Source organism: Microcaecilia unicolor, chromosome 4 (assembly GCF_901765095.1).
Source record: "Microcaecilia unicolor chromosome 4, aMicUni1.1, whole genome shotgun sequence".
NCBI lineage: Eukaryota > Metazoa > Chordata > Amphibia > Gymnophiona > Siphonopidae > Microcaecilia > Microcaecilia unicolor.
The window spans coordinates 66,593,413-66,737,591 of NC_044034.1; positions in this window are offsets into that span (position 1 = coordinate 66,593,413).

The following is a 144,179-nucleotide window of genomic DNA, read 5'->3' on the forward strand; positions in this document are numbered from 1 at the left end:
TGAAGTATTGTCCAGTCACGCTAGTTCCTGTATCCTCCTTGAGAATCCTGTCCAGTCCTAGTTGGTGGGTTTTTGCCTGCTGCTGCCGCTCCCCGTCAGCAGTCCAAGGGATGACGATTCCAGACATCCTTGAGAACCTGACACTGGACAAGAAAGGGAAAAAGAGGAGGAGGCATTGCACTAATATACAGATCTCACTTCACCACCGAAAGCACAGCCAAGTCACTAACACCTCAACTCGAAATTGCATCAATCAGGATACAACACAAAATCCTAACTGACCATCTGAATTGTGTCATATTCTACAGACCACCAGGTAACTGGAATGAAGTCCAGACAAATTCATAGACTTCATATCAGCCACTTGTACATATAACTCAAACATACTAGTCATAGGAGATATTAACCTTCACTTAGAAGACTCAAACTCAAATGGTGTACAAGAATGCAAGGAATTTTTTCAACTCTGGGACTTCAAACGACCACAATCGAACGCTACCCACATAAAATGTCACACACTAGACTTGCTCACAAATAAATTTACAACATACCGAAGCTTCAAAATAACAGAACATAAATGGTCAGAAACTCCTTGGTTAGACCACTTCAAACTAAATCTGACCCTACAATGGCTGAAGAAAGGATATCACCAAGCAGATGAAAAAATATCATACACTACAAGAGGTCACGTAGACGCTGAAATATTTTGGAAATTGATATACGACAACAATTGGTCAGCTCCAACTGATTCTACAAACTACCTCGCAGAATGGGAAAAAAGATGCATTTCCGTTCTAAACAAAATAGCCCCCAAACGAACAAAAACTTTGCACAAACTCGATAAAACGCCATAGTTCAACGACAATCTGAAGAAACTAAAAACAACGTCCAGACAACTCAAACAAGCATGGAGGAAAAACAAAAACGCTCAAACTCTAAACACGTGGAGAGAATCACGAAGAAAATACAAACAGGAAATTAAAAAGGCCAAATGGAACTACTATAAAGCACAATTAGGAACAGACTTCAACGACATAAAGAGGCTATACAAATTACTGAACAAAATATTAGACACCAAACCAGTTACCGCATCGAACACAGACATTCCACCAGCAGACAAACTTGGGTGGTGATATGATAGAGGTATATAAAATAATGAGAGGAGTGGAAAAGATAGATATGGAGCGTCTGTTTATGCTTTCAAAAAATACTAGGACAAGGGGGCATGCGATGAAGCTGGAGTGTAGTAAGTTTAAAACAAATAAGAGAACATTTTTCTTTACTCAGCTCATAATTCGACTCTGGAATTTGTTGCCGGAGAATGTGGTTAAGGCGGTTAGCTTAGCAGAGTTTAAGAAAGGTTTGGACGGCTTCCTGAAAGAAAAGGCCCTAGAATGTTATTAAAGAAACATAGGGAAAATCTACTATTCCTGAGACAAGCAGTACAAAATGCTTTGCTCTGTGGATCTTGTCGGGTGATTGTGACCTGGATTGGCCACTGTCGGAGACAGGGTGCTGGGATAGATGGACCTTTAGTCTGTCCCAGTGTGGCGATGCTTATGTCTTAAATACTTCAAAGAAAAAATTGTCAACCTACGCAACAGCATGCCTCAGAAGAACACCAACCTGGATACCATCCTCGATGAGCTAGATCCACACTCATGAGAATACCTGACAGACCGAATCTGGTCAAGCTTCAACCAGATCACGGACGACATAGTTGCACAAATGACCAACAAGCTGTCTACTGTCAACTGGATGTTTGTTCCAACTATTTAATGAAATCTCCCCCCTCCCCAACCGATTCATTGCAGATCTCACATCCCACCTAAATTACATGTTCCAACAAGGTTTATTCCCCAAAGACAAAGGGAACATCTTACTCACACCGTTACCAAAAGACACCAAGAAGAAAACAAATGAAATCACCAACTACCGATCTGTAGCATCCATCCCATTAACAACCAAATTGATGAAAGGCATCATAACCAAACAGTTCACGGAATATATCGACAAATTCTCAATACTACATTAATCGCAATCGGGCTTCAGGTCCCTCCATAGAACAGAAACTGTACTAATTACTCTTATGGCCAAATTCAAGCAAGAAATTGCATTAGGTAAAAACATCCTCCTACTCCAATTCGATATGTCGAGTGCATTCAATATGGTAGACCACAATATACTGCTAAGAATACTAGATAAGACAGGAATAGGAAGGAATATACTCAAATGGATCGAGGAATTCCTAACTGCAAGGTCATATCAAGTAAAGTCAAACTCAAGCATTTCACCACCCTGGAAAACCGATTGTGGAGTACCACAGGGATCGCCCCTCTCTCCCATTCTGTTAAACTTAATGATGACCCCATTAGCCAAGTCACTTGCCAACCAAGGCCTTAACTCATTTCTGTATGCAGACAATGTCACAATATACATACCTTTCAAATTGACCTTATCAGAAATTACCAACATAATAGAGAACAGCATAAGCATAATGGATTCCTGGGCATCGGCTTTCAAATTAAAACTCAACAAAGAAAAGACACACTGTCTCATTCTTTCATCCCAACATGGCACAATCCACCCCAGACCCACAGCCATACACACCCAGGACTACATACTCCTAATCTCAGATAATCTGAAAATCCTCAGCATTACCATAGACAGCAACTTAACTCTAGAGAACCAAGCAACTGCCACCACAAAGAAAATGTTCCACACAATGTGGAAACTTAAACGGGTAAAACAATTCTTCCTGAGGGAAACATTTCGTAATATGATTCAAACAATGGTACTAATCCACTTCGACTGTTGCAATGGAATTTACACGGGATGCAAGGAACAGATCTTAAGGAAATTCCAAACCGCTCAGAACACAACAGCCAGGCTCATTTGTGGAAAAACAAGATTTGAAAGCGCAAGACCCCTTCGCGAAAAACTGCACTGGCTACCTATCAAAGAACACATTGCCTTCAAGATTTGTACTTTCGTTCACTAAATAATCCATGGCTTAGCTCCGGGCTACATGACTGATTTAATCGACTTACCAGTCAGAAACACAATTGAATCAGCAAGAACGTACCTAAACCTTCACTTCCCAAGTTGCAAGGGTTTGAAGTATAAATCAACATACGCGTCCAGCTTTCCCTACATATGCACACAGCTCTGGAACACATTACCAAAAGATCTGAAAACCATGATTAACCATCTAAACTTCCAAAAAAATCTAAAGACTCACCTTTTCAAAAAGGCATATCCCATAGAACAGACATAAACATCGAATATGAAATACAATAATCAAACTAGGAAACAGACAATACCCTATCCCTTGCCATGGTTCCCACCGATGCATTCTACATGGCTGAATCACCCCAATTCTAATTTAATTGTACTTGTACAAACCAACCTGTACTGTTCACATCGGAGTCTGTAACCTCCTCTCCGGAACTATGTAAGCCACATTGAGCCTACAAATAGGTGGGAAAATGTGGGATACAAATGTAACAAATAAATAAATAAATAAAATATTTATCTCTTTTGGATTGGAGCTTATCATTGTTTGTGATGGAAGTATATGCTGGGATGTACTTTGTCTGAAAGTGTTATTTTTTCACTGATGGCTTTTGTTTCCTTCAGACATGCAAAGAAAGGAGGCCATCACCGTGGTAAGGTGAACTTTAAAAGTTGCTCTTACATATCCAAGGTGTAACCCCACCACTCATAAATTTCACTTCTGGGCAGACCTGTTAGACCTGCCCACTGCCCCAATGAATAAAGCCTGGTTACAGAGGTATTAAATTAGTCCAATAAAAAGATAATCACTATAACTTGTTTGTTTACCTTTTTTTTCTAAATATCTAAGCAGACATGATAAATATACTCCTTCTTCCCTAAGTGAAACATACTGCACATATACACCTGTTACAATAAAGCTGTGGTCCAAAAGAGAACAGGAATGTAACCTCTACGAGAGTCCAAAGAAACCAGAGAAGTAGAGGGTAATACACTGACTTCCATACGGGGAGTGTCATCAAAAAAGTTCTTTATTAAGGCACCAGAAAAGACCCAGCACGGGGCCGTGCTTTGATGGAAATGCCCACCTGCCTCAGGGGTCAAATAGAACAGTACTGTAAAAACCAAAAAAAAAAAAAAAAAAGATATATAATACAAATAAAAATCACAAATCATGTATATAATAGATTAAAAGTATAATACAGTAAATGTTTAATACAATAAAATAAAAATCACAAACTACTACAAACATGATTGATAACTCATGAGACTTAAACTGTACATTCTAAATGTGATAACATATAATATATATTAAAACATATAGAGGTCTGTTTAAGAAGCAGCGATAAAAGCTGTCTATGTGCTAGTGTCAACACGGCCCATTCAAAGTAAATGGGCTGTGTCAGCACTAGTGCATAGACAGCCGCTAGCGCTGCTTAGTAAACCGGAGCGATAATAAATATAAGAACGCCATACAATATTATATAAAACAGACTGCACATCAAATAAAAATGAGTAAATTGAGTAACAGAATCCAGTTAAACAGGTAAACAAATATTTGATAAACAAATGTAGGACAAACAGATATAATGGGAACTAGAGACACAGTAAAGTTGTCAAGGATGTGCTGGATAAACAAGCTCACCTTGAAGCCAGAAGATGTTACAAACAGTGCCTTGATAAAACTGCTCTAAGTATGAGCAGAGTTAAGAATAAGCTTCTCTCGTTTCCTTACAATAAAGCTGTGTACACGTGGAGGGGCATAATTAAAAGAGACGTCCAAGTTTTGTTGAGGACGTCCTCACAAAATGTCCAGATGGAGGGGTGGGGAAACCCGTATTATCGAAACAAGATGGATGTCCATATTTTGTTTCGATAATACGGTCATGGACGTCCAAATCTTGAAATTTAGGTCCTCCCTAGAGATGGTCGTTTCTAATTTTCGGCAATAATGGAAACTAAGGACGTCCATCTCAGAAACGACCAAATCCAAGCCATTTGGTCATGGGAGGAGCCAGCATTTGTAGTGCAGTGGTCCCCCTGACATGCTAGGACACCAACTGGGCACCCCAGGGGGCACTGTAGTGGATTTCATAAATTGCTCCCAGGTACATAGCTCCCTTACCTTGTGTGCTGAACCCCCTGAAAGCCACTACCTCAACTGTACACCACTACCATAGCTCTTACGGGTAAAGGGGGGACACCTAGATGTGGGTACAGTGGGTTTCTGGTGGGTTTTGGAGGGCTCGCTGTTTCCTCCACAAACGTAACAGGTAGAGGGGGGATGGGGATGGGTCCGCCTGCCTGAAGTGCACTGCACCCACTACAACTGCTCCAGAGACCTGCATACTGCTGTGATGGACCTGAGTATGACATCTGAGGCTGGCAATCAATATTTTGAAAGATATTTTTGAGGGTGGGAGGGGGGTAGTAACGAGAGTTCATCCCCGATTCTGTCCGCTGGTCATCTGGTCATTTTGGGCACATTTTTGTGCCTTGGTCATAAGAAAAACATGACCAGTTAAAGTCGTCCAAGTGCTTGTCATGGATGCCATTTTTTTCCATTATGAGTTGAGGACATCCATATGTTAGGCACACCCAAGTCCCGCCTTCGGTACGCCTCCTATACGCCCCTTTGAACTTTGGCCATCCCTGCAAGGGAAAGCAGTTGGGGCTGTCCAAAATCGGCTTTCGATTATACCGATTTGGATGACCCTGGGAGAAGGATGCCCATCTTCCGATTTGTGTCAAAAGATGGGCATCTTCTTTCGAAAATGAGCACAATAATGGACTAAATTCAGTAAATGGTGCAAAAATTTGGGTGCCGAAAAAATATACACTGAGTGCTTTTCTATAAACTGTGCTCTGAGTTGGTTGCTGTTTATAGAATAGCAAATTGCGCTAGGATCCACCCCCAATGTTTGGTGCAAGGATTTACACCAACTGAAACCTTGTGTAAATTCTTGCACATAAATTCTATCATACTGTACATATCTTTAGTGACCTGCCCTTGCTTTTCCCATGGTCGTGCCCTCTTTTCAGTTGCTCACTAAGAGGTCTTTTACTAAGCCATGGTAGTGTTTTAGTGTGCGCTGATTAGCACGCGCTAAATGCTAGAGACACCCATGGGAATATATGGGCGTCTCTAGCGTTTAGTGCACACTTATTTTGAGCATGTGCCAAAAACGCTACAATGGTTTAGTAAAAAGCCCTATAAACAATTTACATATGCATCTTTATAGAATAGCGCTTAGCAAGATGTGCACGTAAATCCAAATTGTTACCAACTAATGTCAATAATTGATTGCTAGCACCCAGTTATTGGCACTAATTGGCTCAGAATTCAAATAGATTGCATGCGCAAATTGGGCACATGCCCAAATTTGAATGCATAATTTTGATGTTAGCTCCTATTTTATAAAATTACCCCCTAATTGACTTAACGTGAGTTAATTTGTTAATTTGTTAGTGTGTGTTAAATCGCTTTAGGGTCCTTTTACTAAGGCATGCCAAAAAATGGCCTGTGCTAGTGTAGGCGCGTGTTTTGGACACAAGCAGGTCCGTTTTTCAGCGTGCCTGCAAAAAAGGCCTTTTTGGGGGGCTGTCAATGGCTGTGCAGCAAAATAAAAATCGGCACGTCCATTTTCCATTTTGGTCCTGAGACCTTACCGCCACCCATTCACTTAGTGGTAAGGTCTCATGAGTTGACTGGGTGGTAATCGTCAGCATGTAATACCATGCTGATTACCACCTGGTTAGCTTCGCACATAGGAAAATAGAAAATAAAAAATATTTTCCGACGCTTGTAGTGGATACATGAAAAAAAATGGAATTACCGCCTGGGGCTAAATATTGACCTCTAGGCTCTAAGTGATCCGGATCACCTGTTATAGATTTCATTTCTTTAAATACCTGTACCCAGTGATATTATCACAGGTCTTCTTACTTATCTGAAAAGGATCCATTTTTGTGTTCCTACATCAGTGATGACATTTCAAACCATCACATATGCTCTGTTGATACTTTCATTGCAGCATTTCTCAAACCAATTCTGGAGTTCCACTTAACTTAAGGATGACCATAGAAGATGACTATAGGAATATGCATGAGATAGATTTGCATATAATGGAATCAGATCATGTAAATCTATCTCAAGTATATTCATTGTGGATTGTGTCCGAATTCCTGTTGGAGAAAGAAGGAATACACTTTCCCTCTAGTTAAAACAGAATTCTTATTAGAGATTTTGCTGAAAAGGCTATTATTGGAATAATTGAAAGACCTATTGAGAGATTCGGTTAAAGATCTGCTGAAAGGAAGATAGAAGGTGAGAGACAGAGACAGATAAAATGAGAGAGAGAGAGAGAGAGAGAGAGAGAAAGAGAGATCCCTTGAATATGAAAGAATGGAAGTGCATATGTTAATATAACAGCTGCACAAATAACATTAAATTATACTGTGTGAATAGAAATAATCAGACTAGTGAATCAACTGGATGCTGCTACTGTAAGTAGGATTTATGTGAGATCAAAATTGCCAACTCAGCCAAGGGTAGAGTTTTTATGAAAAAAATGTAGAAGCCTAGAGTGTTTCTTGATGGGTGGAAGAAAGCAATCTGTTCAAAGTAAACTAAAGGAGCAACATCAAAAGAGTTTGCATAGGCCAATGTGTATTTACTCATGTAAAAGTTTAAAAGTGTGGTTTGAATATTGCCCTTCCTTAGCATGGATATGATGAATGCACTTTTACTCACGGTAAAAAGCGAGCAGAGTTAGGCTGAGGGAGGGAAAGTACTGTGGGTAGCTTCAAAACTGGAAACCTTTCATTTGGAATGGCAATCTCTGTTGACTACTACATCTTTATTTATTTAACAAAACCTTCCACTAGTGTGGGCTAAATCTCCCACTCCTGGGAGATGTAAAAATTATAATGATACATTTGCAAATTAAAATGGCAAAATCACACACTATTACAAAGCAACATACAACCATAAATACACTTGGAATCTATGCAAAACTCAATTATAAAATACTAAAGAAGCATGGAGTGAAAGCAATTTTATAATTGATTCCCTATTGTTTAATATTGAAGGTGTGTTAGTGTGAATAGTCTCAATCTTAATTCAGGAGAGTGAGGCAAGAGGATTAAATAATTTCTGAAATTTACTGATTGTAGGTACATGGAACACATTTTTGCTTTGTTTCATTATTTAATTTTGTTATCCCTTTTTTTTAATCATTTCATTCATTTTCTTTCCATTAAGATCAATAGGGAAAGCAATTTTTCTAATTTGATTCTAACACTGGCATTTTACATCCACATTTTATGAAATTTGCAGGCAAGTATCAGAAGCAGAGGCAACGGTATCCCAAGGCACCAAGAAGATAAAGTGGCATGAAGAGTAGCAAGAACATCCCACAGCAAAGTGAGAGCGGCAAAGAGCAAAGCATTACTAGAGAGCTAGATGTTGTTTGTTGCTCAGGACATGGAGCCCCACATGCCTTTCAGCAATGTCCCAGAAGTATAGCTAAGGAGATCCATACCATGGGCTGGTATCCAATCCAGCAGTGCTAATGTAAGAAAACAGAAAGAGGTTTTCATCTCCCTATGAGACAATCATATGTCTTTGTGGACTAGAAACTGCAGGGCAGCCTTGAGCAAAGGCTGATAGGGCAACATGCAGGCAGAAAAGACACATGACAAGAACGTTACCAACAGCTACACCAATTTATATTTAAAACCTTTTGAATAATCCAAGATGGTGATAGGCTACTCCCACCTTCACTCCTGCTCTGTGAGGCCTATACCTGTTTTTAATTCCTAATAGGGAAGAGGAAAGAAAAGCCAAGAAAGTATCTACCTGGCCATGCTGGTCCCACGGGCACTTGAGCAGCATCCTAAACTGAGGAATAAGGGAGGGCTTCAGCTCTATCACCACCAAAGCCAAGTGGCTCAGTGTCCCTGTCAGGTATGGAGTCATAATTTTCCCCTAACCACACATCCTGCCTCCATTGCGGTGGCATGAAAACTCATAGACAGCTTGGAAGTGGTATCATGAGTGGATTATGCTGTAGCATCAACCTTTCAAGAGGAAGCTACTGGTGTTGGAGCTATTTTGCTCCAAATATTTCAGTAACAATTTGGGAGTGAATTAGCAAAGCAGGTGAAGGGGACTATGGGAAGTGAGCACATTCCATAATCTAGGTGCCCACATTTACTTGCAGGTTACACACAAAAATGTTTAGAGTAATGGTACATAGGTGCATAATTGCAAAAATTCTGCCTAAGCACTTTTCTGCAAATACCTGCTTAATAACATAGTACTAGATTCTGCACATGACATCCAAATTTGGGCACCAAAACAATTAGCGTTCTGTTTATAGAATAGTATGTAGGACTGGTATCTGGGCAAACTTTGGATGCAAGGATTTACACCAACTGAATCCTGGTGTAAATCTTTGCATATAAATGAGGCATGGATCCCCCAAGTTCTGTAACACAGGGCCGCCAAGAGACCCAGCTGGGCCCAGGGCAGGACCAGACCACTGTAACCCCGCCTACTCGGGCCGCCGCTGCACAGCCTCCCCTCCCCTCCACTTTCGCCACCCCCACACTTGGGCTGCTGCCACGTCGCCCCATCAACTTGTGCCAGCCCCCCTTAGCTTCCTGTGACTGCTGCTGTCCTCTCCTGCTCCTGCTGTGTGCCGCCCAGGACCCAGGTGATTATATCGCATTAATGCAATCAGCAGCATGCATCAGAAGCAGGAGAGAGAGCAACCTCCTTGAGAGAGACAGACCCATCCCAGAAGCAGGCAAGCAGGAAGAAGCTTGCCTTCACCGGGCCTGCCCCCCTCCCCCCTTGGAGGCCAGGCCCGTGGAATTTTGCCCTCCCTGCCCCCCCTGCTATAATACTGTGTGCATCTTTAGTGAACACCCCTAACCCACCCATGCTCCTCCCATGGCCACATCCCTTTTTCAGTTGCACACTAAAAGATTTACACACACACATATTTATAGAATAGCACTGAGCAAGTTACGTGCATAAATTCAAATTGTTGCCAATTCATGACAATAATTGATTTCTAGTACCCAATTATTGGTGTTAATTGGCTCGTTAATTATATTGCATGCACAAATTGGGCATGCACCCAAATTTCCGCATGCAAATTTGTGTGCTATACATAGAGTCTGGTGGATAGTGTATATTTACAAGGGGCAGAGCATTGGTGGGTCATAGGCAAGGTTCGCTCTTATACATATATCTTGCAGAATGCTGTAAGTTATGTGGGTACCTGATGCATTTAGATGCTTATACTTATGCTAGCTCTATGGCTGGTGTAACTGCAGGCTCCTAAACCTTAGCTGTTTCAATATTGGGTTATGCTATTATTCCATAATGAAACCCGGGTACCTAGGTTCCTCTATAGAATAAGTTACTAACAGGCACCCTCGAGGCACCTAAATGGAGACTCCCAGTTAAAGAATTGTTTCCTTAGAAGCAGTTCCATGCATAGGCTCAAACTGGGTCCAGTTATGCATTTTTCCTCTGATTCCTCTGGATATTGTTTCTCCTTACCCCCTTTGTCTTTGCACCCCCAAACTGTAGATACTCTTTGGAATGATATTGCTGATCTGGGGAAGGCCTTGTCTCCCCCTATTCAGTCTCTCTCAGCTAGAGTTAAAGAGAATGCTTTAAAAATTGGTAGCAGTCCTCAGGGTATTTCTCAGATGAAGACTTTAATGTCTGAAATAGAAACTAAGATACAGCCCCTCCAGGCTACTAATTCTGCTTTAATTAAAGATAATACTCTAATTAGGAATAAAATGGAATCTCCTGATAATGCAGCTATAGCTGCAACCTAAGACTTATTAACTTTCCTAAAATGCTATCAATATCAGCAAAGGAAATGTTCAAGTAGTATATACTTGAAGCTCTTTTTCTTTTTAAGATTTTTGAATTGTACAACTCCAAAGAAGGAACAAGAAAATGGAAGCCAATAGCAATACAAAAATGAACAAACAAAAAAGTGCACATCACATATGGAAAATATCCACATCAAGAGAAACGAAGTGGTCGTCATAAAGAAATTAAACAAGCAATCATAGCCAGGAACTAAAATGGAATCCTATAGATTGTGCTAAAGTAAGTTGATCACCTATTATGACCCTGAAGAAACTTTGCAACTGTAAAGAATCCCAAAATATCTAATCCTTATGCTGATAAAATATCTTACATTTACATGGAAATTTTAGAAAAAAATGTGGCACCTAAAGTCAACACAATTTTCTGTCTAAACTGAGCACATCTTGCAACACCAGGAAACACTAGGGGCCCGATACTCAACCATCGGTGGGCAGCGCTTTTGCTGTCTGCTGCCAGAATTAGACCTGGATATTCAATGCTGGGCCACATCTGGCTGACAACATTGAATATCAGGGGGGTTGCCCAGATAAGTAGATATTCAGTGCTGACCAGGTAATCTGTTTCATTTATTTGGATTTTGTTAACACCTTTTTCAGTAGTAGCCCAAGGTGAGTTACATTCATGTACACTGGGTATTTCCCTGCCCCTAGAGGGCTCACATTCTAAGTTTGTACCTGAATCAATAGAGGGTTAAGTGACTTGCCCAAGATCACAAGGCGCAGCAGTGGGATTTGAAAAGAGCACCTCTGGATATCAACACCACTGCTTTAACCACTAGGCCACTCCTCCACTCTATTAACAGTTAAAGATAGGACTGCTATTTATGCAGTCAGACTTAAGTGCTAAACTCATCCAGTTAGGTACTAAATATGCACACCTAACTGGATAAGTTGCACGATATAGCCAGTTTAGCAGTAGGTGCTAATCACGAATATTCAGCAGCAGGTAACAGGTTATCTCCTACTGAATGTCCATGGTTAGGTTCCAAAACCTTATTTAGTTGGTCAGCAACTGTTTCTGAATGGTTAAATAGTGATGACTATCAGAGGGGGGGGGAGGGTAAGACTCTGACTACACAACAGGAAATCTCTTTCCTTTTGAAATATTGCTTCAGAACTATGTTTATCCTTCTCATTCTCAAAGGTCACCAGAAAAGTAGATCCAGAAATAATAATGTCCTATAAACAGTGCTTTTTTTTGTGCCGGTACGCGCCAGTACGGCGTACCGGTACCTTTTTTGTGCAGTCTGGCTCACCTGCCCGCTCCCTTCCATTCGTGCAGCCGGCTGTGCTCCCTGCATTGCAAAACTTTTGTTTACTGAAGTCGCGGTGAACCGGCAGTGAAAGCAGCAGGCAGGCAGCCTCGCCTCCTCGTTGCTCGCTTCGCTGCCCTCCCCTCTCAGTGCATCCCGCCCTTGCGGATAGGAAATTACATCAGAGGAGGGCGGGACGTGCTGAGAGGGAAGGGAAGCGAAGCAAGCAACGAGGAGGCGAGCCTGCCTGCCTGCTGCTTTCACTGCTGGTTCGCCATGACTTCGGTAAACAAAAGTTTTGCAATGCAGGGAGCACAACCGGGTGCACGAACGGAAGGGAGTAGGCAGGTGAGGGTGGGCAGGTGGGGCTGGGGTTTGAATGATCTCAGGGGCAGGTGGAGGCTGGGACGAGTCAGTGGACATGGAAGGGAGGGGAGGATAGGGGGCAAAAGAGAATTGCTGGACATGGAGGGGAGGACACGGGAGAGAGGAGAATCATTCTGGACATGGATTGGATGGGATGGGAGGGGAGGGCAGGGGAGAGAGGAGAATTGCTGGACATGGATGGGAGGGGAAGGCAGTGAAGAGAGAATTGCTGGACATGGATAGGAGGTGAGGGCAGGGGAGAGGAGAATCGCTGGACATGGAGGGAAGGGCAGAGGAGAGAGGAGACATGCTGGACATGGATAGAGGAGGGAAGGGGAGAGAGGAGAATCGCTGGACATGGATGGGATGGGAGGGCAGGGGAGAGAGGAGAATCGCTGGACATGGATGAGAGGGGAGGGCAGGGGAGAGAGGAGATATACTGGACATGGATGGGAGGGAAGGTCAGCGAAGAGAGATTCGATGGACGTGGATGGAAGGGGAGGGCAGGGGAGAGAGAAGAATTGTTGGACATGGATGAGATGGTGAGGGAAGGGGAAAGAGGAGAATCGCTGAACATGAATGGCAGGGGAGGACAGAGGATAGAGGAGACATGCTGGACATGGATGTATGGGAGGGAAGACACTTTAGCCCCTAAAGGGCTTAATGGGAAGATCGAATAGTTTCATTTTTTTTTTTAGAGGTTTTTGAATAGTCTTTTTAAATAAAAGGTTTTGTGGATGAGTCACTTTCTGGGAGGTGTTCTGATTGGCTGAGAATGACAGCGTGTGACGTCAGGGGTACAATGTATGGCTGCCATGCTGTCTACATGCAACCGTCGGCAGAAAGAATGGACTGTAAGCAAAAGTTTTCTGCTCATACAGAAGTTTGATATGAACAGTGTTTTAATATTCCGTTTTTCTTTATGTGACAGTATTGAAGACCTGTGGTTCTGATGCAGCAGAAGCGAAACGGGGCCTGTTGACCACGGTCTCAGCTGAAGAAGGCTAGCTTACCTGCCTAAGTTAAGTAATTTTCTAGTGCATTAAGGTTATGCTTCTCTATTTGCTAAGAAGATAAGAGAAACGAAGAAGGAGGTTTTTAGCCTCTGATGAAGAAGCCTTAGCCCTCTGCCTGTTGTTACAAGTTAGAGGTGCTTCTTGAGGCGTTTTCCTCCTTTAAGAATAATTTTTTGATGCTTACCTATGACTGTGTTTCCATATTTATATGTCAAGTACTGATAACCCAGCACTTAAATGTCTTTTCCAAAACTCCTAAAGGTGGGTAGATACTATCAACACAGAGCCTCAGAAGCAACTCATTTCACACAGGAATATATCCTGTGGCTTACCTGCATCATCATCAGCTCAAATTGACAATAATCTTTTTTCATTTGTCTATGAAATACATCCAAACAGTTTATATAAACTTTAAGATCAATCTTCAGAACTTATCTCATAAATTTCTTGGACCTGCACCAACATGGGCCATGTTTTGCCATGTTGCATCAGGGCGAATGGTCCTATAAAAGAAAAACATTTATTACTCTCTTACACCTAATCTAAAATCCACTTACATAAACATCACCCACCTATTGTTACACAGATGCAATTTCATTTAGGCGCCTCCAGCTGCTACAACATCATTTCTTAAAAAAAAAAAAAAGAGAGCCTTTTACCCACTGCGGTAAAAGGGGGCCTCAGCATGCATCAAAAACCTGCGCTGATGTCAGAAAGCAGCTTGGTAAAAGGACCCCTTATTTTGCTCATATAATTACAAATGCCTTCTAAAAATATTACCTTTTATATCATACTAGATACAATAATATTAACATAGAATGAACAAATGCCTAAAAGGTCAGTCTCCTATATTGAATTACTGTAGGAATGCTATTATTACTGTCTAGGCTCACATTCAAGACTCTAAGTATGTAAGGAATTGCTCATAATTCTAGTTTATTGCCAATGTTGTCTTCCGTACAATGTTGCAATGTTGTATTTCCTGTGAAAATCTGAGCATTTTCCTTGAAACTGCTGTTGCCCATTTTGTAGGAGTCAGTACTCTAAATTTTCTCTATGAATCAGAAACAGGATGTGCGAGCTTTCATACAGATGCATTTCATTTGGTTATGTCAAAAAGCGACACGACTGTCAGACAGTAGCTTGATAAGGTTCAGCACGGAGAAGATGGACTAAAGAATTTCTAAAAGGTTTTTTTTTTTTCAAAAGAATCGTTTTTGTTATTATCAGCATTATCCCTCTGATTCTATAAAGGTTGTCAAAAATTGCACGCAAATTTAGACATGCTCCCAATTTCAAATGCGGAATTTAATAGAATAATGAGCCAATTAGTGCTAATAATTGGCTTTTTTTAAAAGAACTTTATTTATTGATTTTAAAGCAACATAATATTTATAAAAATATATAACAGCATATAATATGGAACAATGAAGAAAAAACAAACAAACAAACAAACAAACAAACAAAAAAAACCATACAGGTCAGTGAGCTGATAAAAATAAAACAGGGCAGTATGCACAACATACTTTAGAGAGCTAATTTCCTTCACAAGTCACATAGTTGTCTAGCAGCGACCATGCTCTATGGAAAGAGGAGATGCAACCAAATCTTATGGCAGCCAGTTTCTCATAGCAGATTCCACCATTCGTGATATGAAACAAGCTGATTATTCTTCCAATGCAATGCCATCAGATGAAGAGCAAGAGAAATCATTAAGTTAAACAGTTTGGCATATTTAGGAGGAAGTGACAAGTCAGGAGTCGAAGCCTTGAGGATTAATATTTTAAAAGATAGAGCATCTTGGATTGTAAATATTTTCTGGGTGGTGCCCCAAACTGACCTCCAGTATGACTGAAGATTACAAAAAGAGAAAAGCAAATAATTGGCTTTTTAACATGCAGTTATTGGTACTGGATTTAATTGGGACCAACATGGTCCAAAAATGGGGTATGGAAGTGGGAGGTCGTGGACATTTTGGGGTGGAACAGCGGTGTGGTTTCAAGTTACTCATGTAATTACAGAATAATGGTGCTCCACAAATAAATTTAGGCACTGGCATTTGCACCACATTTTCATTGGTGTAAATGACCATGCCTAAATTTACACGCTACTCTCCGCTTAAGCGTGTATTCTATAAACCATGCTGATCTTTAGGTGTAGCTTACAAAATACAATTTATGCAGGTATTTTTTGCTGCCAATTTTTTAAGCACCATATATAGAATCTAGCCCCATTTGTTTTAGGGGTAGATTCTACAATGGACATTCAAAATTAGGCACCACAAATATGGGTGCTAAGTGCCAAGTCTATAACAGCAGTTGCATGTGAAATTGCTGTTATAAAATAGAAGATATCAAAAAAATTAACAAATCTGCTTAGAGCAATAAACTAAGAAACTTATGAAAATGGTGCTCTGAATAATTCTTTGTATTACTTGTGCATATAGAAAATGTTACTTCGTATATATATCTAAATAAAGGCCTCACAAGCCTAGGGTACCAAATCAGTGGACACACCTATAATGGCTTTCATCACAGGCCACCAACCACGTCCGAAAAACCTGCAGAGTGAAACAACTCTATAATAGAGACAAAAAAATCAATCTGCAGTAAAAAAAAAAAAAAACAGAGAGTGGTGTAGTAACAAATCAATTATCACAATGCACAAGCACTACTATTGAACTAAATCAACATCTTGTGTATATTCTCGGAAGAATGATTATCAAACAAAAGATTATATTAAGAGGAGACCATGTAGAACAGTATCAAAACTACAAAAGGAAAAGAAGAACTTAGCTTCATCCATAGAAAACACGATATGTTTTCCATGAAGCACGTCCTGTATTCATGTAGTATTCATGTTGTTATAAAATAGGGCATAAGTCATCATGCACATGCTTAAGTTTAGATGCGACAACTTCAGTCCCAGGCACCTAATCCTTTAAATATCATGTACTGGCAGAGTAGGCAGTATAGCAAAGCCTTTTTCATTAAATCTTTTGTCACACTCCCTAAAATTTTCTTTATGACAAATTCACCATTAAGAAAATTTTGGGGAGTGTGACAAAAGATTTAATGAAAAAGGTTTTAATATACTGCCTACTCTGCCAGTACATGATATTTAGAGGATTAGGGGGTCCTCGTACAAAGGCACGCTGAAAACTGGCTTACGGTAGTGTAGGTGTGGGTTTTGGGCGCGTGCTGATCCATTTTTTAGCACGCCTATAAAAAAAGGCCTTTTTAAATTTTTGCCAAAAATGGACGTGCGGCAAAATTAAAATTGCCGTGCATCCATTTTGGGTCTGAGACCTTACCACCAGCCATTGACCTAGCGCTAAAGACTCACGAGGTAACCGGGTGGTAATGACCTACGCGTGCCAAATGCCACTTGGCGCGCATCCATTACGCGTGCGTGAAAATAAAAAATATTTTCAGATGTGCGTATCGGATGCGCGCCAAAAATGAAATTACCTCAAGAGCTACGTGGTAGTCTACTACTACTATTTTACTACTATTTAACATTTCTAAAGCGCTACCAGGGTTGTGCAGCGCTGTACAATTAACAAAGAAGGACAGTCCCTGCTCAAAGGAGCATACAATCTAAAGGACAAAAAGTGCAGTCAATCAAGATTGAGGCAGTCTAGATTTCCTGGATAGAGGTACAATGGTTAGGTGCCGAAAGCGACATTGAAGAGGTGGGCTTTGAGCAAGGATTTGAAGATGGGTAGGGAAGGGGCTTGGCGTATGGGCTCAGGGAGTTTTTTTCCAAGCATAGGGTGAGGCGAGGCAGAAAGGGCAGAGTCTGGAGTTGGCAGTGGTGGAGAAGGGTACTGAGAGGAGGGATTTGTCCTGTAAGCGGAGGTTACGGGTAGGAGCGTAAGGGGAGATGAGGGTAGAGAGGTAGTGAGGGGCTGCAGATTGAGTGCATTTGTAGGTTAGTAGGAGAAGCTTGAACTGTATGCGGTATCTGATTGGAAGCCAGTGAAGTGACTTGAGGAGAGGGGTGATATGAGCATATCGGTCTAGGTGGAAGATAAGACGCGCAGCAGAGTTCTGAACGGATTGAAGGGGGGATAGATGGTTAAGTGGGAGGCCAGTGAGGAGTAGGTTGCAGTAGTCAAGGCGAAAGGTAATGAGAGAGTGGATGAGAGTTTGGGTGGTGTGCTCAGACAGGAAAGGACGAATTTTGCTGATGTTATAGAGAAAGAAGTGACAGGTCTTGGCTGTCTGCTGGATATAGGCAGAGAAGGAGAGGGAGGAGTCGAAGATGACTCCAAGGTTGCGGGCAGATGAGACGGGGAGGATGAGGGTGTTATCGACTGAAATAGAGAGTGGAGAGAGAGGAGAAGTGGGTTTGGATGGAAAGACAATGAGCTCGGTCTTGGCCATGTTCAGTTTCAGGTGGCGGTTGGACATCCAGGCAGTAATGTCGGATAAACAGGCTGATACTTTGGCCAGGGTTTCCGCAGTGATGTCTGGTGTGGAGAGATAAAGCTGGGTGTCATCGGCATAAAGATGATATTGGAAACCATGAGATGAGCCCAGAGAAGAGGTGTAGAGTGAGAAAAGAAGGGTTCCAAGGACAGATCCCTGAGGAACACCAACAGAGAGCGGGATGGGGGTGGAGGAAGATCTGAGAATGTACTCTGAAGGTACGGTGGGAGAGATAAGAGGAGAACCAGGAGAGGACAGAGCCCTGGAACCCAAATGAGGATAGTGTAGCAAGAAGTAAATTATGATTGACAGTGTCAAAAGCGGCGGATAGGTCGAGGAGGATGAGGATGGAGTAGTGACCTTTGGATTTGGCAATGAACAGGTCATTACAGACTTTAGTGAGTGCTGTTTCTGTCGAGTGTAGAGGGCGAAAACCGGATTGAAGAGGATCGAGGATGGCATGAGAGGAGAGAAATCAAGGCAGCGGCTGTGAATGGCGTGTTCAAGTATCTTGGAGAGGAAGGGTAGGAGGGAGATGGGGCGGTAGTTGGAAGGGCAGGTAGGGTCTAGTGATGGTTTTTTGAGGAGTGGTGTGACTACAGCGGGCGGTAACTCCATTTTGGCATGGGTTGGGTGCGCATAGACGCTTACACGGCTTAGTAAAAGGGCCCCTAGGTGCCTGGGACTGGAGTTGTTTCATTTGGTATGGCCTTGCATGTTATACAATAATACTGTCCGTTCTACTGGATTTAACTTTAGGTGCGAGTACTTACGCCATATCAAAGGCTGGCATAAATGCTGGCACCTACAGGTGGTAGTTGTGTGCATAAGTGATAGTATTCTGTAACTTATATGTGCAATTGCAAGACAAGCTCCTGACCCTCCCATGGGCATACCGACTTTGTAGTTGCACTCTACGGCATTTAGATGCCAAGTTTATAGAATTGCACCAAATGCAGTTCCACGTGTAACTACAAATTAGTGTCAAGGAGGACGCAATCCACCGGGGTGGATGAACACTAACTCCCACGAAAGTGAAACAATCAGATAGGAAGTGGGAAGTGGACCAATGACTCCAGGGAAACGGGACTATGGTGGTAAAAGAACAGCTTTATTTCACAGACTCGACACAGTACTGTGTTTCGGCCACAGGCCTTCCTCAGGAGTCTAAAAAAATGTTTAATAAAAGAAAAACATCACTATTTAATGTACACACAAAATATGTAAATACATTTAAATATACATGCAACATGATTAAAAGGACATGCAAAATAATTATAAAAGAATTCTTAAAGCACAGCGAGATGTAATACAGAGAAAGCAATATATTTTTGTGTACATAAATATAAAAATATTAATAGATTAAAAAGGTAAATAATAAGATTAACTACAAATTAGTGCCAATTAATACCACTCACTCTTGGATTCTATATATCATGCCTAGCGTTCCTCACTGAAATTCAGGCGTATTCTATAACAACACATGTAACAATTGGCTTAACAAGCTAATCAGCATTGATAACAGCACTTAAGAAGCAATAATGAGCACCAATTGGCACTAATTAGAATTTACGTGCACAGCTCACTAATCATATCCTGTAATGAACTGCACCTAAATTCTAATGCATGCAGTTCAAGAGGGCCGTGGCTGTGGGCAGGGAAATGCGCATTTCCTGGGCATTCCAAAATTTACACGCGTAGTTATAGAATATGGCCCAGGATTGACACCACATTTTCATTGATGTAAATGGAGGCACGTAGTTTTAGGCACTGGGATATCAACTAAGTGCATTCTATATACTGCGCCTAAATCTTGGCACTGCTTGTAGAATACGCTTAGTTGCAAATATTTACATGTGGATTTTTTAAGCACCTTATATAGAATCTGGTCCTTAAGGGCTATTATTGGTACATAATGCCAATTGGCACATAATTAAGTTAGGCGCACAACTGGCATTCTTCTATAACTTGTATGCCCAAATTTGCACACTAGTTGGAAATATGGGCATGCAACTTTATAGAATAAAGATATGCACTGCATTATTCAGAGAAACATATGTTTTTATTTTCATCTTAGAATCTGAGAATTTGATGTACCATATGGAGGAAGTAAGGGACAAAGTAGGGGATCCCTTTACGACAAAGAATCACATCAGGCAAAAGTAGAGGCTGAACAAGGACGAATCCACCACTGGAGATATTGTCCAACAGACAGCCTTTGTTAGTGTTGGTTTACTCGCGTTAGTGCTCTGATCCATTCGCACTCTACGTGCAAAGGTGAAGACTAGCGCTTTCATCCAGAGTTTATCATTTGACCCCTGATGTAGGTGCTTGTATACGCCGAAACACAGACCGTGTCGGGTCCTTCTTTTATTTGCATCAATAAAAGTCTGTTGGACAATATCTCCAGTGGTGGATTCGTCCTTGTTCAGCCTCTACTTTTGCCATATGGAGGAAGGCCCCAATGCACTAGTGAAATGAGCTCTTTTTCAATACTAGAAATTTAGAAAATGCCATCTAATGAAGAGGCCCTTTTACTAAGCTGGGGTAAAAAGGGCCCTGCGCTTTTATTTAACCTGACCCATCTTGCCGACTCTACAGGGGGTTTTCCTTGAGATAGCATATAGCAAAACATGAGTCATGTCGGAAAAGTTACACCACCACCCCCCCCCCCCCCCCCCCCCCCCCCCCCCCCCCCCCCCCCCCCCCCCTGAGCTGGCAAATAAGAGAAGTTGCATGTGATGCAGATGAGTATTAAAATATTTAGTTATAAATTAATTAAGAAATTCTAAGGAAACAATATAGGACCAATGACGAAGACGCCAAGTAAATCACAGTGGTATTAAATTTGGAAAACCACTGAGTATTGCCACTGAGGTCCTGAAGAAAAATCAGGTTTGGTCTATGGACTTTAGTGAATGCTTTTTAATCATTTGCATTCCTGTCATGAGTGATTAGTCGCTATAGGAGTGAGAGTTGTTACAAGATACACGCATAAATGCTGCAGGTAATTCTGTAAGGACTCACTAGCTTTAGCTGACATAATGGCAAATAGAGGTCCTTTTACTAAGGTGCGCTGAAAAATAGCCTGTGCTGGTGTAGACGCGTTTATTGGATGTGCACAGGTTCATTTTTCAGTGCACCTGCAAAAAAGGCCTCTCTTTTTGGCCAAACATGGACGTGTGGCAAAATTAAAATTGGGCCTGAGACCTTATGCCATCCATTGACTTAGCAGTAAAGTCTCACGTGTTAACTGGATGGCAATTGTCAGTGCGCATACACTGCCGATTACCGCCCAGTTAGCGCCACCCACCGGAAATTTTCCGGCACGTGTAGTGAATGCACGTAAATGAAATTACTGCCCAGGCCACGCAGTAGCTGGGCTGTAGTTCCAAATTGGCACACGTTGGACATGCGTAGGCATCTAGCCAGCTTATTTTCGAAGGAGATCGCCAGCCATCTTCTGACACAAATCGGGAGATGGCTGGCGATCTCCTAAAGCTGGCCAAATCAGTATAATTGAAAGCCGATTTTAGCAGGCGCCAACTGCTTTCCATCACGGAGCCAGCCAAACTTCAAGGGGGCGTGTCGGTAGGGTAGCGAAGACAGGATGGGGGCGGGCTTTGAGATGGCCGGCTTCGCCTGATAATGGAAAAAAGAAAGCCGGCCTTGACGAGCATTTCACCGGCTTCACTTGGTCCCTTTTTTTCACGACCAAGCTTCAAAAAGGAGCCCCAAGTGACCAAATGACCACCGGAGGGAATTGGGGATGACCTCCCCTTACTCCCCCAGTGGTCACCAACCCCCTCCCACTCAAAAAAAAAATAAAAAACAAATATTTTTTTGCCAGCCTCTGCCAGCCTCAAATGTCATACCCAGCTCCATCACAGCAGTATGCAGGTCCCTGGAGCAGTATTTAGTGGCTGCAGTGCATTTCAGGCAGGTGGACCAAGGCCCATCCCCCCCTACCTGTTACACTTCTGGTGGTAAATGTTAAGCCCTCCAACCCCCCCCCCAAAACCCACTGTACCCACATGTAGGTGTCCCCCTTCACCCATAAGGGCTATGGTAATGGTGTACAATTGTGGAGAGTGGGTTTTGGGGGAATTTGGGGGGCTCAGCAGCCAAGGTAAGGGAGGTATGCACCTGGGAGCAATTTTTGAAGTCCACTGCAGTGCCCCCTAGGGTGCCTGGTTGGTGTCCTGGCATGTGAGGGGGACCAGTGCACTACAAATGCTGGCCCCTCCCACGGCCAAATGCCTTGGATTTGGCCGGGTTTGAGTTCGCCGGCCTCGGTTTCCATTATCGGCGAAAACCGAGGCTGGCCATCTAAAACCTGGCCATCTCTGACATTTGGCCAGCCCCAACCGTATTATTGAAATGAAAGATGGCCGGCCATCTTTTTCAATAATACGGTTCGGGACTGCTCTTTGCGGCACCGGCCAAATAGATGGCCGGCCATCTATTTGGCCGGCGCTGTTCGATTATACCCTTCTATGTGGCTTAGTAAAAGGGCCCCATAAATAGTGTTTTTCTAGGCATGTATGTGCATAAGTGTAATATCTAGATTACAGCGCTTACTTGACAGTGACCATTTTCTAATATATCAGTCATTAGATACTGGATTTCCCATACTATGCTGGGTAGCTGAACTAGTTAAAAATCAAAGAAAATGTGCAAATAAAATCACTGCAAGGTCCTTGATGCACATATTACAATAACATACGATAAACAAAAAACACAGACAAAAACAGAAATTGATTTAATGAGATCTGGCTTACCAGCTGAGGGGCCTTTTTACTAAGCCGCATAAGCGTCTGCATGTGCCCAACGCATGCCAAATTGGAGATACCACACAGCTACCGCGTGGCCCTTGCGGTAATTTCATTTTTGGCACGCGTCCGCTATGTGCACCCGACAAATATTTTTTTATTTTCTGGCGTGTCAGCTACGCGCACCAAGTGGCATTTGGCACACATAGGTCATTGCTGCCCCGTTACCACATAAGACTTTACCACTAGGTCAATGACTGGCGGTAAGGTCTCAGACCCAAATTTCATGCACGGCAATCTTCATTTTGCCGCACGTCCATTTTTGGCAAAAATTTGAAAAGGGCTTTTTTACAGGTACACTAAAAAATGGATGGGCGCGTGCCCAAAACCCACGCCTACACTACCGCAAGCCATTTTTCAGCGCACCTTAGTAAACCTACCCCTAAGTAATTTACAGTATGCTTAAATTTCTTTTTATATTTTTATCTCTAAAATTGTATTTTATTTTTACAAGCTTCCCTCCTTAATTTCTTCTTGATCTGTGACATGAAATCATGCAATTAAATCACATAAACCCCCCTTTCCCTGCTCTTCCCTTTCCTCAGTTTAAACAAAGTCAGATGGTGATCTAAGAACAGCAACATTGCATAGAAATAAGAGCAAATACTGATTGGTTCTATAGCAGGACAGGTGAAACTATAGATTTGAAAAAGAAGAATCAAATGGTTTTGTGGAATATGCCACATTAATAAAAAGATGTGTTTTAATGACATCTTGTTTGATTTAATTCTTTTCCTTTTGATGTGGGAGCAGCATTGAAGTATTTCAGGTATGTGAGTTATTAGAAAAATAAGTTTTTGCAAAACAGAAGCATAGATGTTCTTTGTCTCTGGTACATATTATTCAATTCACTCTTGGCTAACCCCCCCCCCCCCCCTTTCCTTTGCAGATGGCATAGACTTGTATAATCCTTACACTGAGATTTTGCTGTTGCCCACTTCTGGGTTATTAAAGGGACCTATTACTAAGCTACAGTAGGGCTGGTGTGCAGGTGGCAAGAGCCAAATCGACACTGCCGCAGGGGTAGCGCAGGTGCACAGTGGTAATTCTAAAGTTGGCACGTGCTGTTTCCCGTGGTAGAAAAAAATTTTCTATTTTCTACCGTGGGGGGAGTTCCCGGCGGTAATCGGCAGCACAGCCACATTGCCGTACGCTGCCTGACTGCTGCATGAGACGTGCATGAGCCCTTACCGCCAAGTAAATAGGTGGTGGTAAGGGCTCAGGCAGTAAATAGCCATACGCTACTTTTAATATTAGCGCATGGCCATTTAATGCCCCATTTAAAAAAGGCCTTTTTACCCACCGCGGTAAAAAATGGCCCAGCACACACCAATTTCACGTGTCCAAACTAGCACAGGCCACTTTTTACTGCAGCTTAGTAAAAGAGCCTCTAAATTTTTAGTTCATGTTTATAGTACGACTCTAGTAATATTGTTATTTTTTTTTATTTACTGAATTTTCAGATATTATACATGAAATATATAAAGTAAAACAGGATCAATAAAACTAATCAAGAAATAAAATACAATAGAAAAGAAATTATATAATTCAAACATCCAAGTACACATCCAAAGAGAGATAGAGATAGAGAGAGGACAAAATGAACCATCATAATTATTATACTGAGATATACTCCTAATTCAATAATTCTATAACACTCTGTATAGAAAATAATATCTATAATAAAATAATTAGTCCAAATTTTTCTTTTTTTTTTTAGCATTTTTCTCTTGTAAAAGAAAAAAAAAAAAGACCTCAACTTCCAGGTTCTAAAAGTAAAAAAGTGGAGTACCTGAATGGGTGACTAAACATTTACAAGAGGGAGTAGGAGGAGTAGGCTCTTGAACAACACTAGTAGGCGACGAAGGTTAGGAACATTCTCTTTATTTAAATAAAGAGATTGTTCCTAACCTACGTCGTCTACTAGTGTTGTTCAAGAGTCTACTCCTCCTACTCCCTCTTTCCTCAGATTCTACTTTTCGTAGGAATTTGTGTACCTCCACCCTCGTGGTGGTTTGGCTTGCTAAACATTTACAAGGAAATTTTAGAAAGGTACCCTCCTCCTGCCTCCAAAAACTGCAGGTGCAGCTGCAGAAATGTCTTTCTCCTAATTTGAGTGGCAAGGCTACCAACAAATACACACTGAGCACAGAAAATCTGATCCTTTTTCAAAAAGTATTTTTTTCAGAACCATAGTCTTATCAGATTCTCTTTTAAAAAGGAAAACAATAATGTACAGTAGCTCTATTAGGAATGTTATTTGTGGAGGATTCCAGAAATTCAGAGACATCTAGAACCCCTTTTACTAAGCCGTGTAGGCGCCTACGCACGCCGAATGCATGTCAAATTGGACTTACTGCCCAGTTACCGCGTGTCCCTTGCAGTAATTTCAATTTTGATGCGCGTCTGAAAAATATTTTTTTATTTTCTGGCATTTGATGCACATAGGTCATTATCGCCCAGATTCTTTACCGCTAGGTCTATGGCTGGTGGTAAAGTCTGAGACCCTAAATGGACACGCAGCAATTTTGATTTTGCTGCATGTCCATTTTCGGGGGAAAAAAGAGGCCTTTTTACAGGTGTGCTAAAAAATGGATCGGTGCGCGCCCAAAATCTGCGCCTATACTATCGCAAGCCATTTTTCAGTGCGTCTTTGTAAAAGGACCTCCCAGAGTTTCAACTTCTGATAAAACATCCTTGCCACATTCAGCATCTCTAGAAATAGTAACTCTAGGAATTTAATAAGTAAAGGGAGCACTATTAAAGTCTAAATCTTGGATAAGAAGATTTTCATGAAAGAACATTTTAATAACTATAAAGGAGAGAGAGAAATCTAGTCTTTGGAAAATTCAAAAACTGTAAGCTTTTTGATCTTAAATTTTCCAATGTCTCACACCTCCTATGTAAAATGTGCAAATTAATCCCAGACTCTAATTTACTCATAAAATCTGCAGCATTAACCAAGTTATCTTCATGTTCCTCTAGCTTAGAAAACACATTTTGTGAAAATGAAGAAATATTGCCCATTAACGCAGATATATTTTGAGTCAGTATGTGAAACCACCTTCCAAATATCAGATAAAGTGACTTCAGTAGACACAAGAGCCAATTGATCTGAAGTAGAATTAACAATCGAAAATCTATAGATGTATGAAGGGGAACTTCTGTCTTCCATAGTTGCTCCAAAATATATTTTATCTGTGAAGCTTCATTTAGGAGTCCAGGAGTTACATCCTGAAGACCTAAGTAGGAAGCTACAGACCCAGATGCATAGGGTGGTGGAGTCCTACTTAGAGGATTCAATGAAGCCCTCGATCTGGAGAGTATTTGACAAAGTAAGTGGCAACATACCTGGAAGATGTTGCACATGTTTACCAAGAGGCCATGTAGTTAGGCTACTGAAAGAAGCCTCAGATTTGAACTTCCTCTTTTTTCCAAATTTCAGTGCACCAAAAAGCATCAGGTGGCACCGAAGGGTCTCTAACAGGGCTTGTTGTTCCCCTTTGGTCATGCACCAACAGCTGTGTACCATAAATGTGTCTCACAGAAGTGCTGCACTTCAAGTACTGGTAAGCTGGAATGATGCCAGATGCCACTGTACCAGATGTCAAATCCAGAAGGATATCCTCCCATGGGCAGATGGAAAACTCAGCTTCAAACAACGAGTACTAGTAGCAGTTCAGGTCTTTCAAACTGTCTTCTCTCACTACTCTCTCTAGCAAGCCACAGAATTGGTGTGCTTCAAATACCAATAAGCCAGAAGTAACGTCAGATGCCACCGCACCAGATGTCAAACCCAGAAGAATGTGCCCTTATGTGCAAATAGACAGCTTGGTTGCAAACAACTAGCACTAGTAGCAGTTCAGATCTTTCAATGTGTCTTCTCTCACTACTCTCTCTAGCACGTGGTGTGCTTCAAATACCAGTAAGCCAGAAGTAACGCCAGATGCCACCACACCAGATGTCAAACCCAGAAGAACGTGCCCTTATGGGCAGATAGAAAACTTGGTTGCAAACAACTAGCACTAGTAGCAGTTCAGATCTTTCAAGGCATCCTCGCTCATGGCTCTCTCCCAACTCTGGTAATATTTTGATAGGATTGGTAGTATAGCTGATATATAATAGGTAAATCACAGAACCAAAGAGGTATCCTGTATCTCTCCCAGGATATGGTGATTTGGAAGACTGCAGTCACAAGCCTGATTCTAGGGATCACCAAATAAAGGATAACGTTCAGCAAACACAGTTTTCTGCCTTAGCAGCAATTTCAAAAAGCCTATCAAAAAGCACTGTTTTAAAGACAAATATCAAATAGAGAAAAACAGACTTCTGCACAGCAAAGGAAAAAGAAGACATTTTGACACAAACCCTCATTTACAGCATTTATTCACACATTCGCATCTGCCTGCGTTTGTTTGTCTTTCCTTTTCAACACCTTTAGTGTTGTTGTTATTGTTATATTAGCCCTTCAGAGTGAAGTCACAGAGAAAAAGAAATGGAGGGGAAGGGAATTGTATCCTCTAATAGGCAAATATGTTTGATTTCCTTCTATTCACTTCCCGCAGCCACTAGGATACAAGAAGAAGCAAACATAATTTGAATGTAGAATTTATATAGAATACAGAGCAGATCCAGAATGATTGTGAAATGGAAACAGCTCATAAAGTGAAGGCCAGCACCATGGAAAAATGAATCAAGCCCTGAGTCTGCTTTTAATACATTTACTAAGCCTCGTAGGCGTGTACATGCATCAATTTTGAACTACCACCCGGCTACCAAGTGGCCTGGGCAGTAATTTCATTTTCTACGCGTGCCCACTACACATCCCGGTAAAATTTCTGGTGCATGGTGCTAACTGGGCAGTAATCAGCATTGTACGCCCGGTTAATGTGTGAGACTTTACCACTAAGTCAATGGGTGACGGTAAGGTCTCAGGCCCAAAATGGACGCATGACAATTTTTATTTTGCTGCACATCCATTTTCAGCTTTAAAAAAAAGGCCTTTTTTGCACGTGAGCTGAAAGATGGGCCTGCACGCGTCCAATAAACGCGTCTACACCAGTGCAGGCCACTTTTTGGTGCACCTTAGTAAAAGGACCCCTCAGCATCTAAAAGGGCTTTTATGTTTAGTGGTAGCCTTAAAAAATTTATAAAAACACAATGAAAAAAAAATGTATAAAAACCAAAATGAAATAAAATGAAAAAGCCTGCAAACACAAGAAACTAAACAAAAAAACAAAACCCCTAATTGTATAAATAAGTTGCCAAAAATTGTGCATGCAAATTTGGATGAGCACCCAATTTGCATGTGTAATTTAATTGAATATTGAGCTAATTAGTGCCAATATTTGGCTTTTTGACAAGCAATTATTGGCACTAATTAGATTTAATTGGCATTTATGTGCGCAATTTTTGGCACAGAATCTGATCATAAAATGTATGTGCAATCTGACAAAGGGGGTGAGGAAATGGGAGGGTCATGAGCGTAACAGAGCATTCCTAAAATTAACGTACATTGTTATAGAATAACTGGGATATGCTCCTAATATAGACGCTTATATTTGCACCATGTTTCAGTTGGTGCAAATGGCCACCCCTAAAGTTAGGCACAATTCCTGGGTGTAAGCACTATTCTATAAACTGTGCCTAATTTTAAGCACAGCTTATAGAATAGCACTTTTTTCAGTGCTGATTTTTTTGGTGCCATGTATAGAATCTAGCACAAAATGTTTTTGTCTGCATATCCCTAATATTTAGGTCAGCAAAAAGACTGTCCTAAATTTATCTGTATAGCTAACATGTGCAATCACAGACTTCACTAATTTTCCACACAAAAACACGACACAAAATTATTTGGTACATCAAGGCCACAGGTTTTTAAAAATAATTCAACAAACATTTTAATAATTTGTCCTTACCCTTCCAGTCAAACAAATACACATTTTTACTTACTCCACAGTATGACTAGATGGTAAAATATTAGTCAAATTATTTCTTACAACATTGTCATATAAGGCTCCTTTGGTGATGCCAAGGGCCTTTGTTGATCAAATGTCTTCATAAATTATTAGCATTCCAATCCTTCTCAAGGAGTGATGCAAGAGAAAATGTATTACACATGCTCAAAATCAACGAATTAAACACCTCAGCCTGGAATAATCCAAAGCATAACTTTGCCACTGCCCAGCTGTGACAATTAACCCCACCTCAACATTACCCAGCCCACCACTGAAACAAGAGGAAGGGTGGGATGGACAAAAGCTACCTTCCCTCACACCAAAACCCCCACAGAATGTTGCCAAAATTGGACCTTCCCCAAGTGGTTCAATAAATGAACCAATCCTAGCTCATTTCACGCCTCTCCACCAGATGGGAATGTAAAGGGGGAAAATTTACCATGGTGCTGTGCTGCCCACGATATGTCCCCCCAGATTAATCTGGGGCTAATTTCATATGAATAGTGACTGAATACCAGCAGCTATCCATATAATGGTGGAGCTCACCGCTGTATATATAATTTCAGCCTCGCCTTTTCTGCAGATAGCAGCACTGAATATATGTCAAATATTTAAATGCTCTAGCTGGTGTTTTAAAAATGATAATCGTGACACTAAATATCGACCTGTTCATTTTTTAACATCTAATTTAAATTTCCCTCTTCTAACTGCCAATACATTTGAGTCCTAGTGATACAGTGGGGGAAATAAGTATTTGATCCCTTGCTGATTTTGTAAGTTTGCCCACTGACAAAGACATGAGCAGCCCATAATTGAAGGGTAGGTTATTGGTAACAGTGAGAGATAGCACATCACAAATTAAATCCGGAAAATCACATTGTGGAAAGTATATGAATTTATTTGCATTCTGCAGAGGGAAATAAGTATTTAATCCCTCTGGCAAACAAGACCTAATACTTGGTGGCAAAACCCTTGTTGGCAAGCACAGCGGTCAGACGTCTTCTGTACTTGATGATGAGGTTTGCACACATGTCAGGAGGAATTTTGGTCCACTCCTCTTTGCAGATCATCTCTAAATCATTAAGAGTTCTGGGCTGTCGCTTGGCAACTCGCAGCTTCAGCTCCCTCCATAAGTTTTCAATGGGATTAAGGTCTGGTGACTGGCTAGGCCACTCCATGACCCTAATGTGCTTCTTCCTGAGCCACTCCTTTGTTGCCTTGGCTGTATGTTTTGGGTCATTGTCGTGCTGGAAGACCCAGCCACGACCCATTTTTAAGGCCCTGGCGGAGGGAAGGAGGTTGTCACTCAGAATTGTACGGTACATGGCCCATCCATTCTCCCATTGATGCGGTGAAGTAGTCCTGTGCCCTTAGCAGAGAAACACCCCCAAAACATAACATTTCCACCTCCATGCTTGACAGTGGGGACGGTGTTCTTTGGGTCATAGGCAGCATTTCTCTTCCTCCAAACACGGCGAGTTGAGTTCATGCCAAAGAGCTCAATTTTTGTCTCATCTGACCACAGCACCTTCTCCCAATCACTCTCGGCATCATCCAGGTGTTCACTGGCAAACTTCAGACGGGCCGTCACATGTGCCTTCTGGAGCAGGGGGACCTTGCGGGCACTGCAGGATTGCAATCCGTTATGTCGTAATGTGTTACCAATGGTTTTCGTGGTGACAGTGGTCCCAGCTGCCTTGAGATCATTGACAAGTTCCCCCCTTGTAGTTGTAGGCTGATTTCTAACCTTCCTCATGATCAAGGATACCCCACGAGGTGAGATTTTGCGTGGAGCCCCAGATCTTTGTCGATTGACAGTCATTTTGTACTTCTTCCATTTTCTTACTATGGCACCAACAGTTGTCTCCTTCTCGCCCAGCGTCTTACTGATGGTTTTGTAGCCCATTCCAGCCTTGTGCAGGTGTATGATCTTGTCCCTGACATCCTTAGACAGCTCCTTGCTCTTGGCCATTTTGTAGAGGTTAGAGTCTGACTGATTCACTGAGTCTGTGGACAGGTGTCTTTCATACAGGTGACCATTGCCGACAGCTGTCTGTCATGCAGGTAACGAGTTGATTTGGAGCATCTACCTGGTCTGTAGGGGCCAGATCTCTTACTGGTTGGTGGGGGATCAAATACTTATTTCCCTCTGCAGAATGCAAATAAATTCATATACTTTCCACAATGTGATTTTCCGGATTTAATTTGTGATGTGCTATCTCTCACTGTTACCAATAACCTACCCTTCAATTATGGGCTGCTCATGTCTTTGTCAGTGGGCAAACTTACAAAATCAGCAAGGGATCAAATACTTATTTCCCCCACTGTATATATATATATATATATATATATATATATATATATATATATATATATATATATATATATATATTTATGGAGATGGATCAATATACTGATGGTTAAAGGAAATGTACTTTTATTAAATAATACAAAAGAAAATATTGAGACACTGAATCTAGGGGTCCTTTTACCATGCTGCATTAAAGAGGGCCCTGCACTAGTGGTGAGGGCCCTTTTTGCTGCACCCTGTGCCTCTTTTTACCACAGCAAGTAAAAAGGCCAAAAAATGGCATGATTTCACTTACAGCGTGGCCATGCAGCGGGGGGGGGGGGGGGAGCTGGGTCTGGAGCTATCTCTGGCGCCCGTGGAGCAGTATGGGAAATTTTCTGAGAAAAATGACTGCTACTGAATATGGAGAACCCAAAACTTCCTGTATAGAAGAAGATGATCACCATCCCTCCCCTCCCTTCCCCCTCCCCGAATGATCATCTCATTTCCCAAAATCTCATCATCATTGCCACACACGGGCAGCAAACCTGTCCTATCAAGAAAAGAGAATGGATAGCTGTCTTCAAAATATCTCTGACCATGTAAAAGAAACACTCTCACAGACAGTGGTAGCACTGGATTTTACCACATAGTCTTCAGCGCGAAGGAACAGGAGGCTTCAGCCTCTTTGTTGCCAAGGTATTACCACTTCTACTTTGTTCAAAAATTTAAAAAAAAAATCTCTCTCTCTCTCTCTCCCTCTCTCATTCAGTCGTTTTCATCAGAAATCTGAAAGAGTCATTTGTCATACATTCAACAGCCACAGAACTGAGCAAAATAATTGATGTCAAACTTAGTATAACATAGGATCTAGATCCTGTTTCAGTAATCAAGAGGTAGAGATAGTGCAGAGAATAGCTGTGCTTAGGGAAGAGAGAAGAGAAAAAAGCATGGTATTGTGTCTTACTGACAAGATCATGCTGTTTCTGTTACTGCTGCTGCTGCTAGTGATGATGGTATGTATACCAGCTTCAGTATGAGGTAGAGAAGAGAAAGACTGATGTCCAACCAGTCATATAGAAAGATAACACTGGAATCAAGAATGCATTGTTCTGATGGCTTGAGTTTTTTTTTTTTACTCACCACTTAAACTCCCTATAAACAACTGTGTTGCTTATGTGTCAGGCTATAGAGTAGACACTTAGGGGTCCTTTTTTTCTAAGGTGCACTGATAAATGGCCTGCGCTGGGTGTAGACGCATGTATTGGATGTGCGTAGGCCCATTTTTCAGCACGCCTGCAAAAAAGGCCTTTTTGGGGGCCAAAAATGGACGTGCGGCAAAATAAAAATTGGCGCGCATCCATTTTGGGTCTGAGATCCCTCCGCCACCCATTGACCTAGCGGTAAAGTCTCGCGTGTTAACCCGTGCGGTAATGGTCTACACACATACAATGCTGATAATTGCCCGGTAAGTGCCTCGCACTAGAAAATTGCCAGCATGCTTAGTGGACGCACGTAAAAAATGAAATTACTGCCCGGGCCAAGCAGTAGCCAGGTGGTAGTTCAAAATTGACGCACATAGGACGCGTGAGCGCACCTATGCGGTTTATTAAAAGGGCCCCTCAAAACTGGAAGAACCTAACACTAGTAAGCACTGATGTACTAGAATAGAATTTATCTGTTTTTGGTAAAAAGAGAAAACAGTACTGAGCTAAGCTATCCTTACTAGATGATAAATTTAAGAGTATATTTAAATCCTGTGATCATGTAAGCTTTCTGCAAGTGCCCATAATAATGGCAAAAACTCTGTTATTACACTGGTGATGATGATAGATTAGTGTTACTCATAATGCTGAGCTCCTGTTATCCATGCTGATCATGAAGTAATGACATCTTTTTAGCTTAATTTTTATTGGTCTGATTCACCCAGAGAGCAACAGCAGATCACCAAAGTAACAAGGAAGACAGTTCCAAGAATTGTGTATAAATAAGTACATAAGCACATAAGCAGTGCCATTCTGGGACAGATTGAAGGCCCATCAAGCCCTGTTTTCAACAGCGGCCATTCTAGGTCACAAGTACCTGGCAGGATCTCAAATGGGTAATAGATTCCATGCTGCTTATCCCAGGAATAAACAGTGAATGTTCTCAAGTCCACCTTAATAACAGTTCATGAACTTTTATTTTACTGTAAATATTTTTAAACCCTGCTATGATAATGACTTATACCACTTTCTGGAGCAATAAATTCCAGAGCTTAATTATATGTTGCATGAAAAAATATTTTCTCTGATTTGTTTTAAATGTGCTATGTAGTAACTTCATTGCTTGTCCCTTAGTGCTTGTACTTTTGGAAAGAGTAAACAAGTGATTTGCATCTATCTGTTCCACTTCACTCAGTATTTTATAGACTTCTAGCATGTCTCCCCTCCTCTGTCTCTTCTCTAAGCTGAGAATCCCTAACCTCTCTAGTCTTTCCTCACAGGGGAGACATTCCATTCCCTTTATCATGTTGATCACCCTTCTCTTTACTGTTTTTAATTCAGTTATATCTTTTTTTGAGATGCAGTGACCAGACTTGTACACAGTATTTGAGGTGCAGTCGCATCATGAAGCAATATAGAGGTATTATGATATTTTTTGTTTTGTTCTTCATTCATTTTCTAATAATTCCTAACATTCTTTTTGCTGCACACTGAGCAGAGGATTTCAATATACCATCAACAATGACACCTAGATCTTTTTCCTGGGTGGTGACTCCTAATGTGGAACCTTGCATCATGCAGCTATAGTTTGGGTTCCTCTTTCCTACATGCATCACTTTGCACTTGCTCACATTAAGGGCGGGATTCTATAAATGACGTCTAAAATTATCGCATGGTAAGCAAATCCGCATAGGTGTATTCTATAAAAACAGTTTGGATTTACTTGCGGTATATAGATTACGCTTAGGTGGACTTCACTGTGACTAAATCTATGCGCATCCATTCACACTGACAAAAATGTGGCGTAAATCCTTGCACGTAGATTTAGTCACACTGTGCCATATTCTATAATAACGTTTGTAAATTTTGGAACACCCATATCTCCACCTAGAACCACACCCTTTCTTTGCTGTGCACATTACAATTTAGTCGCATTGCATTATAGAATATGCTTAGAGATTTGTGCGTATAAATTATAATCATTATCAATTAGTGCTTATTATTGCTTGTTACGAGCTGTTAGCATTGCTAATTACCTTGTTAAATCAATTATGTTGTGCGTATTGTTATGGAATCTGCCTGGATTTCCGCATGGAAATCTAGCCGTGCTATATGGAATCCAGGGGTAAATGTTACCTGCCATTTGAATGCTCAGTTTCCCAGTCTGATAAGGCAGTGGTTCCCAAACTGTGGGTCAGGACAGCAAATGGGGTCACATCATCAGTGGATGGGGGTCAGAAAAACAGGGCTATCCCCTCTCCCTCTGGACCTCCACTGAATATTGTCTGCGACCTGTATAAGCTCCAGCAGCCATGCTTGCTGTTTAGTATTGGCATTCCTTTCTGACTTTTTAAAAATTTCTTTTATTATTTTAGGGCCCCTTTTACAAAGCTGCGGCAAAAGGAGATCTGTGCTGGTGTCAGTGCATATTTTTCATGCGCACCGAGGTTCCCTTTTACCGTACCTGGTAAAAGGGAAGTCTTGCTTTCCTACAGGAAATGGCCGTGCGGCAAGTAAAGCACTTCCCGCGTGGCCATTTGGGGGGGAGCCCTTACCGCCACCCATTGAGGTGGTGGTAAGGGCTCCTGCGCTAACCTGGTGGTAATTGGGCAGCATGCGGTACTGTCTGATTACAACCGTACACTCCAGCGCTATAAAAATAAATAAATTTTCATAGCACTGGAAATGACAGTGCACTAGAGATGGGAAGTACTGCCGGGCTGCTATGGTAGCCTGGTGGTACTTCCTGTATAGCGAGTGGTAAGTCCACATTGGGCTTACCACCGCTTAGTAAAACGAGTCCTTAATTTGTACACCAGTTTGGCCTGCTCTGTTGTACTAGTGGTATATCAAGTTTTTAATAAACTATAAACTGAGTCTCCTGTAATTCACTTACTTGCCTTGCTATGATATAAAGAATTATAAGAATTTAATCAAAAAATGATGCAGCAAGCAGATGAAATTTTGCTAGCATATCAAAGCACTATAGAGTGATCATCCAATGATTTAAAATAAATGAATAACTGCTCAAATATACAATTTCTTAAAATTAAAAAAAACAAGGTGATAAAGCTGTTCATATTACACTTTTCTTATTTGTCTAAGAATGTTGTCAAAACGGGAATTGGTATCAATGTATATTTATTAACTTACCAAACTGCAATAAATCTTCTAAAGCAATAAGGAGCTGAAGAGCCACCAGTGAGACTGGCAGTAAAACCACTATACGCATGCTACCACCATATTTTAAGAGAAACTCCCACCAAAATCTGATTGACAGCTTACTGCCCATCTTAGTCTCTCTTCCCTTTCCCTTTTCCTTCTTACCCTATTCCTTCTCCCCTAACTAATGTAATTGTAATTGATTCATCTGTGTATTGTCAGTGGGGTATAAATGTTCATAAATAAATTAAAAAATATATAACCATTCTACTGTTCTCAAGTCTGCAGATATTCCCAGACATTTTAATCGACAAGTCAATTGCATATAAATTAAAAGTTAGTTGATAACATCTCATTATGGTTTCATGGATACCTGGTAGTTGGATGAATTAGATGGTTTTTTTTGTGTATATATTAGTAATAATACATTCCTTCTTGCCCCTGTGGTTCTGGGAGCTTATCAGAATGTGATAAAATTCAAACTAAGGAACAGCAAACGTTTGTCTAAGAACTCACCTTTGATGGCTCGATCAGTGAATGGGTTGTGTATGCTTAGGCTGATAAATCCTTTGTATCATAGGACCAACCCTCATGACATAATCCTCATTAAGTTGGACCAATCATGAATTGCCAGGCTCCATTATTTCCATGTTAGCCTATCAACAGCCAATGACAGGACATACCATTAATGGCTATCGAGACAAATCCTATAAAGCATGGGATTTCCTGGATATTATCCAGAGTAAGAATGAGAATGAGTGAGAGAGGGAGTGAGTAGGTGAAAGAAATTAGTCTACAGCCCAGCAGTAGGACTGGAAAGATGTGCCTTGGACAAAGATGTCTCACCGAAGGGGGAAGCAAGGATCTCTCCCTGGGCAAAGGTAATAAATTTCTATTCAAACTGAGTTAACATCAGAAATGCTGCTACTGTGAAATTCTAGTTTAAATCAGACTCTTTTTGGAGCCCTACTGGTCTGACAGCAGCTAGCAAAATTTAAGTCCATTTCTCAAATAAGGGGTAAGCTAGAGTAAATATGTGCCATTGACTCTATATGGAAACATAAAACATAACATCTTATTGAAACACAGAGATTCATAGCAGCTTTCTGAAATCTCCATTTACATATTTATATGCTTGACATATGTAAATGCAGCTGTTTACACATGGAGATGCTGCGAGAGGCAAGCGCTCTTCCTGTATATTTAGTACTGCTGACCATCCCGATAGCAGTGCTGAATATACATGTTTTGTAAAATTCTGCGGCCAGCATTTAAACAAGCACATTCACTGTCATGGCTGAATATTGAAATGCAGGAGTTTATTATCTGACGTCTTGAATTAAAGAACATAACATTGGCATTTGCATTCCTCCTCTTCTTTGACCCACAAACTATCATGACAAAATAAAGACTCAGAACAACCTGCATGTGGCAAAGAATTGGCCGCAGCCTTATTTAATTTCATAAGTGCACCTTTTGTCCTCTCCCCATTCCCCCACACCAAACATTGTCATATTTATTTTCTGAACATTATAACATACCATATTAAAATTCAAAATTAACATTAGAAACACAATTGAATCAGCCAGAACGTACTTAACTCTTCACTTCCCAAGTTGTAAAAGCCTGACGTATAAATCAACAAACGCGTCAAGTTTCTCTTACATATGCACACAGCTCTAGAATTCTCTACCAAAACACCTGAAATCTACGAATAATCATCTAGAATTCTGAAAAAACCTAAAAACTTACCTGTTCAAGAAGGCATACCCCACAGTATCTGATGTAAACACCAAATAATGAAGTATGGCATTTTAATCAGGAAACGGACAGTTTTCAACCCTGACGCATGATCATACCCTAACATTTTGTCTGAATCACCCCAACCTATTTACCGATACTTCTTTACTATACTTGTCACTGTAATAGTACCCCTATACTGTATTTGTTCACACCGGAGTCTGTAACCACCGCTCCGGAACTATGTAAGCCACTTTGAGCCTAATAATAAGTGGGAAAAGGTGGGATACAAATGTAACAAATAAATAAATTAAATAAATAAAACATTACCAGTTACTGAACTGATTGCACTTACTAGAAAATTACAATTGGCATGGTTTGCAATAACACCATACCTTGTTCTTGACCCAGTTCAAATTCCTTTTATTGACTTACAAGTGCATTCACTCTGCAGCTCCTCAGTACCTCTCCACTCATCACTCCCTACACTCCTCCCCGAGAACTCAGTTCACTGGGTAAATCTCTCTTATTTGCACTCTTTTCCTCCACTGCTAACTCCAGACTCTGTTCCATTTATCGATGCACCATAGGCCTGGAATCATAGGAGCCAACTCTGTGGGTGCTGTGGGTGCTTGAGCACCCCCAATATTTAGAAAATTCCTTGTATGTGTCCAGGGAGGGATTATTTCCATTGGGCTTACCACCCCCAATAATTTTGAAAAGTTGGCTCCTATGCCTGGAATAGACTTCCTGAGCCGGTACGTCAAGCTCTATCTCTGGCCGTCTTCAAATCTAAGCTAAAAGCCCACCTTTTTGATGCTGCTTTTAACTCCTAACCCTTATTCACTTGTTCAGAACCCTTTTTTTTATTATCCTCACTTTCATATTCCCTTATCTCTTGTTTGTCCTGTTTGTCTGTCCTAATTAGATTGTAAGCTCTGTCGAGCAGGGACTGTGTCTTCATGTTCAAGTGTACAGCGCTGCATACGTCTAGTAGCACTATAGAAATGATAAGTAGTAGTATTAGTAGTGTACAGCTTCAGTTTTTCACTCTCTTAAAGCTCATTTCTGAATTTCAAGTTTAAGTTTCAAGTTCAAGTTTATTATAAACTTGCTACCCTGTCTATCAGTGAAGCCAGCTAAGCGGCCTACAGACTAATTCAAAAGAGAGAGGAAGAACGGAGAAAAAAAAAGGACAATACAACAAAATAATTCCTCATACCAAACACCAGTAGAGGCAATTACAAGGTAAAAGATCCATAAATAAACTAAAGGACATGTTTAATTCAGTATACTAAGCAGTAAGCACCTGAATCAGTGCACACTGTTAAAGCATGAGTGTGGTAACTGTTACTGTACTGGCAATGACAATTAGTGTTTGCTAATTCATGTGCTAAGAGGGTAGGTATATGACAGGTCATCAGAGTGCAAGAAGGCATCTATTTTTACCTTATTTTATAAAGGCAGACATGCGCCTATCAGGCTCATTTTCAAAAGAGAAGGACACCCATCTTTTGACGCAAATCGGAAGATGGGCGTCCTTCTCACAGGGTCGTCCAAATCGGTATAATTGAAAACCAGTTTTGGACATCCCCAACTGCTTTCCATTGCAGGGATGACCAAAGTTCAAGGGGGCGTATCAGAGGCGTAGCGAAGGCGGGACTTGGGCGTGACTAACACTAGGACGTCCTCGACCCATAATTGAAAAAAAACAAGTATGTCCCTGATGAACACTTGGATGACTTTACATGGTCATTTTTTTCTTATGACCAAGGCACAAAAAGGTGCCCGAAATTACCAGAGGACCACCGGAGTAAATTGGAGATCACCTCCCCTTACTCCACTAGTGGTCACTAACCCCCTCCCACCCTCAAAAAACATCTTTCAACATATTGATTGCCAGCCTCAGATGTCATACTCAGGTCCATGTCAGCAGTATGCAGGTCCCTGGAGCAGTTTTAGTGGGTGCAGTGCACTTCAGGCAGGCGGACCCAGGTCCATCCCCCTCACCTATTATGTTTGTGGAGAAAAAAGCGAGCTCTCCAAAACCCACCAGAAACCAATGTACCCACATCTAGATGCCCCCTTCACCCTTAAGGGCTATGGTACTGGTGTACAGTTGTGGGTAGTGTTTTTTGGGGGGGTTGGGGAGCTCAGCACACAAGGTAAGGGAGCTATGTACCTGGGAGCAATTTCTGAAGTCCACTGCAGTGCCACCTAGGGTGCCCGGTTGGTGTCCTGGCATGTCAGGGGGACCAGTGCACTACAAATGCTGGCTCCTCCCACAATCAAAGGGCTTGCATTTGGTCGTTTCTGAGATGGGCGTCTTTGATTTTCATTATCGCCGAAAATCAGAAATGACCAAGTCTAGGGACAACCTAAATTTCAAGATTTGGGCATCCCCGACCATATTATCGAAACAAAAGATGGACGTCCATCTTTCTTGATAACAGGGGTTTCCCCGCCCCTCCATTGGGACATTTTGCGAGGACGTCCTCAACAAAACTTGGGCGTCCCTTTCAATTATGCCCCTCTATGTGTACCTATAAAATGCTAGGGATAAGCCACCAGAATTCATTGCTAGATTGAACCAATGGATATTTGCACCTGCTCAGGAGTGGCAGAAAAATCGTATATGACAGACTAAGCCTTATATTTTGTGCAGGGACCTATAATCATGAAAAATCTAATTCCTAAGCAATGTATAAACTTCAAGTGCTAGCAAAAAACACAAAAATTCAAAACAATCACCAAGGTCTATTCTAATCTGACAAAACATGTATCAATTAAAGATCAGAAAAAAATTTATTTAGGATCCGCAGAGGTCACAGCATAAACGCTGCAATTAATAATCTTCCCAGCAACGCTATGCACATCTTCATTGGCCCAGTTTTTAGGTTATTTTTACTTTAATTCTTCTAATCTTCAAAAATATTAAAATTGCAAATAAGTTAGCAATGTTACTTAGCTTGCAGCCGTTTTCAACACTATCAGAACTTCCACTGACATGGCCACGTTTCTATCCTTCCTCAGGGAAGAGGTTCAAATTTCAACAACTAGCACACTCTCGCATAGTGTACCATTTTTGTTACACTGGGCATAAGCGATATTCTATAAACAGCACCTAACCTAGCAATTTTATAGTCGCTGATCATTTTGGTGCCATATTATTTATTATTATTTATTGCATTTGTATCCCACATTTTCCCACCTTTTGTGCTCAGTGCTTTTTTCTTTTGGGAAAAAAATGTCCAAAGAAAAACATCCAAACAACACCCGTGGGGATGTCTGGAGGCCATTATTCTTAGTAGATTGACCACCAGACATTCCAGCAGAGCAGTGGGTAGTTTAGGGAGCACTGCACTGGACTTCACATAAAAGTTCCCAAGTACACATCTCACCATAACCCCCTTATATTGTATGGTGAGCTCTCCAAGAACAGAGAAAAACCAACTGTACCTCACTCTACACAACTACTGATTATCTAGATTCCTCATCATCTTTTTCCTCAGGTAGATCGGAACGCTGTTTGAAAATAATAATCCGTCTTTTAAGGGTGTTCGGAAGAAATCCATGTTAAAGCATTCATTTTTACATCAGGGAGTTAAGCTTTGGAACAGACTACCCTTAGAAATTTGGAGAATGGAGAATAACACAATATTATTTCTTCAGGAATGTGTTAAAGTCTTGTTTGTTTGTTTGTTTGTTTGTTTATTACATTTTTAGTTTTAATGTATTTAATGAGAAAGATGCATTTAGTTTCAATGTATTAGATAACAACTGTAATTAATGTTTGAGATGTGCAACTGATGAAAAACATGAAGTTTATTTTAGTTTCAATGCATTAGATATGTAATTGTAAATTCTCCTGAAGGACGTATTGTTTGTAATCTGCTTAGAATCTCTTCTGAATTTAGCAGAATATAAGAATCATATAGCATAGCATAGCATACAACAGCCCTGAAGCTTGCAGGTGTCACCTATATGTAGGTACAGTAGGTATTTAGTGGTTTTTGGATGGCTCGCACATTCCACCCCAAATGTACCAGTTAGAGTGGGATATGGGCCTGGGTCCCCTTCTCTACTATGCACTGCACCAACCACTAGGCTACTCCTGGGACCTGCCTGCTGCTCCAACAATAATGGCCATCATATCTGAAGCTATCATAGAGCCTGGTATATAGTGTCACTGTCACATTATAGGTGATGGTGGGAGGTGATCTGTAGCCTCTGAGGGCATATGGAGAGATTATGCCTTAATCCCCCCAGTGATTATTTGGTCATTTAGAGCTCCTTTGGTCACTTTTTCATGATTGAAACAGGTCTAGCCAAAAATGTCTTAATTTTGGCCCTAGACATTTTCATTTTGTTTCATTACTGCAGATAAACATCTATCTTTTGGTGCCACCCATGTCCCACCCAAAACACGCCCCCTGTGGAAAGCAATGTATAAAATTAGAGTGTGGAAATCGCAACCTTTTGAGAGAAAAATGTCTGTCTACCACTTTATGATGTTTCTTGACCTTTTTGTTTTGTTTTGAAAATGAGGCCCATAGGGAATAGACACAGAACACTGGTAATTTTTCTTGAATTCCATCAAGTTGGTTTTTGTGAACATATCCATTTTTTTTTAAATGTGATGAAGACATCCAAGCTAGCCAAAAAATGCATTAGCAACATATTTTTGCAAAAATATTAATGGTTGTTGTGTTGTCAGTGTGAGTAGGGTTTGTTTTAGGGAAAATCTATCACTACATAGAAGCTGAACATCTTAAGGACTTTCATGTTCCATTAAAAAACTGTGAGTTAAAATAGAAACCATCACTGACCAGCTTACCCATTCCTGCTCATTCATCTCCCTAGTTATCTGTCTATACCTCCTTCATAATATAAAAAGTACTTGAATTAAAAAAAAGTACAAGGTATAAAAACTTGCATGCTGCATTTGTATCAATGCATTTATATATTAGGTTGTATTTGAAGGGATTCACAGCAAAAATAAGTCAAACATAGGCATTAGACAATTACAGCAGTAAAAATATTCAAATAACAATACAAAGTATGGCGTGGAGGGGCATAATCGAATGCGAACGCCTATCTCCATGGGCATTTATCTCCGAGAACGGGTCCGTGAAGGGGCGGGCCGAACCGTATTTTCGAAAAAATGGACGTTTTTCAGCTGGGCGTTTGTTTTTTTTAGCGATAATGGAAACTAAAAACGCCCAGCTCAAAAACGTCCTAATCCGAGACATTTGGTTGTGTGAGGGGCCAGGATTGGTAGTACACTCGCTCCCCTGATATGCCAGGACACCAACTGGGCACCCTAGGTCAGTGCGGTGGACTTCAGAAAAAGCGCCCACATGCATAGCTCCCTTATCACGGGTGCTGAGCTCCCAACCCCCCTCCCCCAAAACCCACTACCCACAAATGTACAAAACTACCATAGCTCTTAGGGGTGAAGGGGGCACCTACATGTGGGTACAGTGGGTTTTGGAGGCCTCCCATTTACCAGCACATGTTGCAGGTGTGTGGGGGGGGAGGGGGGTGGGGCCTGGGTCCACCTGCCTGAAGTGTGCTGTGGTACCCACTAAAAGTGCTCCAGGGACCTGCATACACGCAGGCCTCTAGGACTTGTTGCTGCTGTATAACATTGGCACACCAGTTGACGCCTGAAGACTAATCTCTCCAAAAACGTCCTTTATTGGAAAAAGCACGTTTACTCACATTTAACTGCAGAGGTTGTGCCCCACTGGCAACGAGTCTCCCTGGTACTGAGATGAGTAGTAGGTCAGAGCTGGCAGAATGCTGTACAATGCCCTCTTTGAGCCACATTCAAGGTAAGAACTAAGTTGTCTAACGTGGCTATCACAGGAAAGGGAACTAAAACTGGCTTACAAAAATGGCCACTACCGCTTGGACTACAACAGGAAACACAACAGGGCACACTCTGACCCAGTAGGCAGGGGGAAAAGCACCATGGGAGAAGAGCCTACCAACTACCAACATCGTGAGACTGTAACACAAGCTAATGAAATCACGGAGCCCAATACCCTACACCCACCACAATGCAATGCTGATGTGACCCTGTAGTGCACCCGAGAGCCACATCTGACCCAGGGAAAGGCTGTGAGAGGATCGAACACATTCTGCTGTCATGGTGGTGGTATGGCATTTGAGGCTGGCATACAGGCTGGGAAAAAAGTTTTTAAAGTGGGGTTTTTTTGGTGGGAGGGGGTTAGTGACCACTAGGGGAGTCTGGGGAGGTCATCCCCGATTCCCTCCAGTGCTCATCTGGGCAGCTGGGGCACTTTTTTGGGACTTGTTCGTGAAAAAAAAGGGTCCAAAAAAGTGACCCAAAATCGATTATCAGCTACAGACGCCCATCTCTCCTCGGCTGATAACCATGCCCCAGTCCCGCCTCCGGCACACCTCCGACACGCCCCCATCAACTTTATTCGTTTACGCGACGGAGTGCAGTTGGAAACACCCAAAATCGGCTTTCGATTATACCGATTTGGGCGCCTTTGCGAGAAAAACGCCCATCTCCCGATTTGGGTCGAAATATAGGCATTTTTCTCTTTCGATTATAAGCTGGATAGTATGCTACATTGCAATGTCAACACAATATATAATAAAATATTTTGATAGACAGCATAGGGTACAAGCAAAGATGAAATATATAGAGCTTCATTTACAAAGCCATGCTAGTGGTTCCCGTGCAGCAAATGAGAGGAAGCACATAGGAACTGAATGGGCTTTCTCTCATTTGCTGTGCAGGAATCACTAGCGCGGCTTTGTTAATGAAGCCCATAGATAGGTAAGATAAAGTAACAGGAGTAAGAAAATAAGGGAATTAATTTTTTTAAAAGCTGCACATGAGGTCAGTAAGGTGCTTGAATATTATCTTAGCTAGGGTAGGAGTGGATAAACCTGTTCTGCTATTGTATGTGCAGCTGGTGTCACTCCTTGTGTGTGTGTGTGTGTGTGTGTGTGTGTGTGTGTGTGTGTGTGTGTGTGTGTGTGTGTGTGTGTGTGTGTGTGTGTGTGTGAATAGCATGTTCTTTCATTAGAGACCTGGTTGAAGAACCAAGCTTTCATCTGCTTCCTGAAGTACAGGTGGAGGGGCATAATCGAAAGAGATGGCCTCGTTTCAATTTGGACGTCCTCACAGGACGTCCCGATCCAGGGGCAGGGAAACCCATATTATAGAAACAAGATGGACGTCCATCTTTTGTTTCGATAATACAGTCGGTCATGGACGTCCAAATCCTGAAATTTGGTCGTCCCTAGATTTGGTTGTCCCTAGACTTGGTCGTTTCTGATTTTCAGCGATAATGGAAACCAAGGACATCCATCTCAGAAACGACCAAATGCAAGCCATTTGGTCATGGGAGGAGCCAGCATTTGTAGTGCACTGGTCCCCCTGACATGCCAGGACACCAACCGGGCACCCTAGGGGGCACTGCAGTGGACTTCAGAAATTGCTCCCAGGTACATAGCTCCCTTACCTTGTGTGCTGAGCCCCCCCCCCAAACCCACTACCCACAACTGTACACCAATACCATAGGCCTTATGGGTGAAGGGGGGCACCTAGATGTGGGTACAGTGGGTTTCTGGTGGGTTTTGGAGAGCTCGCTGTTTCCTCCACAAACATAACAGGTGGGGGGGATGGACCAGGGTCCGCCTGCCTGAAGTACTCTGCACCCACTAAAACTGCTCCAGGGACCTGCATACTGCTGTCATGGACCTGAGTATGACATCTGAGGCTGGCATAGAGGCTGGCAATCAATATTTTGAAAGATGCTTTTTGAGAGTGGGAGGGGGTTAGTGACCACTGGGGGGGGGGGGGTTAAGGGGAAGTCATCCCCGATTTACTCCGGTGGTCATCTGGTCATTTTGGGCACCTTTTTGTGCCTTGGTCGTAAGAAAAAAATGACCATGTAAAGTCGTCCAAGTGTTCATCAGGGGATCCTTGGTTTTTTCGATTATGGGTTGAGGACGTCCTAGTGTTAGTCACGCCCAAGTCCCGCCTTCACTATGCCTCCGATACGCCCCCTTGAACTTTGGCCATCCCTGCGACGGAAAGCAGTTGGGAACGTCCAAAATAGGTTTTTGATTATACCGATTTGGACGACCCTGTGAGAAGGACGGCCATCTTCCGATTTATGTCGAAAGATGGGCGTCCTTCTCTTTCGAAAATGAGCCCAATAGTCTTGTGTTAAGCAAAGCTTTTCAGGGAGTGCATTCCAGAGTGTGGGGGCTACTCAGGAGAAGGCTCGCTGGAGGGTATCACATTGTGTCATGTCCTTTTATACTGGTACGAAGTTTTAGATTTAAAAATTACCCACTTTTGTATTGAAATTATTGCTACCTTTGGTGGTACACCCTTTGACCTCTGTAGAGGAAGTGATATAAAGCATGACTTAGATACTGAGGTCCATATTTGCTGCTGCATGTTGGTGCTGCCATCTGTTTACCACTTTGAAGTTGCTGCTGACTCTTTTTTTTATCTGTAGGGACTTTTGTGTGATCTCATTTATTGAATTAAAGCCTGATGCATTATCTGCAGATTACTGATTCCTCTACTACACCTGTCCCTAAAACGGGACACGTACAGTTCTGGGACTTGAAACTGCAAGACCAGCACAAATTTCCTGTGCTGCATGAAACGGCCAACTTTAGAGATGAATTGTTGTGCACACATGAGAGGCAGCTCAACAAACTGCTGGGGCATGAAATCCTGGGCATCAGGGTGAGTGGAAAGGCAATGGAAGAAGGGCAATTTTGATGTCCCCATCTCCCTTATACACTGTGTGGTCACACTGGCCGCATGTATCTTGCTACAGCCCTGCTGCCTGCTATTTAAATAAGGAGTGGAACAACAGCTTGACTTTCAGCCAAAAGAACAAGGAGAGCGATGCCTCCCTCAGGAGCTGGATTATGATAGGAGATATTGTGTGACACATAATTCCTTTTTGGAGACATTTGTGTGGAAGTGGATCCCAGAAAGAGACTGTGTTTGATTCAGAATGGAATTAAGTTTTCCCTGATACACAGGAAACTCTTTACCCCAAAAGACTGATTATTATTGAAAGGAATCACAGATATAGATAAGGGAAAAGTGTGGAGCATTACCGTGTTTATTCAATGCTACAACCTAGGAACTGAAAGATTACCTGAAGCAGTATTTGTTTCACATTTATCTTCAGTAAAGAGAGTTGGAGCATCTCAATTCTGTCTCTGAGTTATTGTTTAAAGGGACATCTGTGCCAGGCCTTGAAAGAAAATCCCTTCCCCCAGACAGAATATGCTCCCTTGGATAAGGTGTGCATGCTTTCAGCAAAGCGAGGAGAGGATTGGGAAAAATACATGTTTTGTAGGGGCCCTTGGGTGCGAATCTGTTGATAGGCCAGCCCCCCCCCCCCCCCCTTACACATTTTTTCAATACTCTAGTGCACCTGGGGAGGAAGCCTACTTCACTCAGGTTTCTCATCACATTTTAATTTGTTTTTAAGTGTTAGTTAACTGGACAAAGAAGAGGGATTGTTCTTCTCTACCACATGAACATTCCACTAGCAGAAGTAAAGTCTGTCACAGTTATAATTCTTTTATTCCACTTCACCAAATGTGGTTCTAAGCAGATAACATAAAGAATACTAGATCAAAATATCTAGGAGCTAACAATAATTATTAGGTAAAACATTATCTCAAAACATGCTTCTGAAACAACTGAGTTTTAATAGCCTTTTTGTAAAGATCAAAGCTAGATAAAGATCTGATATCCTCTGGTAAGGCTGACCAGAATCTGGCTGCTTGATAAGGAAATGATGTTTGAAATAATTTCAAAAGCATATACTTTTAGGACTTGGGGACAATAACAGTTTAAAATAATGTACAAAATGGTTTCTTGTAGATACAGGCCTACAGATCAAAGACACATATAAGAGAGAATAAAACCATGTAAGATCTTAAATACTAGGCTTCCAAGTTTACACACAATTCAAGTCTCTACTGGAAGCCAATGCAAAGTAAGGAGTAATACGAGTCAAAATTTTTAAAGCAAAAATTAATCAAATAGCTGAATTCTGAATTGTCTGGAACCATTTTTGGTTTTTTTTTGACACACCCAAGTAAACTATATTACAATAACCCAATTTACTTAGGATAAGTGATTGCACTACTCATCTAAATTGATTCTGATGAAGGTATTTTCATATGCTTCTTGCTTTCCTCATAATCTAGAAACAACTTTTGGTTATATGATTAATTTGTTCCATTTTATGCAATGAGACCCTGTGCTAAAATAAAGGGGATGGAACTTGATATACTGCCTTTCTGTGGTTACACTTAAAGTGGTTTACATTCTATATACAAATACCTATTTTATACCTGGGGCAATGGAGGGTTAAGTGACTTGCCCAGAGTAAAAATGAGTTGCAGTAAAAACTGAACCCAATTCACCAGGTTCTCAGGCTGCTGTACTAACCATTAGGTTACTCCTCCACTCCAACTTGTGGTACAATACCTAATTTATGGTAAAATAACTCAACTTAATAGCCCACATCGATAATTCCCTCCTAAGTCACGTTATTTTACAAGTCATGCTATTTTGGCACAGGCTCTCATTACATAAAATGGGACCCTGTGCTAAAACAGCATGATTTGGGGTAAAATGACCTGTCTTGGGAAAAGAGTCAGGCTCTTCAAAACGGAACAGAGATGCTGGATAAGGATAGTAAACTTGAATGATGACTCAACAAGGTACCATGTTTCAGCACATGGGGTGCCTTTCTCAGGAGTCTTGGTTTACATTTTGAAATACTTGGGTCTTCAATAGGTAGAATCTGAGAAGAGGTGGTCTTTAAAAAGACCTTGGGGGGTTGTGATGAATACTGCTGCAGCAGTGGGTTTTGTCTAGATAGATTTAGGGAACTTTTAAGCCAAAAACCTAGCAGTTTAGGTTGAACTGAAAACCCAGTTAAAAGTGAGCGAGTATTGTCATCTAGTTATCTTTCTCATTAAGCAGATTTATGAAAATGAACTCATGTAGGTATAGGATCAAGAATGCAATGAGGTAATGGACGAGCAAGAGAATGATGATAGAGATGAAGATTTGCACTTAATTAAATATTTCTAAAACAAAGAGTTTTGGTTGAGATGAGCAACTGAACAACCATCATTACTCCAATCTTGTTTTCACACGTGAGAACCTTGTCTGCTCTATCTGAAGAAATCTGAAGATTGGATGGGTTTCAAAGACAGACATCCGCCTTTGAATTTTATTGTTATTATCATGGCCTCATTTCGCTGAAATTTAAATAGTCAAAGTGGCTTGGAAAACACTGTATTTACATTACAGGTAAATTCCACTTGAGTAGTCTAGTCTCAATGAACCATAAATTTATAAAAGCATAGTTCGCTTGCATTTTGGAATTTGTTATGAAAACCTAAATTCTTACCCTGAGCTATTTATTCTGGCAACACTTCAAAAGAGAGCAATAGCTGAGCTTCATGCAAACCAATGTTTGTATCAGCAAGGAAGAATCTCTTTCATCAAATCATTTATATCTGTTTAACCTTTTCATGCAGATTTGTGTCAGCCTTAATTTTTCAGTACAAACTTGAAAGAAGTTTCTTCTACAGTGTAAATTATTATTGGAAAAAAACAGAATATCTTGAAAGAGCGTGCAAAAGCTATAAGCATTAAATTAAATTTTCTAGTAAAGTTAATATAGTAATGTTCTAATGCAGTGACCCCTCTTTATAAAAAAAAAAAAACCTTACAAAGCAAATTTTCCTTATACCAAATTGAAATCTTGTATTCAAGTTCTGTTAAACAAATTGTCTCTATATCTAAGAAATGTGTTGGTTCTAAGCCTTTTATTATAAATAAAGTCTCTGTTCTTTGAATTTTCCCATTGCTCCTGGGGTTAGCCTAATTCTATCAATCAGGGGACAATTCTCAGATAGGTTGCATTACTGAAACTACACCAGGAGTTTTAGGGAAGAAGCTGGAAACTACAGGCCAGTAAGCCTCACTTCGGTTATTGGAAAAGTAATGGAAGCGATGCTGAAGGAAAGGATAGTGAATTTCCTGGAAGCCAATAAGTTGCAAGATCTGAGACAACATGGTTTTACCAAAGGGAAAACGTGCCAAACGAATCTCATTGAGTTCTTTGATTGGGTGACAGGAGAATTGAATTAGGGACGAGCTATGGACGTAATCTACTTAGATTTCAGCAAAGCTTTTGACATGGTTCCCCACAGGAGGCTCTTAAATAAACTGGATTGGCTGAAGATAAGACCCGAAGTGGTGAACTGGATTAGGAACTGGTTGACGGACAGACGCCAGAGGGTGGTGGTGAATGGAATTCGCTTGGAGGAGGGAAAGGTGAGTAGTGGAGTGCCTCAGGGATCGGTGCTGGGGCCGCTTCTGTTCAATATATTTGTGAGTGACATTGCTGAAGAGTTAGAAGGTAAAGTTTGCTTATTTGCGGATGATACTAAGATCTGTAACAGAGTGGACACCCGGGAGGGAGTGGAAAACATGAAGAAGGATCTGAGGAAGCTAGAATAATGGTTTAAGGTTTGGCAATTAAAATTCAATGCAAAGAAATGCAAAGTGATGCACTTAGGGAATAGAAATCCACGGGAGACGTATGTGTTAGGCGGGGAGAGTCTGATAGTATGGACGGGGAGAGGGATCTTGGGGTGATAGTATCTGAAGATTTGAAGGCGAAGAAACAGTGTGACAAGGCGATGGCTGTAGCTAGAAGGTTGTTAGGCCGTATAGAGAGTGTGACCAGCAGAAAAAGGGGGTGTTGATGCCCCTGTATAAGTCGTTGGTGAGGCCTCACCTGGAGTATTGTGTTCAGTTTTGGAGGCCGTATCTTGCTAAGGATGTAAAAAGAATTGAAGCGGTGGAAAGAAAAGCTACAAGAATGGTATGGGATTTGCGTTACAAGACGTACGAGGAGAGACTTGCTGAACTAAACATGTATACTCTGGAGGAAAGGAGAAACAGGGGTGATATGATACAGACGTTCAAATATTTGAAAGGTAGTAATCCGCAAACAAACCTTTTCCGGAGATGTGAAGGCGGTAGAACGAGAGAACATGAAATGAGATTGAAGGGGGGCAGACTCAAGAAAAATGTCAGGAAGTATTTTTTCACGGAGAGAGTAGTGGATGCTTGGAATGCCCTCCCGCGGGAAGTGGTGGAAATGAAAACGGTAACGGAATTCAAACATGCGTGGGATAAGCATAAAGGAATCCTGTGCAGAAGGAATGGATCTTCAGGAGCTTAGTCGAGATCGGGTGGCAGAGCAGGTGGTGGGAGGCAGGGCTGGTGGTTGGGAGGCAGGGATAGTGCTGGGCAGACTTATACGGTCTGTGCCAGAGCCGGTGGAGGGAGACGGGACTGGTGGTTGGGAGGCGGGGATAGTGCTGGGCAGACTTATACGGTCTGTGCCAGAGCCGGTGGCGGGAGGCGGGGCTGGTGGTTGGGAGGCGGGTATAGTGCTGGGCAGACTTATATGGTCTGTTCAAACTTCTTCTACTACTGGATCAGGCGACCCTCAGGGGGAAAAATGCTGGCTTCGGCCTAACCCCTGGTAAGCCTTTCCTCAGCTGAGAGGTGCCCAGCTCTACCACCGGCCGCCTTTCAGGTGCTGTGGAGGACTTGCAGCTCATCTGTATATCCTTACAGCCTTCTCCGGGGTGACACCCAGGTCCACTCCGATCCACTCAGGGCCTCCGCTCTAGGTGCCCAGCGCTCCCACCAGGTGCTGTGGAGGACTTGCAGCCGTTCTGCATTTCCTCACAGCTGTATCCGGGGTGACTCCAGTTCCACCCCGATCTTCCCAGGGCATTTTTCTCTTTACATCTAATCTTGCTAAAGTACCTCAGTCATTTATGGCCCCTATTCATATTCTCTTCCTAGCCCTGTCCCTTCCTAATCTTTTCCCTCACCCCCTACCTCTCTCCGCTACAGGAACTCACTGCCCATCCATCGACTTCATCACCTCACCTTCTCTCCTACCCTCTTCCTCCCTCTTGGCTTTTAATCTCCGCCTCTTTCTTCCCTCCATTTTGCCTTCCCCATTCCACCTAAATACCTCTCGCCTTCGACGCCTTCATGGCCACACCTCTCCTACTCTCCTCCGCTCTCTTTTACTCCTTCTCTTACTCTCAGCCGGTGACATCAATCCCAATCCTGGCCCCCCTCAAAAACTATTATCCCAACTCTACAGATCTCACCGCGACCTCTCTAACCTCATCTCTATTTCTCTACTCCCCTCCTCTTCTCTGCCCTTTTCTTGCGCCCTATGGAATGCCCGCTCTATCTGTAACAAACTCGCCTATATCCATGACCTCTTTATCTCGCGTCACCTCCATCTGCTCGCCATAACAGAAACCTGGCTCTGCCCTGATGACTCTGCTTCAGTCGCAGCCCTGTGCCATGGCGGTTATCTATTTTCACATACTCCTCGCCCTGCTGGCCATGGAGGCGGTGTTGGACTACTTCTCTCTCCCTCCTCCAGATTTCAACCCCTTCTTCCACTTCAATCTCACTGTTTTTCCTCCTTTGAAGTCCACTCTATCCGCCTTTTCTCTCCTCTGCCTCTTCGAATAGCGGTCATTTATCGACCTCCTGATAAGTCCCTTTCATCCTTTCTCAGTGACTTTGATGCCTGGCTTGCCTTCTTCCATGATCCTTCCTCCCCCTCTCTCATCCTTGGTGACTTTAATATTCCTGCTAATGATCCTTCCAACTCTTATATTTCCAAGTTACTCGCTTTAACGTCCTCCTTTAATCTCCAACTATGCTCCACCTCCCCCACTCATCAAAATGGTCACTGTCTTGATCTCATCTTCTCCTCCAACTGTTCACCCTCTAGTTTCCTTGCCTCTGATCTTCCCTCCTCTGATCACCATCTTATAACTTTCACACTTAAATCTCCTCCCTCCCAGTCCCGTCCTATCTTATCTAATTTATCTAGGAATCTTCACGATATTGACCCTTCATCTCTATCCTCCCATGTTTCAAACCTCCTCTCTACTGTGGCACCATCCACATCTGTCAACGAGGCTGTTTCTTCTTACAACAATGCTCTATCCTCTGCCTTAGACACTCTTGCACCTTTGATGACCCGCCCTGTAAGGCGTACAAAACCCCAAACTTGGCTGACTTCTAATATCCGCTACCTACGTTCCTGTACCTGCTCCGCCGAACGCCTCTGGCAGAAATCTCGGGCCCTTGCTGATTTCTTACACTTTAAGTTCATGCTGACCTCCTTCCAATCTGCTCTTTCACGTACCAAACAGGATTATTATATCCAACTGACCAACTCTCTTGGCTCTAATCCTCGACTTCTCTTCACCACATTGAACTCTCTCCTCAAGGTGCCCCCTCCCCCAACTCCCCCTCCATTATCTCCTCAGACCCTTGCTGAATTCTTTCACAACAAGGTTGAAAAGATAAACCTTGCTTTCTCTACCTCACCAGCTCTCCCTCCACTAGTCCGTTCCCCTCTCTCTCCTTCCCCTCATTCCCTTTCCTCCTTTCCTGAAGTTACTATTGAGGAAACTACACTTCTCCTTTCTTCCTCAAAATGTACCACCTGTTCCTCTGATCCCATTCCCACCCACCTTCTTAATGCCATCTCTCCTGCTCTTATTCCTTTTATCTGTCACATTCTCAACCTCTCACTTTCCACTGCGACTGTCCCTGCTGCCTTTAAACATGCTGTGGTCACACCTCTCCTTAAGAAACCTTCACTCAACCCTACTTGTCCCTCTAATTACCGACCCATCTCCCTCTTTCCTTTTCTCTCCAAATTACTTGAGCGTGCTGTTCACCGCCGCTGCTTTGATTTTCTCTCCTCACATGCCATTCTTGACCCACTACAATCTGGTTTTCGCCCTCTCCATTCAACCGAAACTGCGCTTACTAAAGTCTCCAATGACCTATTACTGGCTAAATCCAGAGGTCAATATTCCATCCTCATTCTTCTTGATCTTTCCGCTGCTTTTGACACTGTCGATCACAGCATACTTCTCGATACCCTGTCCTCACTTGGATTCCAGGGCTCTGTCCTTTCCTGGTTCTCTTCCTACCTCTCCCTCCGCACCTTTAGTGTTCACTCTGGTGGATCCTCTTCTACTTCTATCCCTCTGCCTGTCGGCGTACCTCAGGGTTCTGTTCTTGGTCCCCTCCTCTTTTCTATCTACACTTCTTCCCTTGGTTCATTAATCTCATCCCATGGCTTTTCCTACCATCTCTATGCTGATGACTCCCAAATCTACCTTTCTACCAAAGTTTCAGCGTGCTTGTCTGACATTGCTGTCTGGATGTCTCAATCGAAAAAAGAAAGCCAGCCGTCAGGAGAATTTGGTCCGTTTTATTTGGACCTTTTTTTTAGATCCAAGTCCCAAAAAAGTGCCCCAACTGACCAGATGACCACTGGAGGGAAGCGGGGATCACCTCCCCTTACTCCCCCAGTGTTCACCACCCCCCTCCCACACACAAAAAAAATCACACATTTTTTGCCAGCCTCAACTGTCACACCCAGATCCCTGACAGCAATATGCAGGTCCCTGGAGCAGTTTGTAGTGGGTGCAGTGCACTTGAGGCAGGTGGACCCAGGCCCTCCCCCCCCCCCCATCTGTTACACTTGTGCTGGTAAATGGGAGCCCCCCAAAACCCACTATAGCCACATGTAGGTGCCCCCCTTCACCCCTTAGGACTATGGTAATAGTGTAGAGTTGTGGGCAGTGGGTTTTGGGGGGGATTTGGGGGGCTCAGCACACAAGGGAAGGGTGCTATGCACCTGGAAGCTAATTGTGTTTTTTTAAATAAATTTTTAAGTGCCCCCTAGGGTGCTCGGTTGGTGTCCTGGCATGTCAGGGGACCAGTGCTCTAGAAATACTGGCTCCTCCCATGCCCAAATGCCTTACATTTCGCCGGATTTCAGATCGCTGGCTCCGGTTTCCATTATGGCTGAAAATCGGAGTCGGCTGTCTCATCTAACCCCGATGAGCGATTTGGCTGACGCCCAGCGTATTTCGAAAATACGCTTGGCTCTGCCCCTTCGCGGAGCCGGCCCCGAAGTTGGCCGCCCATCGATTTGGCCGGCGCCGTTCGATTATGCCCCTCTATATCTTTTTGAGATGCAGTGACCAGAAATGAACACAGTATTCGAGATGTGGTTGCACCATGGAGCGATACAAAGTCATTATAACGTCCTCATTTTTGTTTTCCATTCCTTTCCTAATAATACCTAGCATTCTATTTGCTTTATTATTTGCTGCCACACCCTGAGCAGAATGTTTCAACATATCAACAATGACACCTAGATCCCTTTCCTGGTTGGTGACTCCTACTGTGGAACCTTGCATCATGTTGTCATACCATGCTTAATTTTAAAGATAAATTATGTATTACTAACAATAGTTCTGCAAGTTCATTTTTCAAGTCTATCAGTACTCTGAGATGAATACCATTCGGTTCAGGTGATTTGCTACTCTTCAAATTGTGCCTTTACATCTTCCAGGTTTATAGAGATTTCATTCAGTTTCTCTGACTCGTCAGCTTTGAATACCATTTCTTACACTGGTATCTCTCCCAAATCTTCCTCTGTGAAGACCGAAGCAAAGAATTCATTTAATCTCTCTGTTATGGTTTTGTCTTACTTGATTGCCCCTTTTACCCCTCAGTCATCTAGCAGCCCAACTGATTCTTTTGCCGGCTTCTTGCCTCTAATATACCTAAAACAGTTTAGCGAACTCGGAGCAGGCACGTGCCGCGGCACCCCCCCCCCCAGCAGCGTGCACCCGGGGGGGGTGTCATTTTGCCGGAGGAGGGGAAAGGTGTAATTTAGTGGGGGGGGGGGGGCGCTGCACCCGGGGGGGGGGCGCATCGGAGCTCCGCCCCGGGTGCCATCCAGGCAAGAAACGCCACTGAATATAACTATATTAACAAAACGAAACCTCAATAGCCCAGGGCGCCTACATCAATGGTCAGTCCCTGAAAGGGCTTATCATCACTGGTTTCTCTCACTTCTCAGAAAACAAACCCCAGCAGAAAACAACTCTATACAGAGAAAAAAACACTGAAGACAAAAAAAAAAACAGAGAAGGAATTGTAACTTCGACAATGGTCGAAGAGGAGATATTTCCTGTTGTTTACATCAAAAAGAACAACTTGATATATGATTTTCAGTCAATGCTCACACTTTTCTCTATAGTCCGTAAGAGAATATAGGGCAGCAGGGCACATTTCCCACCCTTCAGAATTACACTTCACAGATGTGTTAGTTTTTCAATCTCTAGAGGTTCCCTTTCTCTTCCTGGCTCTTTCTATCAGGGCCACCTTTTAGCACTGAAAATTTACCTAGATCATAGGTGTATGGTGGAAAGTATATAAAGGCAGAAAACTGTAAAGTACACAGCAAACCTAATAGCAGGAAATAGTGAAATTCATTTATACAATCAAAATTAGTAACTTTGGCAAGATATTAGTTTGATATTTCAAGTATTTGCTATGTGGTATATTCCTTCAAAACCTTCAAAGAGGCAAGTGAAAATAAAATTAAAACTTGGAAAAGTTTGTTTTTCAGTTTGCTTTGACGAAAAGACACCTACATCCAGAACTTAATAAATCTTGAATATTCTACGTATATCAGAACATGTGGAAAAGTTTAATTTCTAATTACAGAACATCCGATGCTTATTATCCTTTAGCACTGATGTCAGTACTGACGTCTGCATTGAGTGATAATGAGATTTCACATCACAGCATAATATAACAAAATTAAATTTTAAATTGAATTACTATATGTAGTTATATGTCCTAATGTAAAATAAAAACACAGTTCTAACTTGCATGCTTATCTTCATCATTGACAAATTGTCAAGAAAGCTAAATCTAAACCCAATTCTAAATGCTTTTATAATATAAAGCAATGGCCTTTCCAAAACAAAGTGCTGAAAGTGAGTAGAGACAAAACAGAAATCAGTTCCTGTATTCCTTAGAGTAAATTTTCAGTAGGTGACTAACTGGGACAAATATGTGTCAAATTTTTACTCCTCCAAAATCAGGTCAATGCAAGGGTTTTGTAGTAAACCTTCAGCCTTCCATTCCTCTTCTTTACTTTTCAAGTCCCCTAGCCTCCCTCACTACCTGGGATCTTAATAATTAAATTCAATAATTATGATTAGCCAGTAACATTCCTCCCAGAATGATCCTGTGAATTTGATTTGATTTCATTAACTCCTTTGATATACTGCATTTACATCCTAAGGCACCAAAGCAGTTCACAATACAACAATTACAATGTAAAAAAAAAAACCCATAAATAACAACAAATTTTAACAATGTGAAAGATAACCTAACTCATCATTTACAATTGCCCCAAACTGTTTAAGCCAGGTTTTCAAGGCCCTAATATCCTCTTGCAATTGATTCCACTAGAAAGGGCCAAAATAACAAAAAGGCCCATTTCATGTTAGTTGTTAACTTAACCTTTTTTTTCGCAGTTTATTTATTTATTTCAATTATTTAACAAGAGTACACTTGTCATGAAATACAGCCAATAAATCATCAATATTGAAATTCACTTTACAACCAACTTAATACCAAAAAAAAAAAACAATGGTGGAACTTCCACCCTAAGAGGAAATAATTTCTCTTAAAATAGTTACAACATAATATTACGTTTAAACATTTTCTCTTTCTCAGAGCACTATAACTTGGTTGGCGGGCGATAATGAATATAGAAGATTGTATATCATATAACATTCCAAACTTAGCTACGTAATTTAACCTCCAGATAATTATCTAAGATGTTATTTCAATTGTTTCATATCTAGAAAAGATTTGAGCTGATGTGCTGAATAAAAAACATATTTAGTCATACCAAATTTAACTACACACTTACATGGGTAAGCTAAGAAAAAGGGCCCTCCCACTTCTATAGTCCTTTTCTTCATAGATAGGAAAGCTTTCCTTTTCTGTTGTGTTTGTTTTGTTACATCTGGAAATATCCACACTTTTTCATCTCCAAAGAGGGTATTAGCGTTCCTAAAGTAAAGTCTCATAACAGAGTTAAGATCCTGTTGTTAACTTAACCATAGATAAAGGAGGACATTCCAATATAGTTTGCTGTGAAGATTGCAACTGCCTTGATGGAACATATTTGTTAATGGCGACAGAGAGATAACCAAAAGCTCTAAGTCGAAGGCTTTAAATACCAAACATAGGATTATATAATATATTATTGCATGTTTTATTTGAATTTTTGGTTTGCAGGAAATGGAGTCTACCTATGCATTCCAGGGCCAATGCCAAGCCTATCATTGGCCATGACAGAACTGGGTATTGCTGATCTCCTATTATGGTCCTGTAAAATGCCAGTTTATGCCTAAGAATTGGGAGAAAATATTTCCTTTCAAGTGTTCAAAGACAATTTTTTTATTATGCAGTTGTGAGTGTAAGGGGATCCACTAATCTATCATACTAGCAATGTGTTTCTACCATCTGAATGTGATGGGGGAAAGTACCATTGGTGGGATATGTAAAGGTGAAGAATTCTAAGAATGTACAAAAGGGGCTCTCCTATTGGAGAGACTTTGTTGGGTCATTCTCCTATTTGAAAAGGAGGGAGTCTTATGGATCTAAAGGGGAAAAGATAGAAAGAAGGAGAGAAGGAAGCAAATGGAAAGACAAGGAACTGGACACCCTATTTTGAGTTCCCAGCAGCAGGGTCTCACCCTGAGTTAAATAGTACATAGAAACAGCATGGTACTTCTCCTATTCCTCATTCACAAACTCAGGAACTTAGTCAAGATTGGGTGGCAGAGCCGGTGGTGGGAGGCGGGGATAGGGCTGGGCAGATTTATACGGTCTGTGCCAGAGCCGGTGGTGGGCAGTGGGACTGGTGGTTGGGAGGCAGGGATAGTGCTGGACAGACTTGTACGGTCTGTGCCAGAGCCGGTGGTTGGGAGGTGGGGCTGGTGGTTGGGAGGCGGGGATAGTGCACAGGTACAAATCAAAGTAGGGTATATACAAAATTAGCACATATGAGTTATCTTGTTGGGCAGACTGGATGGACCGTGCAGGTCTTTTTCTGCCGTCATCTACTATGTTACTATGTTACTATATTTAAGGAGACTTTTAAAGATGTTTTTTTTTTTTGGGGGGGGGGGAAATATTGCCTTTAAATTGGATTAATGTAGCATGTTTATAAGATGATATGTAGATTGTTATTTTTAAATTCTATTGTTTATTGATTTTATTGTTGTTGTTTTTTATACTAATTAAATTAATTAAAAACTTGGGCCAGTGAGAGAAAGCAGATAATTTGAAGCCTATATACTTTACAGCTGCTTTGCTCCACATCAATTCAAAATGAATTTCCCTTATATAATTTCCTTTATTGTCTCAATCCTGCCCCTTTATTCCCACGGTACAAGTACACATACGGAGGAGGGGGCGGAAAACTTTCAAAGAGCCTTTTTACACAGGTAAGCACCTGTTTACCCACATTAAATATTTTAAAAATTACTCTGCTCAAGCACACTGTTTGTGTAATCATTCCGATTAATTGTTCAAATTACTTCCTACAGCTTTCATTATATGTACACTAAGAAAGAGGAGAAATGTTGGCATAACATAAAAGAAAACACCATAAGACAAAAGTCTAATGTTTATTTTGTCTTATGCACTTCTATGTATTGTTATTTTAAAGCATACCACACGTAAAATAAACCTCGAGACACCTTGATATAGTAACAGTACATGCAGAAGAAAAATAACCGTGAAAAATAGAAAGAAGCAAACTGTGATCTGCTTCATACATCAACATTGGGGAAGAATAAAAAAAGTAAAACCAGGACAAAGCATACAGTTAAACAGGGTTGCCGGGGGGGGGGGGCAGGGGGAGTAGGGGGATCAAAATTCCCTGGGCCAGGGCCTCCAAGGGGGGCCCGGAGCCGGGGTCTCTCTCTCTCTCCCCTGCTCCTGATGGGACCCGGGTGATCGCGTCCCAACAGGAGCAGGAGAGAGAAAACTCCAACACCAGGCCCCCCTTGGAGGCTGGGGAAGACCCAGAGGAGCAGACACAGCAGGACCTCTGGTTTGGCTAATGGGGGTCCCCCCCAGGCCCCGCCAGCAGAAGAGATCTTCCTCCAGCGCTGCTCTTCACTCTACCACATTGCCTGCCAAGCGGCTGCTTTTCCCTTCAGGCCACGCATGCTTGGTTTTGAAACCGAGCATGATGTGCGATGTGAGAGAAAAAGCAGCCGCAGGAGCAGGCAATGCGGCAGAGGAAAAAGCAGCGCTGGAGTAAGACCTCTTCTGCTGGCAGGGCCTCAGGATCCCCTCCAGCCAAGGTATTTACAGTTCCAGTGGGCGGGCAGCAGTGGTGGCTATCCTGGGGAGGCGGCAGTGGCAGGATTCCTGGGGGGGGGGGGGGGGGGGGGGAGGCGGCTCAGTGTCTCGGCAGCCCTACCATTAAACAGTAAAAAGAAATGTGATATAGTGGTTCCTACTCCTGCTCTTGTAACACTTAAGGGGGTGATTGCAGCTTTTGCAAAGAACATGTAGGACAGAAAAGGAATGTCTTAAGTTGAGATGTTCAGAATTTCTTGAGTATTTCACAAAAGGCTCACTGAACACAGAGCCTTTTGTAACATATGTGTGAGCAAAATCCAAATAAATAAATAAATATGCGTACAGGAGTGCATGTGTATTATGCAGCATATCTAGTGGGAACAGTGGCGTAGCTAGGGTAGTTGACACCCGGGGGCCGGTCATTTTTTAACACCCTCCTCCAAAATCCAGTACTAGGTATACCGAGAATACAAACACTCAGGATCTCTAGAGCAATTCTACCATACCATAAGTAGTAATTTCTACGAGTCACATAAGGAAAAGGAAAGCATCTTAAACACTACAGTGAGCACTAGAACATGTATTAACACAGCTACAATACTACTTTATCCTAAAGCAAAAAAATAAAAATATATATTTTATTTACAGTTTGTTGTCTCTGGTTTCTGTTTTCCTCATCTTCTTTTCACTGTCTTCCTTCCATCCAGCATCTGTCTTCACTCTCTCCCTGCCATCCAGTGTCTGCCCTCTCTCCTGTCCCCTCCATCTAATGTCTGCCCTCTCTCCCTTCCCCTTCCATCCACTGTCTGCCCTCTCTCTCTCCCTTCCATCCAGCATCCAGGGTCTGCCCTCCCCTTCTCTCTCTCTGCCCCCTCTTTTCAGCCCCCAGTTCCATCCCCATTATCCCACCTGCCCCCCTTTTCAGCCCCCCAGTTCCAGCCGCACTATCCCACCAGTCCCCAGTTTCAGCTCCAGCCCTTCTCCCACTAGTGCAGAGCTTCAGCCACAGCCACTTTCTCCCTGTCCCCTTTTCAGCCCCTAGTCCCCATAGTTTCAGCCCTTGCCCCTTTTCAACCCCCAGTTCCAGTACTAGCCCCCTTATCCCACCTACCCTCTTTTTCAGCCCCCAGTTTATCCCCTTCATCCACCTGCCTTGCAATAGCCCCTCTTTTCAGCCCCAGCCCATTCTCTCATTTGCCCCCCCTTTTCAGCCCCAGACGCACCTGCCCCTGGCATGGCCCCATTCTCCCTCCTGCCCCCTTCTCAGATCCTAGTTCCAGCTCCAGCCCCTTTCTTCCATCTGAGCCCCCCCCCCAGGCATGGCCCCATTCTTCCTCCTGCCCCCTTCTCAGATCCTAGTTCCAGCTCCAGCCCCTTTCTTCCATCTGACCCCCCCCCCAGGCATGGCCCCATTCTCCCTCCTGCCCCCTTCTCAGACCCTAGTTCCAGCTCCAGCCCCTTTCTTCCGTCTGATCCCCCCCCAGGCATGGCCCCATTCTCCCGCCTGCCCCCTTCTCAAACCCTAGTTCCAGCCCCTTTCTGAGCCCCCCCCCCCCCCCCCCGTCCCCACCTGCCTACCATAAGCTCCCTCCTCTCTGCCACTCAGTCCCCAGCATTGTAAAAACCTCGAAATCGGCAGTGCAGTGCGTGCCTCGCGTCTGCCTGCCTGTGATTGTGAAAGAAGCAGAGAGATCACCTCATCGACGTCGCCGGGCCTTCCTTCACTGTGTCCTGCCCTCTGATGTAACTTCCTATTTCTGCGAGGGCGGGGCACTGTGAGGGAAGGCTCAACGTTGACGAGGCGATCTCTCTGCTTCTTTCGCAATCACAGGCAGGCAGACGCGAGGCACGCACTGCACTGCCGATTTCGAGGTTTTTACAATGCTGGGGCAAGTGGCAGAGAGGAGGGAGCTTACTGTAGGCGGGACTGGTGGCAGCGGTCTTTGGGTAGGGAGCAGTGGGAGGGATGGAGCACCTCACCTCTTGCTGACACCCAGGGCGGACCGCCCCCACAGCCCCGTCCTTGCTACGCCACTGAGTGGGAACAAACATTTTACAAACACATCCAAAATAAGAGCATCTTCAATTGGGGTATTACGTGTCTCAGTGCTCATTTTACTCCTTAAATGGACAAGAGTCAGCAAATATACGTGTAAGTGTCAGCTTCTGCAAAAACCACATGTACAAAGAAGTCAATTAAGGAGACAATGGGGGGGATGGGATGGGACTTGATGTACTGCCTTTCTGTAGTTACAATCAAAGTGGTTTACATATTATATATAGGTAATTATTTTGTACCTGGGACAATGGAGGTTTAAGTGACTTGCGCAGTGTCACAAGGAGCTGCAGTGGGAATCGAACCCAGTTCCCAAGATCAAAGTCCGCTGCACTAAACCTCAATTTTTTGGCTCTTTGAGGTTGTTTTTAAAGGACAGAGAGATAAGCACACTGGAAACCCTAGGTCAGTGATTTTCATCCTTTTTCATCTTATGACACATGGACAAGGCGCAAAATTGTCAAGGCACACCATCAAGTATTAAGATTGTGTTAAAGTTCAATAATTACATTTTTAATGTTATCTTTATAGTTGAATATTTTTGTTGAAACCACAGGTTGGCAAAAGGACAACAATACACTTCAAAAATAACGTGGAGGGGCATAATCGAATGGGGCTGGCCATCTATAAGGGCAGCCATCTGTAATGACGGCCCCGTAAAGCGGCGTACCTGACCGTATTATCGAAACAAGATGGCCGGCTATCTTTCGTTTTGATAATACGGTCGAGGCCAGCCAAATCTCAACATTTGTACCGGCCTTAGAGATGGCCGCCATTGTTTTTCACCGATAATGGAAACTAATGGCGGCCATCTCAAACCCAGCCAAATCCAAGCCATTTGGTCATGGGAGGAGCCACCATTTGTAGTGCACTGGTCCCCCTCACATGCCAGGACACCAATCGGGCACCCTAGGGGGCACTGCAGTAGACATCACAAATTGCTCCCAGCTGCATAGCTCCCTTACCTTGGGTGCTCAGCCCCCCAAATCCCCCCCAAAACCCACTACCCACAACTGTACACCACTACCATAGCCCTAGGGATGAAGGGAGGCACCTACATGTGGGTACAGTGGGTTTTATTTGGGGGGGGGGGGTTCAGAGGGCTCCCATTTACCACCACAAGTGTAACAGGTAGGGGGGGATGGGCCTGGGTCCGCCTGCCTGAAGTTCACTGCAGTACCCACTAAAAACTGCTCCAGGGACCTGCATAGTGCTGTGACGGAGCTGGGTATGACATTTGAGGCTGACATAGAGGCTGGCAAGAAAATGTATTTAAATTTTTTTTTTGGGTGGGAGGGGGTTGGTGACCACTGGGGGAGTAAGGGGAGGTGACCCCGATTCCCTCCGGTGGTCATCTGGTCAGTTCAGACACATTTTTGAGGCTTGGTCGCAAGAAAAATTTGACCAAGTAAAGTTGGCCAAGTGCTCGTCAGGGATGCCCTTCTTTTTTCCATTATCGGCCGAGGATGCCCATCTGTTAAGCACGCCCCAGTCCCGCCTTCACTATGCTTCCGACACACCCCCATGAACTTTGGTCATCCCCACAACGGAAAGCAGTTGAGGATGCCCAAAATCGGCTTTCGATTATGCCAATTTGGGCGACCCTAGGAGAAGGACGCCCATCTCCCGATTTGTGTCGAAAGATGGGCTCCCTTCTCTTTCGAAAATAAGCTGGATAGTATAGAAGGATTTTTGAACAATTTGTTTAACATGATCAGAAAAGGTCAATAAACTATATACAACTCCTAAAATTTGTGAAGATTTCTAAAATACAAAGGAATCCGCTCCTGTCTGGAAACTTACTGGGAAACTTAGGCACCCAGGTCCTAACCAAAGAAATTTAGTTTTCTCCTGATTAATTTCAAGTGATTGTTGGTAATCCAACAATCAATAAGTCTGACACAATTTTCCAGACTATTCAATGTATAAGTCCAATCTTTAACAATCAGTAATAATAGAGTAATGTCATCTGATTAAATATAAAATGGGATTTTCAACTGATCAAGTTCTTGCCCCAAAGGCTGAAGCATCACCTTAAACAAGGTTGGAGATAATGCTGACCCCCAGGGTACTCCACAACCCGGTATCCAACTCCAGGAAAAACAATTTTGCTTTTTCACCATATAACTATGTACAGCTAAAAAGCAGTCGGGGGAGGGGGGACCTGATTGGAGAAGAAGGATGAGCCTCCCAGTAGCATGATTGGAGGACCAGAATGGAGAATCCAGGGTCATGGACCCCTAAGGAGAAGCAGAGAAAGCTGGACGGGAAGCTGGTGAAGACAGGCAGAGACATTTGGTGGACAACCAACATGGGCTGAGAATCCTGGGGTATGGACCCCTAAGGAGAGCCATAGAAAGCTAGACAAGAAGCTGAGGAAGACAGGTTCAGAACCTAGGAGCCAAGACCCAACCAGGAGAGGTCAAGGAAGTTGGACCGGAGACCAGGTATTTACCTATATTGCCAGGAATGTAGAGATTTGAAGTGTTCATGTAATTCAGAGAGCAGTGTACAGAAACATTGACTTTGTATACGACTGTGATATTAACAGCCATGGGGTGGAGGACAGGGCCATAATGTTATGGTGGAAGTTATGGGGGAGGTGGCTGTTTTAACTGAAACCCCAGTTCTCCGATGAAAGAGGGCTCAGTTGGAATATTGCTTCATGGATGATCTGTTTTGAAGAAGAATCCCCCCCACAGAGTGGTTGGTGAAGGTTAGGTGGAGAGATCTGCATAATAGTAGATCATGAAGGTGATCTAATTTGCATATTATCTAAGCCTGCTAACCTAGTATGTTTATTCCTATGAATGGCACCAGGGGTGCATAAGGAGTACCAGAACTGTTGTTTGATCTATGGAGAACCTTTCCGGAGGTGTTTGGACTGGTTGACCACTGGTATGAAAATGATACCCAAAGTTAGAGAGGGGTCAATAGACAAGACCCTACGAGTATGTGCCCATGATTGTCTGTCTCTGTCCCCGTGATTAAGTGTCTGTCTGTGACCAATTTCTTAGAGGTGAATTTTTCTAGTTGGCTCTGTAAGTGTTCTGACTGAGTCCTGGGGCCCTAACTAAGAGTTGGGGTCCCTAAATTAGGAGAGGCCTCATCATAGCAAGCAGGGCCAGTGTAACCCGCACATGTCTCTCAGACATTTGTCTTGCCTATCAACTCCCCAAATGAAGGGACAGCCTGCCCCCAGGACCTGCCAGGCCAATATCTTACCCCTTATAGCCCTAGATGTTTTTGTTTTGTTCCATTATGGCAGAAAAATGTCCAAGTGTTAGGAACGCCCAGAACCTGCCCTTAACATGCCCCTGGCATGCCCCCTTGTGATTTGAATGTACTTCTGATGAACTTCATAAAAAAACATCTAAAAATTGATTTTCAAATCCCATTGGTAAATTTGGACGTTTTTGTGAGAAAAATGTCTAAATGCAGATTTCTGCCAATTTTTGGATGTTTTTCTCTTTTGAAAATGAGCCCCTTGGTCTCTTAGAGAGCTCAAAAGAGTCAGGTCTCTTGTAATTTTAGAAAATATATCAGGTTATCAATAGAAATCACCACACTCCTCTACTTAAGATAGAAAATATATCAAAAAGCATTTTTGGCTGGGAGCTACATGTTTTTATCAACAGAATAATAGTTCCTCTCAGCTAAGAATATTTCTCTACAATACTATTTCTGTTTCTCTTTATTTATTAGGATTTATTTTGTAAGTTTCTCTCCATTTCCAACATAATCTTTCTACTCACTCACTTCATTATGAGTTGGAGCTATACAGGGTGATCTAGCCAGAGTCAAATAATCAAATTACACTCATAATTTTAAGCCACACCTCAAAATTCCCCCCACCCTCAGCACATCTTTATTTTAATGAAACTGAAAGTAGAATTGTTTTGAAAGTACACATGTACTTTCAGGCCATTGAAAATCTTGTAGCACAGACTCAGCATATCATGTAAAAGCCTATTTTTCATAGGTAGATACCAACTAAGGGGTCCTTTTACTAAGGTGCACCGAAAAATGGCCTGCGCTGTTCTAGGCGCGTGTATTGGACGCACGCAGGTCCATTTGTCAGTGTGCCTGCAAAAAAGGCCTCTTTTTTTGGCCAAAAATGGACATGCGGCCATTTTGGGCCTGAGACCTTACCACCACCCATTGACTTAGTGGTAAGGTCTCACACATTAACCGGGCGGTAAATCGTAAATGCTGATTACCGCCCGGTTAGCGCCACATGGTAGAAAATAAAAAATATTTTCAGATGCGCTTATCGGACGAGCATAAAAAATGGAACTACCACCCAGGGTACGCTGTAGCTGGGCAGTAGTTTCAAATTGATATGCGTTGGACGCGCGAAGGTGCCTACGCGCCTTAGTAAAAGGGCCCCTTTAAGGATTTTAAAATTTGCCTGTAGACAATTTTGCTGTAGTTAAGAGTTCCTTTAATAAAGCAGAAACCCTTACACTGCAGAATTTTCTTCTAAATTCTTTGAAAGGATATAAAATGCTTTATCTCCAAAGCAGGCTTTAGGATTAGAAGACAATGTTGCAGAGTCTAAGATTTCCAGCTGTTGAAGTAACTTTTCATATCATACTAAATACACTGATTTTGAATAATATGAAACTCCCACATGAACATTCTGTCTTTTAGCTTTTCAAAGAGCACTCAAAAAGATGCTGAGGCTTTATTTCCTTCATCTTATTGGCTTGGGCAAATATATATCCTTGAATATCATCATTCTTGCAGCTATTCCTTTTCAAAACATTATCATGGGAGTTTAACCATTAATTGAAATATGCTATTGGGTCGATATTCAGCTGGTGCAATGAGCAGTTTTTAAAAAATGCTGACTGTGCCTCTATCATTATATCGACTTGGCACTGAATATACATAAAGACCGTTGTTGTTGACTGGCTTTATGGCAAAAGGCTTTCCTAAAATACACTGCATAGCTATAAGGACAATAGCTGAAAATCGCTGAGTATCTGTATAATTAGGTGAAATGCCCACATTCCTCTCTCACTCTGCCCCAGCAGTGTCCAGCTAGGGAGGAATTGGAGTGGCCTAGTGGTTAGTGCAGCGGACTCTGATCGTGGGGAACTGGGTTCAATTCCCACTGCAGCTCCTTGTGACTCTGGGCAAGTCACTTAACCCTCCATTGCCCCAGGTACAAATAAGTACCTGTATATACTATGTAAACCGCTTTGAATGTAGTTACAAAAAACCCCCCACAAAAAGGTGCTATATCAAGCCCCATTCCCTTTATATGGGGCCTAAAAAATCAGCACCAAAAAAACCCCCCATGCTTAGCACTAGTCTATAAACCACCTAAAGTTAGGCATGGTTTATAGAATACATGTTGTGCCCTTCCTCTTGACTAAGTTTAGTTGCAGCCATTTATACCCACTAAAACCTGGTGTAAATGCCCACACCTAACTTAGACATGGATTGGGCATATTCTATAACAGTGCACATATATTTCAGGAATTCCCATGACCCTCCCAAGCTCCTCCCATGGCCACACCCCCTTTTGAGATCCATGGGGTAGAATTTATGCAGACCACTTTATAGAATACTAGCCGTTAAGCCTGTAACAACAGGCTAGTTTTTTGTTTTCCTATGGCCTCCCCCCGTCCACCTACCCTGCTCTCTCCCCTGCCCTCCCCCCATGTCCAGCAACCCTCCTCTCCCCCCTCCCATCCACTCCATCCACCCTTGTCCATCAACTGTTCTCTCCCCTACCCTCCATCCTCGGGCTCCCATCCACCGCGATTGTGACCTCCTGTGCCCTAACGTCCCTGCCGCCGCACCACCTTTGACTCTCCCCCGGCGTCGCCCCCCCTCTTTCCTCCGTCATCGTGTCATCAGTTCTCCATTGCTGCATCTGTTTCCCTCAGTTCTGCCCCCTCCTTCCCTCCCTGCTCCCTCCTTCTCCAATTTCCACGCCCATGTCCAAGCCCTCCTCCCTATTGGGCTGTACTGCTGGTGGAGGCGGGGCTTGGACTTCTACACTCTCAGCGTTCCGACTCTACTGCGCATTTGCAGGTGAGTCGATCGCTTGCCATTTATATGTTTGATGCTTTGCCAGTTGTGCATATAAACTCTAATTAGTGCCAATAAGTGCAAATAATAGCTTGTTACTGGCCAATTGGTGCCGATTGGTTTGCTAATCAATTAAGTAATGCTCGCAATTTGGCTGCACGGCCAAATTTGCACACATAACTTTAGTTACCATATATAGAATCTGGTAGATAAAGCCAGGATGGTCTGTAAGAACTTTATCTGTCACATTGCAGTATTTCCTTAAAGGCAGTGGCGTCGCGAGGGCAGCTGACACCCGGGGCGGGTCGCCGCTGCGCACCCCCCCCCCCCCCCGGGTGCAGCACGACGCAACCCCCCCTGCGAGAACATACCTGGAAGGCGGTGAGGGGCAGGTGGGAGGGCCAATCCGCCGAGAGCACGCCGCTGGGGGGGTGTCGGCGCCTCGCTGGTTCCTTGCTCTCTCTGCCCCGGAACAGGAAGTAACCTGTTCTGGGGCACAGAGAGCAAGCAACCAGCGAGGCGCCGACACCCCCCAGCGGCGTGCACCCGGGGCGGACCGCCCCACCGCCCCCCCTTTCCTACGCCACTGCGTAAAGGTTCAATACCATTCACATGTACAAGATCCACATCAGGTTACTCAAAAACTGGGAAGGCACTCCTATTCTATAAAAGCTAAATAGCTCCACAGATGTGCAGCATGTTGCATACATGGAGCACCCATGAAATGCCTATTTCCATACCCATAGCCATGTCCCTTTTGAACTGCGTACATTAGAATTTAGGCGCTGTTCATTACAGAATATGCTTAGCGAGTTGGGCTCGTAAATTCTAATTATTACCAATTAGTGCTTATTATTGATTAACTGCTGCTATCATTGCTGATTAGCTTGTTAAGCCAAAGGCTGAGAAGGTTAGGGCTCTTCAGCTTGGAGAAAAGGCAGCTGAGGGGTGATATGATAGAAGTCTACAAGATAATGAGCAGAGTAGAGCGGACAGATGTGAAGCATTTGTTTACACTTTCAAACAACAATAGAACCAGGGGACACAAGATGAAGCTAAAATATGGTAGATTTAAAACAAACAGGAAAGTTTTTCTTTACTCTGTGTGTAGTTGGACTCTGGAACTCATTGCCGGAAAATGTAGTGACAGCAGCTGGCCTTACGGAGTTTAAAGGGGGTTTGGACAGATTCCTGAGGGAAAAGTCCATTGAACATTATTAAAAATTTTTTTTTTTTTTTTGGGGGGGGGGGGGGGGGGGGGGGGGGGGGTTGCCGTGTTCTTGAAGCCTGGATTGGCCGCTGTCGGAGACAGGATGCTGGGCTTGATGGACCATTGGTCTTTTCCCAGTATGGCGGTGCTTATGTTCTTAATATATTTACCTCTTGATGGTCCAGTTGTTGATAAGGAGTTGTACTTGCTTGATTGGGTTATTTTATAAGGTTAGCATAAGTAGAGGAGTGGCTTAGTGGTTAGAGCACCAGTCTTGAAATCCAGAGGTGGCCAGTCCAAATCCCACTGCTGCTCCTTGTGATCTTGGGCAAGTCACTTAACCCTCCATTGCCTCAGGTACAAAATTAGATTGTGAGCCCATCTGCAACAGAGAAATATCCAGTATAACCTGAATGTAACTCACCTTGAGCTACTATTGAAAAAGGTGTGAGGAAAATCTAACTAAAATAAATAAGTACCTTTATATGATAGGCACTCAGAACCTGCCCCAATATCACACAGATGCTCTCCCATAAATTTAAACCTCTTCAAAGTGTAAATCTCTATATGCATGCTATGGGGCAGATTCTATATATGGTGTGGAAATCTATGCTGACCATTCTATAAATGGCACCTAAATTTAGGCGCGATATATAGAATGCACTTAGTTGATATCTCAGTGCTTAAAACTATGTACCTCCATTTGCACCAATGAAAACAGCATAAATCCTGTCATGTAAATTCACGCTCACTGCATATTCGATAACTACACGTGTAAATTTTGGAACACCCATAAAATGCCCATGTTAGAATATACAATGCACAAACCAGTAGAGGTGATCTTAGGAATGTCCACTATTTTCCTAGTCTAAGACTATATGCTGCTCAAATGTGAAGGGAAAGTCTCATACAGTCACCGGGGTAATTTATATCACCAATATAGGTGGGCCCCTATTCTGTGACAGATTTAATCATTGACTGACCCCCCTCCCCTCCTACCACTATTTTCAATTTTTTTATAATTTTCGATGTTTTTCAGTATTTATTTTATTTAAATGTCTTATGACATCACCATGACTTTTTATTCTTCTCTGTAAAGCTTATGTCTACTCCCGTATAGATCAAGATATCAGACAGTGTTGGATAACAGTTACGGCTATGGCGGCTATACTTTTAGCGCTCAATCGGGACACGAGTAGCACCTGGACGGATTGAGACGTGAAGGGCAGCATTAGCACCTGCACATACAGATAAGTGCTGATGGCAATTGTTTGAGCTCTAAAAGTATAGCCGTAATGGCCATCTTTCGTTTCGATAATACAGTCGGGGACGCCCAAATCAGCACATTTAGGTTGACCTTAGAGATGGTCATCCCCAGGACTTGGTCGTTTCTGATTTTCAGCGGTAATGGAAAGCGAGGACGCTCATCTCAGAAACGACCAAATCCAAGCCATTTGATCGTGGGAGGAGCCAGCATTCGTAGTGCACTGGTCCCCCTGACATGCCAGGACACCAACCGGGCACCCTAAGAGGCAATGCAGTAGACTTCACAAATTGCTCCCAAGTACATAGCTCCCTTACCTTCAGCCAGATGCACTAACTGAACGGAAAAAGGCCTTCCCTTACCGATCCCTTAGCGATTTGCACACAATTTCCTTCCTAAGGAGGGGAAGCCAGTGCAGAGCAGCCAAGCATTATGTGTGGCTGCTCTGCGCATGCCAAAGATGGCTTCATACATGCAGACAAGCTGCGTATATAATGTTTCTGTGAGAAGGACATCCATGCCTTTGCTGTGTCTCCAACATCCCCTTTATTTATTTGGATTTTGGATCACAAGTAGCAGCAGTGGGATTTGAACTAGACACCTGTGGCTTGCAAGACCAGTGCTCTAACCACTAAGCCACTCCTCCACTCCACTACCTTGAAATTTGGCTGTCCTGTGGGGGGGCAGTTCAGGACGTCCAAAATGTTTGAAAGAAGGAAGTCCACGCCTTCGCTATGCCTCCGCTGACACACACATACCTCCCCCCCAGGAACCTGCATACTGCTGCGATGGATCTGAGTATGACATTTCAGGTTGGCAAAACATTTTTTAAAAGTTTTTTTTTCAGGGTGGGAGGGGGTTAGTCACCACTGGGGGAGTCAGGGGAAGTCATCCCTGATTCCCTCCAGTGGTCATCTGGTCAGTTCGGGCACCTTTTTGAGGCTTAGTCGTAAGAAAAAATGGACCAAGTAAAGTCAGCCAAGTGCTCATCAGGGACGCCCTTCTTTTTCCCATTATTGCTCGAGGAAGCCCATCTGTTAGGCACGCCTCAGTCCCACCTTCTCTATGCCTCCTCCGACACATCCCAGGAACTTTGGTCATCCCCGCAATGGAAAGCAGTTGGGGACACCCAAAATCGGCTTTCGATTATGACGATTTGGGTGACCCTGAGAGAAAGACGCCCATCTCCCAATTTGTGTCGAACGATGGGTGCCCTTCTCTTTTGAAAATAAGCCTGTTAGGTGCATGCACTTCACTGGCTCATTGGCTGGCATAAATGTGAGTGTCTTAACCCTTTCATGCCCACAATATTTTTATGCTTAAAGTATTTCAGTTGCCATATGGCAACAAGGACATGAAAGGGATGTTAGGCATGTTAACACCCAGTTACATTAGTATTCTATGATGGCAAGTTGGTGCATAATTTCCATTATAGTATAGGCTCCTACCACAGACCCTCTGGGCAGCAGGTGCCTAAATGGAGGCATTGAGTTATAGAGTTGCGGCAATACCCCCAAATTCTATATATGTCTTAATTTCCATGCAGAAATTGAAGTGTATTCTATAACAATGTGTTTAACTTACAGTAATTGGTAAACTACCTAATCAGTGCTGTCAATTGGATGTTAACAAGCAATTATCAGCAGTAATTGGCATTAATTATGATTTACACGCATAATTTGCTAAGTGTGTTCTGTAACATGGTGCGCATAAATTCCAAGTCACACAGTTGAAAAAAGGACATGGTTATAGGTGTGGAATGGGTGTTTCTAAAATCTATGCACTTTGTTATAGAATACACCTGCTCTGCATTTAATATAGGTGTTGGGATTTACGCCAAGTAAAACATGGCGTAAATGGACATGACCAAATTTGGTCATGTGGAGAAGCACTTGGTGTTATTGTATATACCGTGTGGAAATTTAAGCCTGTTCTATAAAATTTAAGCGTACTTTAGAGAATACGCATAGGCGTATATTTTTACCATTGGAAACAAACATCATTTTGTACCTGGATGGCATCATTGTTCCCTAACACTTATTCTTCATCATCAACATGCAAAGAGTGTTCTGCAGTGGTTACAGGATAACCATCTGAGAAATGTCTGTTCAAGATCACCAAGGGACCCTGCTTGGGGTGCTTACGATCTAACACTGGATTGGAAATGGCCCCAGCTTCAAAGCCATAAAATAGTCCAACACTTTCTAGGCTTTACCAACTATTACTGCCATTTTATTAAGAGATTCAGTATTTCTGCATCCATTTCTCTCCTCACACAGAAGGAGTCTGATCTCAAACAGTGGGCTTCTGAGGCAGTTAAGGTTTTCCAGGATTTCAAGACAGCATTCTTGGTTGCCCTTGTCTTGAGTACCCCAACATCCATCTGCATTTTATAGTGGAGTCACCACCTCAGAGTTGGAGAAGTTCTGTCTTAATGGTATTCATACTCTGATGAGATCCCCTCCTGTGCATATCTCTTTGGAAAGTTCTCTCCACTCTCCAGCAAAGAGTAATTATGGCATTGGAAATAGGGAGTCGCTAGTGATAAGTTGCAAATTTGATGAATGGCAGCATCTCTTAGAAGGCGCTAAGCATCCTTTAATAGTATTTACAGACCATATGAATCTGCAAAAAATACTGTCTGCCCAAAGATTAAGTTCCAACCAGGCTAGATTGCAATATTCGTATCCAGATTCAATTCCACAGCTATGTATTGACGTGGCTCAAAGAACAGCCTTCTCCAGGAGTTTTTCTGCAAAGTCCTAAGAAACCTAGCAAGGATCCCATCATATTGATAACTAAGATAGTAACTACCTTAAACACAAAATTTACCTTAACACAGCACTTACCACCAAATTACAACTGGCCCAGAGAAAGGCATCCAATAAAACCCTGTAATCACTATCTTTTTCTTTCTGATGCCCTATTACAAGTAGAACTATCAGAAATGCACAACAGCAAACAAACAGGACATCTAAATGTTTATAACATGAAACAACTCTTAAGTGATTCCATTTTACCCACCATGCTACACAACGTCAAACACGTTTCCTGCTGTATAGTCTGTGCCCAAGTCAAGTCTTCTCACTCTGAAATATCGGGATTACTTCAACCCTTGGCTGTGTCCTCATACCCTTGGTCTCATATCTCAATAGATTTTATTATGGATTCCCCCCCCCCCCCCCCTCCAAGCGTAATATAGTTATCTGGGCGATAGTCAAATTTAGTAAAATGGTCCTATTTTACTACTAATTTTATCATTTCTATAGCGCTACTAGATGTACGCAGCGCTGTACACTTGAACATGAAGAGACAGTCCCTGCTCGACAGAGCTTACAATCTAATTAGGACAGACAAACAGTACAAACAAGAGATAAGGGAATATTAAGGTGAGGATGATAAAATAAGGGTTCTGTGTATCTGGGAGACATTCTAGGGCCTTCATGTATACCTCTATCACTATGTCCCTCACTATTGATAGTGAAACAATGCCTCCCACTGACAGGACTTTAGGTGGAGGACTTCCCACTCAGCATAGAGGGAACAGTGGACCATCTAGGCCCCTCAACTGTGAATGCCCTTTTCTATTTTCACAGTTCAATTATAGAATAGCACCGAGCACGCTGATAGTACTTACATGTGTCAGTGCTAGTAGTCTGTAAATTTAAGCTTGCAAATGGCACTTACATTTAAGTACCCTGTTATAGAATAAGGGGCAAACTTTTGAATTTAATCATATACCTCAACTCCACCCTATGAACATTCACTTAAAAAACATGTGTGTGTATATGCACAAAATTGCAATCTACGCATACTTTTTATATGTGTATCTGGTACATTATTTAAGAAACAACTCTTTCCATGTGTGAAACCTGATTTTACCCCAGAAATGCCTTTCTAGAATTACCTCCAGAATATATGATTGGTCTTTTCCCGGGGAAAATGTCTCCAAATGGGTTATTTTTGCACATGCCATGACTGAAATGAACCTCAATCCTAAACCAGGGTAAGTGGAGTATAATCTCAGTCTCTGAAATTTAGTTAGTTCTTACCATAGTATTTGCATTGTACACATAGGAGCCAACTTTTCAAAATTATTGGGGGTGCTAAGCCCAATGGAAATAACCTCTCCCTGGACACATACAAGGAATTTTCTCAATATTGGGGGTGCTCAAGCACCCACAGATTCAGCTCCAATGATTGTGCATCTGTTCTCTGACATAGTTTGATAATTATTCCCATCGATGTTTAAGGACACAGAAAACAAGTTACTATCCAAGTTTTCAATTTCTAAATAGAAAGGGGAAGTTTACATTCAGTAACGTACCAGCAGAGGGTAGTCAGTACTTTTTTTTTCTTCATTTCCAAAGTTGGGTTACATTTATGTCTGCTTTCAACTTTAAATCTTTCAGCTGTAGTGTTTGCAAAGTGTGAATCCAAAAGTGTTCTCTTTTCAACAGCTAATTATCAATGTTGTCACCTCTCTTGGCTTATGTTTTTTCTTCTGTGTGCTAGTTGGCCTCATTATCTTTCTGTTCATTCAAATGTGGAGCCAGTGAGAATTATTTTATCAGTGTTTCGGATGCTATGCTCATAAAACAATGAGATGATATTCACCTCATTTCAAAATCCTTTCAGTACCAATCATTTAATGCACATCTCCTTTTCCAAATCACAACTTCTGCTCTGCTGCATGCAGTGGGCAAGGGTGCTCTCTTTTATGCAGCACTGATGGCAATTCATTAAATTTGTGCGACTATGTAAATTCAAGAGGTCTTTTAGGACAAGTTGACAGTAGCCCTAATCATAAAGAGGTGAATTCTATATATGGCGCTGAAAAAAAAAAAGCGCTATTCTATAAGCTGCACTTAAAGTTAGGTGTGGTTTATAGAATAGTGATTAAGCCAGAGACTCGTGCCTGGCCATTTGCACCATATGAAACGAGGTGCAAATGTACACGCCTAAATTGGGTGTGTTTCCCCCATAGTCTATAACAACATACTTAATGCTAGGAACGCCCCCGTTCTGCCCACGACCCTCCCATTTTCGCACCCCTTTTTTATATTTATTTAAGCACATAAATTCCAATTAAATCTAATTAGTGCCAATAATTGCTTGCTAAAAAGGCAATTATTTGCACTAATTAGCTCGCTATTCCATTAAATTGTGCACGCAAGTTTTGGCAACTTTTATAGAATTAGAGGGGAAAGAGGGCAGTTCTATAAGCGGGTAGCTCCACTTAGGTGTCTTGATGCTGCATGGTAAGACCCTATTCTAGAATTGCATCTGGGCACCCAGATTCCACTACAGAACACTAGAGTAGCTTGGTATCGGCACACCTTACATTTAAGCGCTCACAGTTTCACCAGCCATAGAGCTAACATAACTGCAGCGGCATAAATGTGGCAGAGGTACACATAGCTTACAGAATTCTGTAAGCTAGGCTTATAAATGGGATCACTGCCCATCTCCTGCCCATGCTCTACCCATGTCTGTCTCCTTCACAAAATGGCAGGTACTTAGCTAATGCAAAATTGTAAACAGCCTATTGAAGAAGGCTCAGGATTTGGAGGTGCCATCTGAGTCATTGATACAGTCTTTTGAGACGAAAGCCTGCGATTGGGCGATTCCCATGATAATTGAAGGGGCATTGATATGAGAGTTTGTGAGAGATAAAGCTCGCGGTTTACATGGGCTTGAAAAAGTTACCTTGACACACAGTGCACTATAAGATGAGTGATATTTCAGTACACTTTTTTTATATAGCATTACTTTATTGTATTATTGCATATATTATGAATGATTTTGATTTTTCTTTTGGACACTTGAACACTATTTATTAAATTTTGCTGTGGTGGTTGGAAATGACTCCGTGATGTAGATTTCCATATATATTCACCTTTAAGGTGTCCCTTGGTGGATACTATATGATTGGTTGGAACAATCTGAGTGCATTTCCTTTATATTAATTAAATATTCATTATAGGAGTACTGTTTACAATTTTGCATTAGCTATGTACCTGTCATATGTATTGACTGGTATGATTTAGAATTATTGTATTGATAGGATTGATACAACCCATGTGCCACCTTACGTACTCTATTATAGAATCACACTTAGGTGCCCTGCTAACACTTTCATGGGTAAGTGTACTTATGTATGTACATGCTAGCATTATTATTATTATTATTAGCATTTGTATAGCACTACCAGACACACGCAGCGCTGAACACCTGACACAGAGAGACAATCCCTGCTCAGTAGAGCTTACAATCTAAAATAACACAGACAGACAATTAAGGGCGAGGGAAGTACTGGGTGAGAAGGAACAAGGGGGGGGAGGCAAATGAGTAGTGGCTAGGAGTCAAAAGCAGCAGTGAAAAGGTAGGTTTTCAGCATAGATTTGAAAACAGGTAGAGGTGGAGCTAGACATACAGGCTCAGGAAGCTTATTCCAGGCATAAGGTTCCGTGAGAGAAAAGGAACGAAGCCTGGAGATAGCAGTGGAGGAGAAGGGGGAATGTGGCCTTTTTTTTAAATGTTAATACATATCAAATAAGAAACATGCAAATGATATATTAAACATGCACAAAATGCCATTTTACTATTCACTTAGCCATGTTCCGTGCAAGTATTACTAAAAAGAGAAATAAAATCACACTATCTCATGGGTTTGCATTAGCGGTTCAGGGTTTTTGTTTCCTCCAAATCAGCTGAAACTCTCAACAGCTGACTTTGGGGTATTTTTACCAAGCTATGGTAAGCACTAGCACATGCTTACCACAGCTTAAAAAGGATTACTGCAGGGCACACTCAGGCATCCTGCAGTAAGTACCAGGTTAGTGAGCATACACCACATAGTAAAAAATTATGTTTATTTTTACTGCAGAGGGGGCATGTCTGGGGGGGCAGAGAATGAATGTATCCATGGTAATCAGTTAGTGCAACTTGATTACTGTGTACACCCTTACTGCCTACAAAAGAGGTGGTGGTATAGGCTGACATGCTAATCTTTTTTTAATGGCCACATGCTAATGGCAACCTTAGGAGATTAAAAGATAACTCTTACCTCAGTGGTAAGAAAGCAATGATGCTGCTGAAGGAAAAGACAGTGAACTATGTACAGTCCAGTGGTTTGTAAAATGTGAAGTAGTGTGGTTTCAGGCACATCTTAGATTGTAAGCTTACTCGGGCAAGGAAGAAATTTATATACCTGGTTAAACCGGCCTTTGAGCTTGGATTTGGAAAGGATGAGTAATCAAATCCAATGAACATCCTAGTTTTGTGCATGATATTGTGTGCAGGTTTTCCTTTCTCAATGCACAAATTTAGCTCTCTTTGATAAAGCCACCCTTTTGCTGTGACACAAAATAAAACTGAACCCCTCTTTTATGGATAATGTTGTCACCAAAGTAAAACTGTCTAAAATGCTACCCCTCCTCCAGTCCGGTCCCCCTATCACTACGATATACTTTGTACCCCGGTATGACAGTGTCCCACTGGTTATCCTCCTTCCACCAGGTCTCAGTAATGCCTATTACATCCAATTTTTCATTTAGTGCAATATATTCCGACTCACCCATCTTATTTCTTAGACTCCTAACATTTGCATATAGACATTTCAGAGTATGTTTGTTGTTCCTATTTGCACGATGCTTAGTACTTGACACTATTGATTTGCCATCTTTTGTCTGATCTTTAGTTGTATTTAAGGGCACCTGGCCTACCACAGTCTGTTGTGCAACCTCACTAACTAGAAACCCTATCTTCCCTGTTTGTGAGATTCCTTATCCCGAACCATGCGCTTTTGAGCGACTGTCGGCCTTCCCCCCATTTCTAGTTTAAAAGCTGCTCTATCTCCTTTTTAAATGCCGATGCCAGCAGCCTGGTCCCACCCTGGTTAAGGTAGAGCCCATCCTTTCGGAATAGGCTCCCCCTTCCCCAGAATGTTGCCCAGTTCTTAACAAATCTAAAACCCTCCTCCCTGCACCATCGTCTCATCCACGCATTGAGACTCCAAAGCTCTGCCTGTCTCTTTGGCCCTGCGCATGGAACAGATAGCATTTCAGAAAATGCTACCCTAGAGGATCTGGATTTGAGCTTTCTACCTAAAAGCCTAAATTTGGCTTCCAGAACCTCTCTCCCACATTTTCCTATGTCATTGGTACCCACATGTACCAAGACAGCCGACTCCTCCCCAGCACTATCTAAAATCCTATCTAGGTGACGCGTGAGGTCCGCCACCTTCGCACTAGGCAGGCAAGTCACCAGGCGATCCTCACGTCCACCAGCCACCCAGCTATCTATATGCCTAATAATCAAATCACCAACTACAACGGCTGTCCAACCTTTCCCTCCTGGGCAGCACTTGGAGACATATCCTCGGTGCGAGAGGATAGTACATCCCCTGGTGGGCAGGTCCTGGCTACAGGAATACTTCCTACCAGGGTGATGCTCTCCTTCTAGGAGACCTCCCTCCTCCAAGGTAGCACAAGGGCTACCAGACTGGAGGTGGGACTTCTCTACAACATCCCTGTAGGTCTCCTCTATGTGCCTCTCTGTCTCCCTCAGCTCCACCAAATCTGCTACTCTAGCCTCAAGAGAATGGACACATTCTCTAAGAGCTAGGAGCTCTTTGCATCGGGCACACACATATGACATCTCACCAACTGGGAGATAATCATACATGTGACACAATGCAAAAGACTGGATAGCACCCCTCTCGCTGCTGGACTGCTGACTCCATCTTAGTGTTTTTGAGTTTTTCAATAATTTAAAACTTGCTACAGTATTAAGGATATTAGCCTAATATAAAAGTGTCTTTTAATTTATATTGTATGATTTATTTAGTATTTCCTTCTTAGATGGTAATGAAATGTATTTAAAACTCTGTAAGAGCACTCCTTGCTTGTTACCCTAATTACAATAACTGACTATAAATGAAGAGTTGTCCTAGGGGTGGGAAGACTAAACTAGATCCTGCAGTGCCTGTTAGATTCTATCTGTTAATGCTATGGTACAAGGCTTTTAAAACTAAGTGGAAAAGACTATGGAGATTAGTTGTTAAAATGTGCTTTTTATATTTTTATTTTGCCTAACACTAACCTACAATTCCTCCTTTAAACCCCAATCTTTAAGTTCCCAAAGCACAAAGCAAAGTAGGTTCACTTACCAGAGAAATGTCCTCTTCTCTCAGAACTTCTCAGAAATGCCCCTGGAAATGCCTAAATGGTCCATGTTAAAAGAATGCAGGCTATCAGCTCACATACTTTTATGCGTAAATATGATCAAGCAATTTTATGACAGAATATATACATGTATATATTTACCCATTCTTCACAGCATGTGTAAATTTGTAAGGGAACCTGTGCTCTACTGAGGGGCAGTTTTTAAATGGGACACATTTGTGAGAAGTCCAAAAAGGTGCCTAGTTTATAAGGGTCATTGTATAACACCAACACTTTATATAACGCACTAATCAGGTGCGAGTCAACATAAATCAATAAAAAAATATATCACTACTCATATAATCAGTTCAATGTTTCAAAATTCATAACTCCTCATAAAAGATAATCACCATCATTTTCATCAGTTCAATATCAATTTAATTGTCTTCCAACTAATAATGCTTCATTTTACCAGTTTGTCTAATATTTACTGAGCAAAAAGGTACCAAAAGAGAGGTTACAAATAACAGAGCTAAAGGCTATAAATGTTTGGAGGGGTAAATTTGGGCAACTTTCATTTTTGAAAGTTTCATGTATTATAGGGTCAGTAGACTGGGACTATGCAAATCTTTTTCACAGCATTGAAGTGGACTTAAATTGTGAAGCAAGTATGGAGGACTACGAGTCAAGAAAATCCTTTAGATGTGGGAATTTAGAAGACTTTAGAAGCTGAAAGGATTGCTAGTTACTTCTATTTAGTAGAAATAAGCATTTGATGAAGACTTGGGACTGAAAAAGATTGTTAGAAATTGTCAATATTGAGAAGACAGGCTCAGCCAAATTTTAGAAAAATTCTCAGATCTTCCCTACCCTTTGACAGGTGCTCTAGTAACTTATAAGCCTAGTCAAAAATGTTGCTGCATCAAACACCAGGTGGAAAAAATAAAGTTAAGAGCTTGTCATGAACATGTTGTTAGCATGCTAAGTTTTAAGTTGACACCTGGTATGCAGACATTTACTCTAAAGGATGGACCAGTGATTCAAACCACCTTTCCCTGTTGTATGTGGATAAGAATGATTCTAACTTGGAATAACTAATAAACTCTAATAGTATCCCTAAATTTTCTCATCATTTATAAAAATTTGCATTTTCTAACAAAAACTGGATGTGTTAATTTTCTCATGTTATAATTATTTTTAGACAATTACAAGAACATTTTCAGACTAAGGGGACTAGTTACTAATCTGCAGTAAAACATTGCATTTCACCGCAGCATAATGTACTATCACGGGAGTCAATAGTTTGCAGTATCTTCATACCATAGGTTAGTAAACCCCATCGTTAATGAACAGTGCAGCTTGCATTAAATTTCACTACTGGCATTATTTTTCCATTCTGGGAGCATCAGGTTGCTAACACATAGCCTGAAGCTATTGGGGGGCATCTTAAAGGGGCCACAGGTAAAGTAAGTGCTGTGTGGACCCCTCTTCCCCAGCAAAGACCCCCCATCCCATCCCAGACATACCAGCATAATCCCTGGTGTCTAGTGATTTGGGGAAGGAGCAATCCCCCATCACTTCTGCCACTGGGATGCTGGGTTCAAAATGGTACCTGTCAAATCCTAGTAGTAGGTCTTCTGGTACCGCTACTAGTGATCAATCTGCCAGATAAAGATGCTCCTGCTCCCACTTCTAAACACAAGGAATTGTGCCAGTAGGTCTTCGGTGGGGTAGGAGATCTTTGCTGTGGGTGTGGGAGTATCTTTGGGGATAGGGGTTATCACTGGGGGAAGGAATCTTTGCTGGAGGTTCCAGGGGTATATTCAGAGCTGAGGCTCTCTGGTGGAGGAAGGCAGTCAAGGGGTACCTCTGAGAGGTACCCCTGGACTGCCTTTGCTGGGGGGGAGGAAATCCATGCAGCACTTATTTTATCTCTGATCCCTTTAAGATATCCCTTGGGAGAATTCAAATTGCACAATAATGAGGTGCTTTGCATTTATTTACTAACTAAGATAAGGTAAAACAGCACAAAAGTTTGCCATGTAATATATGCTATTTGGCAAAAACAATTGACTGCTTGATATTCAACCCGCAGCAGTATGCGGCTTCAGAGCTGCTCACAGCCCCGAGCTGACCTGAACTCAGATATTCAATGCCAGGGCATGCACGGCTCCCAGCATTGAATATCCGGGTATCAGTGGTCACCCAGAAGTTAACCGGGCACTGGTCTGAATATTGGCCAGTGCCCGGTTAACTTTAGCACATAAAGGGGGTATTTACTAAGCTGCAGTAGCATTTCTAGCTCGCTGTAAAAATCAGCTGGCGGTAAATGCAGAGATGCTCATAACGGGCATCTCGGTGTTTACCATCAGCTCATTTCTACTGCAAGCTAAAAACGCTACCATAGTTTAGTAAAAGACCCCCAAAGTTAGCACAACATTTTTACTGTCCTTTACTTAGCAGGTTAGCGGACTGAAAATCACCGCTACCAGCTAAGTCGGTGCTCCACCCCTAACCTAACCGGTTAATGGTGATATTCAGTGGCATTAATCACTAAAGAGCCACTAAATATCAGGTGCCATGCCACCTCCCTTAGTGGGGTTTAACTGGGTAGGATACTCTTCTACCCAGTTAAACCCTTTTGAATATCGGGCACTGAGTGTTACTCCTTTCATGCATGTTAGTAACTCACCCACTAAGGGGTACTTACATTATGGTGAAGTTTTTGCATGTTAGCTGCAAAAGTTAACATGCATCAACAGCAGCGCCTGCACAATTTAACAGGTCAGGATGGCCAGCTGCCCGTGTATGCTCGGTCAAAGCTCCCTCCCCCATTAACCTTTGGCCTTGTGTTATTGTTTAATACCAGGAGGAACCACAATGTTTATGGAATGTTTTTTCAGAAGGCTTTATCATCCCTTTTGAGGACCCCTGCTTAGTATACATTTGTACAAATGCAACTTCGGTTAAGATTCATGCTGCCATTGTCCACTAAAAATTGCTTAAAGTAATCCAGCAGGGTAGGATCGCGGGTCCTTTTCAGACTCCTCCATTTGACAATTTAGTGGTTTCTCCTCTGGGTTTGATCCTGAAAAAGGAGCCTGGAAAATTTCTTTTGATTCACAAATTTTTGATGGTGCCAGTGTTAATTCCATTATAAATCCACGTTTGTGTTCAGTGCGATATTCATCCTTTGATCAGGCGATTGAGATGTAGCTTAGAAAAGGAGCAATAACGGGGAAAGCTGATATTGAGTCAGCTTTTCATTTGTTGCCTGTGCAATTGGAATAATTTCATTTATTGGGGTTTCAATTTGAACATCAATTCCTTTTCAATAAATGAATGCCTATGGGCTATTCTATATCATGTGCATATTTTGAAACATTTTCAATACTGGAGGAGTAGCCTAGTGGTTAGTGCAGTGGACTTTGATCCTGGAGATTCTGGAGATCCACTGCAGCTCTTTGTGACTCTGGGCAAGTCAATTAACCCTCCATTGTCTCAGGTACAAATAAATACCTGTATATAATGTAAACTGCTTTGAATGTAGTTGGAAAACCACAGAAAGGCAGTATATGAAATCCCATTCCCTTTCCTTTTGTGCACTGGGTAACAGAACAGAAGGCTGGAGTCACCTTTATCGTTCTTTATTTGAATGATTTTCTGTTTGGGGGAGTGTTCCAGTCCATGTGAAGAGCTTATGCTTATTTTTCATGGTGTGGCATCTGAGCTGGGGGTTCCGTTAACAAAAGAGAAATCAGAGAGTCCTTGTACCGATTTGGTTTTCTTGGAAATAGAATTGGAATCAGGGCGTATGGAATCGAGATTGCCTATCGATAAGGTGCAGTCCCTTACAGGCTTCAATTGCAGTAGCATCAAAAAGAAAAAGTTGACATTAGAGGAAATTCAGTCACTTGTGGGATGCCTCAATTTTGTTTCATGTGCTGTAGGTTATTCCTCTGGGGCAAGTTTTTTCTTGCAAGTTAGCACTGTTAACTAAAGGGTTATGGAAGAAGCATCATAAGGTACACATTCCAAAATGGGTTAGGGAGGACTTAGAATTATGAAATTTGTTTTTGTCACAGTTTAATGGGGTTTAGCTTTGGCCTGAGCCTCCTGTGTCTAAAGATAGAATTGTTTAAGGATGCAGCGGGAAGTCACAGTTTTGGAATTTATTTCCAAGGTGCATGATGTGCTCATCCATGGCCTGATTGGTGGAAGGCAATGGGACGGTGTGCAAATGTCGCTTTGCTTCCAGTTTGGGTAGTGTTGATGCTGTGAGGCATTGGCTTTGTAATCAGAGGGTCATCTTATATTCTGACAACATAGTGGTGGTTCTACTCATTGATGAGCGTTTAGGTTTCGAGCAACTAGACAAACATAATTTTATGCACTTATCTTCTATAGAAGAATCTCCCATTCTACAAAATAATACTGCACAGTAGCTGTTTGAGTCTGGCTCCACTGCCCTTTTTGCTGTTTGTTGCAGCCCTTTGTCACTCCCTTTTTTTTAAAAAAAATTCATTTATTTTATTTTTACTATTCATTCAGGGGCATTATACTAAGCTGTAGTAAAAGGGGCCCTGTGCTAGCAGCAGCTGCAGTCGTTTTTGCTGCTCACCAGGGCCCCTTTTACCGCAGTGGGTAAAAAGGCCAAAAAAAGTCAGAAGTGCACACCTCACGACCCTACCTAAAGCAAACACCACCGTTACAAAGGCTCTGAAGGAAACAACACCACTTCCTTATCAAGGCCCTCCCTGATGATGTCACACTCCCTAGACCTAGGCAAAAAGCACACTGACCCAGAGAGGCCCAACCCACACCAATGCAATACCGTGAAGCACTTGAAGCCAGTACACCCAAAGAGAGGTAGAGTTAACTCAGTCCACCCACATAGCTGTAGTAAAGTAAAACAATTAACCCCATGCTGCTGGAAGCTGCCAGCACAGAGAGACAGAGCCAGCTCAGAAAGGACAGACAAAAGAAACAGAAGCCAGCTAAGAAACTGACCCCCAGGAAAGAGGTAAGTTTGAGAGGGGTTCTGACCCCAATCATAACACCAGGGACCTTAGACGATGCAAAGGCAAACACAGAAGTTTCCAGGTGAGTAATAAAGCCCATCAGCTGCTGAAGTTCAGCTGCAGGAATTACAAGGCAGCTATGGGTGCTGTTCAGGCACAAACAAGAAAAGCAAGTCTGGCAGCCCGGAAGATCTGGACTGGAGTGGGTTGAAATCTGGAACATGAGACAGTCCATAGCAGCCACCAGTTCTGGCCACCAGAGGGCGAGGTGAGCACAGACAAGGAAACAGTCACCATCGTGACACCGGATTACCACCGGGAGACCCCTGTGCTAGAAAATCAGGCCAGATTTTCTGTAGCACCAGAAATGGCGCACGCTGGGGGTGGAACTACCAACGGCACCCACGTTGGGCCAGTGGTATTTCTGGGTTGCCGTATGACAACTCTATAGTAAAAGGACCCGTTAAAGTATACACAGGCTTCAACAAGGCTGGGATTTGATGAGGCTGAGAGGTGTGTTCAAACTGGGAAGGTAGGAAAATAATACACATACCTGAAATATTAATAAGTATTACAGCTTACCCTGTTCAATCACCTACACAAAAGAGAAGGTAAAAAGTATACAGTCACTTTCAAATTTCATATTTTAAACTAATTTTCAAAGAGAAACTATCCATGTTATTTTTATCTGAAGATTAGTGTAGAGTAGGAGAGCTGAAAACATTTGAAAATTGCTCCCATAATTTTGTAATTTGGTCAGATTTGGCTATCTATTAAATGGGCCTTTCGGAGTATTTCAAAAGCATGTATTAGATATACATGATTTTATATGTCTTAAAAGCATCTTTGTAACTTTGAAATTAAGCATCATATTGGAAACTTAGTCCCATTTAAATCAGATTTTCAGTATTTACTAAAATGATAAACCTGATGTGCAGCGTAGTGTGAAAAATATAGATGTGATGTTTCCTTCATCAGATTTTTAGAAGAATCTGAATAAATCACACAGTTCAATGGTTCAGATGGTATATTTTAGGAGTTTTTTAAAAGACAAAACAAAATGTTAAGATTTAATTGTTGGCATAATTGCTAAGCAGCCAAGATCATTTGTCTCATTCTTAGGTATTTCAAAAAACAGTGAGATTTTAAGTGCTTAGCAATGGGCCTTGTCAGCTGACAGATTCCCACCAGCTAACCCTGTGCCAGCTGGCTCATACATTTACAGATTTTCTTGGCACACATTCAAATGCAACACACATTTTAAGCAGCTGGATTAACCTAAGGATTCTTACAAGAACCTTTTCATCTGTTTTGCAGAAGTAGAGCAGCAACATTTAATTATGGTTTAATTAAATACCAAAAAAAAAACAACCATAAAATAAAGCAATTCAGGTTAACACAGTGAGGCAACTTAGATTCATCTTGTGAAACACTGCATTATTATAAAAAATATATATTTGAGTTTGCTTTCTGTTTTAAATATATATAGTTCCTTTAGTAATACTGAATAAGGGGAAGGGGCAGAAAGCAATAGGATGGTGCCATTCCCTTGAAAATTGGCTAATGCTGAAATCATAAACTGTTCGCTTTATCTTTTCTAGAGAATTCTTATTATAGGAGATCTGACTTGTCTCAACTTCCCATCTTTTAACAGCAAGATCATTTTTATTTTTTGTCTGAAAGTTTAATCATAACACTAGTAGCCTTTCGAAATTTTCACACTCTACACCATGATAGTGTTTGTATTATTTTAAAATAAGGACCATCTGTTTCTCAGCAGCCTACTGAACAGTGCTTGCCAGATGTTTTAATAAATTATGAAGCAGAGCTCTACTAGCTTACCCTAATGGTTAGGAATATGGTACCTCCAGGAGGTTTTCTACAGAAAATTAAAAGGTGTGTTTGTTAAAGGCTAATACGTTTGGTTAAAGCCAAAACACAAGACACCTTAAAACTGCAACATTTTTTGCAGTATTTCAAAAAGTAACCTCATAAACCATAAGGTGCGATCATTTTAACGACATTATCATATCATAATATAATGACTGTCCAAGTTTAATGATGGAACTGGATTCTGGAAGCTTACTTTCATATTTCAACACCTTTTGTGCATTGGGATCTGATGATGCCATTAAGTAAGTCCAGATGCCTATAATAGTAACTTGATACGTATAATCTATTTCTATAAAACCCATTCCTTCTTAAGATCTAGGAATGTACAATCTTGGCATACTGATTCTTATAGATGACCTCAGAGACATGGATGAGTTTTCTCGATGACATATCTAGTTTTTCAAGGTCTTTAACAGGCCAGTCTACAATACCAAAACGATGGCACTCTCCAGGAAGTGCCATATGATTAATAGCCAGTATCTTATTCCACGATGTTAATACAGTCTCCAATATTAGTCTTCTATAATATTCTTTACTGATTTTTTTCTTTCAGCAATTTCTGCTTGATAGTTGCTCCTTTCTCCACTCCTAGACATTCATATACACCTTCCTGTTCAAGTTCCTTTATCTCACAGTCATCAGTCAGAGATGTTTTAAGGTTTGCCCAGACCAAAAGTCATCTTGATGTAATCTGAAAAGCTTTTCACCACTCAAAGTTGTTCTACTAAGCACTGGTAACTGGAATTATAGAGCTTCAGGTCATCTACATACAGTAAGTATGATGTAACCTCTGAATTGTTGCCTTCATTAGGTCCCTCCTCATGCTATCCACAATATCAGGGAGTCTGCCTAATTCAGATTTTGGTATTATCCGCAAAAAGTCAAACTTTACCAAACAGCCCTTTAGCAATATTGTTTACAAAAAATGTTAAAAAGAACCAGCTCAAGAACTGAACCTTGTGGCACACCACTGGTAACATCCCTTTCTTCAGTATGTGTTCCATTTACATTCTGTCACCATCCACTCAACCAGTTCCTAACCCAGTCAGTCATGTTAGGGTCCATACCGAGGGCACTCAGTTTATTTATGTCATCTATGCAGAACTGTGTCAAAGGCTTTGTTAAAATCTAAGTACACCACATCTAGCACTCTCTCTTGATCCAACTCTATGGTCACCCAGTCAAAGAAAGTACTCAGATTTGACTGACAAGACCTGCCTCTAGTAAAACTATGCTGCCTTGGGTCCTGCAATACACTGGATTCCAGAAACCTCACTATTTTCTGTTTTAGAAGTATTTCTATGAATTTACTTACCAGACTGACCTGCCTGTAGTTCCAACCTGCTCCTTATTTCCATTTTTGTGGAAAGGAAGCATATCCACCCTTCACCAGTCCTCCAGAACCTCTACCAACTCTAGACAAGCATTGCAAAGCTCAGCCAGTAGAGCTGCCATAACTTCAAGTTCCTTCAATACCCTCGAATGTAAGCCATCTGGCCCCATCATTTTGTCCACTTTTAGTTTAGCCAGCTCCTCACACACAGTCCTATGAAAATCATTCATGTTCTACCACACTTTCATTCCTATTTGTGTTTGTCTTCTGCAGTCCTACTCCTGGCCCTTCATCTGTGAACAGCCACACAAAAGAGTAGGGTGCAAGATGGCACTTCCAAATAGACAACTAGGGAGTTGTAGAGTCCAAAATATACAAGTTTATTGAAGAGAGGACACTTCTAAGACTCAACACAAAGCCATGTGTCAGCATTTTCGCCTGCATCAGGAGTTTAAAAAATATATACATATATGTAAAACAAAATAGGTATAAAATAAGGTGTAAAAAAACATAGCACAAACTATAAACATCACATATAAATCAAAGAATAACGACCTATATATTTACTAAAGCAGTAGATAAAATCAAGAAGACCATATATATATTATATATTTCTTTGTCATGCATCTCTAAACAAAACAAAAAAAATCAACAATATATGCATACAGCTAAAAAACATATAAAAATAACTGACAAACAAAGCAGCATATTCATAAACAGTTCATAAAAACAATAAATGGTTAGATGACTAAAAAAAAAAAGATAAATACATTTGTAAATAACTCTGAACACGGGATGATGCATACATTGTCAAACCTTTCAACAACAAACAAGAAGCATAAAGGTTTGAATTCTGAAAACCATAATATTTTTAGAGGAACAAAAAAGGAAATCTATCCTGGAGAGTGTAACCTCTGAGCGTAATTGAGCAAAACAAGGTGGAGCCGAAAAGGCTTAAAACAAGTAGAAACAAAAGAGGCCCTTAGACAGATCAAGAGAAACGCAGTACATAGATTATGGAACAAGCAAGAATAGCAAAAAAATATTGAAAAATGACTGAAAATGAAATTATGAATGTGAAAGTGCAATGTACATCATAAACATCAGCGTGGGATAACAAAGACACAGGGGGACAACTGAAAGAGTGAGAAAGGACAGACATGGTGTGAGAAAAGGGATAGTATATAACAAAAACTGAGTGGAAGTGTGCAGGTTAGAAATGATGCACCAAAAAAATATTTGAACTGGTGCCGTAGGTGAAACAAAACAACGCTAAGGATATGCCATGGGAACATCTAAAGCAAACACTGGAAAATTGTAGTGGGCAGTGGGAGTTCCTTAATACTGTCATTTATAGCCCACATAGATACTATTACAATATCAGTATGTGATAAAATCATTGCTTGAATAAGTTGAAATGATTCCAGTTCAAAATTAGATTTAATTCTTCTAAGTTTACAAAGTTTGCATAACAATTTAAACATCTTTGAGGTTGTATCTGTTGTTCAAAAGTGAGAAAACTGTCAAACACCTAAGATCTCATTTTCAAAACAGAAAAACATCCAAAATGTGGCACAAAGCAGCAGATGAACTGTTATTTGCGAAAACATCCAAATCGCTATTTTTGAAAACAATTTTTAAGACGTGTTTCTATACAGTTCATACGCAGTGAGCCCAAATCACAAGGGTGTGTGCTGGAGGTGGGATTTAGGTGTTCCACAAACTTAGATGTTTTTTCTGCCATAATGGAACAAAGAAAAAACGTCAGGGACTAAAAATTAGATAAACTCAAAGACGTGAAGCGGGAAATACGGCTAGCGAAAGCACAGGCGGAATTAAAAATGGCTAAACATGTAAAGATAGGTGACAAAACCATTTTAATATATATTGGGGAAAGGAGAAAAATAGGAATGGAATTGCAAGATTTGAAGATACTGAGAGTAGCTATCTGGAGAGTGATGAGGATAAAGTGAACATGCTTAACAAATACTTCACTTCGGTGTTCATAGAAGAAAATCCTAGAGAAGGACCCCGGTCAGCTGCCGAGGATCTATCTATGAATGGAGTGGATATAATGCTGTTCACGGAAGGAAGCGTTTATAAACGGCTTCAAAATCTGAAAGTGGATAAAGCTATGGGGCTGGATGGGATACATCCCAGGATACTGAGGGAGCTCAGAGAAGTCCTGGCAGAACCTCTTAAGGATTTATTTAATAGATCTTTAGAGATGGGAGAGATTCCATGGGATTGGAGACAAACTGATGTGGTCCCTCTTCACAAAAGTGGAGACAGGGAAGAAGTGGGAAACTACAGGCCAGTAAGCCTCATTTTGGTGGTAGGAAAAATATGGAATTGCTGCCAAAGGAAAGGATAGTTGACTTTCTAGAAGCCAACAGGTTACAGGATCTGAGGCAACATGGCTTTACCAAAGGAAAATCCTGCCAAATGTATCTGATTGACTTCTTCGACTTGATGACCAAAGAACTGGATGAAGGATGTGATCAGTTGTCCAGGATTACATGGTTTGGTACGGAGTACCCTTGAAGGATATATATATATATATATATATATATTACATTTGTACCCCACACTTTCCCACTCATGGCAGGCTCAATGGAGGGTTAAGTGACTTGCCCAGAGTCACAAGGAGCTGCCTGTGCCTGAAGTGGGAATTGAACTCAGTTCCTCAGGACCAAAGTCCACCACCCTAACCACTAGGCCACGCCTCCCTGATACGATTGAAATAGGACATTTAGGGAATCCCAGCAGAGAAGTTTCAGCAATGCTGAAAGTAAGCCAGGTATGCATAATGAGAGAGCAGGATAAAGGATGCACATTATCCCCTTCAACTTCTAAGCAGCTTGTAGCTCCGAGGAAAAAACACAATTTGAAGTGCCTGTATATAAATGCTAGAAGCCTAAAAAATAAGATAGGAAAGTTAGAGTATATAGCACTAAATGATGAGGTAGATATAGTGGTGAAAGAGGACAATCAATGGGACACTGTGCTAATGGGGTACAAATTGTATCGCAATGATAGAGAGGATCAAGTTGGAGGAGGGGTTCTGCTATCTGTTAAAGAGCCAAATAAAATAAAATGTTTACAGAGATTAGGAAAGCTGGCAAATTGGGCAACACTATAATAATGGGTGATTTCAATTATTCCAGTATTGACTGGATAAATGTTACATCAGGGACTGCCACTGAGATAAAATTTCTAGATGTAATAAATGACTGCTTTTTGGAGCAACTGGTCCAGGAAATGACATGAGGGGGAGTCATTCTGGATCTGGTCCTAGGTGGCGTGCAGGGCATAGTGCGAGAGGTGGTAGTGTTGGGTCCCCTGAGAAACAGTGATCATAATATGATCAAGTTTGATCTACTATCTGGTATGAACCCGCAAAGGAAATCTACTGTAGAGGCATTTAATTTTCAAAAGGGTGAATATAATAAAATGAGGAAAATAGTTAAAGAGAAGTTAAAAGGATCAGCTGCGAAGGTTAGGACACTAAATCAGGCATGGACGTTATTCAAAAATACCATCTTGGAAGCCCAGAATAGATGCATTCCATGTATTTGCAAAGGTGGAAAGAAGAGAAAATGACAGCCAGTATGATTAAAAAGTGAAGTAAAAGAGGCTATTACAGCCAAAAGATTGTCCTTCAAAGAATGGAAAAAGGACCCAAATGAAGAAAATAAGAAGCAACATAAGAACTGGCAAGTCAGATGCAAAGCATTAATAAAGAAGGCTAAAAGAGAATATGAAGAGAAACTTGCCACAGAGGCTAAAACTCACAGTAACAACCTTTTCAGGTACAACAGAAGCAGAAAGCCTGCGCAGAAATCCATGGGACTGTTAGATCACAAAGGCCAAAATGGAGAAACTGAATGAATTCTTTGCTTCGGTCTTTAAGGAAGAAGATGTTAGAGATCTTCCTGCACCGGATATGGGTTTCAAGGGTGATGATGTGGAGGAAGTGAAAGAAATCTCGGTGGACCTGGAAAATGTACTGAGCCAAATTGACAAATTAATGAGTAGTAAATCACCTGGACTGGATGACATACATCCAAGGGACTCAAAGAACTCAAGCATGAAATTGCTGATCTGCTGTTAGTAATATGTAACCTATCATTAAAATCATCCATAGTACCTGAAGACTGGAGAGTGGTCAATGTGACGCCGATTTTAAATAGGGTTCCAGGGGCAATCTAGGAAATTACAGATCAGTAAGCCTGACGTTAGTGCTGAGCAAAATAGTGGAAATTATTATAAACTAGTAAAAAAGCCCCGTTTCTGATGCAAATGAAACGGGGGCTAGCAATGTTTTCTTTTGTGTGCATGTGGGAGTGTGTGTGTCCCTGCCCTCTGGCCTCTCTCCCCTCCCCCCTCTGAGTCCTTCACTGTTACAGAGCCAGCGATTTGATTTCGTGCTCTGCTGTTTTCCTTCACTGACTGTGTTACAGAGAGGGCGGGGCAGACACTCATAGGGAAACCGGATATCTCGCCCCATTCACACTTCCGGCTGGAGGCTTCATAGAACGTTGGTGTTGCCTTTTATATAGAGAGATAATAAAATTACAGATAATACACTGAAATCTTCTGCTCAATGTGTGGCAGCAGCCAAAAAAGCAAACAGAATGCTAGGAATTAGGAGAGGGATGGTGAATAAGACCAAAAATACTATAATGCCTCTGTGCGACCACATCTTGAGTATTGCGTTCAGTTCTGGTCGCTGTATCTCAAAAACAATATAGCGGAATTAGAAAAGGTTCAAAGAAGAGTGACCAAACTGATAAATGGGATAGAACTCCTCTCATATGAGGAAAGGCTAAAAAGGTTAGGGTTCTTCAGCTTGGAAAAGAGACAGGTGAGGAGAGATATGATTGAGGTCTACAAAATCCTGAATACAAAGACTAGGGGACACTCAAGGAAGTTACATGGAAATACTTTTAAAACAAATAGGAGGATATATTTTTTCACTCAAAGAATAGTTAAGCTCTGGAACTCTTTGCTGGAGGATGTAGTAACAGCGGTTAGAGTATCTGGGTTTAAAAAAGGTTTGGACAAGTTCCTGGAGGAAATATCCTTGGTCTGCTATTGAGACAGACATGGGGAAGCAACTACTTGCCCTGGGATTGGTAGCATAGAAAGTTGCTATGATTTGAATTTCTGCCAGGTACTTGTGACCTGGCCACTGTTGTAAACATGACTCTGGGCTAGGTGGACCATTGGTCTGACCCAGTATGGCTACTCTGATGCTTTTATGTTCTTATTTCAGCAAAGCCTTTGATACAGTCCCTCACAAAAGACTCGTGAATAAGCTGAGAGGGCTGAACTTAGGACTCAAAGTGGTGAACTGGATTGGAAACTGGTTGACTGACAGGTGGCAGAAGGTAGTGATACATTGATTCGGACTGGAGGAAAGGAAGGTGCAGGGGCCGATTCTGTTTAATATATCTGTGAGAGACATTGCTGAAGGGTTTGAAGGAAAAAACTTTGCCTTTTTGCAGATGACACAAATATAGCCAATAGAGTGGATAGCCTGGAGGGAGTAGAAACCATAAGAAGGGATCTCCAAACATTAGAATGGTCAAGGGTCTGGCAGTTAAAATTTAATATAAATCTTAGGATTCTAATTATTCTATCTGCTATCACTTAGTAACTATTCCAACTTTATACCTGTTACTCATGTTGTAATAGGTTTTATAGTGCTGCTGGCTGACAATGAGGGGCATAATTGAACGGGGCGCCCAAGTTTTCCTGAGGGTGTCCTCGCAGGACGTCCCCGTGAAGGGGCGTGGAAACCCGTATTATCGAAACAAGATGGGCGGCATCTTTCGTTTCGATAATACGGTCGAGGACGCCCAAATCTCCACATTTAGGTCGACCTTAGAGATGGTCGTCCCCGATTTTCAGTGATAATGGAACCCAAGGATGCCCATCTCAGAAATGACCGAATCCAAGCCCCTTGGTCATGGGAGGAGCCAACATTCGTAGTGCACTGGTCCCCTGACATGCCAGGACACCAACCGGGCACCCTAGGGGGCACTGCAGTGGACTTCAGAAAAAGCTCCCAGGTGCACAGCTCCATTACCTTGTGTGCTGAGCCCCCCAACCCCCCCCCCCCCCCACAACTGTACACCACTACCATAGCCCTTAGGGATGAAGGGGGCACCTAGATGTGGGTACAGTGGGTTTCTGGTGGGTTTTGGAGGGCTCACATTTACCACCACAAGTTTAACAGGTGGGGGTGATGGGCCTGGGTCCGCCTGCTTGAAGTGCACTGCAGTACCCACTAAAACTGCTCCAGGGACCTGCATACTGCTGTCATGGAGCTGGGTATGATATTTGAGGCTGGCTTAGAGGCTGGAAAAAAATTTTAACATTTTTTTAGGGTGGGAGGGGGTTAGTGACCACTGGGAGAGTGGGGGGAGGTCATCCCCGATTCCCTCTGGTGGTCATCTGGTCATTTAGGGCACATTTTTGTGGCTTGGTCGTAAAAAAAAAGGACCAAGTAAAGTCAGCCAAGTGTTCGTCAGGGACGCCCTTCTTTTTTCCATTATCGGCCAAAGACGCCCATGTGTTAAGCATGCCCCAGTCCCACCTTCGCTATGCTTCTGACACTCCCCCGGGAACTTTGGTCGTCCCCATGATGGAAAGCAGTTGAGGGTGCCCAAAATCGGCTTTTGATTATGACGATTTGGCGACCCTGGGAGAAGGACGCCTGTCTCCCGATTTGTGTTGAAAGGTGGGCACCCTTCTCTTTCGAACATGAGCCCAATAGTGACTCAAATCATGAATTCCATGCTAAATAATGTCAGCCAGCAGCATTATAAGACCAGACACTGGATACCAATTTAAAGACACCTGCTTTGAGATAAGTGACATTTGAATAGTTGTCATGAATAAGAGCGATTTTTGAAATATAAATAGACTGTGCCAAATAACATCTTGTGACTGTATAGGCAGGTTGGAGAGATGGATCCAGTGCTATGATGGTATAAGGTTGATGTGCTATATGCTGGTACCATGATAAATGGTGGTTTGGCACTTCAAATACACTGAGCACTATTAAAAAAAATAAAAATAATTTTCTATAAAATAGAACATGAGAAACTGGTATAAAGTTGGAATAGTTTAGATTGTAAGCTCTTTGAGCAGGGACTGTCTTTCTTCTGTGTTTGTACAGCGCTGCGTACACTTTGTAGCGCTCTAGAAATGTTAAATAGTAGTAGTAATAGTTAAAATTTTAATGCACTTGGGGTGCAGAAATACAAAAGAGATGTACCGGATAGGAAAGGAGAGATTGGTAAGCTCAGCTCAGGAGAGGGACCTTGGGATGATGATGTCTGAAGATCTCAAGGTGATGAAACAGTGTGATAAGGCAGTGGCTGTGGCCATACAGATGCTAGACTGAATAGAGAGGGGTATAACCAGCAAAAGAAAGGAGTGTTGATGCCCCTGTACAAGTTGTTGGTGAGGCCCCACTTGAAGTATTGTGTTCAGTTTTGGAGGTCTTATCTCGCTAAGGATGTAAAAAGACTTGAAGTGGTTCAGAGAAAAGTGACTAAAATTGTAGCAAGACGTATGTAGAGAGACTTAGAGGCATATTTTCAAAGCACTTAGCCTTCCAAAGTTCTTCCAAAGTTCCATAGAAACCTATGGAACTTTGGAAGGCTAAGTGCTTTGAAAATATGCCTCTTACTGACCTAAATATGTATACCTTGGAGGAAAGGAGAAACAGGGGTGATATGATACAGACGTTCAAATATTTGAAAGGTATTAATCCGCAAACAAACCTTTTCTAGAGATGGGAAAGTGGTACAGCCAGAGGACATGAATTGACGTTGAAAGGGGGCCAACTCAGGAATAATATCAGGAAGTATTTTTTTACTGAGAGAGTGGTAGATACCTGGAATGCTCTCCCGCGGGAGGTGGTAGAGATGAACATGGTAACTGAAATCAAAAATGTGTGGGACAAACACAAAGGAATCCTGTTTAGAAGGATCGGATCCAAAGAAACTTAGCGGAGTTAGGTAGGAAAGCCAGTGCTGGGCAGACTTCTACGGTCTGTGCCCTGATCATGGCTGAATAGATTTGGATGGTCTGGAGTTTAGCTATTCAGGGGCTTTGACAACAATAATGAGTGAGGTAGAGCGGACAGATGTGAAGCGTTTGTTTACGCTTTCTAACAATAATAGAACTAGGGGACACAAGATGAAATTAGAATGTGGTAGGTTTAAAACAAATTGGAGAAAGTTTTTCTTTACTCAGCATGTGGTTAGACTCTGGAACTCATTGCCAGAGAAGGTAGTGATGGCAGCTGGCCTTGCTGAGTTTAAAGGGGGTCTGGACAGATTCCTGAAGGAAAAGTCCATTGATCGTTATTAAATTTTGGGTTTTTGCCAGGTTCTTGGGGCCTGGATTGGCCGCTGTCAGAGACAGAGTGCTAGGCTTGATGGACCTTTGGTCTTTTCCCAGTGTGGCAGTGCTTATGTACTTATGTAACTTCAGAAATTTTAGAACAAGACCAATGCCGAGCAGACCTATATGAACTATGCCCTAAAAATGGCAAGGATAAATCAAGATCAGGTATACATATGATGTATCACTCCATACCATATACAATGAGTTTATCTTATTGGGCAGACTGGATGGATCATAAAAGTCTTTATCTGCTGTCATCTACCATGTTACTATGAGGCTTATTTTCGAAAGTGATCGCCGGCGATCTTTCGACATAAATCGGGAGATGGCCGGCGATCTCTCAAAAGCGGCGAAATCCGTATAATCAAAAGCGTCTTTTTTGACACCATCGCAGCTTTCCTGTCGCTGCGCCAGTGAAAGTTCAAGGGGGCGTGTCGGCGGCGTAGTGAAGGCGGGACATGGGCGGGCATGGGCGTGGCTACCAGATGGCCGGCTTTCACGGATAATGGAAAAAAAAGCAGCGTTAAGCAGTATTTCGCCGGGTTTACTTGGTCCTTTTATTTTCATGACCAAGCCTCAAAAAGGTGCCCCAACTGACCAGATGACCACCAGAGGGAATGGGGGATGACCTCCCTGTACTCCCCCAGTGGTCACCAACCCCCTCCCACATTAAAAAAATAAAAATAAAAACCTTTCTTACCAGTCTGTATGCCAACCTCAAATGTCATACCCAGCTCCCTGACAGCAGTATGCAAGTCCCTGGAGCAGTTTTTAATGGGTGCAGTGCACTTCAGGCAGGCAGACCCAGGTCCATCTCCCCCCTACCTGTTACACTTGTGGTGATAAGTGTTGAGCCCTCCAACCCCCCCCCAAACCCACTGTACCCACATGTAGGTGCCCCCCTTCACCCATAAGGGCTATGGTAATGGTATAGACTTGTGGGGAGTGGGTTTGGGGGGGGATTTGGGGGGCTCAGCAGCCAAGGTAAGGGAGCTATGCACCTGGGAGCTATATGTGTATTTTTAAAACATTTTTAGAAGTGCCCCCTAGGGTGCCCGGTTGCTGTCCTGGCATGTCAGGGGGTCCAGTGCACTACAAATGCTGGCTCCTCCCATGACCAAATGCCTTGGATTTCGCCGGGTTTGAGATGGCCGGCATTTTTTTTCCATTATCGCTGAAAAACAAAACCGGCGATCTCAAACCCGGCGAACTCTAGCATTTGGCCAGGCTAAACCCTATTATCAAAAAAAAAGATGGCCGGCCATCTTTTTCGAAAATACGGTTCCGGCCAGCTGTTGCGTCGCCGCCAAAATAGATCGCCAGCGACCTATTTCGCCGGTGATGTTCGATTATGCCCCTCCACGTTATGTTACCTGTTTCAGTCGTGACTAAGTGACTGAAAGGGGCCCTAAATGTCCAAATATTTAGGAGTGGAGTAGTGGCCTAGTGGTTAGGGTGGTGGACTTTGGTCCTGAGGAACTGAGTTTAATTCCCACTTCAGGCACAGGCAGCTCCTTGTGACTCTGGTTAAGTCACTTAACCCTCCATTGCCCCATGTAAGACGCATTGAGCCTGCCATGAGTGGGAAAGCATGGGGTACAAATGTAAGAAAAAAAATTGCTACTACTTTTCATTTCTATAGTGCTACTAGACATATGCAGCACTGTACACTAAATATGGAAGAGACAGTCCCTGCTCAACAGAGCTTACAATCTAATCAAGATAGACAACAGGACAAATAAGGGATAAGGGAATTACTTATAGACATGGGTACTGAACAGGGGAATAGGAGTTAGAAGTTAGGAGTTAAAAGCAGCCTCAGAAAGGAGGCCTTTTAACCAAGATTTGAATACACCCATGGGTGTCTCTAGCATTAGCGCGTTCTAATTTTTAGCATGAGCTAAAAGATTTGCGTGCCTACAGCGCAGCTTAGTAAACAGGGCCTTTTCGTAACTACCCCTCTAAGTCTTTATAAAATAGGCTAGAAATAAACACTTAGGGGCTCATTTACAAAGCAATGGTAAGCCCAATGTGGGCTTACCGCACGCTATCCCAGAACTACCGTCCACCCAACGCAGCCGCCAGCAGTAGTTCCGGCGCACTGTAAAAAATCCATCCCCACCAGTACTGGCCTTCCGACAGCCACCCAATTTAAAACACAAGCTAATCAGAAGTAAACTTCCTTCACAGACTGAAAAGGAACAGAAGGGCACACTTCCCTGTAATTTATCCAGTTGCAAACTATGCCAAAATATTTCACAGGACCCCAAAGTCATCCACAAAGGAAAGATATTCAACATAAAGGGATCTTTCACTTGCTCATCTTCCAATGTGGTATATATCATTCAGTGTAAAAAATGTAACGAAGGATGCTATATTGGAGAAACAGGCCAGATGCTTAAGACAAGATTCAATTTACATAGACATCATATGAACAATACTGGTGCCAGCAGGGTTCCCACGCCTGTTGGTCAACATTTTACAGGACCAGGACACTGTACCAGTGATTTCACAGTGAGAATCCTCAAAGGTAACTTTAAAACCATACAAGAACGTAAGACCTTTGAAGTCAGAATGATTGAATATTTTAACACCCAACAGAAAGGACTTAACAAGGATCTGGGGTTCCTAGCCCATTATAAACCATAAAGCTGTATGTCTCTGTTGATCACCCTCCCCTCACCTATCCACACCCACCCTGTTAGAATATCAATGATATACTTTGATGTCCCCATGCATACTTCCTACCCACCCCCCTCCTCCCACCCTGTCAGACTGTCATAGTAATGCTTGAATGTTTTCACTTATATACACTGTCAGCTAGCACATTTGCTTATTTCCGATCTGAGGAAGAAGGGCAACCTTCGAAAGCTAATCAAGAAATGTATTAAGTTATGTCCAATAAAAAAGGTATCATCTTATTTTCTTTTCCATGTTTTATTTTGTTTGATTTCTATTGATAACCCTTAGGCAGAAAATGAGGGGGAAATTTTTTTTTGTGCATCCGGTCATGAAACTGTAGGTGATATCTTTTAATTGGACTAATACAATACCGATTTTCAAAAGTTGCTCTCGATTTATCAAGTCACTGGAGAGATGCTAGATTTGATGTAGACTACAGAACTGTAGAAAGCTAGTCACAGATGATTTAAGTTAATCCAACTGTAAGGTATAACCTGCAACTCCTTTATTTCTATGTATGACTTGATATACTAACACAGCCACTACAATACTCTATATTAGGCTATAAATGTTATTCCAAATATAGTAACACATGCAGTTCACTAATGAGTAACAGCCACTTATCAATATTTAAATTATATATATGTTATTCTGACAGGTGTTCATCACAACTATTGGAGACATTGCAGGTGGTGTCAGCATCTGGATTCTCTCTAATCTCCAAAAGTGCTTTTCAAAGAGGTATTGGTTGAGGAGCTGTTGTGAATTTGGAATCCAGATTTCTGTAGAGTTATTTTAACTATATTCATAGGGGCTCATTTTCAAGAGAGAAAAACATTTAAAAAGTTGCATAAAAGCAGCATTTGGATGTTTTTCGAAACCAATTTTTAGACATTTTTCTATGACGTCCGTCAGAAGTGTGTTCAAATCACAAGGGGGGGGGGTGCCAGAGGTGTATTAAGGGCAGGATCTGGACATTCCTAATATTGGACATTCTTTTGCTATAATAGAAAACAAAAGCATCCAAGGCTATAAGTTTGACCTTTTTGGTCTAGACCTGTTTTATTAACAAATAATAGCCAGTATCTCATACAAAGTTGGGTCCGGTAATTAATACTATTGAAACAAAGATCTTCACATTATTTTAGAGTTTTCTACTGCTCAAATATATAGAAAAACAGTGTCTTAAACATTCTCATATTCTCTTGTTTTTCAAAGGCAACCTCAGCGGCGCTCATTACCAAAAACTTAGATTTGGCAATGTAACTAGCGCCCACTTCTTCATTGGTTTAGCCAATATCTTTACAACAATTCGGTTTCAAACTCTTTTATATTTTTATCAGATTTAATTACTTATCTTTAATGATCAGACCAAAGGGTTCAGCTGCCCGACATGCATGTTTTGCTCTATATCGAGCTGTGTCAAGGGCTATCCCCTAGAATAGAAAACCCAATATATTAGTATATTTTCCTAGCAATTGGAAAACCTTCCCTCATAAGTTTTCAAAATCTAGGTTATTTAAAGTTCTACATATCAGGAAATCTTACCTACAGTCTATCCCAGCATCAGCTCTACTTTGTTATCACGGGTTTACCCCTTCTTATTAACAAATAAGCCACAAAAAAGTGCCCTAAATGACCAGATAACCACTGCAGGAATAAAGGAATGACACCCTCTTACTCCTTTAGTGGACACTGACCCCTCCCACCCCGCAAAGATGTAAATGAAAAAGTACCTACCAGCACCTATGTCAGCCTCAGATGTTATAGCCAGTCCTATTAGAGCTGCAAGCTAGTGATTGGTACAGTGCACTGTAGAGAAGATGACCCATGCCCATAATACACATTGAGGGGCATAATCAAATGGCGCCGGCCATCTTCGGGGCTGGCGCTGTAAGCAGGCGGAGCCAAACGTATTGTCGGAATACGCTTGGCGCCGGCTAAATCGCTCGCCGGGTTTAGAGAAGGATCGCCGGGTTTATATGAGATGGTCGGCTTTGTTTTTCAGCCATAATGGAAACCGGGCCCGGCCATCTCAAACCCGGCGAAATGCAAGGCATTTGGCCGTGGGAGGAGCCAGCATTTGTAGTGTACTGGCCCCCCTCACATGCCAGGACACCAACCGGGCACCCTAGGGGGCACTTAAAAAAATAGCTTCCAGGTGCAAGGCACCCTTACCTTGTGTGCTGAGCCCCCCAAATCCCCCCCAAAACCCACTCGCCACAACTCTACACCATTACCATAGCCCTAAGGGGTGAAGGGGGGCACCTACATGTGGGTACAGTGGGTTTTGGGGGGGTTGGAGGGCTCTACATTAACCACCACAAGTGGAACAGGTAGGGGGGGGATGGGCCTGGGTCCACCTGCCTGAAGTGCACTGCACCCACTAAAAACTGCTCCAGGGACCTGTATACTGCTGTCAAGGAGCTGGGTATGACATTTCAGGCTGGCATACAGGCTGGCAAAAAAAGTTTTAGGTTTTTTTGGGGGGGGTGGGAGGGGGTTGGTGACCACTGGGGGAGTAATGGGAGGTGATCCCCGCTTCCCTCCGGTGGTCATCTGGTCAGTTGGGGCACTTTTTCCAAACTTGGTCCTAAAAATAAATGGCCAAGTCTGGCCAGGGATATGCTCGTTTGAGCCGGCCTCTTTTTTTCCATTACAAGACGAAGACGGCCATCTTGTAGCCACGCCACCGCCCCGCCCCATCCCGCCTTCGCTACCCTTCCAACACGCCCCCTTGAAGGTTGGCCGGCGCCGCAATGAAACAGCAGTTGAAGCCGGCCAAAATCGGCTTTCGATAATACCGATTTGGCCGGGATCAGGAGATCGCCGGCAATCTCCCGATTTGTGTCAGAAGATCGCCGGCGATCCCTTTCAAAAATAAGCCTGATTACTACACTTGTGGTGGAAAGTGTCAGGGCCCCAAAACCTACTGTACCCACATATAGGTGATACCTGCAGCCATAAGGGCTATTGTAGTGGTGTAGAGTTGGGTACAGTAGGTTTTTCATGGGTTTTGAAGGGCTCACCATACAATATAAGGGGGTAATGGTGAGATATGTACTGTGAAGAAACAGTATCTTAAGCCTGTAAAATGTATTGGATTTTTTCCTGCATTATGTCTTGAAGTGTATTTCTCCTATTTGACCAGCAGGTGGTGTTTCTTTGCTGTAAAGCTGTTACAGAGTAATGAATATTCTTTCTTTAGTTTTAGCACATAAACAGGAAGCAAGAAGCATTATATTTTTGAAATGTTCTTGCTCTGGGCTCTGATTGGCCCAGGAGCTCATTTTCATTTGGACAGTACTTGCTTTTGCTCCAGTCTTAGCCAGAGAGAAAAAAGAGAGACAGCTCTCTTTGCTGAGGCTCAGTGAATTATATGTCCTGATCTTCCCCTTAGAAGGTAAAATACATGTTTAGTTAGTGTTATAATTGATCCATATTTCAGTTACCTATTATTGTTTGCTGAGTGCACATTTTTGTTCATTGTTCAATTTTTAAGAAAATAAACAATTTAATTTATTGCCTCTGCCTGTCTGGACTGATAAAGGATCCTTCCTAGTCCACCCTGTAATACAGCGGCTGCATCACTCAGGCCCCAATGATCAAAAGTAAACGCGGGCACTAGAGGCCATTAGTGCCATACTAGCACCCGTATTTACCTGTGCAGAGTGTTCAGAGGCCTGGAGTATTGGAACAAATGAGCGCCCAGACAAACAATGCAAGTAGCATGCTAATGTAGTCAAGCTCATATTAATGAGGTAATTTTGTATTCTTCCCCAAAGCTCAAAAACGAACACCCTAAATAAAACTGCCTTACCGCTGCAAAAAATAATGCCAGGTCTCCCACTTAGCCATCTCTCTCCTCTTCAATCTGTTCAAAATTCTGCTGCACGACTAATATTCCGCCAGTGTTGTTATGCTCATATTAGCCCTCTTCTCGTCACTTCACTTGCTTCCTATCCGTTTCCGCATACAGTTCAAACTCCTCTTATTGACTTATAAGTGCATTCACTCTGCAGCTCCTCAGTACCTCTCCACTCTCATCTCTCCCTACATTCCTCCCCCGGAACTCCGTTCACTGGGTAAATCTCTTATCTGCAACCTTCTCCTCCACTGCCAACTCCAGACTCCGTTCCTTTTATCTTGCTGCACCATATGCCTGAAATAGACTTCCTGAGCCGGTACGTCAAGCTCCATCTCTGGCCATCTTCAAATCTAAGCTAAAAGCCCACCTTTTTCATGCTGCTTTTAACTCCTAACCCTTATTCACTTGTTCAGAACCCTTATTTTATCATCCTCACTTTAATATTCCCTTATCTCTTGTTTGTCCTGTTTGTCTGTCCTAATTAGATTGTAAGCTCTGTAGGGCAGGGACTGTCTATTCATGTACAAGTGTACAGCACTGCGTACATCTAGTAGCACTATAGAAATGATAAGTAGTAGTAGTAACATCTGATTCACTGTGAGTGATTTAAATGTCGGTCTGTCCTTGCCCTAAAATTTTGCAGGATGTACAAAACATCCTACATTACAGAACATTGCAGTCATTTAAATAAAAGGAATTTACAAGCTCCAATAGTGGAACATTGCATCAGGTTTGGCCATGTTCATGGAGGATTATAGAACAGATGTGGGAAGGACAATGTTGAGATAATATTTTGGATAGTTTATTGTGAGCAATTTTGGACCTTCAAAATGCTAGCAAATGCATTGAATGGACTAATCTTTTGGGGTTTTTTCAGTTCAAATTTCTTTTTTACAAGTATAACACAAAACAACCAAAAAGAAACAGTAACAATAATCCATGGCAAAGTTAATAACAACATACCATGACAATACCCATAGCAAATCAGCAATTATACAATTATCAGGTAGTACTATTAGGAGTCTGACAAAATGAATCCAAACGAGCCCAGGTCTTCAGGACAGATTGAACACAACGGTGCCTATGGGCTAGTATAGTTTCATATTTCCTAATCACACACACGTTACTCCACCATTCATTATAATTGAGATGTACATTATTTTTCCAATTTAAAACAATTAAATGTAAAGCAACCGCTAACAAAATGTTAAACAATTTCTTATCGGATTCTAAAAGAGAGAATTTCTTTACTAATGTTATAACTAACAACAAAAACTAACAACAAAAACAATCCAAACAGCTATTTATTAGGGATGTGCATTCGTTTGAAGTGACATAGAAAATGTCAGCTTTCCTGTGTTGTCCGATGCCAGTTCTTGGCATATGCTCGGTTTTTAAGCAAGCATGAAAACTTAGCAAGATATAGGTGTTGACATCAGGCAGCTCAGGAAAGCTGTTGCTAATCACTGAGCTGCACTGAATGGAGTGCCTTCAACGAAATCGACAGCTGGCAGAGGTCTTGGCAGCCATATTGAGGACCATCATCATCAAAGTGAGAATGAGTGGTCATCACTCCCACCCAACTAGGCCCCAGAGACCCCCCCCCCCCCCCCAGTAAGCCTGGGGAATGGATCGGAGTTAGGGGATGTTGGGGCTGCACTCAAGGGGAGGCTTTGGGCTTCAGGGGGTGGGTACTATGTGATGGCTGCTTGCCCATCACATAGAGGATAGAAGAGGTTTGTATGAGCAGTCGCAACAGCTAGCACCCTGACCTACCCAGATACCACTTCTACCCACACTAAGCACCTAACATAGAATTTTTACTGCACAGGCTAATTTTATAATTGCGCTACCTGTTATAGCATGTGCTACCTGCTTAGCATGGTTTAGTATACAGGCCTATAGGGTGGTAACTACACCAGCACTATTTGTTTAGTTTAGACCTGGCACTAAGCCAGCCTAAATTACATGGATAACTTACTCAGCTAGTGGTTAACTACTGTCATCTGTATAATTTTTATGGCCTCCTCCTCCCTGCTCCAAAACTAGGCCCCACAATTGTATGAACATTATTGGGCCACTTATCAGTTTAAGGAGAGTAGTTATCAACGTGGGCTATCATTAAAAGGTGTTAAGTTATCACTAACCGATGCTATTTTAAAACAGATCCCATTTTATGAAATGAAACCTAGTTACTAATAACTGAGGTTAACAGTAAAATAACACCATAACCCACATTGATAACTACACCCAGAGCCACCGAGAGACAGAACTGGGCCCGGGGTAGGACCACTGCTGCTGCCATCCCCCGGCCCCCCCCCCCTCTCGCTCATTCGGGCCACCCCACCTCCATATGCATAGCCAGACTTGAAAGATTGGGGGGACCAGAGCATTTTGCCCCACCTCACTGCTCCCTGATGCAACTCCATATACCTTGGCTGGTGGAGGTCCCCAAGCTCCGTTGGCAGAAGTCTTCCTCCAGCCCTGTTCTCTGCCATATTGCCTGCCCTGCTTGCTTCCTCTCATGTCGCTCATGCTCGGTTTGGATGAAATTGAGTATGCATGACATGAGAGGAAGCACTGAGCAGGGTAGGCAATGCGTCGCAGAACAGTGCTGGAGAAAGGTTTCTGCTAGCGGGGCTTGAGGACCACCGCCAGCCAAACCAGGGGCCCCAAATCCAATTTGGAATCCCGTCTGCTCCTCCCTGGCCTCTAAGGGGGGGGCCCAGGGCATGTCTTTTCCCGGTTCCTGTCAGGACGCATCAGGAGTAGGAGAGAGACAGACCCCCCGGCGCTGGGCACCCCTTGGAGGCCTGGCCCAGGGGAATCTTGCCCCGCTTGCTCCCCCCTCTCAGCTGCCCTGACGACACCCCTACATTTCCTGCTACTATCCGTACAGTTTTTGAAATTCTATAGATAAGCCAGTTATGCACTGATCAACTGGTGACCAAAGCATAACTTGCTTTGAATTACAACCCATTTGTTTTGCATTTATACAGTCTAAATGCACCTTAAAATAATTCATTCTGCTGTTTTGAAAAGATTCCTTCTTTTTGGCTGTATTATAAATGGACCTAGTTTATAGCCCTACTCAGATATGAAGATGGTCTTTGTCTTAGCCTCTGGACCACATCTGTTGACACAATTTAATGCCACAATGTTAGTAATCAATTTTTTAATTCTAAATACTTTTATTGTCTGTACAACTACTTGAAGCAGAAGACAGAGCCCAAAGGACAAATTACTCATTTTATTATATAACGTGCAAATAAGTAAATGTGGAAAACTGCAATGTGTTGTTCCCAAAAGCCAAAGTTTAGGTTACATACCAGACTGTAAGATGAACGGATTGTCTGGCTGGGAAAGAGCTAACATTCAAGATTTTTTTTTGTTTGCACTTGTGAACTAGGCATTTTTTTAATGTAAGGGTTGGACAGCAATATGGGATCTGCCTTTGCTTTCAACTGCAAGTATTCATTTGACCTAGTTTTGCATTGTTGCATTTAACAAAAATAATTCCAAAAAATACACAAACCTGAATGATATAACTATTTTAACATTTTTAGCCAGCATACAATATTTGGGGCATAGTTTTGTAACAATAGGGCCCTTTATGAGTTGATTGGTAAGAATTATCCAAAATGCCCCTATTTTATGCCTGTTTCATAGAAGTTACATAGTTGTAACTGAGAGGCATATTTTCAAAGCACTAGGGGGTCCTTTTACTAAGGTGCGCTGAAAAATGGCCTGCGGTAGTGTAGGTGCAGGTTTTGGGTGCACGCAGAATCATTTTTCAGCGCACCTGTATAAAAGGCCTTTTTCAAAGTTTTGCTGAAAATGGGCATGCGGCAAAATGAAAATTGCCATGCATCCATTTTGGGTCTGAGACCTTACCGCCAACGGTAACCGGGAGGTAATGACCTACTTGGCGCCAGGGACGTAGGTAGGTGGGGCCACAGGGGCCTGGGCCCCCACAGATTTAGTCTGGGCCCCTGGTTTTTCTGGCGGGGGTCCCCAACCCCCACCAGCCGAAGCCTTCTTCAGCACCGGTCTCTGGTGCGCCGCATTCGGTGCTGATCTGTGCTTTCTTGAGTCCTGACGTCCTGCACAGTCCTTTAAGTGAAAATGAGCATGCTCAGTTTCACTTAAAGGAACGTGCAGGACGTCAGGACTCAAGAAAGCACAGATCAGCACCGAATGCGGCGCACTGGAGACCAACGCTGAAGAAGACCGGCTGGTGGGGGTTGGGGATCCCCACCAGCAAAGGTACCTTGCAGTGGGGACAGGGGGGGTTGGAAGTGGTGGGGGATGGGCGGCGGTTGGGGGAGGGGGCCTAAAATGTGCCCCCCCCCCCCACTCTGGGCTCTGGACCCCCCTCCCGCCGAGGTCTGGCTATGCCACTGCTTGGCGCATGTCCGATACGCATGACAGAAAACAAATTATTTTTTGGTTGCACGTATCGGACACGTGGCAAGAATGAAATGAACGCAAGAACCATGCAGTAGCCGTGTGGTAACTCCATTTTGACACACGTTGGGCCCATGTAGACGCTTATGCGGCTTAGTAAAAGTGCCCCTAAGAGCCCTATTTACTAAAGTGAGCTAGCGTTTTTAGTGTGCAACAAAATTAGCGTGGGCTAAATGCTAGAAACACCAATATATTCCTATGGATGTCTCTAGCATTAGCATGTACTAATTTTTAGCACACACTAAAAATGCTAGTGTGCCTATAGCGCAGCTTAGTAAACAGAGCCCTTAGACTTACAAAGTTATGTGAAGAGGCATTTCGATATGACATCTAAGTCTGACTTTGGACATTTTGCACAAAACATCCAAAATCCAAATAGGCAAGATGGTCATTAAAAAAAAAAAAATCTATCCTTTTTTTCAGAAATACTGTTTTGAACAAGGTTTTGTGATTTGGACGTTTTGTTTTTTGGACCATTTTCGAAAAAAAAAAAAATGAATAGGTGCAAAATGTAGAGATTCAGGCCATTGGGATGTAGGAGGAGCCAGCATTATTAGTAGACTGGTCCCTCAGACATCCCAGGAGAGCAATGGGGCACCCTAGAGGGCACTTCTGTGCACTTCATGAAAATGCTCCCAGGTACACATCTCACCTTTGCTCCCTTATCTTGTCCCCTGAGCCCTTCAAAACCCACCAGAAACACACTGTCCCCCACTATACATTACTACAATAGCCTTTATAGGTGAAGGTGGCAACTATATGTGGGTACAGTAGGGCTTTGGTGACATTGGGAGGGGTCACAGATTCCACCACAAATGTGACAGGTAGAGGGAGATGGGGAGCCCTGCACCAACCACTACACTACTCCAGGGACTTTCAAGCTACTCTAATAGACCTGACTTTAATATCTGAGGCTGTCATAGAGGCTGGTAAATCATATTTTTATTCACATTTTGGGGGGTAACTCCTGATTCCCTTCAGTGGTCAATTTAGGGCACCTTGTTGTGCCTTATTCATTCTTGAAACAGATCTAGACCAAAATGTCTTGGTTTTAGTCCTGGACATTTTTGATTTGTTCCATTATGGCTGTAAAATGTCCAGGTGTTAGTCATGCCCTAACCCCACCTTCGAAATGCCCCCGACACACCCTCTTGTGATTTGAACGCACTTCTGGTGGACTTCATAGAAAAACATCTAAAAATAGGTTTCGAAAATACTGATTTGGATTTTTTCTGAGAGAAACATCCAAATGCTGCTTTTTGCCAGTTTTTAGATGTTTTTGTCTTTCGAAAATGAGCCCCATATTGGGGCATTTTCGAAAGAGAAGGACGCCCATCTTTCGACACAAATCGAGAGATGGGCATCCAAATCGGCATAATCAAAAGCCGATTTTTGGGCACCCCCAACTGCTTTCGGTCGCTGGAACGACCAAAGTTCACGGGGGCGTGTTGGCAGGGTAGCGAAGGCAAGACTGGGGCATGATTAGGAGATGGGCGGCCTCGGCTGATAATGGAAAAAAGAAGGGCATCCCTGATGCGTACTTGGATGACTTTACTTGGTCCATTATTTTTCACAACCAAGCCTCAAAAAGGTGCCCGAACTGACCAGATGACCACTGGAGGGAATAAGGGATCACCTCCTCTTACTCCCCCAGTGGTCACTAACCCCTCACACCATAAAAAAAAGGTTAAAAATACTTTTTTGGCAGCCTATAATGCCATACTCAGGTCCATCACAGCAGTATACAGGTCCCTGGAACAGTTGTAGTGGGTGAAGTGTACTTCAGACAGGCGGACCCAGGCCCATCCCCCCTACCTGTTACACTTGTGGTGGTAAATGGGAGCCCTCCAAAACCCACCAGAAACCCACTGTACCCACATGTAGGTGCCCCCCTTCATCCCTAAGGGCTATGGTAGTGGTGTACAGTTGTGGGGAGTGGGTTTTGGGGGGGGTTTGGGGGGCTCAGCACACAAGGTAAGGAAGTTAGGCACCTGGGAACAATTTGTGAAGTCCACTGCAGTGCCCCCTAGGGTGCCCAGTTGGTGTCCTGGCATGTGAGGGGTACCACTGCACTACGAATGCTGGCTCCTCCCATGACCAAAGGGCTTGGATTTGGTCATTTCTGAGATGGGCATCCTTGGGTTCCATTATCGCCGAAAATCAGGGACGACCATCTGAAAAACGACCTAAGGTCGACCATCTCTAAGGTCAATCTAAATTTCATGATTTGGATGTCCCCGACCGTATTATCAAAACGAAAGATGGACATCCATCTTGTTTCGATAATACGCGTTGCCCCACCCCTTTATGGGGCCGTCCTGCGAGGACGCCCTCATGAAAACTTGGGCACCCCGTTCGATTATGCCCCTCATAGTCTCCCACAATATCTACAGATTCTCTTGAATAATGCACAAATGCAGGTGTAACTGTGTGTATGTACTCTATACATGGACAATTATATTTTATTAAAATAACACGTGCCCATCACAACTTTGCCTCTGTTCAACCCAAAGTACACCTCTGGGAATACCTATGCAAAAATCATATAAAAGTACATGTGTTTTGTTTTTTTGTGGCATGTCTCCATCTATGGGCATATATACCCACTCAATATTGTCAAGACTTCAGGAAGCAGGTGAAAGCTTAACTCTTCAAGCAGGCCTTTAATGGAAGTAGTAACTAACTTATTAGTATCACTCACACACACAAGGAGTAACACATACTGCAGCAGAACATGTTTATCCACTTTTACCCTAGTTGAGATAATATTAAACCATCTCTGACTTCATGTACAACTTTCTTTAAATTAGTCACCTTACTTTCTAACTCTTCTAACTCTCTTACCTATCTATATGTTCCACCTTTGCTTTACCCTTCACTATCAATTAAAATGTTCTGTTACATATTATGTTGACATTGTAAGTTGTATACTATGCCATACTTTTACTGTTATTTGAATACTAGTAAATCAGGCCCATTTCTGACACAAATGAAACGGGCGCTAGCAAGGTTGTCCTCGGAGTGTGTATGTTTGAGACAGTGTGTGTGAGACTGACTGTGTGAGAGAGAGAGAATGAATGTGTGAGTGTGTGACAGACAGAGAGAGTGAGACTGGGTGCAAGTGTGTATGTGTGAGAGAGAGTGTGTGTGAGAGTGAGAGTGTGTGCCATGAACCCCCTCCCTCCCTCCTTCCTAGTTCCAGGGATGTCCCCCCTCCCTCTCTCCCTCCGAGTTCCAGGGTTGTCCCCCCTCCCTCCCTCCCTCCCTCTGAGTTCCAGGGTCACCTCCCTCCCTCCCTCTGAGTTCCAGTCTCCCTCCCTCCGAGTTCCAGGGTCGCCCCCCCTCTCTCCCTCCCTCCCCTTCGAGTTTCAGGGTTTCTCTCCCTCCGAGTTCCAAGGGTCCACCCTCCCCCTCCCTCCCTCCGAGTTCCAGGGTTCCCCTCCCTCCCTGTTATAGGATCGTAGTCCCTCCCTCCCTCCCAGTTCCAGGTGCACTTAAAAATCATCATCATCATCCTATCATCATCTCCTATCGAATAAAAAGCACCTCCAACGTTTTGAAGCTGCCTCCCTGGTGGACCATGTCTGAAGCTTCCAGAGCTGACACGTTACATACTTCCGGACCAACAACACCAGCATGAGGCCCTGCCCCTGCAGCCCTCGCCGCAATGCCACGCCCCCCCCCCCCCCCCCCAGTTCGCTGCCCCCAGACATGCACACTCGGCCCTTCTCTCTCTGTTAGTTCTGGTTCCGCCCTCATTTGCTGTTTCCACAATGAGGGCGGGACCAGAGCTAACACAGAGAGAAGGGCAACGCTGCTTTCGCTTTCCTGTGGGCGACCTGGGGGCGACGACCTGGGGGGCATAGCGTTGTGGCGAGGGCGGCAGGGGCGGGGCCTCATGCTGGTGTTGTCGTGGCGTTGCGGCGAGGGCGGCAGGGGCGGGGCCTCATGCTGGTGTTGTTGGTCCGGAAGTTCGTAACGTGTCAGCACAGGAAGCTTCAGCCATGGTCCACCAGGGAGGCAGCTTCAGAACGTTGGAGGTGGGTTTTATTATATAGGATTTGTACTGCTGTAATTGCCTATTGCTCATGTTTGACCTATTCTTGCTGTACACCACCTTGAGTGAATTCCTTCAAAATGCGGTAAATAAATCCTAATAAATAAATAAATTGTAATAGTTATTTTTCATATGTAAGACATGCCTTGCATGTGGAAAATGCTTTATAAAAATTAACTCTATGTGAGAGGTAAAAAAAAATCTATGATTAGAAGGGCATTTGATAGCAACTGAATTGTTGAGACTGGAGTTCGGTAGCACTACCTAGAATATTTGTGCTATGCCTGTTCTCGGTTTTCAATGATTGAATTTACTTTCATGTATATTAGAGTTCTTTTTCTTTGGAGTTTAGACTACAAACTGATTTGATCTGCAATGTGATAGTTAAAAGCGATATTGTAAATCTAAATAAAATAAATTAATTAATGTATCATGCCTATTCCAGTAAGAAACAAATTTGACCAGCACTGATAGCAAGTTTCTGCTAAAAACACCACTGGCAGTTTTTACTTTTATTCATTTTCATTGCCAAAGCAAAAGCATAACAAATAACTTCTCACCATCATGGTGTGGCACACCGCAATAATTCTGTTTATATTTTATTTTCAGGCTGGAAGCGAAACCTCTGGCATGAGTTTCTAGACTGCTTGTTCCCCAGACTCCTGCTGGTTAAGTACTTAGCTTTATTTCTGTATTTGCTATAAAACACACAAAACCATTATTACCTCATAATCCTCCAGGAAGAGTAAACAAATGTAAACACAGTCACTATTACCATGTGCTGCAAAGAACAGTGAAGTGCTATTTTCAAGATTGTACAGAAGGAGGTTGCAATTAATGGTTCTCCTAGCTATCCCCAATCAAGTTGCAGTGAACAAAATGCATTTTTACTTTTTTTTTTTTATTGCATTTTTTAATGGGTAAATGAACTCTGTGCTAAGCAAAACAAAATCATACAAAGAAACTTAAAGGCAACAGAAGAGATCTGGCATATAAGGATATGAAATAAAAGCAAAGTGCTCGAGTTCGTATACAAAAGGTCCGTATGATGTCAGTCGGTCATCTGCTAGACAGATCTAAACACAGCATGAGAAGAAACCTTTAAATAGGCATTTCAAAGTGAACAGGCCTTGCAGAATATAATCCAAATGGAACACAATGAAAGTTTGATTCTGGTAACCAGTTTAGGGGCCCATGTACTAAAATACAACAAGTGCCCAAATTAGGGGGTCTTTTACTAAGGTGTGCTAGCATTTTTAGTTCGTGCTAAAATCAGCTAGCTAGCGCTAACCCTCAGATTCTATATAGCATGCCTAGAGTTACACGTGGTTCTGCATGTAAATCTAGCCGTAATAAAATACTATGCATGTAGATTGTTTTAACAAGCTGTTAAGCATGTTAACAGCTCTTAACGAGCACTAATAGGCAAAAATTAGAATTTGCACGTGTACATTGCTAAGCATATCCTATCTAATAAAATGCACCTCCAACGTTCTGAAGCTGACTGTGTGGCTGAGGCATTCATGCACTCTGCTGTAAGGCTACTGAACGTCACGTAGTTCCGGGAACGTCAGGCGCAGCACTGACCAACCGCACAAGGCCCCGACCCTGCCGCCCTCGCCACGCCCCCCAGGTCGCCGCCACCAGGCGTGCAGGCTCGGCCCTTCTGAGGGCGGGACCAGAGCTAGCACAGAGAGAAGGATCAAGACTGCACGCCTTTTAATGCTGCTTTCCTGTGAAGATGATTTTTAAAACTTGGAACGAGTGTGGCTGGAACTGGGAGGGGGACCCTGAAACTCGGAGGGAGGGAGCAGGTAGGGTGGTGGGAGGAGTGGGGTGACCCTGGAATTCGGAGGGAGGGAGGGGGACGACCCTGGAACTCGGAGGGAGGGGGATGACCCTGCAACTCGGAGGGAGGGAGGGGGCCCATGGCACACACTCATTCTCACACACACTCTCTCTCTCTCTCTCTCTCTCTCTCTCTCACAGACACACTCGCACTCAGTCTCACTCTCTCTCTGTCACACACACACACACTCGCACATTCACTCTCTCTCTCACACAGTCAGTCTCACACACACTCTCTCAAATATACACACTCCGAGGACAACCTTGCTAGCGTCCGTTTCATTTGTGTCAGAAACGGGCCTTTTTTACTAGTTCTATTATATACTACACTTAAATTCTAACATGCACAGGCAAAAAGGGGTGTGTTTAGGGGGCACGGAAATGGTCATTTCATGGGCATTCCAAAATCTGCCTGCGTTGTTATAAAATATGAGCCGGTGTGCGCAAATCTATGCGTAGGGATTTACACCAGCTTTTCGTTTCCTTTTTAAAATTCTTATGCTAGTTCACAAAATGTATCTCACCGGGGATCCTTTGTATCTTTCTAATTTAGTCACTCCATACTTAGGTCTCTTGATTCCAATAGACTGGTTATACCCAACCCTAGACATATTAATTTCTAACTCACTTGACACCAGGGGCGTAGCCAGCCTTCCGTGGGAGAGGGGTCCAGAGCCCGGGGGGAGGGGGCACATTTTAGCCCTCCCCCCGGCGCCGCCCCCCCACCGCCGACATTGCCGCCCCCCCTCCCGCCGCGAACCCGCCGCCGCTGCAGCCTACCTTTACTTTTGCTGGCGGGGGATCCCACTCCCCGCCAGCCGACGTCTTCTTCTTAGTCGCTTCCCGCTCTTCAATTTGTTTGCTGACGTCCTGCACGTTGTACGTGCAGGACGTCAGACTCAGAGAACAGAATTCTCTGAGTCTGACGTCCTGCACGTACAATTACGTGCAGGACGTCAGCAAACAAATTGAAGTGCAGGAAGGACTGAGAAGACGTCAGCTGGCGGGGAGTGGGATCCCCCGCCAGCAAAGTAAAGGTAGGCGGCGGCGGGGGCGGGTTCGCCGGGAGGGGGGTCCTGGGGTGAATCTGCGGGGGCCCCGGCCCCCTCAGGCCCCACGTAGCTACGCCACTGCTTGACACTAAGTGCTCTCCTGCTTGGCACCCTTCCTTTGGCACCCTCCTGGTCTATACAGTCTTTGTTTTGTTTTTTGTATGAATGACTTTCAATGTGTGTTTGTCTTTTTGTCCTATCTGACTTTGGCATTCTTTTCTATTTTCCTGTTTTTTGATTTTATTGTAAACTGCTTAGATCCTTTTAGGTTGGTATTTGGTGGTATAGCAAGTTTTTAATAAACATAAACATATAGAATAGCGTTCAGCGTGGATCCCATACTTATACCTACTAAAAGCAGGTACATATGCCGGCACTCAACTTAGGCACACTTTGGGCAAATTCTATAAATCTGCGCGTAACCTTTTGGAATGCCCCTGACACTCCTCTGGCTTTTAAAAACTCAGTGAGGAAGAAGTTTACATTTCATTAATTTCTCTCAATTCAAAGATCATCTCCCAGAAGAGGTTTGTTTTTAGGCACTATTTGATTCATATTCTAAAAAATTCCAGCTCCTAAATGTATGCTCCCAAGTTTTGTGAGCCTCTTAATTTAGAAGCTTAAAAGTTATACATTTAGGCCTGGCATTCATTTGTCTACATTAAGAGCCTAATTTATGAGCCTAGTACTGAAAATCAGTACTAAACTCATAACTTTCTAAATCCATCCCTGTTGCCACCCATTTTTTATGTTCCTAATTAAGGAGTTTAGTTAAATTTTGAGTAAAATGTAATGCACTTATCTCTAGTAAATTTTCACACAGGCCAATTTGTGAGCACAACTCTGAAGCATAAGTCCTTTCAATATCAGGCCCTATACCTTTGACATCTGAAAGGTAAATCTATAACAGGACACCTAATAAAGACACTGGTTATGGCACCTATTTCAAGTTTATTCTATAAAAAAAAAAGTAGACACATACTTTTCTTTTATAGAATACCAGCACAGGTGGCCAAACCCTTACTTACAATTAATGCACAAGACAATAGACCAGCTCTAAAGCTGAAGTAAATGCCCATGCCTAGTTATATGCTAGAACAGTGTTTTTCAATGACCTCTGGGGTAGCCCTTATCATTCTAGCTTTTTTTCTACTATGTTCTGCCTCTCTACCCAAGCTCACAGCAGAAAGGGGGAAATGGATGGGAGGAAGAGTCATAGGCTTAAAGGACAAGGCATTTTTCAATAAACCTATTTACCGATACTTCTTTACTGTACTTGTCACTGTAATAGTACCTCTATACTGTATTTGTTCACACCGGAGTCTGTAACTACCTCTCCGGAACTATGTAAGCCACTTTGAGCCTACTGATAAGTGGGGAAAACGTGAGATACAAATGTAATAAGTAAATAGACAAAGAGAATGTATTTGGAAACATCAACCTCCTTGAGCATATATTCAATGAAAAGTTTGAAGACAGGCTGGTGAGGTGAATGTCATTGACACTAATCAGTAGTGTCAAGACCTCACATGCAAAGATATCTGGTGGCTTTTCTCCAGTTCACTTGGATCCAAAGTGGCCCCTACTTAAAAATTAGGGAAGATCACTGTACTAGAACATATGTAACTTACAGTATTCTATAATTTATGTGCATACCATGGGAAGAGCATGGGTGTGCAGGGCTGGCATTAGCGGTGGGCAAACAGGGCAATTGTCCTGGGCCCCCATGTTAAAGGGGGTCCCAAACTTGCTTGAAGTTCAAAAAAAGACAAGCTTTGGGGTCCCCTCCCTAAGATCTGCCCTGGGCCTCACCATGTCTAGCACCAGCCCTGTGGGTGGGTCAACTCTGCCTATATTCTCACTGGCAAAGAGTGCACCATCAAATCATGGCTCATACTTTTCTGCTAGCCAGTTCTCTGTGAGGTCATTTATATGCTTTTGTAGCCACATATGTATGTAAATGACTAGAATACCTTAGAGAATTATCTCCTTAATATGCTTAACTTGTCATCTTTTCAGAGGTTGATATGTCTCTTCAAGAATAGCAGCCATTTGGTAACTTAAATTTCACAGGTTTTCTAGAGCACTCTGTTGAAGAAGTTCCATTTCCAGCTACATTACCAAGATTCCAGGTTAATTCAACATGTGACACATGCCATCCAGAGGCCTATGGCCCTCAGGCAATGAGAGCCATGGGCCCCTAACCATCTATCAAAAGTGATTAAATTACATGGAAGCTAGGGGAGAGTGGGCCCAGTACTGCTGATGACCCTCGGGCACTGCCCTATTGTTTCAAAAGTCAGTCCACCCCTGCAGCCATCAAATGCCCTTCTGAGCAGTTTACAATGGGTCATAAGAAAAACAGAAAGATTAGAGATTGAAAAGTAGAGCAGAAATTGGAAAATCACACACTTAAAATAGGACAGCAAAGAAAAAACAAACAGTATAGCTGTGCACTCCAGAGCCTGGCAATCCAAGAATACCCACAGTAGGCAGCAGCTAACGTTAAAGCAGGGAATTAGACAAATAGACTCACTGACCATAATCATTGCAGAAAACATATGTTTTCAATCCATAATTGGTGAATGTGGTTTTGAACTCCGATAGAGATTTTTTCCTTACAATGTTCTTTAAGAAGAGATGTATTGTTCTTTCATTTCAAAATTTGATTGTTTTTTAATGTTTCCTAAGGAAACATAAGAACATAAGAGTAGCCATACTGGGTCAGACCAATGGTCCATCTAGCCCAGTATCCTGTTTCCAACAGAGGCCAAGCCAGGTCACAAGTACCTGATAGAAACCAAATCGTGGCAACATTCCATAGGAAATCCAAAGCAGAAAGAAGTTTCTTTTCTAAAGATCTGGAGTTTTGCAAACTGAGGCAACATTTTGGTTAAACTTTCCTTGTAAATGTTAAGGGAAATTGAAGAATGTTTTCTATGAGCCACGTCATTTGAGTAAATTTTTGTCTAATAAGGTTGAGTGGGATCCAGTGTTGACTTCTTCCCCATCAAGTGGTTGGGTTAGTTCTTCTCTTCCATTTGTGGATTGTATAGGTTCTTTTTATGGTTCTGTGGTAATTTCTTTTTAGAATTGTTAATATCTTTTATATTACAACTTTAAGCTTATTTTTCACTACTTCTTGTATGGATATTGGTGGTACCTAGATAACTTCCAGCAGCTATTTTGTACTTGGACAATCGGCTTCAATATCTGGGTATGCTACAGGACTGAATATTCACATATAAGTTTAAATGCCGCAGTGCTGACTGCAGTGTTTAAATATTTGGGGGAAAACTTTGCCCTAAAGCACTGGTTCCCAAACCTGGTTCTGGAGGCATTCCAGCCAGTTAGGTTTTCAGGATACCCACAATGAATATTCATAAGAGAGATCTGCATGCACTGTCTCCACTGCATGCAAACCTAGCTCTGGATTATCCAGTTAGCGTGCCGAATGCAAATACACTAGCTCCCAGATTCTATAAACAGTGACTAAAGTTGTGCGTGCAAATCTGCGTGTGTAGCCAATTTGTGCATGCAACTTAATTAACAAGCTAATCAATGCCAATAATTAGCTACTAAAAAGCAATTATTGGTACTAATTGGCACTAATTAGAATTTACGCATACAACTTTCTACATGTATTTTGTAAAATAGTCCACATAAATTCTAATGTGTGGCTCACACAAGGGAGCATGGCCATGGGAGGGGCATGGGTGAGTCATGGGCGTTCCAAAAATTTACATCCGCCATTACAAAATATGCCCGATCCATGCCTAAATAAGACATGAGCATTTACACCAGGTTTTAGTTGATGTAAATGGGCGCACCTAAATTTTAGTCTTGGGATGGCCGCTATGCATATTCTATTATCCGAGCCTAACTTTAGGTGAGGTTTATAGAATAGCGCTAAGCACACTTTTTTCACCACCTGGTTTTTTGGGGATTTTTTTTGTTGCACCATATATAGAATCTGGCCCATTCCCCATCCATGATACTCCCTCTCCCCAAAAAATTGCAAAACAAATAGCATGCAATTAGCAAAAGCTGACCTGCAAATTACAGTAACATACTTTAATGCATTGTGCGATAAGCCTTTTTTGCCCTTGTTAAGCAGACATTAGCACTTAACGTGGTTTAGTAAAAAGGCCCCTCACTTTGTACCAAGAGAATAATTTTCTACCTTAGCAAGCACTGAAATAAAAATGAAATTGGGGCAAAATGCATCATGAAATTAAACATATGCTGATCAGGTACAGCTGGCAGAGTTGTCTGTAATCCATCTCTCCAGTAGTTTGCTAGAGAACTAGCATTTCGGTACACTGCATAATTACTACAGTGGAGGTGACAGCTTTAAACACGTTAAGATAAAGAGCTGCTACATGGAAAAATTACTTAGCTTCAGTTTTTGCAGTCTAATGATTGGTAAAATTCCTGTGGTAGATTTAGGTTAGAGCCAAAGGTACCCCTTGATTAATTGAAACCTTTCAATTACAGTGCTTGGCTCAAATCAGCTTTTTTTGAGATGAAAACATGTGCTTTAAAGAGCATATTATGTCTGCTATAAAATAAGGAGTGCCCTATTACCTTCTGAAGATTTTATATTGCTGAAAGATGCCTTTTCTAACTTCAAAATAGGATTCAGACATACCCAGATCATTTTCCTGGCTTGGAGATGAAAGAGCATGGACCAACACCAAGTTTCAAGTCAGGAATCCAGACACAGTTCTTTCAACAATCTGAGTAACTACTAAAATCGGGACATCTAGTAATTTTGTTTCATTGAATCAAAGTCTGCCTTGGTTTTAGTCTTCTGCTTTCAAATGATACTTCCAACACATTTTGGTACTTTCAGTAAAGGGCCCTTTTACTAACCTGCGTTAGCGTCTATGCGCGCCCAATGTGTGCCAAAATGGAGTTACCGCCCGGCTACCGCGTGGCTCTTGCAGTAATTTCATTTTTGGCGTGTGTCTGATATGCGTGGCGAAGAAATCATTTTTATTTTCGTTTGCACGTATCTGACATGCGCCCATGGCATTTGACACACGTAGGTCATTACCATCCGGTTACCGCACGAGACTTTACCACTAGGTCAATGGCTGGTGGTAGGGTCGCAGACCCAAAATGGACGCACATCAATTTTTATTTTGCTGCACATCCATTTTCAGCAAAAATTTAAAAAGGCCTTTTTTACAGGCGCGTTGAAAATGGATCGGCGCGTGCCCAAAACCCATGTCTACACTACATCAAGCCATTTTTTCAGTGCACCTTAGTAAAAGGACCCATAAGAGTAATTTGTGAAACAAAAAAAGCATCTACAATTACAACAGAATTTGAACAGTTGGCCAAAGGATTTTCTCCATTCAAATTTATGCCAATAGGAGATTCAAAAAAAAATTAAGGCCTTGATATTCAAAAGAGTTTAACTGAACAGGAGTGGCTCCTGCCAAGTTAAATGTCACTGAGCTGACTATACAGCAATACTCAATGGCACTTAAGTGGGCATTGCCACGGAATATTGCTGGTGACTGCCCTAGCACTGACCAGTTAATGCCGGGGCAGTCTAGGGGAGGATCTTGGGTGGAACCAGCACTTAACTGGTTAGAGGCAAATTCAGTCCACTAATTGGTTAAATATCTGCCAAGCTAACCAGGGACCAGTCTGAATATTGGCCAGTGCCCAGTTAAGTTCCGGGTGACCACACGTACCTGGATATTCAATGTTGGAGGTCAGCAATCAGGAGGACACATCTAAAGCTGTCCCAGAAACAGCACGTAAAAGAACACGAAATGACTGATGAAATTGTACATTTCACCTTGTTCCACCCCTATAAATGACTCCACAGTTATTCCAAGAGATCATGTTGAATCCACCTAAACAGAGGTCAGACATGGCCCAGCATTGAATATCCAGTCTTAATTCAGCCCATGGCTGTCAGTGCCTTAAAAACCAGGGAACACTCAATAAAACTACATGAAAATTTTATTAAAACAAATGGGAGGAAATACTTTTTTCACTCAACAAACAGTTAAACTCTGGAACTCATTGCCAGAGGATGTAGTAACAGCAGTTAGCATATCTGGGTTTTAAAAGGTTTGGACAAGTTCCTGGAGAAAAAGCCCAAAGTCTGCTGTTGAGATGGACATGAGGAAGCCACTGCTTGCCCCAGGATTGGTAGCATGGAATGTTGCTACTATTTGGGTTTCTGACAGGTACTTGTGACCCGAATTGGCCACTGTTGGAAGAAGGATACTGGGCTAGATGAACCACTGGTCTGACCCAGTATGGTTATTTTTACGTTCTTATGTAACTTCTGATCACCACAGGCAGAACATCAGGCCCTAACTTAAAAAAAAACATATAGATCCCGATTGAAAGCCTCATGTCACACATGTGGGAGTCCCTGCTTGATTTCTAAACCCAGCTCCTATCTCTTCTTCTGACCAGGATTTCAAATGTTGTATAAATAGCATTCATGAAATCAGAGAATAACTCCAAGCATACAGAGACATTCAGAATGCTGACAGGACTCAAAAAAGTGGAGGAAAAAATAAAAGACCTCAGAGTCAAGGTTCAAGCTTACATAACTAGACAAAAAGCTATAGCACAACAAACCATCATAGGTCAGAAGAAAACTCCACTCTCATTTAAAGTGCAAATTCAACAATCCAGCGGAATGAAAACTGTATGAAGAGGCACAGGCACATTGAAAGCAAGACAAGCGCTCAGTTCAAATGATAGTTGCAAGAGCTCAAAGCATCTATAACATCGCCACTCTTCAGCAAAATGTCATATGTGCTTTTAGTCTAGTTATGTAAGCTTGAGCCTTGACTGAGGTCTTTTTTCTCCACTTTTTTTTAGGGCTGTCGGCATTCTCAGTGTCACTGTATGCATAGTTTGAGCTATTCTCTGATTTTCTGGACATTATTAGTTTACTCGTGTGTTTTGTCGCATATTCACAGGCCCTATGAAGGAGCCCAAGCTATCAGGCAACATCAATTCCCGATGTCTGGCTCAGGAACACTCTTGAGCTAGGTTCTATAAGGGATCGCTGGCCAACTGCCTTAGCCATAGGATTGACTGTGATGACTGAGCTGGAATGCAGGGGATTGGGTAAGGGGGTTGACGTCTAGTAGAACAGTCAATGAATTTCCATCCAGGTTATCAAAGTAGTCTTTTAATCCTAAACAATGCATTCTAATATAGCTGAGATTTGACGACACATTTGTTGAAACATTTCTTTAGCTTAATTTTGCTCAGTATATGTAACCTGTGAATCAGAAGTAATAATCCTAATAATGCATTTACAAATTTCTGCTTAATTGAGCACCACACTTTGACATGCTTTTTTCACATAGTTGTTAATAATGAATTTGCAGAGTTGATGTTAGAAGGAAACTGCTGAAAATACAAATGGTAGACTTATTTGATTACCCACACAATAAACATAAAAATGATCTATTTTGTATACTTCTCCCTAACTAGAAGATGGCTGCCCTCTAGTGGAAATGAGTGGCATTTCAGCTACAATTATCTGATAATGGAATACATGGACCAAATTGGTCCGACCAATGATCACTTTTTGAAACTATTTTGCTCTTAAACTAACCTATGTTGAGACAGCATGAAGGTTTCCAAACAGGATAGATAGCTAAACCTCTTCTGTTCACTTTGAATAATTTAAAATGTATTAGAATAAAATGAAATGACTAAATTATATCTGTATTTAAAATTAAGCCATGATAGGTCTTTTTTGCCTTCATTAATGAACTGACATGCAGCCTTACACTATCATTTAGTTTTCAGGCCTATATGTAAATGTTGGCTAAACATCAAATAGTTGCAGCTGAGTAACTAGAAAGAAAGACAAATTGTAAGAAACAATTCATAAGTGGATCATTGGTAGGAAAGAGTTGATCAATAAGATGCTATTTAACTTGCAATTCTGTGTAAATTGAGGATCCCACAATATTAGGTATCTACTGCAATTTAAGTAGCAAGTGACTGATTTTCTGTTAATTGAAATAAATCAACATTCTAGAATACATACAGTGCTTATATTCTTGTGATATAAGAAAATATTTTGAAACAATTTATAAATGAAATCCTAATAGGAATGTCAAATGTTTTTAACCATTTCTCTCTCCCTCCACTTCCTACTACTAGTAATCATTTCCATAGTGCTACTAGATGTATGCAGTGCTGTACACATTTGGGATCATTTTTGAAAGAGAAGGGCACCCATCTTTCAACACAAATCGGGAGATGGGCGTCCTTCTCCCAGGGTCGCACAAATCAGCATAATTGAAAGCCAATTTTGGGCGCCCTCAACTGCTTTCCATTGCGGGGACGACGAAAGTTCCCGGGGGCATGTTGGAAGCATAGCGAAGGCGGGACTGGGGTGTGCTTAACACATGGGCATCCTCGGCCGATAATGGAAAAGAGAAGAGTGCCCCTGACGAACACTTGGCCGACTTTACTTGGTCTTCTTTTTTTTTTAATGACCAAGCCACAAAAACGTGCCCTAAAAGACTAGATGACCACCGGAGGGAATTGTGGATGACCTCCCCCTACTCCCCCAGTGGTCACTAACCCCCTCGCACCCTAAAAAAATGTTCAAATATTTTTTGCAGCCTCAAATATCATACCCAGCTCCATGACAGCAGCATGCAGGTCCCTGGAGCAGTTTTAGTGGGTACTGCAGTGCACTTCAGGCAGGCAGGCCCATCCCCCCCACCTGTTAAACGTGTGGTGGTAAATGTGAGTCCTCCAAAACCCACCTGAAACCCACTGTGCCCACATCTAGGTGCCCCCATTCATCCCTAAGGGCTACGGTAGTGGTGTACAGTTGTGGGGAGTGCAGTTTGGGGAGATTTGGGGGGCTCAGCACACATGGTAAGGGAGCTATGCACCTGGGAGCTTTTTCTGAAGTCCACTGCAGTGCCCCCTAGGGTACCCGGTTGGTGTCCTGGCATGGCAGGGGGACCAGTGCACTATGAATGTTGGCTCCTCCTACGACCAAAGGGCTTGGATTTGGTCGTTTCTGAGATGGGCATCCTCAGGTTCCATTATCGCCAATAATCGGGGACGACCATCTCTAAGGTCAACCTAAATGTGGAGATTTGGGCGTCCCCGACCGTATTATCGAAATGAAAGATGGCCACCCATCTTGTTTTGATAATACGGGTTTCCCCACCCCTTCGCGGGGCCATCCTGCGAGGACGCTCTCAGAAAAACTTGGGCGCCCCATTCGATTATGCCCCTCATTATAAGCAAGTACTTTCTCGGTCCCTAGAGGGCACACAAGCTAAGTTTTTGTACTTGGGTAATGGAGGGTTAGGTGACTTGCTCAAGGTCATAAGGAACTACAGTAGGAATTGAACTCAAGTTGCCAGGATTAAAGCCCGCTGCACTAACCATTAGGCTACTCCTCCACTCCTAATAGGTAGCAGTAAGAACTACCGCAAGAACCAAGAAAAGTACTTTTTTTTAAGTTCACCCCAATATTATTTATTCTTGTTTCCTAGCCTGCTTTCATACATGTCAAGAAATTCTACCCATGGGCCATCCTGCTTTGCCAAAGTGCCCTGCTTTGATTCCAGAAATGAGTCTTCCACTCTATAGGTCAGCATGAGCTGGGGATGCTGTAGTGGCAAGGTTTATAGGCCCTGGGATAAGAGAGAGTCATGGTCATTACTTCTTAATAGGCAGATTCAGGGCCTATGACTTCAGGGTTCTGTACTAGATCAGTGGTTTTCAACCCAGTCCTCAAGGACTACCTGGCCAGTTGGGTTTTCAGGATACCCACAATGAATATGCACAAGACGTATTAGTATGCAATTCCTCCACTGCATGCAAATATCACTCATATATTATTCATTATGGGTATCCTGGAATCCTGACTGGCCAGGTTGTCCCTGAAGACAACCACTATACTAGATACAGTGGGTCTGATAATCAGCAGCAGGAGCCAACATCTAAAGTCAAGCACTGACATTGACACTGACATTTGATCTAGCAATTCAGTGCTGCTGTTTAGCTACTGCTATTTGTTTTATACTGTATACCTTTTTCCTTTTTCTTATTTTCTATGTGATGGAAAATTGTTTAAAATGATTAATAAAAAAAATCACTACTCTGATTTTTAAATCATTAATGGACCATGATGGGGATTGTTTTCAAAGCACTTAGAAGTACCTTAGGTTACTATAGAACTTTGTAAATCTAAGTGCTTTGAAAATATGTCTCCACATTAAAATGGCTTTATTCAGATGTTGAATTTTCCTTGTAATCGTGTCTTCTCATTTTAGAACAACACTGAGAATAGGATACCCTATGATGAATCATGAATAGAATGTTCTTTTCCTTTTCAAAATGCAAAAATTGAAATAAGATTCCTTCACAAATTAGACAAATCCAATCCTGTTTTCTCTTCTGTAAATCATTGAAAAAAAACTTATGTTAACTGCTTGAGTAAATAAATGAACAGCTTGAAATTAACTTGATCTACATTTTTTAAGATTATTCATCTTTTTACTGTGGTTCTTCTTTGGATTGTGCTCAACCTTTAATCCAATGCAAAAATAAGCAGAATATAAATCCCAGAATAGAATTGAATATTCATTTAATTGGCCTAGTAAAGTATCTGTTAATACCCCAAGATGGGTACATTGACTATAAGCAATTCGGAATTATGATTTTTTTTTTTAAATTCTCAAATGCTTAATTTAGTGAACTTCAGAGTGGTATTTTAGAAAGAATATACAAACCTAATGTCAGATATCCAGGTGAATTCATCTAAAATTAGGCAAGTATTAAAAAGAAAGGTCTGCCAACAACCTGTTACCATCTCACCTTTCATCGCTTGGTTTAACTGGCCCTGTTTTTGCATTTTTACATCTTTATCAAATCGTACTTCCAAGGTTACTACTGCCACATCTACTGCTACTCCCCAACCTCTGTACTGTGGGGTCCCAAAGTGATTGGTTCTGTTGCCACTTCTATTCAACTTCTATTTAATTTATTCATGTCCTCTCGCCACTTATTCAAACTACTAGTGTCTCGTTTCACTTTTATGCCAATGAAATCCTACTACTCTTTCCTACAAATCCATTTCATCCAACTATTGGTTCACTTCAAGATTGTTTAGACTTAGTCTCAAACTGGCTCTCTGAACATAAATTAGTCCTGAACAAACTAAAGACAGAGGCCTGTTGGTTCACTGGAGGCTTTTCTATTCCTACCATCAGTCTGAACAGTTTTAGTACTTCTATTCTTCCAGTTGATTGCTTCGGCAATTTCGGAATTACTCTGAATTCTCATCTTACTTTCTCTCCACAGATGGCCAACTTATGTAAGACCAGCTTTCTTGTCTTCATCAATTGTGTTTGGTTCACACACACACACATTCCAGAAGCAGATTGCTGCACTATAATCTTTAAGTCTCCAAATACTGAAAGCAGATGCATGAGGATGGAGATTCAATTTAGGAGGTCTAAATTTAATTCAATTAACATATATGCACCTAGGAGTGGCATACCCATTTTATCTCAGGAAATGTCTGCAATGCCTTAAGACACCAGACAATGTTTCAATTGTTACAGGTGGCAATTTCAACTTGCCCTAGATTTGGTAGTAGACAGGCAATCATACTGTAGAATGAGACCCTCGCTGTAGAATGAGACCCTCAAAGTCCTGATCAGCCATGCCTGCCATCATTTATACACTGGGACTAGTGGATCCTGCTGTCTGCTGCCAAGGATCAAATATAATCCCATCTTTTACTTCTATGGAGATTCATTACTGTTCATCTATGCCACTGGAGACTTACCTCTCACAGATATCTCCACTCATCAGTCTACCCCTATTTGGAGGATACATCCTGGTCACCTCCTACTGTATTCTATGAAGCCACATGACTGGACCATGATACCTACTGAATAAACAAAAGTACAAACACCTCTGTTTAGATTTGGTGGGATGCTTTCAAGGACAGAAGAAATAAATTATTGGTTATCTTATTAAAATAAATAGGGAGAGGAATCAAGAACTCAGAACTTTTAGATTGTAAGCTCTCTTGAGCAGGGGCTGTCCTTCCCCATGTTTAAACTTGTACAGCGCTGCGTAACCCTAGTAGCGCTTTAGAAATGCTAAGTAGTAGTAACTTTTGAATAAGACATCAAACAGCTAGAATGAAACTTCATCAGAATGACTTCTGATGAAGTTTCATTCTAGCTGTTTAGAGGTGTGGTAGCCGTGTTAGTCCACTCTTAAAGGTTATCAATAGAAATCAATAGAATCAAACAATAGAAATCAAACAAAATAAAACATGGAAAAGAAAATAAGATGATACCTTTTTTATTGGACATAACTTATCAAGAAATGCATTAAGTTATGTCCAATAAAAAAGATATCATCTTATTTTCTTTTCCATGTTTTATTTTGTTTGATTTCTATTGATAACATTCTAGCTGTTTGAAATGGACTTCCATTTCTTTGGAACAAGGATACTATAAGATACCTGGGATTATGGTTTAGCCCAGCATTGGAAGAAACAACTGCTAATCTACAGTCTATTGCTAGAGACCTGGTCTTCAAATAATCTCCACTACACAGGTCTTGTTGATGCAGGTTAGAGGCTATAAAAATGGTGATTGTTCCCACACAATTACATTTTGAGCTCAACTTTTCTCCTGTTCACTATTAACTAAAATAAGAAATTAGAAGCCATGCTAACCCGATTCCTTTAGAGCAGGGGAAGGCAACTCCGGTCCTTGAGAGCCGCAGGCAGGTCAGGTTTTCAGGATATCCACAATGAATATGCATGAGATAGATTTGCATACCATGGAGGCAGTGCTTGCAAATCTATCTCCTGCATATTCATTGTGGATATCCTGAAAACCTGACCTGCCTGCGGCTCTCGAGGACCGGAGTTGCCTACCCCTGGCTCTAGAGTAATAGAACTCCTAGAATTACACTATATATGCTGAAATTAATTAAGGTGTTCATTTTCAAAGAACATAGATTCTTGATAATCTAAGCTTCCCAGATTGCCTATGGTAGAAGCACCATTCACAATTCATCAGGGTAGCATTTAGTTTCGACAAGTACCTGAACATTTAAAACCTGGGTGGTTGTTGGTAGAGAAGGATATGTTATACCGCACGCTGCCTAGTTACTGCCACCTCAATGGATGGTGGTAATTTCTTCTCCCTTGAAATGGCCACGCAGTAACTGGTTCACTTGCTGCCCAGCCATTTCTTTAATAAAAGAAGGCACCCTTTTACCCGCTGGCAATGTACGTCAAAAACACACACCGACACCAGTGCAGGCCCCCCTTTTACCACACTTTGGTAAAAGGACTCCTTAGACTTACAAAGTTTCATAGCTTATTCTAGGAGCAGAGAAGAGGTAGGAAAGGGGCAGCTAGCATGCCTTGCACTTCATGTGGTTGGTGTAAACCCGAATTAACTGCTCACTTTGCAGATAATGCAGAATAGTTAAGTACTCCTTTGGAAGAGTGGTTAATTGCATTCCACATTAGAAGTCAAATTCTTAGCACACAACAGCAACCACTGCCCTACATTAGCAGCATGGGTATCTTTCTCCAAATGCTAGGAACACTCCCTTACAATTACTGCCAAGGTTTTGCAGCAAGGATGGGTTTTGTAGTCAATATACATATGTGAGGCATAGCACCGGTTCTGAATGTTTTAGCCTTACCTATTCTAGCATTCATCCATCTTTCCTAAACAATTGTACTCTAATCACATTTCAAAAACACTTGTGCATTCATTCACCTAAATGTGCGTTTTTCTTATGCATACCTTTAAATCCATTCTGAACAACTGAGAAAGCTGGCAAGAGCCAGGGGCTCAAAAACTAGAAACCTGTACTCTCCCAGGAAAAAAAAAGTTTAAAATTCCAGAAAAGTCAGACCTCAGGGATAGGAACATCTAAATCTCTGGTATGAAGGGTCCTCAGCCTTCAGTCTCCTAGGCACTGTTAACAGGTGCAAAACATCTTTGGCAACAGCTATGAGCATTTCAAGTATGTGCTGGAAGATCAGAACAAGGATTTCCATGCTTCATTCCAGGGTAGATTGGAAGCTGTGAAGCATGGGCTTACAATGGCTAATATTTTATTAGGTTTCTTTGCTAAGATCTTTTTGACATTTCTGTTCACTTCTACTGAATCTGTAGAATTTTTATTGGAATATTGTCGATACCTACCCACTGCATTTTTATTAATGCTGCTGGATTTTACATATTCAGCACTGAAATGTTATTCTTTTATGGAATACTAGCATAACAACAAAAATAGATGCCTATAATTTAGGTGTGAGTTAGTGTTAAGTACTCATGCCTAAATGCAGGCGATAACAATACATACATATTTATAGTATTCCATAATTTACATGCATAAATGTGAGTCCTCCTATACTGTGCCCAGTGTACCCCTACCTATAAAATAAGTGCTCTGTAAGATGTATTCAAAGAAGAAACAGGGCAGACGATCTGCAAACTCCAATGCGGAAAGGAACATAGCAGATAATGGATTTCAATCATCTATAGTTAGCAGTTAGTAGAAAATGGTGCCAAGGACATAAAAATGAAAAAAAAAAAAAAAAACCCTAGCACCCTCTCTACTTCCTAGTGAAGAGGGTTTTCCAAATAGAATGGCACCATTTTCTACTAACTGCTAACTATAGATGATTGAAATCCATTATACACCACTCAGGGTGTTTGATGTTGAAATTTACCACATAGCCCCTGATGCAGCCCTTTTTGAGTGAAACACGGCCTGTGTTGGGCATTTTGTTTGATTAAGATTCTGCAATAAAGAATACTTTGAACTGATCACTGATCTGCTGTGTTCTTTTCCGCATTGGAGTTTGCAGATCGTCTGCCCTGTTTCTTCTTTGAATACATCTTACAGAGCACTTATTTTATAGGTAGGGGTACACTGGGCACAGTATAGGAGGACTCACATTTATGCATGTAAATTATGGAATACTATAAATATGTATGTATTGTTATCGCCTGCATTTAGGCATGAGTACTTACACTAACTCACACCTAAATTATAGGCATCTATTTTTGTTCTTATCAGGGGCGTAGCCTGACTTCAGCAGGAGGGGGGTCCAGAGTCTGAGGTGAGGGGCACATTTTAGCCCCCCTGGTGCTGCCGACCCCCCCCCCCCCCCGCCATTGCTGACCCCCCCCCCCGCCACCACCACTTTGACCCCTCTGCCAATGACCCCCTCGACCCCACTCCCGCCGCTAACCCTTCCCCGCCATCACCGTTGCCTACCTTTGCTAGTGGGGGACCCCCAACCCCCACCAGCCAAGGTCCTCTTCTTCCTTCTGTTTCTGAGTCTGACGTCCTGCATGTACAACGTGCAGGACGTGAGGCTCAGAAACAGAAAGGAAGAAGAGGACCTCGGATGGTGGGGGTTGGGGTCCCCCGCCAGCAAAGGTAGGCGACGGCGGGTTGGCGGCAGGGGGGTCCAGGGCCAAATCTACAGGGGCCAAGTCCCCGTGGCCCCATGTAGCTATGCCCCTGGTTGTTATACTAGTATTCCATAAAAGAAAATAGTTTGCTATGTCCAATAGGCTTATACCAGTTGCACCCTGGGCACCTAACTGTAAGTGGACAGTTACAGAATTACTCCACAGCACCTTGTTCATTTTTCACATTCCCCTGTTTAAAAATTCAGTTCATAATACATTATAAGAACATAAGCATCGGCATTGCCATACTGGGACAGACTGAAGGTCCATCATGCTCAGTATCCTGTTTCCAACAGTGGCCAATTCAGGTCACAAGTACTTGGCAAGATCCCAGAACAGTAAAACAGATTTTACCATAAAATAAGCAGTGGATTTTCCCAAGTCCATCTTAATAATGGCTTATGGACTCTTCTTTTAGAATGTTATCCAACCCTTTTTTAAACCCTCCTAAGCTAACTGCTTTTTTCTGGCAACAAATTCCAGAGTTTAATTACTCATTGAGTGAAGAAATATTTTCTCCAATTCGTTTTAAATTTACTATTTAGTAGCTTGATTGCATGCCCCCTAGACCTTGTATTTTTGGAAAGAGTAAACAAGTGATTCACACAGGGCTTTTTTTGAGGGGGTACTTGGGGGTACTGAGTACCGGCACCTTTTCCACTGTCTGCTAAACTTGACCCATCATTCTCGTATTTTAATGAAAGAGCTCAGGTTCTACATACAAATTCTGCCTTGTCATAGATTCTATGACTGGTTGCAGGAGTCCTGGCTATTGTAGGGTGGGTCCCTCAATGATCACTCCACCCCTGATGGGTGGCCTGGCATTTGAGTACTGGCACCTTTTTTGCTAGACAAAATGCACTGGATTCACATCTACCTGTTCCACTCCACTCAGTATTTTATATACCTCTATCATTAAAGTAGGGTTGTGTTTCATTGATCTACAAAACAAACTCTACATTTCATTAAGAAAGAACAAATATGAACACCAACAAGTTGAAAAGTGCACACTTGAAGGGGTAGATTTTATAAATGGTGGCAAAAAACATCAGCACTGAAAAAACAGAAAACACTGAGCACTATTTTATAAGCCACGCCTTAATTTAAGTGCAGATTATAAAATATCACTTAAGTCCCAGGGGTCATCCTTATATAGGCATGTCCATTTGCACCAACAAAAATGGACATGCCTACATAAGCATGCAATGTTGATAAATAAGGCTTAAGGTTAAACTTTAAAAGTCACAGGTGTCAACTTTCAAAATCCATGTTTTTCACATGGCCAATTATATGTCACCTGTTCACAAGTTGGCTCAAATAAATCTTTACACATATATGCTCCAAATCAAAAATATGTTGTCTATCAAAATGCACTTCAATGAGAACTTATTACAAATTATAGTAAACATATTTAATATTTATTTACTCCTGTGTGTTCTAGTTCTATTTCTGTTTGTATAAGTAAAAGTTTATATATATATCTATATATCTATAACTATTCTTTATATTTCATTTCTCACAATAAAAGGCAAACAAAATGTAATAACCATCATAAATGAGTTAAAATACATACTTACACAGTGTTATTACACACAAATAAACCTTGCTTATCTCAGTTACAAAATAGTAACTGAGCTATGCCAGTAGGGACTGCTACCCTTGCTATACATACTAATTAGCCTACAATAGCACCCAATGCCAAAAAAACAAAGCATCACTTTCTCCATTTTACCAAGAAGTAACCTTTTCTTCTTCCTGAGCCTGTCAAATCTTGTCTAAGTGTGAGGAATCCAGAAAAATATAATCTTTCCCTTGAAATTCCACCTGACACTGTCTGGGAAATTTCAAGAAGAAAGTCATGCCAAGGGACAAAGCCCTAGATCTTATTTTAAGAAATTTTTGACAGATCATTTGGGTCCTATGTGAAACATCAGGATAAATGTATGTAGGAGAATCATGAAACTGTGCCAACCTTTTCAATGGTATATCTTGCAGAATGTTATCTGGGAAACAAAGCAAGCTGGAAACAGCCTTTGGCATGCAAGGAGGTGATAAATGGTCAAAGCAAGACTAGTCAACCCCGCTAAAAATGGCATACCCTCGAGAAATGCAAGAGCTTTTGGGCCTGATCTTAGCAGAAATGAGCACGATCAAAAACATGATTCAGGATAGCTCTCAAAACTTCACTGGGCTGCAGCAAGAGGTGGCTAACTTGTCAACTCAGATCACTGTTTGTACAGAGTGAATGGCACAGATGGAGACACGAGTTGGAGACTTGGAGGACTGGGCAAATATTTAGAGGGATAATTATAACAAGTTGGCTGAGCTGCAAAAAGAGCTAATAGAGGCCAACAACAGGACCCAAAAAAATAATATTAGAATACTTGGCCTACCTGAGGGATCAAGGGTGCCCATCTGATTGCATTTATTGAAGACTTTCTTCCTGAACTGCTTTAGTTTACCTTTAAGCACCCATTTGAGTTTGAGAGGGCCCATCGCATACTATTGAAATGAAGGTACTGTGCCATGCTCCAGTAACAGACATTTTCATGAAGGTGCATTCTCTACCTGAAATACGCTGGAATGCAGCTAAACTTCAGATCATTCCTGACTTTGAAAAACACACTGCTCAAGCTAGGAACAACTTGAAGCAGATGGAAGCTCAGTATAAGCTCTTTTACCTGGCAGAGAAGCAAGCCACTTACCAGAACCAAACACATCATTTCGAGGATCCCAATGAGCTCAAAAGGTTCATTCGTTCATCTCAATATGGAGCTACCTGACTGATTTTCATACACTTAGCAGGTACATGCTAAGTTCAGAGCAAGTCAAGACTCCACTGGACACATTTGGCAAACATACTAGTTCATGATGAGCTCATACAGCTGAATATGGTGTTTTAGAGTGGTTTTTTTTTTAATATTATTAACATGTTTGAATTATGGGTGGGTGAAGAGTGGTTTTTGGATGGCTATACTGATGCCGCAGGGCTGGCTGGGGATATCTGTTAGCTGGGGAGGGTGAATTTCTGTAATGAGAGTTGTAGAGGGAAGGGTAAGGGTGGGTTTAGAGCAGGGCCGTGCCAAGGGTCTCTGGTGCCCCCCTGTAGACTATCAGTTGGTGCCCCCCCCCCCCCCCGTCTCGCTTCTTCATTAGATGTTTCTCCATTGCTACCTGTCTTTCCTTTAGACTGAAAACTACAGGCCCAGCCAGACCTGACAAAAGGGTCTACCACACCCTTCAATGTCAAGCATATACTAGAAAACTGTAAATTAGCTTACACAGGAAAGCAGTTTTAAAAAATAAACACAATTCCTGCTGTTTCTTAACACTGCTCTCCAGAGAAAGCACCGCCTTTATAAAGAGGCTTTTCAGTGGGACTTAGCCTATTAAAAACTATTAGCATAATTAGGAATGGCCAGCCCTTGTAACTGCAGAGACCTAAGCTTTGATTATGCATGTTCCTGTCTTTGTTACAGTGGGGGGGGGGGGGGGGGTCTCTTCATCTCATTTACACAGTCTGACCTCCCTGGCTCACTGGGAGCCCAGTCTCTTGGAGACTGCTATACATTGCAAAATAAGATAGCAGATGTAAATTCTCAAAGTGGATATATTCCAAACACTAAAATGAAAATAAAACGATTTTTTTCTACCTTTGTTGGTTGGTGACTTTCTTTTTCTGATCATGCTGGCCCAGTATCTGATTCTGTTGCTGGTATCTGTCCTCTTAACTCTGTTTCCAGGGCTTCCTTTCCACTGTATGTATCCCTCATTGATAAGTCTCTGACTCTAAAGTTTAGCAATTTCATTAAAGCAAAATGTATTTTCAAATATCACAAACTCTCCCTATCCAAGCAGAATGTTTTATATAAAAACAAACACACAAAAAAAGCAATCAGATTTTTACTTACCAGCTATTCTACACTATATGTCAGCTAAACTTCCTCAGCCAATTAAATGGATTTTAGCTGTAGCTATGATAATTATGTACACATCATTGCAGTCATGCCCTCCTCTCAGTGTACATGCTCAAAAAACAAAAACTTTGAACCACTTACAGATAACAATTACACTATTTATTTTTTATTTCTCCCCAGTCTCACTTGCATACCTGCCTCCAAACCTGTTCTCTTTAATATGAATGTTGTTCCAGCTCATCCTGAATGAAAGTTGTTCACACACCAAAGCCATAAATAGCTGCTGGTTGTACTCTTTGAAGCAGCTTTAGCAGAGCAGCGTGTCTGTCTCAGCACTGCTGGGCTACCTTCACTTCCTGATGTGGGGAAGGGCAGGGGAGAGAGGAGAATTACAACTTCAGGTAAAAGATCTTGCAAGTGAGTGGTGCCCTCTAGAGGTCGGTGCCCCCCTGCATTGCTTACCTCGCTTACCGTGTCAGCACGGCCCTGGTTTAGAGTGAACTGTGGTTGTTTGGTGTGGGGTTGTGTAGTATACACTTCAATTTGCCTGGAGCAGAAGGGTGAGTTGTTATATGTGTTTTGTAATAAGCATATTGTGGGAAGATGGGTATGGAAGCTCTAAGCAATTGCATTGTTACCTTTTTTGATGGAGACGGGAGGGGGGTTGCAGATATATGGAGAGTACTGAACCTGACTGGACAGGAATTCACTTTCCGCATACAGTTCAAACTCCTCATATTGACTTATAAGTGCATTCATTCTGCAGCTCCTCAGTACTTCTCCACTCATCTCTCCCTACACTCCTCTCCGGGAACTCCGTTCACTGGGTAAATCTCTCTTATCTGCACCCTTTTCCTCCACCACTAACTCCAGACTCCGTTCCTTTTATCTTGCTGCACCATATGCCTGGAATAGACTTCCTAAGCCGGTACGTCAAGCTTCATCTCTGGCCGTCTTCAAATCTAAGCTAAAAGCCCACCTTTTTGATGCTGCTTTTAACTCCTAACCTTTATTCACTTGTTCAGAACCTTACTTTAATATTTCCTTACCTCTTATTTGTCCTGTTTGTCTGTCCTAATTAGATTCTAAGCTCTGTTGAGCAGGGACTATCTCTTCATGTTCAAGTGTACAGCACTGCGTATGTCTAGTAGCGTTATAGAAATAAGTAGTAGTAGTTCACAAGTATATCAATCCTTTTCAAGAATTGACTTTTTTTTTTAATTAGGAAAGACCTGATAAAAGCAGTTCGGGCTGAAACTATTGATGCTGTTTTGATATCAGATCATGCTGGTGTCTCATTAGATATTGATTTGAAAATGGCTAGAGCAGCACCTCCGTTATGGCACTTCAATAATGCAGTACTGCAAGACTCACAGTTTTGACAAAGAATGAACCAGCCAATAGAGGAATATTAATTTGCTTAACTCAGGTATTGAAGTATCACAAACAATAAGATGGGATGCTTTTAAATATTCAGCATAGCAGAATGAAAGGAGAAAAGAGGAGGAACTAACACTGGAACACAGCTTAGTGAGACATTGGGATAATAGTGTTCTGTCCCAGTTAATGGAGTAAAAGTATAAATATAACAAGATATTGAGTAAAACAGCAAGAAGAGAAATTTTCACGCAGCAATCTGCATAGTACAAAAATCTAACTGGGCTGGGAAAATATTGACAGCATACCTTAAGGGGAAGAAAAACAGAGACAGGATTTGTGCAATTAAGGACTTGCTCCCCTTTTTTTCCTTAGCTGCAATACCTCCGCACCCATCACCCACAAACCACACACAATAAACCCCAACCCCGTAAACAGAAAACAAATCCTACCAAACATTAGGGCAGGATGGGAGGGCTTCAAAACAACCTCAAAACCCCCTCTTCTGTCCTGCTACCCAACACCACCCCAAACCCGTCCTCCCTCACAAATATTCTCTTCAACAAAAACACAAAAGCTTCCCTTCCCGCTCTCCCTAAAATGAACCAATCACTGACTTCCAGTGCTCTTGCTCCAATCACCCGCTTCTCCTTTCTTTATTCCCTTAGCAACCTTTATTTCTTCTTCCTTAATATGTAATTAATTACTTTTAGACTCCTCTAAATAAATTTAATTCAAATTATATTATTATTCTGTTTCTTATATTTTCACCCCAAATAATTTAATTATTTAAAACCAACTTTATACCTAATAATCACCCTTTCTCCCATCCACCTACCCCCTACCTCTTACATTAAAATGGTCCTGAACTCCAGAGAGGTGATGTCAATGTTATTTACACATTCCTGTAAATCCCCAGGCTATCTGTGTTGTGTGTTTATTTATTTACTGGATTTATTTACCACCTTTTTGAAGGAATCCACTCAAGGCGGTGTACAGTAAGAATAGGTCAAACATGAGCAATAGGCAGTTACAGCAGTAACAATATTCAACTAACAATACAAAATATGGCATGGTATACTATTTGCAATCTCAACCCAATATGTAATACAACATTTCAATTGATAGTGAAGGGTAAGGCAGTAAGGTAAAGTAGGAAGAGTTAGAAAGTAAGGTGACTGATGTTTGAGGTATTCATACATTTTTTTCTATGTTTAGTGGGTGTTGGGAGGAAAATCCTGAATCACTGTAGAACCCCAAAACAGTAGATATGAATCAATCCCAAAGTCACATTCTAAATCCTTGCAATAATAAAAAGGAGCTTATCTGTCATTTAGTAAACTATATTACAAATGCTATACAAGGTGTACAAGCATATAACATCAAAATGAAACGGTGTCTTCATAAATTAGTTTGATTTCTTTTACTTCACAAAAGCATAATATTTTTACCATCCATGAGACACAATGAATGTTTACAATACTAATTTCTTCTGATGTTGCATTATTTTAAATCACATTGTGGCTCGTGATTTGAAATAATGCAACATCAGAAGAAATTAGTATTGTAAACATTCAAACAATGTTGTGAGATATTTCAGCTATGAAAGGTATCTTTACCATAATAGGCTTCGGGGAAGTTTTTAAGTGAGGTGAACAGGTTATATTTCTGAACACTAGAAAAACAAGCAAAAAAATGTTCCCCACCAACATTTGTACAGAAACAAAATCTTAGCCAGGGTTCAACATGTATCTTCTCTTCTTAAGAATACTCTTATGGAGAAAACAATTAGAAGAATCAAACAGGATTTGGAAGCAAAATGAAAAAATGTTAGCAATGTGAAATGTCCTATTGGTGGAATGGAAATTATAATCAGTCTTGTGTTATATAAATCAGTGGCAAATAAATCTATCATATTGATGGAGGTGGATTGACTTCTTGGGTTGGGTGAACAAAATAAGGAAAATTTTGTACAGATCCAAGATTTTAGAAATCTCCTGAAGTGATAAGAAAGGATTTTATGATGCACATGTATTTTGTACATTCCATGTGTTTTCTTTAGATTAGGCAGAAAGGAGGGTCAGGGGAGATATGATACAGACATTAAAATTCTTGAACGATAGTACGGAAAAACAAGTTTTTTTTTCCAAAAACAGAGACAATAGTACTAGAGGGCATGAAATAAAGTCGCAAGAAGGGGAACTTATGCTTAAATTTGTTGTTATTTGCTATACTACTTTTCAAAACAAAGCAATAAAAGTGGTTTACAAAAGAAAAAGAATATTGAGAGCAGAAAGCAATGTCAAACAGTATGATAGGAGTATGATAGGCGTGGCCTAGTGGTTAGGGTGGTGGACTTTGGTCCTGGGGAACTGAGTTCGATTCCCACTTCAGGCACAGGCAGCTCATTGTGACTCTGGGCAAGTCACTTAACCCTTCATTGCCCCAGGTACAAAAAAGTACCTGTATACAATATGTGAGCTGTATTGAGCCTGCCATGAGGGGAAAGCACGGGGTACAAATGTAACAAAAAAAAAAAAAAAGAAGAAGAGGTCAAAGAGACGAGAAAAGGATATAAAACAGTCATCTTCTAAAGGAAATTAAGCAGGATGCAGAAAGAAAGTGCAATCCTGTTGACCATTAGAGTCCATTGCTGCCCTCTAGCATAACACTGAAAGCAAGCAAAAAAAAGATGCGTCTTCAGCTGTACTCAGAATTTCAAAAAAGAGAGCTCAGTACGAAGAGTAAAGGGCATCACATTCCAAAGTGACAATGCTGTGGAAAAAAAGGTGTAGAATCTACATTTGGCCCTAATAACTGGTAGGAGACACGAACGGTCATCTTGGGCTGATCTAAGCACCTGAGCTGGGAAATATAGAAATAATACAGAGTACTCAAGCGGAGGACCTTATGAGCTAATGTGAGAATTTTAAGCTGAATTCTGTACAGAAAATGTAGTCAAATATATTATATCAGGAGCAGACTGACATGATCATATTGCCATGCATTGGGCAATGTGAGACCCTGGGCGAGGTTTATGTGGTGGCCTTGGGAATAACTCAGCCAGACAACATATGTAAATGTGAAAATAAAGGTTTTATTCACCTGAGCCCTGGGACCTGAGGCCCCACAGGTCAGGAATATCAGATGCAACAGTTCATTTATTTAGTAACAGTCTTGAGTAGGCCTCTGCTAGCAGGCCAAGCAGTCTGTGGCTGGTGGGGCTGCCCCACCCCAAACATAGCCTGTAAGTTCTCAGGTCTTCTGAGAATTAATGTCTGGCTCCAGCCACACCTCAGCAAGGCTTACAAATCTTAACAAAAAAAAACAATGTTGGCTTACCTCAGCCAGATCACAGCAGTTAACCATATTCAGTAAAGGCAGAAACTTAGGCTTCAGTTCTTTCTTTCCCTGAGCCTCCTTAGCCTCAGTCTGCGGGGCCCTATCTTTTAAACTCCTATGTATTAACTCCGCCCCTCCTGGCTCACATCCTCCCAGGGCGGGACCAATTCTCTTAAGATGGCCCAGGCTAGTTAGAGAGAGACTTTTCTTAAGAGTGAGGGGCAATGTTCTATAAACCCACTCACAGGCAATAACCAAACTATTTGGAGTCTTTTAAATAAATAAAGGGGCATCCTATATAATAAAACACACTTCCAACATTCTGAAGCTGACTGCATGGCTGAGGCATTCCTGATCTCTGTATCCATCTCCTGAATTGACATCACGTACTTCCGGGTTCGTCACAAGCAGAAGTGACCAACCACACGAGGTTTCTCGGCTTCAGAATGTTGGAGGTGCATTCTATTAAATAGGATTGGTCAGTTCCTTGAAGCACAGCCAGAGCTCAGCGTCCTGTACAGTAACGCTCAGACACCAGAGAGAGAGAGGGGGGGGGGCCTGACACCAGAGAGGGGGGGGGGAGGTATCTCTGTCACACACACACACTCTCTCTCTCACACACTCTCTCTGTCTCACAGTCAATGTTTTTCTCTCGCTCACTCTCACACACTGTCTCTCACACACCCTATGTCTCACACTGTATCACATTCACTCTCACATACACTCTTCTCAAACATACACACTCAGAGGAAAACCTTGCTAGCGCCCGTTTCATTTGTGTCAGAAACGGGCCTTTTTTACTAGTATACAATGTTACAATAATGTAACCAAGACACAATTAAAGTGTAACAAAGTACTAGGTGAGCTGAATGGTCTAAGATGTGAATTGCTCCTTGAGGTTATAGAGCAATGAAACAAGATCTCACTATAACTGAAACCTGCTTCTCAAAGGACTATTGAAATTCCAGGCAAGCTCCAATATATTTAAAGGAATCTACCAAAAGAATTGGCTTTCCAGAGACTGATGGGGCAAGTGATGGCCCATAAACCAGGTAGCATTGTTTTTTTAATGACTAAGAATCAGACACTCAGGGCCCCTTTTACAAAGCTGCGGTAGGGGTAACGCCCAGGGAGTGCACACCAAATGGGTACTACTGCCGGGGTTGCGTGTGTGCCTGGTGGTAATTCTGAGTTTGGCACACGCCAAATCCCATGGTAGAAAATATTTTTCTATTTTCTACCACAAGGGTGTCCTCCATGGTAACTGGCAGCATGGCCGTGTTGGTACGTACTGCATGGTTACTGCACGGACAGCATATGAACCCTTACCACTAAGTAAATGACTGGTGGTAAGGGCTCTGGCCATGAATAGGTGCACGCTAAAAAGTGGCCCAGCACGTGTCCAAAAGATGCGCCCACACTACAGCAAGTCACTTTTTACCACGGCTTTGTAAAAGTACCCCTCAGTGACTGAATCCGAACATTTTTGAAGGAGAGCATAATTTGATGGCATCAGAGTCGTGATGTTAGATCAGAAGGATATCGTCCCTATAGCAATAAACAGAGATCCCGAAATCCTGGATAAGTGTTGCTAATGGATTTAGACAAAATATTAAAGGGGGGGGGGGGCTAATGCCATACCCTGGGGAACTCCTCAGGGCAGTGAACAAGATGCAGATGCAGAGGTAGGCAGTATAACCGAATCAGAGCATTGGGACAAGATAGAGGCAAAGTATAATATAATTCCTACATCCCCAATTTCTAGTAATTCAGAAATGTAAAGCAACATCAGGAAATGCTTTTTTCACAGAGAGGGTGGTAATGATTGGAATGCTCTTCCACGGGAAGTGGTGGGGTCCGAAACAGTGGCAGAATTGAAAAAGGCATGGGATAAACATAGAAGTTCCCTATACATCATGAAGTTGGAATAAAAGTTTGAACACTGCCGTCCACAATATAAATGAATGAATAAATAAATAAATAACAGCAGTGTATTGTGTGAATGCCTCTCTTAAGGGTATACTAGGTGCATTTAGCTCTTGACTTCAGCTATCACTGTGGCCTGGGCCCACCAGTCTGTCTGTCTCTCTCTCTCTCTCTCTCCCTCTTGCTCTCATTCATTCCCCAACTCTGTTCTCATCTATTCTGTTTTCTCTATATAAACTGCTTGGTAAGTTGGTAAAATTGAAATGAATCCCAAAGGAAACTGGAAGCCAGTGATGGGCAATGAATAACAGATAACAGTGATATGAATATCTAAGATCATAAGACAGACCCAGAATCCTGACAGTGGCTAATCCAGATCAGTAGGAAGTGCCCAGCAGATCCCACAGAGTTGATGCACTCTCATGGATAAGCATTGGATGTCCTCAGATTACCAGACTTTTCCTCCAGGAACTTGTCCACTCCCCTTTTAAATTTAGCTATGGTAGACTCCTTGATCATATCTTTCAGCAACAAATTCCACATCTTAATTGTGCATATAGTGAAAAAAAACTTTCTCCAATTTGCTTTAAATTTGCTACCTGTTACTTTCATGGAGTGCCCCTTCGGGTACTATTTAAAAGGATAAATAACCACTCTCTGTTTACCTGTTCCACTCCATTCACAATTTATATGTCCTCTCAGTCATCTCTTCTACAAACTGAAACGCGCCTAGTCTGTTTATCCTTTCTGCATAAGGAAACCATTCCATCCTCTTTATCATTTTGTTTCTCTTCTCTGTATCTTTTCCAGTTCTGCTCTTTTTTGAGAGATGACCAAAACTAGACACAATAGTCAAGGTATGGTCACATCATAGGTTTATACTGAAGAATTATAATAATATAATATCCTCCATTCTATTCTCTATTTCTTTCCGAACACTTCCTAGTATTCTATGTGCTTTTTGACTTCTACAGTACACCGAACTGTGGGGCCCTTTTACTAAACCGCGTAAGCATCTACGTGCACCCAATGCACAGCAAAACGGAGTTACCGCCCGGCTACCGTGTGACTCTCGCACTAATTTCATTTTTGGCACGCGTCTGATACGTGCGTCCAAAAACTAATTTTTTTCTGGCGCACATCCGCTATACGCGCCAAGTGACAATTGACGCATGTAGGTCATTACTGCCCGGTTACCAAGTGAGACTCTACTGCTAGGTCAATGGCTGGTGGTAAGGTCTCAGACCCAAAATGGACAAGCGCCAATTTTGATTTTGCCGCACATCCATTTTTGGCAAAAATTTTAAAAAGGCATTTTTTGCAGGCACGCTAAAAAATGGATCTGTGCAGGCCCAAAACACACACCTACACTACCGCAGGCCAATTTTCAGCACACCTTAGTAAAAGGACCCCTGAGGTTTTGAATGTATTGTCCACAATGACTCCAGAATAGATACAGTGGGGGAAATAAGTATTTGATCCCTTGCTGATTTTGTAAGTTTGCCCACTGACAAAGACATGAGCAGCCCATAATTGAAGGGTAGGTTATTGGTAACAGTGAGAGATAGCACATCACAAATTAAATCCGGAAAATCACATTGTGGAAAGTATATGAATTTATTTGCATTCTGCAGAGGGAAATAAGTATTTGATCCCTCTGGCAAACAAGACCTAATACTTGGTGGCAAAACCCTTGTTGGCAAGCACAGCGGTCAGACGTCTTCTGTAGTTGATGATGAGGTTTGCACACATGTCAGGAGGAATTTTGGTCCACTCCTCTTTGCAGATCATCTCTAAATCATTAAGAGTTCTGGGCTGTCGCTTGGCAACTCGCAGCTTCAGCTCCCTCCATAAGTTTTCAATGGGATTAAGGTCTGGTGACTGGCTAGGCCACTCCATGACCCTAATGTGCTTCTTCCTGAGCCACTCCTTTGTTGCCTTGGCTGTATGTTTTGGGTCATTGTCGTGCTGGAAGACCCAGCCACGACCCATTTTTAAGGCCCTGGCGGAGGGAAGGAGGTTGTCACTCAGAATTGTACGGTACATGGCCCCATCCATTCTCCCATTGATGCGGTGAAGTAGTCCTGTGCCCTTAGCAGAGAAACACCCCCAAAACATAACATTTCCACCTCCATGCTTGACAGTGGGGACGGTGTTCTTTGGGTCATAGGCAGCATTTCTCTTCCTCCAAACACGGCGAGTTGAGTTCATGCCAAAGAGCTCAATTTTTGTCTCATCTGACCACAGCACCTTCTCCCAATCACTCTCGGCATCATCCAGGTGTTCACTGGCAAACTTCAGACGGGCTGTCACATGTGCCTTCCGGAGCAGGGGGACCTTGCGGGCACTGCAGGATTGCAATCTGTTATGTCGTAATGTGTTACCAATGGTTTTCGTGGTGACAGTGGTCCCAGCTGCCTTGAGATCATTGACAAGTTCCCCCCTTGTAGTTGTAGGCTGATTTCTAACCTTCCTCATGATCAAGGATACCCCACGAGGTGAGATTTTGCGTGGAGCCCCAGATCTTTGTCGATTGACAGTCATTTTGTACGTCTTCCATTTTCTTACTATGGCACCAACAGTTGTCTCCTTCTCGCCCAGCGTCTTACTGATGGTTTTGTAGCCCATTCCAGCCTTGTGCAGGTGTATGATCTTGTCCCTGACATCCTTAGACAGCTCCTTGCTCTTGGCCATTTTGTAGAGGTTAGAGTCTGACTGATTCACTGAGTCTGTGGACAGGTGTCTTTCATACAGGTGACCATTGCCGACAGCTGTCTGTCATGCAGGTAACGAGTTGATTTGGAGCATCTACCTGGTCTGTAGGGGCCAGATCTCTTACTGGTTGGTGGGGGATCAAATACTTATTTCCCTCTGCAGAATGCAAATAAATTCATATACTTTCCACAATGTGATTTTCCGGATTTAATTTGTGATGTGCTATCTCTCACTGTTACCAATAACCTACCCTTCAATTATGGGCTGCTCATGTCTTTGTCAGTGGGCAAACTTACAAAATCAGCAAGGGATCAAATACTTATTTCCCCCACTGTATATTTAACATATAGAATGATATTTCACACAGTAGTAAGGATAAAGATGTGATGGACTACTTTGGTAAAAGTCAATCACATTGGGATAGTTATTCAAAGCAATTTAAATTCTAGCCATTTAAATTGCATGTCTGGGGCGATCTGAGGATATTCAGTGGCACATAACTGGTTAGAGCTACTGAATATTCCTGCTAACTGGTGGAGCATTTACTTAGATGCCTCTCAGGAACCACATAAAATTAGGACAGCAAAACATCTGTCCTAACTTTATGTGGCAAGTTAACCAGGCACTGGTCTGGATATCGACTGGTGCCCAGTTAACTTCCAAGTTGGCAGTCATTCCCGGATATTCAATGCCAGGAGTCATATACACCCCAGCATTGAGTATCTGGGGTAGTTCACTCTGCAGCTGGAAGCAGCTTGCTTGCCACTTACAGACATGGGCTGCATATCGGCCCCATTTAGTATAGTCATTTGGAAAATCTTATGCCTGACAGTGACTGAAAAAATATGAAATGGGAAAGCCCAAGTTTCATCTATTTCAAAGATGTTCTGATATGCACTTAATTCCAAACACAATTTTTCCTACAATCTGATGTAAATTCACATTTATATGCCTAACAATTTTAACAGCTTATATTTCTTTAAAGGTACCAGATTTATTGCTATTGCTATAAATTGAGAAACATTTTTCTCTGAAGTTGTTTTATCCTTCTGCCAATTCTATTGTGGTCTCTGGCAGAAGACTGTTAGAATACCATAACAAAAGTTACACCTTTTTAATGTGTCCAAAAGATGTCCTATTTATGCCATTTAGATTTTATAGTCAGCTGCTTGTTATTCAAAAAGAAATATAAAACTATAATAAGCAGATTTTACAGTAGATGGCATGTGGAGGGGAATTCACATGCGCAGGTTAAGATGTGGAGAATTCCCATAGTATTTCACAAAAGGCTCTGCCAAATGCAGGGTCTCTTGTAAAATAGATGCAGGACTGAACACGGATGTCTCCCTCACCCCACAGAGGGCAGTGTGGGCAGCAAAATGGCAGGTCTTCCCAGTTTTCCCTTCGAGTAAAGA